The sequence below is a fragment of the Camelina sativa genome, chromosome 12 (assembly GCF_030686135.1).
Source record: "Camelina sativa cultivar CO46 ecotype springtype chromosome 12, ASM3068613v1".
NCBI lineage: Eukaryota > Viridiplantae > Streptophyta > Magnoliopsida > Brassicales > Brassicaceae > Camelina > Camelina sativa.
Genome location: NC_141891.1, coordinates 34865863 through 35008913, shown reverse-complemented (window position 1 = coordinate 35008913; position 143051 = coordinate 34865863). Strand labels below are relative to the sequence as shown.

At 38.9% G+C, this 143051-nt stretch overlaps 10 protein-coding genes, 1 long non-coding RNA gene, 2 other non-coding genes and 6 pseudogenes across 13 annotated transcripts in view; 10 read left to right on the top strand and 9 right to left on the bottom strand.

The window, feature by feature from the left end:
* Window positions 1-2287, top strand: part of LOC109128036 (uncharacterized) — a 2369-nt gene extending 82 nt beyond the window's left edge. The window contains exons 1-3 of the mRNA XM_087477284.1: window positions 1-614; window positions 831-1703; window positions 1820-2287. The exon at window positions 1-614 is cut by the window's left edge and continues 82 nt beyond it. Coding sequence (XP_087333410.1) covers window positions 1-614; window positions 831-1703; window positions 1820-2287 — 1955 coding nt within the window. The remainder of the gene's footprint in view (window positions 615-830; window positions 1704-1819) is intronic.
* A 2448-nt stretch (window positions 2288-4735) lies between these two features.
* On the bottom strand, window positions 4736-7678 carry LOC147933081 (uncharacterized). Its single transcript, XM_087477283.1, has 7 exons — window positions 7301-7678; window positions 7054-7215; window positions 6864-6965; window positions 6607-6786; window positions 5715-6334; window positions 5523-5622; window positions 4736-5446 (listed from the first exon to the last, which is right to left on the bottom strand). The coding sequence occupies exons 1-7, from the start codon at window positions 7676-7678 to the stop codon at window positions 4736-4738; spliced, it is 2253 nt and encodes a 750-aa protein (XP_087333409.1).
* A 20106-nt stretch (window positions 7679-27784) lies between these two features.
* Window positions 27785-28476, top strand: LOC147933080 (uncharacterized). Its single transcript, XM_087479798.1, has 2 exons — window positions 27785-27901; window positions 27992-28476. The coding sequence occupies exons 1-2, from the start codon at window positions 27833-27835 to the stop codon at window positions 28457-28459; spliced, it is 537 nt and encodes a 178-aa protein (XP_087335924.1). The 5' UTR covers window positions 27785-27832; the 3' UTR covers window positions 28460-28476.
* A 14715-nt stretch (window positions 28477-43191) lies between these two features.
* On the bottom strand, window positions 43192-55528 carry LOC109128037 (uncharacterized; annotated as a pseudogene).
* Window positions 52141-52247, top strand: LOC147933079 (small nucleolar RNA R71). The gene has a single exon (XR_015576739.1). It is a non-coding gene; the product is annotated as a small nucleolar RNA R71 (small nucleolar RNA).
* A 3662-nt stretch (window positions 55529-59190) lies between the features above and the next one.
* On the bottom strand, window positions 59191-59297 carry LOC147933078 (small nucleolar RNA R71). Its single transcript, XR_015576834.1, has one exon. It is a non-coding gene; the product is annotated as a small nucleolar RNA R71 (small nucleolar RNA).
* A 10963-nt stretch (window positions 59298-70260) lies between these two features.
* LOC109128140 (uncharacterized) lies at window positions 70261-71012 on the bottom strand (annotated as a pseudogene).
* A 3270-nt stretch (window positions 71013-74282) lies between these two features.
* Window positions 74283-78495, top strand: LOC104732970 (uncharacterized). The gene is made up of 13 exons (XM_010452580.2): window positions 74283-74710; window positions 75135-75232; window positions 75314-75400; window positions 75488-75617; window positions 75711-75945; window positions 76033-76466; window positions 76583-76725; window positions 76812-77003; window positions 77101-77191; window positions 77270-77438; window positions 77525-77638; window positions 77720-77816; window positions 78175-78495. Exons 1-13 carry the CDS (start codon window positions 74630-74632, stop codon window positions 78221-78223), a joined length of 1920 nt encoding a protein of 639 aa, XP_010450882.1. The 5' UTR covers window positions 74283-74629; the 3' UTR covers window positions 78224-78495.
* A 390-nt stretch (window positions 78496-78885) lies between these two features.
* LOC147933077 (uncharacterized) lies at window positions 78886-79496 on the top strand. The gene is made up of 2 exons (XR_015574124.1): window positions 78886-79062; window positions 79254-79496. It is a non-coding gene; the product is annotated as an uncharacterized LOC147933077 (long non-coding RNA).
* A 212-nt stretch (window positions 79497-79708) lies between these two features.
* LOC104734046 (F-box/kelch-repeat protein At5g51250 pseudogene) lies at window positions 79709-80973 on the bottom strand (annotated as a pseudogene).
* Window positions 80974-81384: 411 nt separating this feature from the next.
* LOC109128039 (putative F-box/kelch-repeat protein At5g38680 pseudogene) lies at window positions 81385-82759 on the bottom strand (annotated as a pseudogene).
* A 541-nt stretch (window positions 82760-83300) lies between these two features.
* LOC104732971 (uncharacterized) lies at window positions 83301-86003 on the top strand. The gene is made up of 9 exons (XM_010452581.3): window positions 83301-84051; window positions 84227-84273; window positions 84367-84469; window positions 84596-84682; window positions 85044-85127; window positions 85221-85274; window positions 85374-85454; window positions 85606-85651; window positions 85737-86003. Exons 1-9 carry the CDS (start codon window positions 83767-83769, stop codon window positions 85814-85816), a joined length of 867 nt encoding a protein of 288 aa, XP_010450883.1. The 5' UTR covers window positions 83301-83766; the 3' UTR covers window positions 85817-86003.
* Window positions 86004-87719: 1716 nt separating this feature from the next.
* On the top strand, window positions 87720-89141 carry LOC104734047 (uncharacterized; annotated as a pseudogene).
* A 3498-nt stretch (window positions 89142-92639) lies between these two features.
* LOC147933076 (uncharacterized) lies at window positions 92640-93347 on the top strand. The gene is made up of 4 exons (XM_087477282.1): window positions 92640-92645; window positions 92765-92947; window positions 93050-93121; window positions 93165-93347. Exons 1-4 carry the CDS (start codon window positions 92640-92642, stop codon window positions 93345-93347), a joined length of 444 nt encoding a protein of 147 aa, XP_087333408.1.
* Window positions 93348-111612: 18265 nt separating this feature from the next.
* Window positions 111613-116134, bottom strand: LOC147933075 (uncharacterized; annotated as a pseudogene).
* Window positions 116135-125664: 9530 nt separating this feature from the next.
* Window positions 125665-126685, bottom strand: LOC147933074 (uncharacterized). The gene is made up of 3 exons (XM_087477281.1): window positions 126286-126685; window positions 125857-126183; window positions 125665-125753 (listed from the first exon to the last, which is right to left on the bottom strand). Exons 1-3 carry the CDS (start codon window positions 126683-126685, stop codon window positions 125665-125667), a joined length of 816 nt encoding a protein of 271 aa, XP_087333407.1.
* Window positions 126686-133729: 7044 nt separating this feature from the next.
* On the top strand, window positions 133730-135227 carry LOC104732972 (cyclin-B1-2). Its single transcript, XM_010452583.3, has 4 exons — window positions 133730-134075; window positions 134228-134328; window positions 134629-134726; window positions 134931-135227. Exons 1-4 carry the CDS (start codon window positions 133950-133952, stop codon window positions 135029-135031), a joined length of 426 nt encoding a protein of 141 aa, XP_010450885.1. The 5' UTR covers window positions 133730-133949; the 3' UTR covers window positions 135032-135227.
* A 51-nt stretch (window positions 135228-135278) lies between these two features.
* LOC104732973 (uncharacterized) lies at window positions 135279-138717 on the top strand. The gene is made up of 7 exons (XM_010452584.3): window positions 135279-135983; window positions 136131-136259; window positions 136441-136802; window positions 136968-137712; window positions 137802-137898; window positions 137991-138045; window positions 138185-138717. Exons 1-7 carry the CDS (start codon window positions 135485-135487, stop codon window positions 138245-138247), a joined length of 1950 nt encoding a protein of 649 aa, XP_010450886.2. The 5' UTR covers window positions 135279-135484; the 3' UTR covers window positions 138248-138717.
* LOC104732974 (transmembrane ascorbate ferrireductase 2) lies at window positions 138675-140590 on the bottom strand. Its single transcript, XM_010452585.2, has 4 exons — window positions 140085-140590; window positions 139796-139844; window positions 139165-139364; window positions 138675-139085 (listed from the first exon to the last, which is right to left on the bottom strand). The coding sequence occupies exons 1-4, from the start codon at window positions 140229-140231 to the stop codon at window positions 138789-138791; spliced, it is 693 nt and encodes a 230-aa protein (XP_010450887.1). The 5' UTR covers window positions 140232-140590; the 3' UTR covers window positions 138675-138788.
* Window positions 140591-143051: the final 2461 nt, after the last annotated feature.

The following is a 143051-nucleotide window of genomic DNA, read 5'->3' as shown; positions in this document are numbered from 1 at the left end:
CAGATGACGAGGACAACAGTAGATTTGATTACTGTGACGACAGCGATGGTGCAAGTTCAAGGGATGAAGACTATCTGCTGTACTCCAACTTCTCCCCGGATGAAGCAGAGGAATCATTGGACGACGGACCTGGGGGTGGGTCTTGTATAGAGGAAAATGTGTGTAACACAGAATCAAATAACCGTACCCGCAAGACTAACTCTGCAGCTGATGCAATTGAGAAGGAGGTTCGCAAAATAGAAAACGGAGGTGGTGATATTGCTGTGGGGGATAAGTTTGATAGCAAAGAAACGTTGGTGGCAAGGTTGAGGGTGCTGAGTGTATTAGATAAATATGATTACAATGTTCGATATTCAACGCCTGTTTTGTTAATCGTTGAGTGTTGGGTAAAAGGTTGTAAATGGAGAATACGGGCTTCAACCATGGGTGATTCGCCGGTGTTTCATATTCGCAGATATTGTCGTGAACATACTTGCTCTGTTACGGAACGATATGGCCGTAGCCGTAATGCTAAACCACCAATCCTAGGTCAATTATACAAGGATTATGTTGGTGGTGTGGAAAGTTCTGTTGTGCCAAATCTTGTTGGAGATGGGCTCAACCTACGATATGGTGTACAGATTGGCTACTGGAATACTTTAATATGTTTGTTTTATGGTTGGCTCTGTGAGTGTACTTGTTTATAGGGTGTACAAACAGATCGTAGCTTAAGTTTGTTGAGTTTGTCAGAAATTAGTTGATTCTATGGCCTGCACTGCACATATATATAATTCGATCTAGTTGATATTGTTTAGTGCTGATGTCTTTTACTGACTATTTTCATATAATAGCTTGGCTACTGGAAGGCACATCGTACACTTATAAAGGCGCAGGAGTATTATAGGGGTACACCTGAAAGTGGATACGCTGAATTACTGGCATATTTATACAGGCTGAGGTCCTCTAATCCGGGGATCCTTACTAGACTGGTCGTTGATGCAGAAGACAGATTCAAGTATGTTTTCATTGCGATTGCTGGATGCATTAAGGGTTTCAGGTATATGCGGAAAGTTGTAGTTGTAGATGGAACCTTTTTGAAAGGTGAATTCAAAGGGACTCTTCTGATAGCGACAACACAAGATGGGAATTTTAATATTTTCCCTCTGGCGTATGCGGTTGTTGATACAGAGAACGACGTGTCGTGGGAATGGTTCTTTACTCAATTAAGTAGTGTAATTCCTGATGATGAAGAGCTTGCACTGATATCTGAGCGGCATAAATCTATTGGTAAAGCTATCGCTAAAGTGTACCCCCTGGCAAGTCGAGGAATCTGCACTTATCATCTTCACAAGAATATTATCCTGAGATTTAGTGGGAGCGAAACATTCTGGCTGGTAAAAAAAGCAGCTGCAGCGTACCGTGTAGTTGATTTCGAAGAAATCTTCCAGCAAATTCAAGAAGCGAATCCGCAACTGCATGCTTACTTGGTTCGTGCAGATGTAACCAAGTGGAGCAGGGCGCACTTTCCTGGTGATAGGTACAACTTCACCACGAGCAACATTGCAGAATTGCTAAACAAAGTACTGAATCCTGCCAGAGCCTATCCCATTGTAGAGTTACTAGAAGCTGTTCGGAATATGTTGACACGTTGGTTTGCTACAAGGAGAAAACAAGCTGCCGCAATGCCAACTTTACTCACCAAAGGAGTGGAGAACCTCTTACAGGTGTGACATTCATTAACATATCCATCGATATATATGTTAACGAAAGGCATGAAAAATGTTAGTGGATATGTTGTGTTATTTTGGTTATATGAACTTACGCTTTGATTTACTCATAGGCACGTATTGAACAGTCAAGGCGTCTAAAGGTTCAAGAAATTGATGAAGATCGATTTGAAGTAAGTGGTGGTAACTCAACACATGTTGTCAATCTGAGGTATAAGAGGTGTTCATGTAGGCGTTTTGATCTAGAGAGGATGCCATGCGTACATGCTATCGCAGCCGCATATACTGCCAACATATCAGTTATAAACCAGCACCATCCATACTTCCGCAGAGACAGCCTCTGCAGTGGGTATGCGGAGGCGATAATGCCGATAGATACATCCTGCATCGTTCCTACTGATATTACACCGTCCAGATGTAAACCGCCTTTTGTTAGGAATCCTCCAGGAAGGCCAAAGATGACGAGGAGGAAGTCTTTTGTCGAGGTTGCGTTGGAGACGAAGCGGCCCCGCAAACAGCATGCTTGTTCTCAGTGTCAACAGGTTGGCTACAACCGTACAACATGTCCAGCTAATACGTAGTGCATGGGCGACAATAGACGTGTTATCTTTTCTTGGCGTGAGGATAATACTCATTTTTCCTAAGTGCCAACATAGCTTTTTGTAACATGTTTATGATGGCCCTTTTTAATTTCTAAGCCCACATTTTTGTTTAACTATAATTGTTGGAGAAATTGTTCCCGGCTGCCCTAGATGGGTCTATTACTCGTGTGGGCTTTTTAGAAATCTCAAGCAAACGGTTTTCTGTTTGAATAAGAAGCTTTTTAAAGCGAAATATATCTGTTTGTGGGTTTTATATGGTCCATTAGAGAGGACATAATGCGATGTTTGGATAGTGTTGACATGTTCACTTATCGTAGATAACTATTGTTATGTACGTACATATATTGCGGAGTACTAAATTTTATATTTTGTTGACAAAACATAACCATATATTATCCATAATCAGCGTAACATTGGGTTCACTCAAAAGTACAAACAAACCGGGGAAAAAAAAGTTAATAAATTGCATAGATCTGTGCCGGTTCTTTAAATAAATAGGCTAAACTCCCTGAGTTCTCCCTTTCGCCCATCTAGTTCCTTTATTCTCAAGGTACTGCATTCTCCCCTACGTGCTCCATTATATGTTCTATATAGTAACGTCCAGCATTTTCAGATCTGCGGTAAATATAGAAAGTGTTTAACGTATTTGACAGTAGCAACAAATACAATTAGATATTTTAGTAGGAAAACAAAGAGCTTACATCTCCTTGTGATGTTCCATTCCCTCGAAATCTGGTTTTATATAGAACAGCGAAGAGGCGGTTGTGTTGACAAGGCAAGGAGCACCTTCAGAACATTTACAAAATTAGTTGTATATGGTTTCACAAGGCTGGTTTCCTTATCTGATCTATCAAATCGAACATACCTTCGTAAATTCCAACCTTCCAGAACCGCAAAATACAAAAGACGGGTTCGGATGTAAAAGTAAGATGACACCCGAGTTTGCGTTTAACTGCATCTGCAGCACATGGAGATGATTGCCCTAACGTTGTGGCACAAAAACGGAGAAGAAATGATAAAACAAAGGACCGTAATTTTGGACTCCGTTCTCTTTTACGAGTTGACAAGAAGGTTCCAAGCATTCAACAGGAGCACGGCGAAACGGAATTTCAGATGGGACAAAGTACTCATTGACATCGTCAATGGGGAAAGGATGCACCACGAACCAAGGTTGAAGTGGGTTACAGATGTCGACGTTATATATGCTCCAATGAACTGGAAATCTAAGCATTGGGTAGGAGTGGGCATAAATCTTATAAAGAGACATGTTTCCATTTACGATCCTTTGATGACCTCCTCCAGAGAAACTCTTGCAATGTCCCGGATCAAGCCGGTGTGTGAGATGATACCGTACTTACTTCAGAGGGTTATCGATGTCAATTACCCTCTCGATCCATTTACCGCTGAAAGGGTTAGCCAAGTAGGACAAAACTTGAGGACGGGAGATTGTGGACCTTTTACTATGAAGTTTTTAGAACTGTTGAGCATGGGCAAACCGATGACTGCTTGCTTGAAGATCACCGACAACAATATTGACAATTTCCGAAAGAAGTTCGCGATGGACGTCTAGGAAGCTGCTATTGGTCCGATAAATTAAGTAGCGAATAAACATTCTTCCTGGTTGTACTTATTACTTTCACACAGGTGGTCCATATGATCCGTAACAGTCTGTTAGGATGATTATGGTTCGCTGAATTTGAATACAATTTAATCACATCACGCTCATCATATCATAGGATTGCCAGTAGGGACAAGTTAGTGTGCTCAAAATGGATAGAAACTAAGCACCAACCATGGACCTAAAAATCAAGTCTATAACGTTAGAAAATCGATTGTACGTACACTGATAAATATACGTATGTGTGTACACAGACCATAAATATACGTACGTGTGTAGACAGACCATAATAAGGCCGTTACTTAGTTGATGGTACGTACACATATGAATATACGTATGTGTGTACATAGACCATAATAAGGCCGTTACTTAGTTGATGGTACGATCACATATGAATATACGTACGTGTGTACACAGACCATACTAAGGCCGTTACTTAGTTGATGGTACGTACACATATGAATATACGTACGTGTGTACAGAGACCATAATAAGGCCGTTACTTAGCTGATGGTACGTACACATCTGATAAAGGCCTAACATATACTAATAATGGTTAGAAAGACGTCATAATGATACATATCTAGACCCTCCAATATACAAAAAACACTACACCTGAAGAGGGTTTACAATCAACCGATAGGAGCTATGTGAGTGACCAGACCTCGGAAAATCTAAGAACGACATCCTCAAATCCCACATGTTACCAAAAAAAATGACCAAACACGCATCTTCTATTAGCAACACGCGTAAAACCAATCTTCAATTTTGCAAAATCATACTGCTCCGGTAATGTACATGGAACCTCTTCAACTTTTTGATCCCGAGTTGAACTCAGCTTCCAGATAATCTACTGTCTCCGACGTAGCATCTAGTTGGAGAAAGCAGTCTCGGTCTGGGACCTCATCAAACACGTCTGCAGCAAGTTTCATCCTAATAGAAGGCATGGCCGCATCACATAGGCCTGTGTAATTTACTCCAAGAGCTATACACTCTAAGCACTTCAACGTGTACACACCACAGTCACCTTGTTGATAGTTCTGTGGGAGTGTTTTCACCCGGTAGTAACTAAATGCCGCCGCCCCGATATGCTCATCTTTGTACCTCCGGTTATATGCTTGTATCAAGCGTGGGATCATTTTTGCGAACGGTTTGCACTTCTTTTGTAGACTCTCGTCGGTTCTACCGCTGTTTATGCTATCGTAAACTCTTAGCCTCCGCTGGACTAAGTCAGCTTCGATGGCTACCCAATGGTTGTTATCGAGGTTGTATGGGAAGAGCAGGGTGTCTACATCGTCAACCCACACCTTGTTTGTCATTCCGTCTTTTGGCAGCCTTCCCACGTACGTCTCAAAATAACCTTCTCCAAAAACCCATTGATTAGAGGCTTCCATTTTAGGGAATTCGAATGCCCACATACTAACAAACAAAGGATCGAGAAAAGCAATACGATCTGTTTTATATGGGGATGGCGTTTGCGTCCCCCTAATACGGAACATATGCATACATGTAACCATGTGCTGCAACACGAGTGACATCTATCAGGCATTAGTATACCATAGTTAACTGCGTCAAATGTTATGCTACGAAGCTTACCGCATCCCATAACCAGCCGAATGTTGTAGTTGGCCACAATTGTTTAGGGGTCAGGAGGCGAAAATAAAATTTGGCATTTCCAGTGCAAGGTACTTTAGCCCTGAATACCAAAATTAACAAATCAGTTATAGATCGTAGTCCTCAAATCCGAATATAGACACTAATTATATACAACTCTAAATGAAGACTTACAAATCATCTGTTAGGAAGGACATCAGCTTTGCAATTTTCTCAGGACTTGCCTCACTAAAAGGATCGTACACTGCGGGAGATAGGACTACAATGTGGCTTTCACGTCGGGTCATTAATGCAGCTCGCATTGATTCGTCATTAGGGTTTAACCCTATGTTGGTGCCCACTGGATCTACTAATAGAAGATCAAGCTCTATTGATGGAGGAAACACCTTTTGTAACAAATATGCAAAATACCTGGCTTTCTCCTTATCTTTCACTGTATGAGACGATGCAGGACTGCTGGTCCCCTTTGTTAAATCCACAACAGATTTGCACTTTCGATCCGACGAGCCAGGGTTACCACCACTTACCGGATGGATAACATTAATAGGAACGGGTTGAGCACCTGCTCCATCAACTTTGTCATTATACTTTGCTCTTTTATCGCCTTCCTCTGTCTCCCAACTCTGTACTCTTTTGACACGCTGTACACTGTCTACCTTCTGCTTTGGAATTTGCTCTACACTGTCCTCTTGTTCGATTTTAATACTCCCAGACCACATGACCTTATCCTTAATGGCTAACGGATTCCTAACACAACTAGCAACTTTATAACCATCCTTGTCCGAATGCTTTATCTGATATAGCCATGACTTGAAACAAAAGACATGTATTTGACGTTATATACAAGACATTTGAAATATAATATGACGCTGTTAAACTAGAGACAAAGTATACAAATTGCTAAATTGTGTGTACGAAAAAAATCATATATCAAAATAATTACAAAATTATACAACTTCACAAAACTGAAATTGATATTGTTTCCTCGAATAGATAAATACAAAGACTTCATACTGAACAATAGATATATAATAACAATTTTATCAATACGGTACGCATATCATACCTCCTCTATTTTTTGTTCGTCATTTCTTAATGTAAGAGGTCCTTGCGTATGCGCTCCTCCATCCGTTGTGTTGATAACAACTTTCTTCAATAGTTGAACGTCACTCTCAAAGTTACCGATCCTACTCTCCATACCTTGAAGTTTGAACACAACTTCCGCTATTGCTCTAGAAAACGATATCTGAATATTATCCATTTTCGCCCCTAGTGTTTCAACCATAGTAAATAACCTTCCACTACCATCTTCACCCTACACACCTGAATGCTTATCTCCAGACGCCTTCTCTGCTGAACATTTGTCCCCAACACTTTCTTTCTGCTCCTTCGCATTATTGGGGACATTACAGATGCTGGTTGGGGCTGTTTCAAGGAAATCATCGTCACTTACCCCTGCAACATGTTGCCTCCTCTCCCTCTTCTTCGTATGTTCCCCCTTCCTTTTTTTTACACAATCCCATTCTCTTTCATCCACTTCACCATTGATCACGTCTAACAGCAGATTATCCAGTTTCTTCTTCAAACCTTCTCCTACACCATACACACAATACTGTCCTGGCCAATTTGGATATATGAACTCCAAAAGTTTAGGTACTAAATGCTTCACTTGAAGCTGCATTTCAGATACCATAACTTTTAATAATCTATCACAAAGAAAAAATGCAGACAAATAATGTATACGTAAATTGAAGGCATACCCCCCCATTACTAAGGAGTTTGCTCCCGGATATGAAGGCTTCGATATCCTTCCTTGGCCTCCCTCCTCTCCACCTTAACAGAGGCAAATCTACACCTTCTCTTACATTCCCGTAGCTAGCCCCCAGCACCTTCACGCTCTCAAATGCCCATATAAGCAATACATGGACACATCCATGGAGGGTATAAGCATTATTAGGTAACCCAAGGACTTTGATGGAATCAACTAAACTCTTGAATCCAACCCTACCCCATTGAAAACTCTCAAATGCTTCTTCATTCAACGCCCTTTTAGCGTATTCCAGAGGAATCCAACTGTTCCTTGATAAACCAAGCACTCCAACATGAACAAGATACAACCGAGCTATCCGCGTCTTCATTTCATCAGACCACCCACGTCAGCTTCTCAAACCCTCAACTAGCTCCTCCCAGTTGGGTCCATTAAAAGCTTTCACCTTTAAAGCCGCCCATAAAGGTGTATGATCGACTTCAAACTCTGTTTCATCAATCTTCTCACAATTCAAACCACTAATTTCTTCATATTCATATAGAGAGAACCTCAGCGGCTTTCCTCCAACCAAAAACCATACCTCCGAAGGAATGTTTATTGCCAATTGATTGGACAATTGATAATGGATGGTCTTCCCACAAAACAGGTAGTCAGATTCGGCTAGATCCAATAGAACTCCCAGCTGCGAATTCTTTCTTATTTTGTCATACACCTCATCACCAACAAAGCCTTTCAAACCACCAAGATTGGACAAACTACAATCGTGGTGCATGCTTCTCATCGGCAGTGGAAAATTACCAACCCCATACAACCTACTTGGATACCTCTTGCTTGACCCCATATCTACGACATAAGCTTTAGTTTAGTTATTAATTCAATATCACAAAATATTTGTTGCTTAGATTAGCAACGAAGCAACATGAAGTCACACAAATATCTTCCGAAAAACAGAGCTCAACAACATACAGAAAACTAACATACAATATACAAGGCCTACTATGTAATACTCGGGTATAAGAAAACAGTAAGCAATAGAGACTAAACCACGATATAGAAATTTACCTCTGACCAAATCGCTTTATTTCCCTCCTCCTCTATTTCAAACCACCTCGCCGTCAACTCGCCGTCAGTGGTCCTCCAGCCAAACGTCCTCCACACAGATTCTTTTCACGCCGCAAGCTATCTAAAAATAGCTGATCTCAACCCAACAATCGTAAGACAAACAACACAAAGATTCAAGGGATCGACTTAGGTTTATGATCTTTTTATTTTCCCCTTTTAAGATCTTCGTTTTAAAAGAGAATGACATAAATCGTAATAAAACACACAACTCAGATATAGAAGTAATTTGCAAACTTTTATGTGTTATTCTAGTAAGGCAGAAATCTCAACGTGTTAGTCTAGTAATAAACCTACTTTTTGTGCAATATTCTAGGTAATTTCCCTATTTTAAATTTAGAAATATTTTTCCAAATATATCTATATTAGTTTTCACGAGACAGTGGCTAATGGTAAGTCATTAATGCACAAGACACCATCACACCAGGGATCGAGTCCTGCTCCTTACGAATGTATGAATTTTGGTTAATGGGCCGGCCTGTTGTGTCCCACTTATTGACAAAAAAAAAAGATTGTGATCTTAAATATCCTAGCAATAAATTATAATTTAAGTCAAAAATCAAATTATACACTCCAAAGTTTATATTTTTCCATCTCTATAAAAACCATTATCGGACATATTGTAATTATCATTGTAGAAACCATTATCTTAGGGGCTGTAAATGCAAGTTATGTTTCTTCTTTTCATATTAATCAGAGTCTATTCACTCTTTTAAGATATTGAGGGTTTTTACTCACACATACAATGTGAGATGTCGGTGATAGGATATTTTTATAAACATTTTTGAAAAAAAAGAAATTTTTTATTTTTGCCAAAAGGTAAAAATGTCATTTACAAGCATCACCATCGAAAATGGAAAAACCCTACTACAATTTGATGTTCAGATCTATTAAATAAGTTTTTCAACATTTGTCAAAGTGCAAAAAGGTCAATACCATAATCATGTTCCCGAAATGGAGAACTCTAATTTGATTTTATGTTTTAAAAAACATTGGGATCCTAAAACATAAAAAGTGCCACTAGTTTTATATTTTAATTAAAGGATTTTTACAAGCACCCGCAGGAAGATTACTATACAAACAGACAAACCTACTACAAACATCACGGAACAAACAAATAAACATCACACAACAAACAAACATATATAAAACAACAAAAATGACTCTTTCTACTTTGGTGGAGGTGGGTGCGGGTGCGACATTCTTTGCGGCATCGCACGGAGGAACCAAAGCACTTGAGGTACGGTCAGAAGATGTGTCAGAGCTCCTTGACGGCGGCGTCGAACGGTTATGGAAGTCAGCATGCCCGCCACCAGAATACCTCCACCCACCTCCACAATCGCCGTGCGACTGTTGAAAAGCATTATAAACGTCGGCCACTGACATACACCCAAGTCCTGCTCAAAAATTTTGAGGACCTTGAGCTAGGAATAAAAATGGATGAGAGAAATGTTTTTTTTACCCAATTTCATTAAAAAAAAAAACTGAGTGGATCCTGTGCAACTGCACTTCCAGCACATATGTAGAGCCTAAGCTGCTTAGACTATTGAAACAACCGTTTCTATATTATAATCTTCAGTGGTCCCATACCCACTAACAACCTATCATCAACCAACAAAAGCGGATAACTAAGCAATACCATTAAACCATCAAAGAATCCAACAATGAATAAACAAATAAACCAACAAAGTTGATTATCAATTCCAATATCTTACAATGTTCTATCGACTCCACTCTAGCAACCTAATAACAGCTAGACCACAATCAATCAAGCCTCTAGAACATCCTCTTCCTCACCGCCTGGATTCCACGATCACACTTTTCCTTTACCTGCACCACAAACACAAATTGAGATGCATGAATATTGTCATAAACACTCAGTAAGGCACTCCTTCCATCTACTGGGCTATACACACAAGCAACTGAGATTCCAATGTTAAGCAAACAAAACAAACACAAGCAAACTCGTTCTGCTCTTGCAAAACTCGCCTTACACTCCGGTGACCACACAAATGGAACCTCCTTCCATGTAAGCTTGGTCATCGGCTGTGCCATACTCTTAAAACCCGAAACAAATCTCCTGTAGTAACCTACCAACCCCAGGAAACTCCTGATCTCAGTGGCACTCTGCGGCCTTGGCCACTCCCTGATGACCTGAATCTTTTCTGGATCCACTGAAACTCCCTCTAAAGAAAAAATATGACCCAAGAATCCCATCTCCTGCTGCCAGAAACTACACTTACTCAGCTTAGCAAACTACTTCTGCTCCCGCAGCATCTCGAGAACTGCTCTCAGATGCACTGTATGCTTTCCAGGACTCTTGGAATATATCAGGATATCGTCGATGAAAATGATGACATACACGTCCAGAAACTCCTGAAACATGTTGTTCATCAATCTCATAAATGCTGCTGGCGCGTTTGTCAAACCGAACGAACATCACCTCCAACTCTTAATGCCCATATCTCGTCCTGAAGGCAGTCTTCCTCATATCTGCCTCATGTATTGGGATCTAATGGTAACCTGATGCCAAGTCGATCTTGGAGAACCAAGTAGCACCCCTCAACTGATCTAATAACTCATCAATCCTCGGGAGAGGGTACTTGTTCTTCACAGTGACCTGGTTTAGACCTCGATAGTCGATATGCAAGCGGAAACTCCCATCCTTCTTCTTGACAAAAAAACACCGGTTCTCCCCACGGTGAACAACTAGGACGAATGAAACCCTTGCTCAAAAAATCATCCAGTTGCTTCTTCAGCTCTGCCATCTGTGCTTGAGCCCTCCTGTAAGGCGCCTTGGACAACAGCGTTGTCCCCGTTTCCAATTCAATTGTGAAGGTGGTGGTAACCATTATAACGACTGGAACACAACCTTAAACTCCTCCACAACCCGAATGACTCCAACCAAAGACTGCCCTACTGACTCTAGCATCAAAATTCTAACCACGTAGGCCCCACGTCCCTTCTCGATCATCTTTCCGGCCTGCACGGCCGAGATCACAAGACTCCCTGAAATCGATCTCACCCCCTCAAAAACCAACTTCCTTTCTGGACGCTCAAAGACCACTCTACCCCTGTAACAGTCTAGATGTTCCCTATGATGATGCAACCAATCTATTCCCAGAATGACATCATACAACTCCACATAACTGATAATCAAATCTGCCTGCCTCGACTCCCTGCGATCTGAATATCCACATCCCTCACTCGGCCAAGGACTCTCAGGAGCTTGCCTCCCTTAACCATGACAGCTCCCGCTCTCTCACCGGAATCTCCTCTTATACTGGCGTTCTCAGCACACTCCGGGGTAATGATGCAACGGGTTGCTCCAGAATCGAACAAGACGTGGGACGTAAACCCGCCCACCGACAAGGTCCCTACACAAACCTCATGTACTGAGAACCTAACATTCTATCATAGGCAAAACAAACATAAAATCTGAATTACTGTATTTACCAAGTCCGAGTCTCCTAAGTTATACATGTGATCGCTCCTCCACTGGTGCCACCGATCTCTATAGTCAAATAGAAACGCGGCGTCGGCTCGATCCGTCCCACCGGCTGCACACCCAGCTGCACTCCTGGCTGCCCTCCAGCCTGCACCACTGCTACCTCCATCTGCTGCATCTTGGGACAACGAGGCTTGATGTGAACCGTCTGCCTGCAGTGGTAGCACACTCGAGTATCCGACCGCTGCACCGTCAATGCCCGTTACTCGACCCTCTACGGACAGTTGATCACCTTGTGGTCCGTGCTACCTCACCTTTAGCACCCGTATCACTCGGTCTCTAAGTAGCCTCCCACTTCCTTTTGGTTCCCTGCGTAGGCTTACCGCCCTTGCCGGAACCTCCAGGAGGCTGAGCCTTCCTAAGCTGAACTACTGGACTCACTGTCACTGCATGTGCCTGGATATCCTCCTCAATCACAGTTGTGATCTTAACCAGCTCGGCTCTCGAAGCATAGCTCTACCCTCTGCAGTGGACCGTCAAGTCATCTCGAAGGGCCCTCATAAACCTCCTGACCTTAGCCTCCTCGGAGTCCATCGCCCGGCCCCCATACATCATAAGCCGATTGAACTCCAAGTCCAACCCCCGCACCGACTGAGTATCCTGAGATAACTGTAGGAACTGCACCTCAACCTGGTCTAGTGCCTCACGAGGAAAGTACTTGCGGTTGAACTCCTCCACAAAGTCAGCCTAAGTCATCTCCCTCTGCACCCTCCTTGCAGCCACTGATCTCCACCATACGTGAGCATCACCAATCAGGTTGTGGACCCCTATGTCCACCCAAAAATCCTGAAGAGATCTGAGTGACTGGAATTTCTGTTCCACTCTTGTCCTCCACGCATCTGGAACAGTAGGGTCAATACCACCAGAAAACCGCTCCGTACCGATGTTACCCATCTCCCTCAGCATGGTCACATAAAAGGAATGAGTTCCTGCATCCGCAGCCACTGGCTGATACACCTCTGCCACCACATGTGGGACCACCTGAGCCTGTGCTGGTCCAACTCCGGGCAACCGCTCCAACAGCTGCTTTAGCAAGCCCGCCAGGTAAACACCTCCACCAGAGGCTCCACCTACTGGGACTCCTGCACATGGAACCCTAGCATCACCGGCCAACCCGGCACCGAAACCGCCCACATCGACTCTCCCGCCGCCTACGGTCCTATCGGCACCTCCACCGGCCACACTCATGGACCCCTCCTGGAAGCCTTGCAACTTGCCGACGCCCTTAGCTGTCACACTCTGATCCACGGTATCACTAACCACCGGGCCTATGCCCCTACCACGACCATGACCACGTCTGCATCCACAACCACGTCCGCATCCACGACCACCAACAACACCACCTCTAACCATCTGCACTACCATGAACATAAGGCTAAGCAAGCAATCTAAACAGTACACAAAACAAAAATCACTGTGGAATCACACTGTAGGCTCGAAGAAGATGTTCTAGGACTCCATGCCACAAACAATTGACTAACTCACATAATCAACTCTAGCATGAAATCCTAAACATCAATAGCAAAAGCTACATTGAACCCTAGACCTAGAACCGTAAGGGCTCTGATACCAAAATGAAACAACCATTCTTTTTTTTTATAATTAATATATATATATATAATTAATATATATATATATATATTAATTATAATCTTCATTGGTCACATACCCACTAACAACCTAGCATATACCAACAACAGCGGATAACCAAGCAATACCATTAAACCATCAAAGAATCCAACAATAAATAAACCAATAAACCAACAAAGTCAATAATCAATTCCAACATCCTACAATGTTCTATCGACTCCACTCTAGCAACCTAACAACAGCGAGACCACAATCAATCAAGCCTCTAGAACATCCTCTTCCTCACCGCTTGGATTCCACGATCACACTTTGCCTTTACCTGCACCACAAACACAAATTGAGATGCATGAGTATTGTCATAAACACTCAGTGATACAATCCTCCCATCTACTAGGCTATACACACAAACAACTGAGATTCTAATGTTAAGCAAACACAACAAACACAACAAACCAGAGAAACAAGTGTCGGACAAGTTGGTGTCGACCAACACTGATTGCTGGTGTCGACCGACACTGGCTGCTGGTGTCAACCGACACTACCTCTCAGTGTCGATCGACACACATCCTTAGTGTCGACCGAGACCCACCTAGTGTCGATCCACACCGACTCCACATACACGATCTTCTCGAAACCGAACATCGAATCTCCGCTTCCATCCATCTCCAATCCATCCAAAACTTGAACAAACGCCACAAGAATCTATAAGAACCAAGTAGCAACCCAAACAAGCAAGAAAACACCAGAAACAACATAAAACAAGCCAAAACAACGGAGATCCCAGGCTTAGATCAGCCATGGTGATGCACTCACCTCTTTTGCAAAAAGATCTGACCCAAAAACGATGAATCCCACACCTTAGGAAGCTTCTCCTTCGCCCCTTGCACTAGATCTATCCTCCACATAAACAGATCTCCCAAACAAGCCAAGAATCTCCCCAAAAAACCACCAAACTCTTGAGCGTTCTCTTTTCTCTCTTTTTCTCTCTGAAAACAGCAACCAACAATCCCAAAACCCACGACTTAGGTCGATTTTTCACTTAAATACGTGGTTTGGAGATTCCACTTAAACCAAATCGACCCAAATGATAATTTAATTCAACTTGGTAAAACCGGAATTGCTGGTGTCGATCGACACTCCCCCTGGTGTTGATCGACATCCACCCCCAAAACACACTGTTTGGTTCACGGATGTGACAACCATGTACAATAGTTATAACATTAAACACCTTATACCTCAGTTTTTAGCACTCTACATTATCTTCTCTTTCTTTCACCTAATCATTCAATACTCAGTTCAATTTTAACATCTCCTTTTATTTAATCAAATTCAAAACCTTACCTAACTACTGTCACTTTTATATTCTTATATTTTATATAATTTGATAACTACACATTTATAATCATAATTGTAATTAAATTAAATAAAACTTAATAGAAGTTACATTAATTTTTTTAAAAAATTGGACTTGGTTTTTGTTTTATTTTATATTTCTATCTAATTTATTTATATAACAAAACTAAATTTATTATTATTATTTAAAAAATTACACAAACTTCAAATGCAAAAAAAAAATAGAAGCAAACAAGACAACTAATAAAACATACATAACTTAATTAGTATGATAATCTCAACTTAAATCACACACAGAAATTTAAAAACCTCTTTAATCACAGAACATTCTGAATTTTGCTCGTATGTTTTTGACAAGATATGCTTGCAATTCATGATGAATATTTCAATCATGTAATTCACATCTAGCATGCAAATGTATCGCTTCGACCACCACTTTTCAGTGGGCTCCATGTCCACTTCAAATCAATAAGCTCACCTTTCTTAATGGGCCTCACGTTTTCTCACTGGTCCGTGAGCCCATTCATATCCGATGGTCGGTTTGCTACATCCAGGAGGCTTTAAGGACTTATTTACCATCCCTACATATCACCTCATGATCTTTCCATGTGTTGTTTCCTCACTCGCGCAGTTCTAATAATCACTTTCCGGAAGGTCACCCATCCTGAAACTACCATAGCACAAGCACACTTAACTCTAGAGTTCTTACAGTACTCTTGACCGAAAATATAAGTGCACTTTGGTGACATAGGTGGTCAATTCAATTCTTTTAGATCTCTCTGCATGTCCTTGAAATTAGGGTGTCACAGAGTAACACCTCGGTAAGGAATGGTTATAGTGTACTAGAACCACTTGCCTCAGATTCATTATAATCGGTCTAATATTGCGCATATGTATCTCGCTCATACTCAAAAATCATATTATGCAAAATGATAAGATGAGAAAAAAATATCCATAATCTCATTATCCAATAAAAATATTATACATGTCGCCCTTTCTGTAACACCCGCAAACCTTTTCCTGGTATTTTGGTGAGGGCGTCGATCGACACCTCCTTGTGGGGCATCGATCGACACCAGTTGTAGCCGGTTTGGTCAGTTCGATCTTAATTTTCCGGTTTGCGTGGTTGGTTTAGGGAATCCCTAAATCGAGTGTAAAAGAGGGGAAACGACTCAAGGTCGTGTTTTTGGTCTGTAGTCGCCGTTCTTGAGAGAAAAACAAAAGAGAGAGTGTTCTTGAGCTTTTGAGAGAGATTGGTGAGATTTCTTGCTGTTCTTGGGAGATCTAAGGCTGGGAAGGAGCCAGAAGCTTGCTAGGAGTGAGGATTTCGTCTCCTTTGGTCTAAATCTTCCTGGAAAGAGGTGAGTGCTTGACCATGGTTGATCTAAGCATGAGATCTCTTGTATTTGGGTGATTTGTTTGTTGTTATTGTTGTTTGCTTGTTTGGGTGTGTTGTTCTTGAGTTCCTGCAGATTTGCCTATCATCTGGGCGAGTTTGGGGACGAAATTGGAGTGATTAGACTCGGAATTCGTGTTTTCGCGTCGTGCAGTTCATGGTTGCAGAAGGAGCATCGATCGGCACCTTGTGGCATCGATCGACACCTTCTAGTGAGGCATCGATCGGCGCCATATCGAGGTATCGATCGGCACCAGGTCAAGGAGCATCGATCGGCACCGATGTAGCATCGGTCGACACTAGCTTATATCTGTGACTCATTTTCCTGGTTTGTTGTATTGTTGTGTGTTTGCTTGTTGCTTGAATATGAGGGTCTCAAATGCTTGTGTGTATAACCTAGTAGATGGGAGGACGGCCTCACTAAGTATTTGTGATAATACTTACGCATCTCAATTGTTGTTTGTGGTGTGCAGGTAAAGGCAAAGTGTGATCGTGGAATCAAAGGCAATGAAGAGGAGGATGTTCTAGGGACTCGATTGGATGTTGTCTGGCATTGCTAGGTTGCTAGAGTTGAGTCAGTAGAAACATTGCTAGGTTGCTGGTTCCTTGTTTCTTGTTGTTTGGTATTTGGTTATTGTTATGCTATGATATTGGATTGATGTTGGATTATTATTGATTATTACTGGATATTGGTTGTTATTTGTGACAACCCGTCCCGCGAAACCCACTAGCCCACCGCTAGCTGCCCCAACGGACCGTCTGTGGACCCTGCTAGCCCACCGCTAGCCGTCCAACAGGCTCCAAGCTGGCCCTGCAGGGCATCGATCCTAACCCCTCACTGGGCAAATGGAACTATTCATCCAAATCCACAGTAGGTTATTGGTGCACCAGGCGTTCCTCGAACCCTGGTCCCCACCCTTTAACAACCTTCCCACAGGACAAGTTGTCACCAATTGATCTGCCCAGTGAGGGGTTAGGATCGATGCCCTGCAGGGCCAGCTTGGAGTCTGTTGGGCCGGCTAGCAGTGGGCTAGCAGGGTCCACAGACAGTCCGTTGGGGCGGCTAGCAGTGAGGCTAGTGGGGTCCACGGGACGGGTTGTTACATTATTATTCCGCTGTTGATTGTGAATGTGGTTAGGTGGCTAGTGGGTATAGGACCACTAGTTGTAGTTTATTTATTTATATATTATTTATTATTTATTAAAAAAAAAAAAAGGTCGGTCGTTTCATTTTGGTATCAGAGCCCTTACGGTTCTAGGTTTGGGTTTACTAGGCTTTGTGCTGTAGATGTTTGGGATTTGCATGCTTGATTGATTATGCGAGTTAGTTAATTGTGTGTGGCATGGAGTCCTAGAACATCCTCTTCGAGCGTACTTGTGATTCCACGGTGAGTTTTTATTTTCTGTGTTAATTAGTGATTGTTTGCTTAGCCTTCTGTTCATGGTAGTGCAGATGGTTAGAGGTGAGGCTGTAGCTGGTCAAGGTCGCGAACGTGGTCGTGGTAGGGGCAGAGCCTCAGTGGTTAGTGAGACCGAGGACCAGAGTGTGACAGCTGAGGGTGTTGGCGAGTCGCAGGATGTTCTGGGGGATTCCGTGAGTGTGGCAGGAGGGGGCGGTGTTGATGCTCCAGTGGCCCGTGATGTTAGGGTCCCGGGTGTGGGGGTCCCAGCGGGTGGAGTCCCTGATTTTGACGTTGCGGCTTTGCTAGCACAGGTGTTAGAGCGGTTACCACCAGTGGTACCGGCTACGGCTCAGGTAGTGCCACCAGTGGTGGCGGAGGAGCGGCAGCCAATGGCTGCGGATGTGGGGGTCCATGCTCGTTATCTCAGCATGTTGACAGAGATGGGTCGGTTGCGTACTGAGCAGTTTTCAGGAGGTGTAGATCCTACTGCGCGGATGCGTGGAGGACGAGGGTGGAACGTAACTTCCATACTCTGAGATGTCATGAGGAGTTCTGGGTGGACATAGGGGTCTACGTTTTGAGTGGTGATGCTAAGTTGTGGTGGAGATCTGTGGCTGCTAGGAGGGTGCAGCGCGAGATGACTTGGGCTGACTTCGTTTTGGAGTTCAACCGCAAGTATTTTCCTAGAGAGGCATTGGATCGTTTGGAGGTGCAGTTCCTTCAGTAATCTCAGGGGACACGGTCAGTGCGGGAGCTAGACTTGGAGTTCAATCGACTTCTGTGTTATGGGGGTCGGGCTATGGAGCCTGAGGAGGCTCAGGTCAGAAGGTTTATGAGGGCTCTACGTGATGATTTGAGAGTTCATTGTAGAGGGAGGTATTATGCTACGCGTGCAAAGCTGGTTGAGACTGCAGCAGAGATTGAGGAGGATATTCGGGCATAGTCAGTGGCGGTAGCTCCAGCAGTTCAGCCTAGTAAGGCTCAGCAGCAGGGTGGTTCGAGCAGGGGCGATAGGCCTGCACAGGGAACCAAGAGGAAGTGGGAGGCTATGCAGAGGCCGAGTGGTGCGAGTTGCTTCGGTTGTGGGAGCAAGGATCACAAGGTTGCTAGTTGTCCCAAGAGGAGTGCTCCGTCGGTAGCGGCCCGTGTATGCTATCATTGTAGGGAGAAAGGGCACATCAGGCCTTTTTGTCCCAAGTTGCAGCCGGCAGCAGTGGCAGCGTTGCAGCAGGTGCAGCCTGGAGGTCAACAGGTGGCACGGATTGAGCAGGGGCCTCGGGTTTACACGACAGTGGAGACTGGTGGAACCAGTGCCGGGGCGATCACAGGTATAATTTCTGGTACTTAATCTTTGTGAATTTTAGTAGGGTCAGATTTTATGTTTTCTGTGATAAAGTGTTAGGTTCTCAACACATGAGGTTTGTGTAGGGACCTTGTTGGTGGGCGGGTTTAAGTCCCATGTTATGTTTGATTATGGAGCTTCGCATAGCTTCATTACTCTAGAGTGTGCAGAGTGTGCGGGGATCAGCGGGGATCCTGGAGAGCGTGCAGGAGTTGTCAGGGTTGCGGGAGGTAAGTTCCTGAGAGTGATTGGACGGGCTAGAGGAATTGATATTCAGATCGCAGGAGAGTCATGGCCAGCAGATTTGCTTATCAGTCCAGTGGAGCTGTTTGACGTTATTCTCAGGATGGATTGGTTACATCGACATAGGGTGCACTTGGATTGCCATCGGAGTAGAGGGGAGTTTGAGCGTTCAGGAGGGAAGTTGGTATTCCAGGGTATTAGACCGACTTCGGGGAGTCTCGTGATCTCAGCCATTCAGGCTGGGAAGATGATCGAGAAGGGCCGTGAGGCTTATTTGGTTACTATATCTATGCTAGAGTCAGTGGGGAAGTCTACAGTTAGCGATATTCCGGTAGTGGAGGAGTTTGAGGATGTGTTTCAGTCTTTGCAGGGATTACCACCATCTCGGTTGGATCCTTTTACCATTGAACTGGAACCCGAGACGGCACCGTTATCCAAGGCTCTTTACAGAATGACTCCAGCGGAGATGGCAGAGCTGAAGAAGCAGCTAGAAGATCTGTTGAATAAGGGATTCATCCGTCCTAGTGTATCACCGTGGGGAGCGCCGGTGTTGTTTGTGAAAAAGAAGGATGGGAGTTTCAGGTTGTGTATCGATTATCGGGGTTTGAACCGGGTCACTGTGAAGAACAAGTATCCTCTTCCTAGGAACGATGAGTTGTTGGATCAGTTGAGGGGTGCTACTTGGTTCTCTAAGGTGGATCTGGCGTCGGGTTATCATCAGATACCGATAGATGAGGCAGATGTGAGGAAGATGGCTTTCAGGACGAGGTATGGGCACTATGAGTTTGTGGTGATGCCTTTCGGATTGACTAACGCACCAGCAGCGTTTATGAGATTGATGAATAGTGTGTTTCAGGAGTTTCTGGATGTATCTGTCATCATTTTCATCAACGATATCCTGATTTATTCTAAGAGTCCTGAGGAGCATGCAGTGCATTTGAGGGCAGTTATGGAGAAGCTGCGGGAGCAGAAGTTGTTTGCCAAGTTGAGCAAGTGTAGTTTTTGGCAGCGTGAGATGGGCTTTCTGGGTCACATTGTTTCTGCAGAGGGGGTTTCTGTAGATCCAGAGAAGATTCAGGCTATCAGAGATTGGCCTAGACCGCAGAATGCCACAGAGATCAGAAGTTTCCTTGGATTGGCAGGTTACTACAGGAGGTTTGTGCAGGGGTTTGCAAGCAGAGCACGTCCTATGACTAAGTTGACAGGGAAGGATGTTCCTTTTGTCTGGTCAGAAGAGTGTGAGGAAGGCTTTGCAAGCCTGAAGGAGATGTTGACTACTGCGCTAGTGTTGGCTTTGCCTGAGCAGGGAGAACCCTATGTGGTTTATACAGATGCATCTAGAGTTGGTTTGGGGTGTGTTCTGATGCAGCATGGGAAGGTGATTGCCTATGCTTTGCGGCAGTTGCGGGTGCATGAAGGCAACTATCCTACTCATGATTTAGAGATGGGTGATGTAGTTTTTGCCCTGAAGATTTGGAGATCTTATCTTTATGGTGCAAAGGTACAGGTGTTTACAGATCATAAGAGCCTAAAGTATATATTCACTCAGCCTGAGCTGAATTTGAGACAGAGGCGGTGGATGGAGCTTGTGGCGGATTATGATTTGGAGATAGCCTATCATCCTAGTAAGGCTAACACGGTTGCAGATGCTCTGAGTCGGAAGAGGGTAGCTTCGGCTCAGGAGCAGGAGATGGGGTCTCTGGTAGGGGAGATCAGTGCTTTGAGCTTGTGTGCTGTTTCACAGGAACCGTTGGGTTTGGAAGCAGTAGATAGAGCATATCTTCTGAGTAGGGTGCGGTTGGCTCAGGAGAAGGATTTGGGGCTGGTGAATGCCTCTAAGGATGTGGATTCAGAGTATCAGGTCTCAGATAATGGTACTATCTTGGTGCACGGTCGGGTTTGTGTGCCCAAGGATGAGGAGTTGAGACAGGAGATCCTAAGAGAGGCTTATGTGAGCAAGTTGTCCATTCATCCAGGAGCGACTAAGATGTACCGTGATCTCAAGAGGTACTATCATTGGGTCGGGATGAAGAAGAATTTAGCGGGTTGGGTTTGAAAGTGTGATGTGTGTCAGCTAGTGAAGGCTGAGCATCAGGTTCCTGGCGGGTTACTGAAGAGTTTACCCATTCATGAGTGGAAGTGGGATATGATCACCATGGATTTTGTGGTAGGATTGCCAGTGTCACGGACCTTTGATGCTATTTGGGTCATTGTGGACTGGTTGACTAAGTCAGCACATTTTCTGGCCATTAAGAAGACTGATGGAGCAGCGGTCTTGGCTAAGAAGTATGTGAGAGAGATAGTCAGATTGCATGGGGTGCCAGCGAGCATTGTGTCTGACAGAGATTCTAAGTTCACTTCGGTGTTCTGGAAGGCATTTCAGGCAGAGATGGGCACTAAGGTGCATATGAGTACAGCTTATCATCCCCAGACAGATGGACAGTCTGAGAGGACGATCCATACGCTGGAGGATTTGCTGAGGATGTGTGTGTTGGATTGGGGTGGCCATTGGGCAGATCACCTGAACCTGGTAGAGTTTGCTTACAACAACAGCTATCAGGCGAGTATTAAGATGGCTCCTTATGAGGCTTTGTATGGGAGACCATGTCGTACACCATTATGCTGGACTCAGGTGGGGGAGAGGAGCATGTTTGGTGCTAGTTTTGTTCAGGAGACCTCAGAGAAGATTCGGGTTCTCAAGCTGAACATGAAGGAGGCTCAGGATAGGCAGAGGAGTTATGCTGATAAGAGGAGGAGAGATCTTGAGTTTCAGGTAGGAGACAGAGTGTACCTCAAGATGGCTATGTTGCGGGGTCCGAACAGGTCATTGTCAGAGACTAAGTTGAGTCCGAGGTATATGGGTCCATTCAGAGTGATTGAGCAGATTGGACCAGTGGCATATAGATTGGAGTTACCTGAGGTTATGCGTGCATTCCATAAGGTTTTCCATTGTCTATGTTGCGGAAGTGTCTCTGTGAGGGTGAGCAGGTGTTGGCTAAGATTCCTGAGGATCTTCAGCCTAATATGACTGTGGAGGCGAGACCCTAATATGACTGTGGAGGTGAGACCAGTGAGGGTTCTCCAGAGGAGGATCAAGGAACTTCGGAAGAAGAAGATTCCTTTGATGAGAGTCTTGTGGGACTGTGATGGTGTTGAGGAGCAGACTTGGGAGCCTGAGGCAAAGATGAAGGCAAGCTTCAAGAAGTGGTATGAGAAGGAAGCCGCGACTTGAGCTTGTTTAGCCTGGTCCCATCTGTAATCCGTGGCTGGAGCGGGAATGGAGTATTCCAGCCCATCTCTCTTGTTACTCGCTCGCTTGGGGTGGTTGGTTGTGCGACTCAGTAACAAGATGAGGTGGTGTTTGGGGTACAAAGTTTCCGTGAGGCGGGGTTGTGAAGAGAAGTTTCCAAAAGTGAAAAGCTTCCAAAAATGGAAAGTGCTAAATATGGAAAGTTTTGCGGGAGTCAGAATTTGTCCATTTTAGCGGTGGGAAGCCTTGGAGGGGCTTTTGTGGCCTTTGTGGCGGACTTTCGAGTCAGTGTGCCTGTGTGTGGCGGTCTTTTTAGACATTGTGTGGCCTTTGTGGCAGGCTTTTAGCCAATTGTTGGCCTTTGTGGCGGGCTGTTTTAGCCAGAGTGTCTTTGTGACAGTCCTTTGGGACGGATGGTCTTTGTGACGGTCCTTCGGGATGGATGGTCTTTGTGACGGTCCTTCGGGACAGATGGTCTTTGTGACGTTCCTTCGGGACAGATGGTCTTTGTGATGGTCCTTCGGGATAGATGGTCTTTGTGACGGTCTTTCGGGACGAGTGGCCTTGGTGGCGATCCTCTTTAAGACATTTGTTTTGGCCTTGGTGGCGGTCCTCGTTAGGACATTTTGTTGGCCTTTGTGGCGTCCCTTGTGGCGTGTATATGATCCTTGTGTGGTCATGGGGTATCCCGGTGAGGGGATATGTGGCTGGTAGGACATTGGGATGTTTTACGCGAGCCACGGGAAGGAAACCTAGATAGGGATAGGACTCAGTCGTATTCAGAATCGTTTGCTCGTTACTCTTGGAGGGCTTAGGTTCTCCTAGTACTGCCATATTCAGAGACTTTGTGGCTTGGGAATATGGTTGGTATATCGACTTCGGATGACGATCCGGGGGCGCGCTGTAGGGTGGCAACCCGAGAGACGAGTTGGATTTTTCCTTATATATTATGGCATGCGGGTTTAGGCCCGATGAGGAGCCAACATTTGGCATGCAGACTTAGGTCTGATGAGGAGCCAATAAAAAACTCAAGGTTTATGCCTATGAGTAAAGGAAAGTCCAAAAGTCGAGAGCAAATGACGCCTGGAGCGTGAGACTATCACCTAGAGGTGACCTTCTGTAGATCAGTCGGAGGGGTGCAGGCCATGGAGATGGTTGCACGGGAGTCCTTGGCTGATGGTCGTTCGAGATTTGAAGACGAATCTAGATTGGTGGGGGAGAATTGTAACACCCGCAAACCTTTTCCTGGTATTTTGGTGAGGGCGTCGATCGACACCTCCTTGTGGGGCATCGATCGACACCAGTTGTAGCCGGTTTGGTCGGTTCGATTTTAATTGTCCGGTTTGCGTGGTTGGTTTAGGGAATCCCTAAATCGAGTGTAAAAGAGGGGAGGTCGTGTTTTTGGTCTGTAGTCGCCGTTTTTGAGAGAAAAACAAAAGAGAGAGTGTTCTTGAGCTTTTGAGAGAGATTGGTGAGATTTCTTGCTGTTCTTGGGAGATCTAAGGCTGGGAAGGAGCCAGAAGCTTGCTAGGAGTGAGGATTTCGTCTCCTTTGGTCTAAATCTTCTTGGAAAGAGGTGAGTGTTTGACCATGGTTGATCTAAGCATGAGATCTCTTGTATTTGGGTGATTTGTTTGTTGTTATTGTTGTTTGCTTGTTTGGGTGTGTTGTTCTTGAGTTCCTGCAGATTTGCGTATTATCTGGGCGAGTTTGGGGACGAAATTGGAGTGATTAGACTCGGAATTCGTGTTTTCGCGTCGTGCAGTTCATGGTTGCAGAAGGAGCATCGATCGCACCTTGTGGCATCGGTCGACACTTTCTAGTGAGGCATCGATCGGCGCCATATCGTGGCATCGATCGGCACCAGGTCAAGGAGCATCGATTGGCACCGATGTAGCATCGGTCGACACTAGCTTATATCCGTGACTCGTTTTCCTGGTTTGTTGTATTGTTGTGTGTTTGCTTGTTGCTTGAATATGAGGGTCTCAAATGCTTGTGTGTATAACCTAGTAGATGGGAGGACGGCCTCACTAAGTATTTGTAATAATACTTACGCATCTCAATTGTTGTTTGTGGTGTGCAGGTAAAGGCAAAGTGTGATCGTGGAATCAAAGGCAATGAAGAGGAGGATGTTCTAGGGACTCGATTGGATGTTGTCTGGCATTGCTAGGTTGCTAGAGTTGAGTCAGTAGAAACATTGCTAGGTTGCTGGTTCCTTGTTTCTTGTTGTTTGGTATTTGGTTATTGTTATGCTATGATATTGGATTGATGTTGGATTATTATTGATTATTACTGGATATTGGTTGTTATTATTCCGCTGTTGATTGTGAATGTGGTTAGGTGGCTAGTGGGTATGGGACCACTAGTTGTAGTTTATTTATATATATATATATATATATATATATTATTTATTATTTATTAAAAAAAAAGGTCGGTCGTTTCACTTTCACAAATTTCTTTTTTTAGCAAAAGAAAAAAAAGAAACATGTGCGTCCTTCCATGTTATATGTGGGGCAGGACAGTTATTATTCAACATGTTGAATCAATTGAACAAGTTTTAATATACATAGATTTTTCTTTTATTTTCAATATCTCCATTGCAAACATTCAACTGTTTAATTATTCTTTCAACATGCCTATTACAGAGTGTTGAATTTTATTAAACAAAACTATTGTTACACTATCAACAATTAACCTATTGAATATTTTTTTCAACTTTTTAATGCATGCAATGGAGGTGTTGAATAATATGAAAAATCTAGGTTGAATAATTTATGTTGAATTATTACAGAGTGTTGAATTTTATTAAAGAAACTATTGTAACACTATCAACAATTAACCTGTTGAATATTTTTTCAACTTTTTAATGCATGCAATGGAGATGTTGAATAATATGAAAAATCTAGGTTGAATAATTTATATTGAATGATTGAATGCAAAAGAAATGGGGTCTTGAATGTCAAATGTCATGTTGTGATTGGAGAGAATAGTGAGATAACCTTTTTTTTTTTTTTGAGCGACACTTTTTCTTTTTAATATATCTGTTGGTTTTTTATTGGTTATCCAAATTTTTGTGTTTTTTATCTCCTCCCAATTGTTTGTACTCAATTATTTTGTTGTAATCAATTTGTTTTACAAAATAAATGTATATAAAAAAACCATTTCTCACTATAACTTTTCTATTATCTTCCGATCAACTCTTTATATTTTTTTAATCGATAATTTTTAATTTTGGTAGTTACAAATTTTTTTTAAAAAAAAGAATATGAAATAAAATTGGTAGGGTAAGGTGTTGAGTTGTATTAAACAAAACTATTGTAAAGGTTAAAATTGAAATGGGTGTTGAAAATGAGGTAGAAAAAAGAGAAGCTGATGTGTAGTGTTAAGAGCATCTCTAACAATTCCTCAAACCCTCAAATAATTCAATTCTTTAAAATCTTTTTGCATGTCCCTGAAATTGGGAATAGTTATGGTGTACTAGAACCACTTGTCTCAGATTGATTATAATCGGTCCAATATTGCGCATATGTATCTCGTTCATCCTCAACAATCATATTATGAAAAATGATAAGATGAGAAAAAAAAAATCTCCAAAATCTCATTATCCAAGAAAAATATTACACATGTCGCCCTCTCACAAATTCTTTTTTTTAGCAAAAGCAAAAGAAAGAAACATGTGCGTCATTCCATATTATATGTGGAGCCGGACAGTTGTTATTCAACATGTTGAATCAATTCAACAAGTTTTAAGACCATAACTACACAAAAATAATTTTATTAAGACGTAGTATTTAGTCACAATAAAAAGTATTTAGTCACAATATAAATATTGTTACGAATTTGTGACGATTTTTGAATGGTTGCAATACAATCGTCACAGCTTTTTATTTGTAACAAAAAAGTCACAAGAGTTGCTGTGACAACCCGTCCCGTTGACCCCACTAGCCCACCGCTAGCTTGTCCCCATAGACCCAAAGCTGGCCCTACAGGGCATCGATCCTAACCCTTCACCGTAGAATGGAACTATTCATCTAAATCTACGAGTAGGTTATTGGTGCGCCAGACGTTCCTCGAACCCTAGTCCCCACCCTTTAACAACCTTTCCACAGGACAAGTTGTCACCAATTGACCCTGCAGAGCCAGCTTGGGGTCTGTTGGGACGGCTAGCAGTGAGGCTAGTGGGGTCTGCGAGACGGGTTGTCACAGTTGCAACAAATATATTAGTAACCAGTTTGTCATAAATAGTTACGACACAAAAGGTAACAAAACTATCTCAATTACAGACTAACAAAACATATAAAAATCATCAGAATTTATGTTTAAAATATTTTTTTAATTATGTATCTCACTAGATATTCACCCACGGTACACCGCGAGGCTATAGTTTTGTTTAGAAATGCGTACAATGATTTATTTATTATTTTATCTATATATGTAAATAGTATGTTTTATATTTTCTAAATGTATTATAGTTTTAAAGTCTAATATAATGTATAATTTCTATTGTGTATATCTATTGTTTGTCCGCGGATTAAAAAATTTAAAATATTATTATTATTCATATAATTTACTTTATTTACAATGTATTTAAAATATATTTTTAATTCTATTATTATACTGATTTTGAGATTTTGTATTTTTATTTACAATGTATTTAAAATATATTTTTAATTCTATTATTTTTTATAATTAGATGAGTATACTATAATTAGAAAAATTAGGTAAACTATTATACTGGTTTATAATTTGACAAACATAATTTAGGTGATTTCATATATATATTTTAACACATTTATATTTATAGTTGTGCAATTCGATAAAAAATGGCGGAGTGTTTTGTAATTGGATATTTGATTTATTTTTATTTTGTTACTTATTAGTATGGATTAAAAGTCTTTAAAATAATCTATTAGGTATTACAAAACACTTCTTTGAAGAAGGTAGGAAAAATTAATAATTTTTAATTGGAGACCTTATGGTAAATATTTTTACTTCTTGTCTTTTTGCATTCCTTTTATTAAAATATTATAGTTTTTTTTGTCTCCACCGACTAAATCTGATTATCTCCAGCAAAAAAAATACGTCAATTCTTTTTTTTCTTATCATCTTCCACACTCTGGTTTTTTCTTATCATCTTCTTTATTATGATTCTTCCATATTTAAATCAGAAATAATAGATTAATTTAGATTTTCATATCTTCAAAATTCCATATCGTTTTCATCTCCACAATTCCTCCTATGCATATAACAGTATTGGTTCCAGGTAAATAAATCTGTTTTTTCTGTTGTTGATTTCTTAAAATTGTTTCCGATTTTGGCAATGCTTTCTACTATTGTCTATTGGTGCTCAGTGAAGTCAAAACTTCTGGGAACTGAATTGCGTAGGAAGGTTGATGAGATAGAGATGATTAGTTTGTTTATGAATCCTTGTCTTTGCATCTAGATTATCTCATTAGTTATTTGTTTTTTACCCTTGTAGATGAAGGACTTGATCAAAAAGAAGCCATCTATCTCAGAACTAACTGGAATTGAAGAATCACGTCTTGGCTCCGTTGTTTCTCATCTCTGTTTGTATCTTATGGCCCTTATGGGTTCAGTAGTGCCCAACATCAAAGGTTGTCCGGTCCCAACTCCTGATTCATCATCGTCTTTTGGCTCTTCTGAAACAGCTGATTCTTCCTCCTCGAGTGCATCATCAAAATCTCTTATAGCACGCCATAGTTGGACTCAACTGACAAAGGACCACGGAAGCCTCAGCCCTAGATCAAGCTCCTTTAAAGAAAACACACTGAGAAATTCTTCTCTACGACTTTCCTCTAGAGATAAATCAAAACGACGAAGTGAAGGGCATTTTTCAATCTTGGATAATTTACATTATTTCCATCGATCAAAATTTATGTTTAAAATAATTTTTTTTATTATGTATCTCATTATTACAAAACTATAGTCTCAAATGGTCACAAATGATAACTAAAAATTTCTCGCATAATTTTAACAAATACTCAAAAATCATGATATTTTGTGACTATCATAATGCCCAATCCAATCACTCGAAGTTAGTTTCAAATGGTCACAATTTATTACTAAAAACTTCATTGCATATGATAACAATTATAACTAAAAAAAAAATCTCAAAACATAATTCTTTTTCAAATTCATAATCATACAAAAAAATTTAATCATAAACATTAGATATATACATTATAATCTATATTTATTCTTACAAAGAAATTAAATCACCATAACTAACACATATTCGACCATAATTCTCATATTATAACTCCTATGGAAATTACCTCAGGCTCTCCAGAAAGGTAAGACTCAGATCTTTCCAACGGCGGGTAGATCAACTTATGGTTCAATTTGTAGCGATGGGAAACAGTTTCACAAGATGACTGATATTAGTTCGCGGATCTGCACAAAATAGGTTTGAGAAATCATGTATAACTTTTAATCTACAAAAGGAGTTACAAAACCCTTTGGAGAAAACTTATAGCTATGGGTTGGGAAATTATTCACCAAATTTCGTCCATAAAAGAGTCTGTTTACCCTTTCGTTTCTACCATCTCCTAGGACAAGTAAGATCTGTCCTTAATCTCGACGGTGACTCCTTGTTCTCTTTCTCTCAAATAGTTTACTCTCTCTCTCTAGGTTTAGGAGGCATGAAACTATAAAGAATAAAACCCTAATCATCTCCTAAATAAGTCTTCTTAATATAGGGTTAGAAACTTAGTTTAGTGGGCTTTTTATAAACGACATAACAATTTATATTAATTTATGATTAATGTTTACTCATTTTAATGTCACAAACTGTGACTTGCATATACGTTATAAGTTCGTAACTAATTTGCAACAACATATTGGTCGTAGAGGCAGTATTGAGAAATTGAACATATTTTTATTAAACATAATAATCAGTTTGGGCTCCTCACTTATCAAGAGGAAGTACTCAATCATATTAAACATAATAATCAGTTTGGGCTCCTCACTTATCAAGAGGCAGTACTCAATCCATAAGCAACATAACTTAGGTAGTATATTTAGCTACAAAAGTTATAAGATAACTCCAGATGATTAAAATCATATGGAGACGTTTCTTTGTTGTAATCAGTTTTACTTTATTTTATAAAGATTAGTGACTTTTATCATTTCTTACAACAACAGTTAAAATTTGGAGCTAAACCAATACACCCTCCATCTGAATACCCCCTGAACTGTGTACATTCCACCTTGCATTCAACATCTGTAAAAGCTCGCTTACATGGTTTAATGCAATGATCATATCCAAATCTATTGACCGCTGCATAAATATATTTGAATTAAAAGAAATATATATATATATATATATATATACGCACACATTTACATATAAATTGTTTTTACTAATTTATTTGTTAAAATAAAATATTCAAAATTTACTTTATAAAATTATTAAAGACAGAGGAACAATAATAACATACATGATGAGGCTAAAACTTTGGAGTTTGAAAACGAAATTGCTAGTACTACAAGAACAAAAAAGACAAAAGCTTTTGTCATATTCATTTGTTTATCACTAATTGTTTGGTTGTTGTAAAATTAAAAAGTCCTACGATGCTTTATTTATAGTGACTCGGTCGATGTTGAAGTAAGGGGGACGAGAAAAATATAAATCTTGACCTAGACTTGTAAAGAGATAAGATTCTCATTATATAGACAATAAAGATCATTATATATATATTAGATTAAATGTAATATTTGACTGCATAAATTATTGTTAGAAATGTTGAAATGACAATTATATCTTATTTTGAGTCAAAATTAGCATATATATATTTATGCATGCCTAATCTTTGGAATATGGTCAAAGATTTTTTTAGTAACCAATTTAGTAATACATTACATATTGTTAATTTAAGGTTTTGAAATATAAAATTTATAAGGTCACACCAGTGCTACAACACTAAATGATTTATTTTTTTGAACATCTGGTTTATATTATTAATTAGATGATATCTTTCTGTTGTTAACCTTTTTCGAGAATTGAAATATACTACTAAAAGTTATAGTTGTATCTATTTTGAAACTTTTCTTTTGTTTGAAACACTATTTACTTTTAATATTGTAATTTGTTTTGGTAAATTTACATTAATGATTTTAAATTTGATATGTATATATATTTTGTATTAGTAATGTCCTAACCGCCACCTTTTAGTGGGTCCCATGTTCACTCCTAGTCCATGGGTCTACCTTTTATAATGAACCCCATGTCTTTTCACTAGGTCCTTGAGCCCATTCATATCCGACGGTCGGTTTGCTACGTCCGGAAGGCTTTAAAGACTTGTTTACCGTCCCTACCAATCACTACATGATATTTTCCTATGGTTTGTCCTCACTCGCACAGTTCCGATAATTACTTCTCGGAAGGTCACCCATCCTGAAACTACTCCAGCTTAAGCACCTTTAACTTTGGAGTTCTTTCAGGACCTTTGAACAAAAATATAATTGCGCTTTTGTTGACATAGGTGACCAAATCAATTCTTTTAAACCTCTCCGCAAACCGGGGTGTCACACTGAAACGACCGCCCCTTTTTTTTCTTTTTAATAATAAATACAACATATAATTAAGCATCCCATACTACTTAATTGAACCACCCAAACCACCATTTCCTCATTAAACCAATAACAACCAATATGCACAGCGGAAACATACCAATAATACAGAAACGATACATCATCAATACAATAACATTCCTATCTAATCTATCCAGCAACCTATCACAACTCTAACCAAGGTTCCAACATAAATAATATAACCAACAACACACAAACGAGACCCTAGATCATCCTCCTCCTCATCGCCATGATTCCACGCTACACAATTTGCCTTTACCTGCACCACAAACACAAATTGAGATGCATGAGTATTTGATAAACACTCAGTGAGGCAATCCTCCCATCTACTGGGCTATACACACAAGTAATAAGATCTCTACATGCCACAAACAACAATCAATAAAACAAACCAGACAATATACATAGCATGCAACATCCATCGTAACTGAAACAAGGGGTGTCGACCGACACCATAGGGTGTCGATCGACACTGAATATATGGTGTCGACCGACACCAAACTGGTGTCGACCGACACCCTGCCCGACACTCCCGAAAACCCTAGTTTGCATCGACCGACACCTCCACATGGCATCGTTCGACACTCGCTAAAGTCCCGAGCCGTCCTCGCGTTGGTGTCGACCGACACCGATGCCGAGCAGCGATTTCCCTCATCAGAAACTCCGAATCTCGCCCCCAATCTTCTCCAATCCGCTCCTTGCACTCCCAGAAGCCAAACCCAGCCCAGACAGCAACGAAATACCATAGGGAACTCAAAGAAACAACCACATAAGCACCAAATCACATAGAATCTAGAGATCTTAGCTTAGATAAGCCATGGTCATGCACTCACCTCTTTCAAGAAGATTCTGACCAACAAGGACGAATTCCCTCACTCCTAGCAAGCTTCTAACACCTTCCCAGCCTTAGATCTCCCAAGAACAGCAAGGAATCTCTCAATCTCTTCCCAAAAGCTCAAGAACACTCTCTCTTTGTGTTTTCTCTCAAAACGGCGAATAAGACAAAACCACACGACCCTAGGTCGTTTTCTTCCTTTAAAACTCGATTTAGGGATTCCCTAAACCAACCACGCAAACCGGACAATTAAAATTGAACCGACCAAACCGACCACAATTGGTGTCGATCGATGCCTCACTAGGAGGTGTCGATCGACACCCTTACCAAAATACCAAAATTTGGTTTGCGGGTGTTACAATTCTCCCCCTCTAACAGAAGATTCGTCCTCGAATCTGAACACCGCCACTCATCCGCAAACTCACCAAAACACCGTCGCAACGGTTCCTACCATCCACCCATTTGGTCTGCCACCACAAGGACACCACTGGTCCAAACCACCTGAACCCACTGGTCATCACCACTCTGGTCCCCCCGACCAGCATACACCTGACCCTCCCGGTCAACACATAGAAAACCCCGGGACTGAACCCCCATCAATCCCGAGATCCGCTTCCGATCTCAACCGTAACCCTGAGATTGAACCCCCATCAGTCTCATAATTCCACATCCGGTTACCATTCTTATTTCCACGCCCTTGACACTTTTGCCACCAACTCATCTGCTCTTAGGTCGCAACCTTCAAGCCATACCGATCACACTCTCAGACCCCCCGTCTTTGAGCCATACTGTCTCACCCTCGGGTCGTCACCCTTAAGATCACGGTACCAGGAGAACCCCCATCTCCTCAGGAGAACCCCCATCTCCTCTGCCACCCTCGGGACCACAGTCCCTCGAGCTATCGGTATCTTGGGGACCCCCCGTCCCCTCAGGAGAACCCCCATCTCCTCATGAGTTTTTCAGGACCCCCTGTCCCTCTAGCAAACGGTCATAACGTCTATAAGCATTTCCCAACCTAGACCACCCCCGTGATCCACGTAGAACATCTCAATGTCCTACCGACCCCATATCCTCTCTGAGAATATCACCACAGCCATGGCCACCCCCAGGTCTCACTACTAACATCCCAACTCCTCGGTGTTTACAAACACCCTTCCCACTAACACAAGTTCTAACTACTCCTAGAACTTTATGTTTTCTAGAAACTTCCTACGCATGGAGACTTTCCATTTATAGAATTCCCGAGCGATTTTCTTTTCCACAAGATCCACAAATTCCAAAAACCAAAAAAAAGAAAAACTGCATTTTATTAAAAAAAAACTCAAGTGCAATAAACGTTTACAACTCCAAACAAAAATACGTAGCTGAAATAAAATAAAAATCAGAAGCCAAACTAATCTCCGAGTTGAGCACCCGGTCCTTCCTTCGGTTGTGCCGCACCCCCCATCATCTGTCTCAACTTAGGACAGAAAGGCCTGATGTGCCCCTCCTCTCCACAATGGTAACACGATCGACAATATTCTTGTGAATCACCTTTCTTGGGACAGTCTGCCAACCTGTGGTTCTTGCTCCCACATCCGAAGCACCCTCGCCCACCTTGCTGCATACCTGACGTGTCTTCCCGCTTCCTCTTATGCCTTTGCTCCGACTTGTTACCCTTGTTTGGATTGTTCTGCTCCGAAGTCTCCTCTGTCTGAACCGCTGGACTGGTCACCACTGACTGTGCCCGGATATCCTCCTCAATCTCTGCTGCAGTCTCAACCAGCTCTGCACGCGTAGCATAACTCCTCCCCCTACAGTGAACTCTCAAGTCATCACGTAGAGCCCTCAAGAACCTCCTGATCTGAGCCTCCTCAGGCTCCATAGCCCGACCCCCATAACAAAGAAGTCGACTGAACTCCAAGTCCAGCTCCCGCACTGACCGTGTCCCCTGAGACAACTGAAGGAACTGCACCTCCAAACGATCCAATGCCTCTCTAGGAAAATACTTGCGGTTGAACTCCAAAACGAAGTCAGCCCAAGTCATCTCCCGCTGCACTCTCCTAGCAGCCACCGATCTCCACCACACCTCAGCATCACCACTCAAATGATGGACCCCTATGTCCACCCAAAACTCCTCAGGACATCTCAGAGTATGGAAGTTACGTTCCACACTCGTCCTCCACGCATCCGCAACAGTAGGGTCTGTACCACCCGAAAACCTCTCAGTATAAAGTTTATGCATCTCCTTCAGCATAGACAAATAACGAGCATGAGCTCTCACATCCGCAGCCACTGGCTGCTGCTCCTCCACCACCACTGGTGGCACTACCTGAGCCTGAGCCGGGCCCAAACCTAGTATCCGCTCCAACAGCTGTGTCAACAAGCCCGCCAGGTCCACACCTCCCACAGGAGCCCCACCTGCTGGGATTCCCACACCCGGAACCCTAGCACCACCGGCCACTCGAGCACCGACACCGCCCGCACCGACCCCCTCAGCGCCTACGGTCCTATCAGTACCACCACCGGCCACACTCATGGACCCCTCCTGGAAATCCTGCGACTCGCCGACACCCTCAGCTGTCACACTCTGCTCAACAGACTCACTCACTGCTGGGACTCTGCCCCTACCACGACCACGACCACAACCACGACCGCGACCCCCACCACGTCCGCGTCCACGACCAGCAACAGCTCCACCCTTAACCATCTGCACTACCCAGAACAGAAAGCTAAGTACACAAACAAAACCGCACACAAACACACATCTTACCGTGGAATCTCATTGAAGGCTCGAAGAGGATGATACTAGGACTCCATACCACATGCAAATTGACTAACTACTCATAATCAATTCCATCACACAACATCATGCATCAAGCAAAAAGAAAATAATTCACCCAATTAAATTCCTAACCGCTCTAACCATCCACCTAACCATCCTAGAACCGTAAAGGCTCTGATACCAAAATGAAACGACCGCCCCTTTTTTTTTCTTTTTAATAATAAATACAACATATAATTAAGCATCCCATACTACTTAATTGAACCACCCAAACCACCATTTCCTCATTAAACCAATAACAACCAATATGCACAGCGGAAACATACCAATAATACAGAAACGATACATCATCAATACAATAACATTCCTATCTAATCTATCCAGCAACCTATCACAACTCTAACCAAGGTTCCAACATAAATAATATAACCAACAACACACAAACGAGACCCTAGATCATCCTCCTCCTCATCGCCATGATTCCACGCTACACAATTTGCCTTTACCTGCACCACAAACACAAATTGAGATGCATGAGTATTTGATAAACACTCAGTGAGGCAATCCTCCCATCTACTGGGCTATACACACAAGTAATAAGATCTCTACATGCCACAAACAACAATCAATAAAACAAACCAGACAATATACATAGCATGCAACATCCATCGTAACTGAAACAAGGGGTGTCGACCGACACCATAGGGTGTCGATCGACACTGAATATATGGTGTCGACCGACACCAAACTGGTGTCGACCGACACCCTGCCCGACACTCCCGAAAACCCTAGTTTGCATCGACCGACACCTCCACATGGCATCGTTCGACACTCGCTAAAGTCCCGAGCCGTCCTCGCGTTGGTGTCGACCGACACCGATGCCGAGCAGCGATTTCCCTCATCAGAAACTCCGAATCTCGCCCCCAATCTTCTCCAATCCGCTCCTTGCACTCCCAGAAGCCAAACCCAGCCCAGACAGCAACGAAATACCATAGGGAACTCAAAGAAACAACCACATAAGCACCAAATCACATAGAATCTAGAGATCTTAGCTTAGATAAGCCATGGTCATGCACTCACCTCTTTCAAGAAGATTCTGACCAACAAGGACGAATTCCCTCACTCCTAGCAAGCTTCTAACACCTTCCCAGCCTTAGATCTCCCAAGAACAGCAAGGAATCTCTCAATCTCTTCCCAAAAGCTCAAGAACACTCTCTCTTTGTGTTTTCTCTCAAAACGGCGAATAAGACAAAACCACACGACCCTAGGTCGTTTTCTTCCTTTAAAACTCGATTTAGGGATTCCCTAAACCAACCACGCAAACCGGACAATTAAAATTGAACCGACCAAACCGACCACAATTGGTGTCGATCGATGCCTCACTAGGAGGTGTCGATCGACACCCTTACCAAAATACCAAAATTTGGTTTGCGGGTGTTACACACACTAACCAGGATCCATTGAACTTGCAATTATTTCTAATCTTTCCCAACGATCATTTTGATAACTAGGGTTGGGATGGCCATACAATAACAACAAATATATAAACCAATTCCATTGAATTTGACATAACAATCTACATTATTTGCTGACTGAACCATGGCTAGAATAAGGGAGATTCATTATTGGAGGGGAAACCATTTTGTGTCATGATGTTTAATTATGAACTGTCTTACCATTACTCTCTCTCTCTCTCTATATATATATATATATATGAAATTATGTCGACTTATCAAAAGTACAATAAGATTAGTTATTGAACATACAAGAAATCAAATCACCAGTTTATTATAAAGATAATTTCTATCATTTTTTACAACAACACTGAAATTTTGGTGCTAAACCAACACACCCTCCATCGGAGTACCCTTTTAACTTTGTACACTCAAACTTGCAGTCAACATCTGTATAATGTGGTAAACATGGTTTAATGAAATAATCATATCCAAATCCATTGACAGCTGCATAAAACAACCAAGTTAATGAAAAAGAAAAATAATGCACACATATATATAAATTGGGTTTAATAAATTGTTTTTTAAAATAATGTATTCAAAAATAATTTATAAAATGATCAAAAATAGAGGAGAAATAACAACATACATGATGAGGCTAAAGCATTGGAGTTTGAAAACAATGTCGCTAATACTACAAGAACAACGATAAGAAAACCTTTACTCATATTTATTATTTTATCTCTAATTGTTTTTTTGGTAAAATTAAGAAGTCTCTGCAATGTTTTATTTATAGTGAGTCTTACTGACGATGGTTTTGAGAAAAGTAGAGAATTTGGCTAATACTTGTAAAGAGATAAAATTCTCATTAAATAGTCTAAATTTAACAATAACTATTATTGAATGTATTAGATTAAATGCAATAACAGTATACATTGTCATTAATGTTAGAAAAGTTGAAATCATAATTATATAGCAAATCCCTCCTATTGTTAAATCGAAAGTACAATTAAGAAATAATCTTACCAAATGTAATTAATTACAATCAAATTATCGTAGCATATTCGTCACTAATTGTGACAAACTTTTGTTATGATTTTTTCCGTCATAATATTATAACATAAATACTATGAATTTGTGACAAATAAATTTAGTCATAATATCATATTTAAATTGTCACAGATTTGTGACGAAAATTTAATGTCTCAAAAATACGTCATACTCAAATTATTTTCCTGTAGTGCATGTACAATAGTTACCAAATTCAACACCCTCCACCTTAACTTTTAACATTCCACATCATTTTCTCTTTCTTCCACCTAATCATTCAACACTCAAATCAATTTTAACCTCTCCAATAGTTTTGTTTAATAAAAGGGAATCTTACATCAAGACACACTTTATATAAAACTTTATTCAGTTTGACACAGTTCTTGACCATAGCACACTTTTTACCTCTATTTTCTAATGTTCACTTACTTGTTAGACCACTTTGCCCTCTATAACACTTCATATCTCTCATCTCCTTCTTCCTCCTCCCCAATTCTCGTTACTCAATTCTCTCTTCTTTTTTCTAACTCTTTTTATTTTTCTCTACTTTTATCTTTGTAATCACTTTATTTACTTATTTAGACATATATTGTCATTTTTTTTATATAATGCATTATAATTATATTTTTCCTAAAGTTTAAAATCTATTTTACTATATCTAAGATGAATAATTATGCCACACATTATCCATTTATCACTGAATATTTGTTCAATACTATCAGGCCCGGCTCATACCTAGGGCGAGAAGGGCGGTGGCCAGGGGACCAACTTTAAAAAAAAAAACCTTACGCAAATGTAACACCCGCGACCGAAACTTGGCGTTTTGTGGGTGGGTTTCGATCGACACCAAGGTGGTGTCGGTCGACACTATTATTTGTCTAGTTTGACCGGATTATTTTAATTGGCGATTTTTGGTTGGTTTGGTTTAGGAAAATCATTAAACCAAGATATTAAGTGTTTGTCGACGAAAGGAAGGGTTTTGGCTTTTGTCTTGGTCGCCGTGTATCGTTTTTTGAGAAAAACAAGGAGAGAAAAGTGTTCTTGAGGTTCTAGAGAGAGATTGTGAGACTTCAAGGCTTTCTCGGTGAGATCTTGCGGTGGGAGTGAGGATCCAAGGCTAGGAACGTGGGAGAAGCTTGCTGGGAGTGTGGATTCGTCATTGGTTGTCAGAATCTTCCTGCAGAGAGGTGAGTGCATGACCACGGCTTATCTAAGCCTGAGATTTCCTTTGTCTTGCTTGTTTGGTGTTGTTTGTGGTGTTTTGTTGCATGGTTGGGTTTCTATAGGGTTCCTACGGATTCATATGGCTATGAGATTGAGTATTGGACGGTTTGGAGGAGTTTGGGAGCGAAATTCGACCCTCAGCTTCTAGTGGAACGTGGTTGCAGAGGTAGTGTTGATCGACACCAGTGAGTAGCATCGGTCGACACTGTGGGGTAGTGTCGGTCGACACCAAGTGCCAGTGTCGGTCGAGAATTTGCTGGTGTCGGTCGACACCTCCCTTCCAGCGAGACTATGTGTTGCTCACTGGGTTGTTTGCTTTGTTTGTTGTTTGTTTTAGACATTGGTATCTCAGTTGCTTTTGTGTATAGCCCAGTAGATGGGAGGATTGCCTCACTGAGCGTTTATAAAATACTCATGCATCTCAATTTGTGTTTGTGGTGCAGGTAAAGGCAAAGTGTGATCGTGGAATCAAAGGCAATAAAGAGGAGGATGTTCTAGGGACTCGATTGGTTGTTGTCTGGCATTGCTAGGTTGCTAGAGTTGGGTCATGAGAAACATTGCTAGGTTGCTGGTTCTATGTTTCCTGTTGGTTGAATTTTGGATATTGTTTATGTTATAATTATTGGTTTATTATTGGATATTTATTGGATATTGGTATTGGTTATTTCTGCTGTTGATTGTGATTGTGGTTAGGTGGCTAGTGGGTATGAGACCACTAGTTGTAGCTTATTTATTATTATTATTATTTATTATTAAGAAGAAAAAAAACGGGTTGGGTCGTTTCAGCAAATGGGGTCCAAAAGAAAGGGAAAGAAAAATTTTATGTTGAAGAGGGTAAAAAAAACTATATGCCTAGGGACAAAAAAATTACTGAGACGGGGTCTATGTGGATACTCAAACTGGGTAGATGGATACTTCTAGATGTCCATCTTATCCAAGCAAGTGAATCTATGTGGTCAACTGTCCAAGCGGTTGAATGTACTTGTTCATATGACTAGCATGTCATTAATATTTACTAGCTAGTCTATTCATTCATACAACCATGCATACATAACCAATCCATGTTTATTCATACAACCATCAACACATAACAAATCTACTCGTTCATATCCATCAAAAACTAGGTTTGTATATACCACCATACCACTTATCCACACATAACCATCTATTGTATACTGAAAATTTGATGCCATCATGTCGATGAGGTGTTCTCGATACTGATTAGTTATACATTATCTATTTATATTTGAATAATTTTTTGCTATTATGTGGATGGTTAACATGTATAGATGTATACTTACTTTTGGATGATCAGAGAAAAATAGATGCATACCTAATTATCTAATTATAGTTGAATATTTGTTAATTGTTATGTGGATGTTAAAAATGTCTTATTATGTGGATACTAATGTCTTATTTGTAGATACTTATTCTAAAATTAATTCCACATGGATGATGAGTTATACATGTCCACTAAAAACTACTTGTTTTTTGGTGAAGCAGTCATTGTTAACTATCAAACAATTTTAACATCATCATATCCCCTAAAAAATAAGCATGAAACCGTTCATTATATCATATCCTAAACCCTAAACCCTAAACCCTAAACCCTAAACTCTAAACCCTAAACCCTAAACCCTAAATCCTAAACTTTAGACCTTAACCTTAGATCATAAACCATAATCATAAATTTAATTTCATAGCAATTTTAACAAATGTAGCCAAAGATAAAGATCTTTTACTATAAAACATGAAATTGACCTACTGTGACAACCCGTCCCGTATACCCCACTAGCCCCCGCTAGCTTGTCCCCATAGGTCCTAAGCTGGCCCTGCAGGGCATCGATCCTAACCCCTCACCGTGGAAAGGAACTCACATCCAAATCCACCAGTAGGTTATTGGTGTGCCAGGCGTTCCTTGAACCCTGGTCCCCACCCTTGAACCCTTTAACGCCTGGCGCCCCAATAACCTACTGGTGGATTTAGATGTCCATAATGAAGAGTTAGGATTGATGCCCTGCAGGGCCTATGGGGACAAGCTAGCGGGGGCAAGTGGGGTCCACGGGACGGGTTTCACACCTACCCCAACCTGTAAACCCTGAACCTTAAATTAGGCCAAATTTTTTACTTCTTGCATTACATTCTTTACAAATTTCCAAATTCATTGATATTGTTCTCTATTATGTGGATGATTAACATGCACAGATGGATACTTATTTTTGGATGACCAGAGAAAAAAAACATATGAATATCTAATTAATTAAACAACTTGTGGTTTGGTAAAGTAGTCATGATTAACTATCAAACGATTTTAATCTTTCATGTCCATAAAATCATGGACGATAAGTTATACACGTCTACTAAAAACTACTTGTGTTTTGGTGAGGTAGTCATTGTTAATTATCAAACAATTTTAACTTCATCATATCCCCTAAAAACCTAACCATGAAACCGTTCATTATCTCCTATACTAAATCCTAAACCCTAAACCCTGAAGCCTAAATCCTAAATTTTAGATCATAAACTATAATCATAAATTTAATTTCATAGCAATTGTAACAAATATAGCCAAATCTGAAGAGTTTTTACTAGAAAACATAAAACTGATGGTCAATAATATATGGAAAACATTTGATGGATGATATTATATATATTGAACATAAAACTAAATAATCATAAACATATAAGCATATGGATTTGATTTCGTAGATGATACTTATATCAAAATGAAAAATTAAAAAGATATAAATATGGCCAAGGAATATATATATTGTTATCCACCACTCAAGATTATTCAAAACACATATATCAAAGAAAAGGAGTAAGATAAACAAATAAAATAAAAATTATTTGGAGATGGAGAGAGAGTTAGAGAGGGTGAGAAAGAAAGATAAAGGAAAGGAAATAGAGTAAAAATTTAAAAAATGAAAGAAAGATAAACTATATAGTAATGTGTATGGAGAGGGAAAATTGGTATATTCATACCCCAGTTAAGGGGGTATGTTGAATTCCAACTCCAGCTATGACATTGAGAAAATTCATACATTAACTTGGATAAAATTCAAATTTGCTGCATCAACTCGATAAACTGTGTAAAAACATACACAAGCCGTAACGGTGTTAAGAGACCGTTAGCGGCTGCTTACGTGGAAGTCACGTAAGAAACGACGTCGTTTTGAGAAACGAAAAATAGAGCTTCTTTGGTCAAAACGACGTCGTTTCTATCTTCTTCTTCCTCTTTTTTTTTTCAAATGGCCTTTATTAAAATAACCCACTGAAATTGGGCTGGGCCGCCAATTTACATGAAATTGTAGAAACAAAGGAAACCAAAAAAAACAAGTCATCACCGAAAAAGAAGCTCTGAAACCTATTGACACCGCTGACGTAGAGAGGTCAGCCATTAAAACCGGCGGAAGTGCGAGCCACAACTTTGCGGCGGATTGAAGTACTAAGTGAACGGCGGAAAGCTTCCGACTCCCAGAATCCGAACCTTTTCATCGACCAGCCAACCCATCACAGCTCTCCTGGTAAAGCAACCTTTCCGACATCACGGCACGTTGCTGACGGCTCCCGTTCTCATCAGGACACGACTCTCGTTTATAGCTTCGGCCCAAACCCTTCTTTCCCAGATCTGACTCTTCTCTGATTTCTGATCCAACCCCCTTCAACCGGTCTAGAGGAAGCAGGTCGAGGAGATGATTGAGGCCGATGGCTCAATCGGAGAGCTCAACCACCTAAGACCCTCCGCGACAGCCAGCCAGATCCAGAAGGATCTGCTATTAACCTCTTAGACAAATCAGTTAACCCACCATCTTCCCCTTTGACTTCCACCATAGACACAGTAACCAACACGGCGGCTGAGCCACGAGAAGCAACCGCCGCTACCTACCGGCGTCCTCAAACCAAAGTGAACGCAGCGAAGATCTCCTCCCGACACGTTGGACCCACATATGTACTTCAAAGGGGAAGAAACCTCACCACTAGTACTACTGACGGAGAAGGAGACATCAACTTTTTCAGGTAGAAACGCAAGTCGGGAAAGAAGAAAAAAGGAAGAAGAAGATAGAAACGACGTCATTTTGACCAAAATAAGCTCTTTCTTTCGTTTCTCAAAACGACGTCGTTTCTTACGTGGCTTCCACGTAAACAGCCGCTAACGGTCTCTTAACACCGTTACGGCTTTTGTATGTTTTTACACAGTTTATCGAGTTGATCTAGCGAATTTGAATTTTATCCAAGTTAATGTATGGATTTGCTCAATGTCATAGTTGGGGTAGCAATTCAACATACCTCTTTAGCTGGGGTATGAATACACCGATTGTATTGTAGGGTAAGAAAGTAAAACAGTATAAGAAAAATGTGTTGTGATCCAAAAGTGTGTTAGAATGTTATTCTTTTATAGAAAAGTGTGTTAGAATACAAATAACTCTTAATAAAATTCAACATCTTACCATACTATTTTCACTTTATATTCTTATTTTTATTTAATTTGATAACAACACATTTGTAGTTATAATTAAAATTAATAAAAGTTACATTATTATTTTTTAAAATTGAATTTTATATTTTTAGCTAATTTTTTAATATAACAAAAATAAAAATTATTATTATTAAAACAAATAAAATTACACAAATTCAAATTTGAAAAATACAAACACATAATATAGCTAATAAAACGAATAACTTAATTAGTACAATCATCTTAACTTAAATCACACACATAAATTTAAAAAACCTCTTTAATCACCAAACATCCCGAATTTTGCCCATATGTGTTTGACTAGATCTGCTTGTAATTCATGATGGACATTTGAATCATGTAATTGACATCTAGCACGCACATGATTTGCAAAAGCAGGTAGCACCTCTCTAGAGAATGGTTGTGGTGTACTAGAACCACTTGCCTCAGACTGATCAATATAATCGGTCCAATATTGCGCATATGTATCTCGGTCATCCTCAACAATCAAATTATGTAATATAATACATGGCCGTATGAACATAGCTAATCGGCTACGTCCCACAAACGTGCTAGTTTGCGAATAATTTTAAATCGAGCTTGTAACCCTCCAAATGCACGTTCGATGTCCTTCCGACATCCTTCTTGGTGTGTGCAAATATCTTGTATGGTTCACTTTGAGGAAGACGAATTGATTTGATGAAAGTTGGATAAGAAGGATATATACCATCAGCTAGATAGTATGCCATATCATACGGGCGTTGGTTCACAAAGAAGTTTACTTTTGGAGTATTTCTTGTTCAACATCATTGAACACTGGTGAACGATCTAGAACATTGATATCATTTAATGTGCTCGGACACCCAAAAAAAGCATGCTATATCCATAGATCATGAGATGCAACTGCTTCAAGAATAACAGTGGTTCCGTTATCTCATCAAGTAAATTGACCTTCCCATGCTGTAGGACAAATTTTCCATTCCCAGTGCATGCAATCAATACTTCCAATCATCCCCGGAAACCCCCGCATCTCGCTGACATGCAAAATCTACTTGAGTTGGAGCTTTGAGATACACTTGCTCATACGACTGTATGATTCCTTTACAAAATCTACGCAAGCACTCCAATGCTATAGTACCTCCGATTTTGATGTACTCATCAACCACGTCTGCCGCCATACCATATGCTAACATTCGCATAGCTATGGTACAATTTTCTAATGGGGATATATCTTCTTTATTGGCTGCAACAACTCGTTGGGTGAAGAAGTTGTCACTGCTTGACAGGTCACCAACAATTCAGAGGAAAAATTGTTTTCGCATCCGAAATCGACGATGAAACATTGCATCATCATATGTAGGTTAATCGGCAAAGTAGTCGTCAATCAGTGTTTGGTTTTCTGCTACATGATCTCTCTTCAAGTACTTTCTCTTACTATGACTTCGATAATCTTCTTCTATTTTCTTTCGACGCTCTCGAAACCGGTTGATGATATACTGATAGACTAGGTTTTCACCAAGGGTATCAATCCCCTATGCAGTTGTAGTACAAAGGGTTATCAATCCAAATGGTTATGTATTGCTAGCAGGAAGGATATGATCAGTACAATACAAGTCAAGCCAAGCAATTAAGGTTTTGGTTCTAACAATCCTAAAATAAACAAAGTAAAAGAATATAAGCAAGTAAACCACACGATCTAAGCACTCGATGCAAGCAATCGAGTACAGGATCGAGTGGGGTGATCGAGTATGCAAGTGAGATATGAACAGCTCGAGGTATTACTCGATGCAGGTTATCGTGTACCTGATCGGGTAACTGGTCGAGTAAGTGAAGAAAATGTAAACAAATAAAATACAAAGTTCCTAAGGATGGGGGTAACCGAATCCTAAGTGTTCTAGACCAGTACGGATGCCTTACATGCCTCAAGCAATTATTTCCTAGACAATGAACCTCTAAGACCTTGTCACCACACTTTCGCACTAGCAACAATCAACCTTGAACACACTACCACACTGTCGCACTAGCAATATGAACAAGCAGGCGTTAAGAACGATTCATAATTGTCAGTAGACTTAAACTCATCTGATTTTGTCTCCCAGAGCTAAGTAAACCTCTAGCATTGGCTAAATCAAGCATTTTATCTACTCCTTTCGGCCTGTAGCATTGTAAACGCCCTAGATCTAATCTCAACCTTTCGGTCTGTTGACAGCATTAAGAACACCAACCTAGAAGGAAATCTATCAATCATCACAATCAACTAAAGCATCCTAACTGATCAAGAATACAAAATCATCTATACCATCCCTAGAAACTTTACTACACTACTCGGACATAGAAACGAATAATAAAACAATCAAAATAAACGAAAATGACATTGTATTAAAAGATAGAGTAGAGTAGAAAGAGTAAGGTATAAAAATCGAAGAAAACTACAAAACAAAAATGCAAAAAAAGAAGAAAAATGTTGAGTCGCTCAGTTCTCTCACAGAAGCTCTCGCTCTCTGGTTTGAGGGTCTGTGGCGTGCTCGTTTGCGAGCTCGGGAAAGAGGGGGTATATATATGGAAACCCATTTGACCTAGCTTCCCAGACCTGCCCGATGGTCTACTCGATGGGTACACGAGGGTGAAGTCGGGTTACTCCTCGGGTGGATCTTCGGGTTGCTCTTCATGCTCTTGGATCTTCCTCGATCGTGTTGGGGTTCGGACTTGTTGTTGTAGCTCGATGGCTCCTTCAGGTACATGCTTGAGTTGTTCTTGTTTTTCCCCATTTTTGGCTTTTTAGCACCTGTTTTCATCCAAAATATGCAAATGCAGAAATACAATACCCTAAATGCTCTAAAAGTGAATTTCTACAATAAATGACCTAAAAATGCTAAGTTAGAGGTATGAACAATGCAAAATATGGACAAAAAAAGATGTTAAAAACATGTAAATTAGAGAGTTATCAGACCCCCAAACTTAAATCTTGCTAGTCCTCTAGCAAGGAAGTAAGAGGGTACGGTATGAAAGTGGGGACTCATAACCTTAAAAATGCTAAGCGAAGGATTCAAGCTATAGTCCTTAAAGATAGTTTAATGGTGCTAAGATCAATCAACATACTTACAAATATTTTTCTATGCTTATTACCATGCATCAATCTAGCTCAACCTCCAACTAAAGATAAGGAACATCTCTTTCACATTCAATTAAGTGTTTGGCGAATTCTTGCAAATGGAAGGTGAATCAAGCTCAATCGGTTTCAAGGGTAAGGCTTTTTGGTAAGGTGGTTTCAAACAAATTCTTTAGGTGGTTTTTTCTCATGGAATGTTAGACAGTTGTGGAAACTATCTAAGATTGAGAACAATTTGGGCATACAAAGCTTAACTCTTGATGATCTACCCTTTTCTCGTTCATTTTTTTTTTATTTAAACCCCCTAGAATTAAACTACCCACATCCTTATTTTAACTCTTTTTTTTTAACTCCCTAAGGTTTAGACTTTTAGACTTTGAATTTCTAGCTCTTTCTCTTTTCTCTTTTTTTTTTCTTTCTTTGCTAAACTCCTAATATAAATATATACTCTTTTCTTTCTTTCTAGGAGACTATAGCAAGAACTTTTTATTTTATTTTTTACTTAGAGACTTAGAGCTAATTAATTCTAACCTTAGGGATTTTTTTTTTTTTTAATTCCACAACCCAACCCCAAATGAACATTCTAACCACCTAACTTTCAAACCGAATCTATTAGCTAGTTCAAAACTAACTTAGCTAAATCAAGAGGCAGTTCTTTGTCGTTCTCAATAGTCTCAAGGTTTCACAACCTATAGCACAATGAAAGAGGCCTCACTCAACAATTCACAACAAGGTTTGAAAGAAAGGTTTGGGTTCATGGGTAGGACAAATGAATCGGGTTAAACAAAAAGATTGGTAAAAAGTGGAGTGCTAACCCGAGTTTAGAGTTACCATGAGCAAGTATTCAAGTTCCATAAGCAAGACAATTAAAGTTCAAATTAAATCCAATAATATAGAGATGTTCTAATGTTCAAGCAAGTGGAGGAAGCATTCAATCGACACAAAGGGTCTAAGCAAAGATTTTTCATTTTTTTCCAAAGACTGATCTAGCAACAATGAACTGTGATTAGGGGCTATAGCTTCAATCCTAAGGTTTGATTTTAAACAAGGTGGTTTTAATCATTGTCCCCTAAGATGCATATGCAACAATCCTATATGAAACAAACTAGACTCAATCCTAATATGCAAATGTAACTACATGAACACTCTTTTTTATTTTTATTTTTATCTTTTTCAAGATTTTTCAAATTTTTTGGGTTTTTTAATGCACATATATGCAGACTCAAATGAATAAAACTAGCATGCAAAAATTTGAAATAATAAAAATAAGAAAATAAAACACAACGTTAAATACATTCTAGGACCCTTCCCTAAACTTAAATTACACAGTCCCTGTGTAAATAAAAGTTGGAAAAGAATCCAAGAATCACACAAAATGAATTAAACTAAATGCAATGGTATATACAAGAGTTTGATGAAATTGGTACCTCATGGGTTGGAGAAGAAGGAGGTTGCAGCAGCCTCCATACTCGCCAACGTGTAGCCAGGGTCGTCGCCGGCTTCAGCAGGTGCTGGTGTTTGCTCGTAAGAAAGCTCAGTAATGTGCACAGACGACTTACTCGGACCAGCATCCGAGGTGTTGATCAAGGGTGGGATCGCGTAGCTCATCGGGTAGGGGATCAGGTAGTACGACAGAAATGGCGGTAGAGGTCCAGAATGATCACCCGTGTATCCACTGGCAGGGTGCATCGTGTATGGCATCGTGAATGGCATCTGGTAGGGCGGAGGGAAGATTCCAGCATAATAACCCGATTGGGTGCTCGACGGGTGCATCAGATAGTTCATCGTGTATCCCATCGGGTTGGGCGTCGGGTAAGCGTCAGAATGGCTTCTCCTCGATGCTTCTGGTCGGGTGATGTCCTCCTCAGCTCGGGGCTCGTATGATGATGCTCTTTGAGGTTCCGGAGGTGGCAGTCCTCGGGTTCCTCTTAGCAGTCCGCTTCTCCCCATCTAAGTAGGTGCATGTGCCGAGGTAGGAGCTGAGGCACAACTTGCCTTGTCTTGCAACTCCTTGATTTGACCTCCCATTATCTTCACTGAACCAGCAAGATCATTTACCTTCTTCACCAAGAACTTTTTCATCTTCTTCAGCCAGCCGATTCTCTTGTGAGCTTCCGTCACTCCAACCGGTTGCTTTTGGGAGCATACATACTCCTCAAAATCAAACTCCTCCGAGCTATCTCCTTGTCTCTTCCCGGTCTCCTCTCTCTTCTCAGCTTCGGACTCCTCCTCCGCGTTGTACAGCTCTTCCAACGGTGGTGCGAAGTCAATGTTGTTTCCCAGCCAAACCTTGGTGCATATGACATTGGGTAGAACCATTTGAGCAGCTCCGGCGGTTGGATGGACAAACTTGAACAGCGTCATCTCATTAGGCCTCTCATAGGCCAAAAATCTCGCCAGCACGAGGTAGTCCGCATCCAGCCACCTTGGTTCATGCACAATTCCCTTCAAGGGCACATCGCATGCCACTAGTATTGGTGTGACTAGTCCCCCAATAGAGATCTCTCCGCCTCCTTCACTTCTTTTCATGGCCCACGATTTCAAGTATAGGAATTGATCGAGTAACACAAACAACATGCTAGTATCAACAACATCTCCTACTATCGGTGTTCCATCCCTAGCACTATCCAAAAATCCACCCAGTGCAACATCTAACAGCTGAAGCTCATGGTCGTTCACATTCCCAGTCTCTTTTCTAGCAAAAAGAATGCATGCGAGGGACTTGTGAAAATACCTCAAAAAAGGGCTCATTATTTGAGCAGATTTGGAGCTTGTGGACTTGTAGGGGTGCTTGTCTCCTATTGTTAGCCATAGGGACCTCATCTCCTCCTTGCTAACCTCCATACCTTCTCCACTACCAGCTTTGAAGCCATACAGCTTCTCCATCTCTTTGAAACTGAGTCGGTAGTACTTGTTCCTCACGGAGAAGGTGATGAACCCAATCCCCCCATTGGTTAGTAAGGTCGGGTGGTCCTCGAAATAGTGCAGCTTCAAGGTCGAAAGGAAGTGGACCGTCTCCTCCTCATATGCTTCAAGGTGGGATCGCATCATGTGGCCCAGGTGGCACATATCGAACAAAAATTCTACATCTCTAGCGATTCCTAATTGCTTCATGGTCTCATGGTGAGGGTATCGGGTACCAACAAAGCTCATCTTCCGGAAGACCTTGAATAGTCTTGCCGGAGTATCCACCTCCTTCTGTTTTAGCCTCCGCGAGGCTTGGCGGGTCCTCTCTCTCTGCTCCTCTTCTCTCTCCCTTTCTTCCTCCTCGGCGTGTTGATCCTCTTCCTCAACTGCCCTCTAAACTACCTTCTCAGCCTTCTCTGAAGCTGGTCTCTTCCCTCTTGCAATTGCAGCTCTGCTCCTTGATTGAGAGGTTTGGATCTCCCCTTGCTCTTCTCCTCCAGCATCAAAATCGACCTCCATAGGGTCGGTAAGGGTCTTTTCGAACGTAGACAGGTCCCTACGTCGAGGAGAACGGCGGACAGCACTCGCCATTGGACTCGGTGAGCGAACTCGGGGGCCTACACGATCGGGTACTCGAGCATCTGGTCGGGTGGTCGATCAGGTTGTGCATCGGGTTGGAGAGGCAAAATGTCCAGCTAACGGTTGGGAATGTGGAACGTTTCCTCTCCCTTGAGACTCTCGAACTTTGGCGGCATCATCTCCGGTTGTAGCAACGGCGGAGGTGGATCTTCTTCCCTTCCATTGGTAGGTTCTAGCGGTTGGCTCCATGTTTGATTCCTTGGGAAGAAAAAGAAAGGCTAGGTCTCAAGGTTAATAGGGTTAGTCTTCAAAGAAAATCGATAAAGCTTGAAATCGAGAGAGAAGAAGAGAAACTTATGGAAATAAAAAAGCTTTAGAGTATAGGAGAGACTTATCGGTGATGATGAGGGAGAAGGGTTCGACTCCCTTAAATAGGCTAGGGTTTCGGTTGGTGGGCTTCCTTGCTGAATTCAGACTCCACTCGCCATCCGAGCGGGGACACGATCAGGCGCGTCAAGTATGGTGTCGGGTTGACCCTCGGGTTCTCTAATTTTCCTCTTTCCAATTTTCCATTTTTTTTTATAATAAAATTGCAAAAAGAGAAAAATTAATAAAAGTAAACAAATCAAATAAACTAAAATGGAAAGATACCTTTGGGACTTCCTCCCAAGTGAGCTTGTTTAAAGTCACTAAGCTTGACTCTTCATGCTCCTTAAGCATGGGATCCATGTGGAAGAGGTTCTGGAATCCTCTCCACTACAGTAGGCTGGTTCAAAAGATTTTCCAGGTTTTGTCCAGGTTCCAAGGTAAATGTGGTCTTGACCTCTTCAAGATGTTGCACCGTCCTTTGTTTGGTCTTAGTGGAAAAAGCTTGACCATGTTGGCCTCTTAATCCCTTTCTTCACATCAAACTCCATCTTGAAATGCTCACCATGCTCTATCTTGATCTTGCCTTGTTTCACCTCGATCACAGCACCAACTGTTGCCAAGCATGGTCTTCCTAGAATCAATGGATCATCTGGTTCCTTGTCCATATTGAGGATCATGAAGTCGGTAGGCACTTCCAATCTTCCAATCCTGAGAGGCAGATTTTCCAGGATACCAATCGGATGCCTCACTGTTCTATCAGCCAGAACCAAATACAATTTACTTGGTTTAAAATCAGTGAATCCCAGCTTGTTGGCAACTGAAAGCGGCATAATGCTAACCGAGGCTCCAAGGTCACACAAACAGTTCTTGAAGATCCGAAGTCCTATCGAACACGGCAAGGTGAAAGAGCCAAGATCTTCAAGTTTTTTTCAATTTTCAGCTCAGGATCCAAGCAAACTCCACTTCTCAGAATCTCAAATCCGATATCCTTGACAGCTTCTTTAACTTCATCCTCAAATCGAGCTGCTTACTTGGCAGCTTCCTTCTGAAGCTCGTGTGGGGGCAAAAGCTTAGGTGGTGGAGCTTTACGCTTAGCCATTCGCTCTGCAAGCGCCTCCAGCTGAATGTCAAGTGCAGTATTGAACCTTTCCTCTAACTTCCCTTCTACTAGTGCAGGTGGTTGAGGCTGATCTCTCTTTTCAACATCTACTCGATGCATCATCTGATCAACACTATCGTGTAGGTCATCGGGTTCCACTTCGGAATTTTCTTCAGTTTGTGATTCTCGAACCACTGCTCGATCATCAACTCGAACAGTCTCTTCAGGTGAAGGCTCGGGTTCATACTCGGATATATAGTATTTGGCCTCATTTTTTAATGTGTGCTCCACATCCTCCCCAGCTTGATCATCACTGTCCCTAGTGAGGTAATCCTCATAGTCATTGTCTAGGAAAATGGCCTGAGCAGTTGCATAATCCTAAGGGTTTTGAATAGCCTTACCTGGGAGTTGATTGATCTTTGGTGCGGGTTAGTTGTTGTGGTGGCCTTCTAGGTAACGAACCTTTGTGTTGAGTGATTCGTACTTGGCATTGAGGTCATTGTATCCTGAGTCGATCTTGTTGCTCATCTTTGCGAACCGTTTCACAATGTCCATAGAAGCTGTAGCCTGATTCTGAATCATCTGCTGAATGAGACCGCGTAACTCGGCTTCTTGTGATTGGCTTGGTGGACCTTGTTGTTGTTGGAATCCAGGTGGTTGGTTGTAGGTTCCTGAGTACTGCTGCTTAGGTGCGTAGCCTTGGTTGTATTGGACAAAAGGCTCCGTTGAATCTGGTTCCTTTGAACTGCAGATGGGTAAGTTTGGTCCTGAGGATTCGCAACATTCGGCTTCCGATAAGACAGATTCAGATTCGGCTTGAAGTTGTTGTTCCCTCTGTTGTAACCTCCTTGGTTGTTGATGTAGTTAACATCTTCTAGCTGCATAGTCTCCCCATCTTGTTGTAGAAACTGCTACTCCTCTGATCGAGCTTGTCATTGAGGGCTTTCATGCCCCTCTTGTACTTGGCATCTTCCTCTCTTGTAGATCGCACAGAGCGATCATATTCCTCATTGTAGTTGCCATCAGATTGAGCCAAGTTCTCCACTAGGTCCCAACCTTCATCAACGTCCGTGTTGAAGAAGTTACCATGACTTGCGGTGTCCAGCAACATCTGTATCTTGGGGATTACTCCTCTGTATAGTGTGCTCAGCAATGAAGCATTACTGAAGCCGTGATGTGGACATCGAGTAGTGTACCCCTTGAAACGTTCCCAAGCTTCATTGAATGTTTCATTGTTCTTCTGTACAAAGCCGGAAATGTCATTTCGCAGCCTTGCGGTTCTGGAGTTGGAGAAGAATTTGGCTAGGAATGCCTTCTTGCACGCTTTCCAAGTGGTGATGGACTCCTTAGGGAGCGATTTCTCCCAGATGTGTGCTTTATCTCCCAAAGAGAATGGGAAAAGCCTGAGCTTGAATCCAACTTCACTGACTCCATTTATCTTAGTGAGGCTACAGAGCCTATCAAATTCATCCAGATGATCCAATGGGTCCTCCATTGGCAGTCCATGAAACTTATTGCTCTGTATCATCTGGATGAGACTACTCTTGATCTCAAAATTATTATTCTGCACAGCTGGTGGCACAATGCCATTCCTCTGATTGTAAGTAGTTGGAGCATCTCCTGCTTCTATATTGGTCCTTGCTTGAGGAGCTGGTGGACCGTTATGATTATTCATCGTCTCCTCAATGATTGCTGGTTCCGGTTGAACTTGTTGTTGTCTGAGTAGCCGAGGTCTATCGATGTTGTCGATGAAAGGACTCAGGCTCTGGCTACCTCTGGATCGTGTTTGCATGCACAGGTAGGTATCCGAGTGTGTACACGAGGATCAAATCAATCCAGATGATCGAGTGACGGGTCGGGTGGGTGCTCGGGTTGTACCTGAGATTCAAAACAAACAATGCGAAAGCAAGCAAGTCAGTATCCGAAACAAATATAAACAAGCAAACTTGATCTAGCAAGTCCTGAAATCCTAATCGTAGCAAAATTAAAACAACCAAATGGCAACGGCGCCAAATTGATAGACTAGGTTTTCACCAAGGGTATCAATCCCCTATGCAGTTGTAGTACAAAAGGTTATCAATCCAAATGGTTGTGTATTCCTAGCAGGAAGGATATGATCAGTACAATACAAGTCAAGCCAAGCAATTAAGGTTTTGGTTCTAACAATCCTAAAATAAACAGAGTAAAATAATATAAACAAGTAAACCACACGACCTAAGCACTCGATGCAAGCAATCGAGTACATGATCGAGTGGGGTGATCGAGTATGCAAGTGAGATATGAACAGCTCGAGGTATTACTCTATGCAGGTTATCGTGTACCTGATCGGGTAAGTGGTCGAGTAAGTGAAGAAAATGCAAACAAATAAACTACGAAAGTTCCTAAGGATGGGGGTAATCGAATCCTAAGTGTTCTAGACCAGTACGTATGCCTTACATGCCTCAAGCAATTATTTCCTAGACAATGAACCTCTAAGACCTTGTCACCACACTTTCGCATTAGCAACAATCAACCTTGAACACACTACCACACTATCGCACTAACAATATGAACAAGCAGGCATTAAGAATGATTCATTATTGTCAGTAGACTTAAACTCATCTGATTTTGTCACTCAGAGCTAATTAAACCTCTAGCATTGGCTAAATCAAGCATTTATCTACTCCTTTCGGCTTGTAGCATTGTAAACGCCCTAGATCTAATCTCAACCTTTCGGTCTGTTGACAACATTAAAAACACCAACCTAGAAGGAAATCTATCAATCATCACAATCAACTAAAGCATCCTAACCGATCAAGAACACAAAATCATCTATCCCATCCCTAGAAACTTTACTACACTACTCGGACATAGAAATGAATAATAAAGCAATCAAAATAAAAGAAAATGACATTGTATTAAACGATAGATTACAGTAGAAAGAGTAAGGGATAAAAATCTAAGAAAACTACAAAATAAAAATGCAAAACAAGAAGAAAAATGTGGAGTCGCTCAGTTCTCTCACAGAAGCTCTCGCTCTCTGGTTTGAGGGTCTGCGGCGTGCTCGTTTGCGAGCTAGGGAAAGAGGGGGTTTATATATGGAAACCCATTTGACCTAGCTTCCCAGACCTGCCCGATGGTCTACTCGATGGGGTACACGAGGGTGAAGTCGGGTTACTCCTCGGGTTGCTCTTCATGCTCTTGGATCTTCCTCGATTGTGCTGGGGTTCGGACTTGTTCTTGTAGCTCGATGGCTCCTTCGGGTACATGCTCGAGTTGTCATTGTTTTCCCCCATTTTTGGCTCTTTAGCACCTGTTTTCATCCAAAATATGCAAATGCAGAAATGCAACACCCTAAATGCTCTAAAAGTGAATTCCTACAGTAAATGACCTAAAAATGCTAAGTTAGATGTATGAACAATGCAAAATATGGACAAAAAAGGATGCTAAAAACATGTAAATTAGAGAGTTATCATATACCTCTCTTCAATTTTAGATTACCTTTTGTAGGCTTCGATATCAAAAGGAAATTCTGATGGATCCATTGAAATGTATTTTTTAGTAAGATGATATTTTTGATATTGATTCATAAATGGAAGAATGAGTCTCATTTATAAAAAAAAAATTGTGTGGTATAAATTTATGGAATCCAAATAGATATGCAATGCACTGAACTAATAGATAAGGAATCGATTTTTTATTGAATGATTGAAACAACAAACAAACATTAAAAGCTAAAAATAACATTATTACATGAAATGACAAACCAACATTATTGCATGACGTAACAATACATCTCTCTCGTTGGATCTCTTAGATCCACTGCTTCTCGAGCCAGTATTTCATTCTACTTGACTAGCATAACGTGGTTGACGGAAAGCCATTCTGACATTAAATTGAAATGTCCATTCTTATCACTTGAATATAGTTCATGTACTTTTGCTAGGACATCATTCTCGGACCACCCTCTTTGTTGCATACGTTTAGCGCTATCATGAGCGCCTATTAATTTTTACCCAATTTTTGATTCACGTAGTTGAAATGATTTTTGCACGAAACTCCATCATGCGGAGGATCAAATAAGCAATGCTCATTACAATACTCAGCAATTTTACCCCAATATGAGTCACTCTTTTGGTTTATGCCAACAATGTTGTCTGTTCCAAATTTAATCCATCCACTCAACAGCACCAAAATTTGCTCAGTCGTCCATTTGGGGCTTTTCCAGCGAGTAGAGGTTGAATCTTTTGTATGTGGAGTGGCCTCAGCACTGTTCATCCCTCTAAGAGTAACTTGCGTAGAAAATCCAGGAAATTCAATTGCTCTAACATCTTGAACACTTTCATTACTCGTGGGAGTAGAAGAATAAGGAGGTGGTTGAGATGAATATAGCATCATTGACCCATAATATGGATTATAGTTTGGAACAGATGACGCGATTGGAAAATTTGGTGGAAAGCCATAATTTGGGATATTTTGGGATTGGTTGAAATAAGGATTTTGATTATTGTTGGGATTCGGAAAGGGAAAAGGGTAATTAGTAGAATTTTGAGTAGGATTGTTTTTGGGATCCATTCCAAATATATATATATATATATATATATATATATATATGAAATAAACAAGAGTTTATTAGAGAAGAATTAAAAAGATATAGTAGAAATGATGGTTTTTTGAGTGTCAGAATAAAATGAACCAAGTCTCTATATATACAGTTTAAAAATGATGAATTTCGATGTAAAATTATTTTATAAAAAAATATTTACTACATAAGAATTGATCTTAAAGATAAGATAAGAAAAAATCTCCAAAATCTCACTCTCCAATAAAAATACAACACATGTCTCTCTCTCAATTTTTATACTTTTTCGACAAAAAAACAAAAAACAAACAAAACAAAACAACACCCCATTGCAACAATTTAATTGTTGAATAATTTTTTCAACGCCCACATTGTTGAGGGTCTAAGACTATGTGCATTGCTAAAATGTTTCAACAGCCTAATTTTTCACTTTTTAACACTCCACCTCATATTCTCTTTCTTCCACATAATCATTCAACACCCATCTAAATTTTTAACACTACAATGGTTTTGTTTAATAAAATTCAATACTCTACCCCACAATTTTTATTTCATATTTTTCATATATATTTTTATTTTTGTGATTGCATATTAATAACAATTATATTAATTTTGAAATATCAACTAAAATTAAATTAAATATAAAATTGAATTAACTAAAAGTGACATTATTTTTTATAAAGATTTCTCAACTCAATTTTTGAATTAATAAAAATAAAACTAATATAACTAAAAGAACTAAAATTACTAAAAACTTTAAATACAATATGATACAAACACACGACACAATTAATAATAAACAGACATAACTTCGATAATACATGCGACTAAACTTACAAACAAGAAAACTCTTAAATCACACAACACACAAAGACATACTATTTTTTTTAATCTCAGAACATTCCAAATTTTGTCCAGATGTGTTTGACAAGATCTGCTTGCAATTCATGATGCCAACTTGAATCACGTAACTCGGAACTAGCTCGCACATGATTTTCAAATGCAGGTAACACCTCAGTCGAGAATGGTTGTGGTGTACTAGAACCTGATGTTCATATATTTTACCATGTTTTCCCTTAGTTTATTCACATCTTTTGCATCTTTTACTATCCATTTTGACCATTATTGCATAGCTTTAGCACTAATCATGCATTAGAGTATAGTTGCATTGCATTTGCATCTTTTCACGCATAATCAGGTCATTTTGGAGCTTAAGGAGCATGGAAGCAATGCTGAGGAGAAGTGAGGCAATCATGAAGGGAAAGCAAGAGAGTTAAGGCTGAAGAACCAAGGTCCAGAGTCCCACTCCACCCCACACTCGACCAGACACTCGACCGTGTGCAGAGAGGGACTCGACCGAGTGGAGGAAGCAGAAGAAAAGCCAACTCGACCAGCCACTCGACCGAGCACAGGGTAGAGTTGACCGAGCCGTTGACTATTTTGTCTTTTAGTATTTTTAGGGCTTCCACCTCCTGTCCTATATAAAGCCTTGTACCTGCAGCCACCAAAGAGTCCAGCTTTTTAGAATAGTAAGAAACCTAGTTTTTACCCTTTTGGGAATTATTCCTTTTGCACTTTTATTTTTCTTAGATCTTGTACTCTTTTAAGAGAAAAAACATAAGATTCTTGGATTTTGTTGGTTTCATAACTTTCAAGATATTAAGAATTCTTGTTTGATTCCTTCTTGAATGTTATAGATCTTTGTTTTATCTTTCATTTGATGCAAGTTTCAGTATTTTCTGGGTTTATGACTTTGATGTTCATCATGTGTTCTTGTGAGTAGTAGCTTAGGATCTTGAGGATGGGTTAGGCTGGGCTGTGTTTGAGGTTTGTTTGTTTTGGTCAAGCTTGATTGTGGTAGAATCTCTTCTAGGGTAGATTTTCTTAATGCTAATCCTGAACTGAGAGGTTAGGGTTTGATTTCAAGCATCTTAGCATCACACTAATATTTAAGGAGCATAGATAAGGCTAGATCTAGAGCTTACCATTAGGCCTGCTAAGATATTAGATGTCTTGTTTGGTATGAGATGTATTGCTTAATGCCTTCTTGTGTAGACTCTTTACTATGTGAGAACAAGTCTAGAGATGCATAGGTTTGATTGTTTCTTGCCATGACAGTGGATTAAACATGTCTTAGATTTATATGTCTGGAGATTAGCTCAAAGTTTGCTTGAGATTTGTTGACCAAGTTAGATAACCTCATTCATTAGTCTAGCCCATGAATCCCTCCTCAAGGCCTTCCTTGTTTATTGATTTTTAAGTCTTAATCCTGCTGTTTGATTGTTGTTTGATTCGTTCTTGTGTTGCTCTGTTTTTCTTGCATTGCTCTGTTTCACGGATTTGTCCAGCTCGACCTTGCACTCGATCTACACTCGATCGAGTGCTTGCGCGAGTTCATCCCCAGAACTCTTGTTTATGATTTGTAGTTGTTCTGTCTTATCTCTAGTCTCATTCTATTTGCATTTCTGTTGCATTTACTTATTTTCCTGTTCATTATTGTCTTGCATTAGTTCATTAGCATAGTTTCTATTTCTGTTCTAGCTTCATTTTAGTGATAATCATTCTGTTCCATTTACATTCAGCATCTAGTTCTAGTAGTTTTACTTTCTGTTCTTTACATTTCATTAATAGGATTGTTAGTGTCAAACATCCTTTGCATATTTGGCTTAACTTAGGCTCATATACACATCTTGATTGTTCACAGCTCTCAGATTGGATTGACACCTCTTGTACTACAATTGCATAAGGGGAATTGAAACACCCTGCTATCCATTCATTTCATATCTCACCATAGCATACATCCATCAATCCATACCACCAACATATTGTGTTCCAATTTGGCGCCGTTGCCCATTTGAGAGTGTTTTTGTGACATTTAGGATCAATATTAGTCTAAGATTAAGTTCGTTTATACACTTGTGAAGTTGCTGAACTCGAATCTTCTTTTGCTTGGCTGTGTTGAGTTTCAGGTACCCACTCGACCACCCACTCGAGCACCACTCGACCGAGTAGTGATCGAGCACTTGATTGAGTCAGACATCGTATCTAAATAGACACCAGTTCCCAGTCGACTCGACCACTCACTCGAGCCTGCGCTCGACCGTGCACCTGTTCGAGTCAGTATCTCAGTCTGTTGATGCACACAAGGTCCAAGGGGAAAGACAATCTTCAAAGGCCTATTGACAATATCCACAGACTGCAAAAGGGTTTGAGACATAAGCAAAGAAGAATAGTTCAAGAACAGCAAGGAGATCAAGTGGTAATAGAGCAACAAGATCCAGTTCCAAGACCAAGGAACATTGATGCTGGAGATGCACCCAATACCCACAACCAGAGAGCTGGCATTGTGCCTCCCACAATGCCAAACAACAACTTTGAGATCAAGAGTGGATTGATCTCCATGATTCAAGCCAACAAGTTTCATGGATTGCCAATGGAGGATCCTCTATACCACCTTGATGAATTTGATAGAATCTGTGGTCTTACCAAGATTAATGGAGTGAGTGAGGATGGATTCAAGTTGAGGCTCTTCCCATTTTCACTTGGAGATAAGGCTCACCTTTGGTAGAAGACTCTTCCTACTGGAGCAATAACAACATGGGATGCTTGCAAGAAGGCTTTCTTGGCAAAATTCTTCTCAAATGCAAGGCCTGCTAGATTGAGGAATGAAATTTCTAGGTTTGCTCAAAGAAACAATGAGAGCTTTTGTGAAGCTTGGGAGAGGTTCAAAGGATTTCAGACTCAGCGTCCTCATCATGGCTTCAACAATGAGTCCCTACTTAGCACCTTGTATAGAGGAGTGCTTCCCAAGATCAGAATGCTTCTTGACACAGCCTCTAATGGCAACTTTCTCAACAAGAATGTGGAAGAAGGATGGGAATTAGTTGAAAACCTTGCTCAATCAGATGGCAACTATAATAAGGACTATGACAGAACCATAAGGTCCACCTCCACTGACCAAGAGGACAAATACAAGAAGGATTTGAAGATGGTCAACGAGAAGCTTGATAAGATCCTCCTTAGCCAACAAAAGTCCATTCACTTCATTGGTGAAAAAGAGGTTCAAGTTCAAGAAGGGGAGAATGAGTATGCTAAGCTCTGTTATATGCAAAACCAAGGTGGATTCAAAGGCTACAACCAAGGAGGGTTCAAGAACAACAACCTCTCCTATAGAAGCACCAATGTGGCCAATCCACAAGACCAAGTATATCCACCTCAACAGCCTCAACATCAATAAAACTATGTCCCCAAACAACAACATCAAGTGTTCCAGCCTCAGTTGTATCCCCCACCAGGGTTTCAGACTAACCAAGGCCAAGAACAAGATTTAAGAGCTATGATGCAACAGTTGTTGATTGGGCAAACACAAGGAAAAATTGAGGAAGCCAAACAGTTTGTTGAGTTGAATCAAAGGCTCACATCCCATTATAATGACCTGAACATGAAGTTTGAAGGTCTCAACTCTAGAGTGAAGTGTATGGAGAGCAACATTGCCTCTACTTCTGCTCCTAAACCCAACCAACTCTCCGGAAAAGCTGTTCAAAATCCAAGGGAGTTCACTGCAAAAGCCATCTATATCTCTGATGAGGAAGTCACTGGGGACAGTGATGTTCAAGATGGGGAGGATTGGTCAGTTATTGAAGCTTTGAGTGAAGTTTGTGCAGAGAAATCTGAATCCACCATTGCACTCGACCAGGTACTCGAGCAAGCACTTGACCGAGTGCCTGATCGAGTGGTCGATCAAGCTGAAGGATTAGGAGCTGTTAAACCTACTAAGTACATTCCTCCTGCTTACAAACCATCTCTACCATTCCCAGGACGTTTCAAAGCACAAAAGATCAGGAATTAAGGGAAATAATTGAGAAAAAGGAGATGTTGGCTAAGCAACAAGAGGATGAGAAAGCTTTGAAGGAAGAGGTTGTGGTTGAGAAACAAGAGGAAGTGATGGCTATTCAAGAGATCATCATTGCTTACCAAGAAGAGGAGAGACGACCTCCCTTGGAACAGTATGAACCTTATCCTCTCTATAGAGATTTTTTGCTTGATTTGTCAAAGAAGAAGGTTCAAGCTCAAGATGAGAAGGATCTTGAGAACCTTGGAGGAGTGATCATCCCAATTAAGCTTAAGGATCCAAGACCATTCTATCCGCCTTGCACAATCAGTTACCTCCACTACAATCAATGCCTTTGTGATTTGGGAGCTTCAACTAGTGTGATGCCATACTCCATAGCTCAAAAGCTTGGGAGAACTGATTTCAAATCCACCAACCTCCATGTATGCCTAGCTGATGGGTCAAATAGAGATGTGGTTGGCAAGTTGGAGAACATTCCAGTGAAGATAGGGAGAGCAAGGGTTCACACTGATTTTGTGGTCCTAGAGATGGATAAGGAGCCTGAAGATCCTATCATTCTTGGGAGGCCATTCTTAGCCACTATTGGAGCAGTCATTGATGTCAAGGAAGGTCTTGTGACCTTGAACATTGCTGAGGATATAGCTATGAAGTTCAACATCTATAACCCAACCAACCTTCCTACCATTGATGATCAACCATTTACTATAGAGGACAAAGGTGGTCAAGAAGGTTTAAGTGACAAGGCAACTCCAAAAGCTGAGCCCTCTCTTCAAGAAGATTATGTGGAAAAGCTTAAGAGGTCAGTTTAAGAGTTGACTCATATGGCTGAGGATCTCCAAGTCAAGCTAAACAAGAGGTCTTTGAGGAAAGCAAGACCAAGGCTCAAAATCAAGAAGAAGTATGGTTTGTGTGTTAAGGGTGAGGTGATCAAGGATCAACTTCACAGTGATCAAGAGGTTCCAGGGAGGATTTCATCACCTCCTTGGTATCTAGACCAAGTCTAAGAAGGAAACCAAAGTCAAGCTTAGTGACTTTAAACAAACTCACTAGGGAGGAAGTCCCTAAGGTATCCTTTGTAAATATGGTTTATTTTCTTAGTAGTTTTGATGTTTTTTCTTTTATATTTGTGTTGGACAGGCCTTTTAATGAAAGTGTAGATGGGTAAGGAGAGATTTGGACTTGGAGAAGAAGAAACGCAAGCCCACTCGACCAACCCACGAGAGGTACTCGACCGAGTTGGCAAAGAAGCAAGGCCCATTTGATCCTCATTTCTCTAGAACGATCGAGTGGAGGGAAGAACAAGAAGAAAATTTGTATTTTCAAACTTTGGTCAAGGGAGCTCGACCACGTGCTGGTCGAGTGTGGGGTCGAGTGGCAGCAAAAAGCAAGTCAAAGATTCCCATTTCAAATTTGAATGGTATGGACGCTCCACCCTTGTCCCCTTGTCCCCTTAGCTTCTTTAAATAGATCTTGCACGATCCTATCCCTCTCACACTCTCTCATTTGCTCAAAACAACTAAATTCAAGTTTTAAAATCTCTCTCAAAGTTCATCTTTTGCTCAAGCTTAGTTCTTTCAAGTTTTTGGGTCACTAACCTATTAACTTTGAGCTTTGAGTCTATTCCTTTCAGTTCTGTTCAAAAATGTCTTCAAGAATGACCAGGAAATCTCAACAAGCGGCTGCAACCTCCATGGAACGTCGTGATGATGGCCTTGAATCAAGAGGAAAATCTGGGAGAACCACTCGACGCACCACTCGAGCTAGCACTCGACCGAGTGGTGGTCGAGCTGACCGATCGAGCCAGATGTCGTATCCAAGGAGTGATTCAGTTGAGGAAGATCCTGAGAGGACTGAAAGTGAGGAAGAAAGGGAGCCAACCCTTAATGAGTTCATGAGGAGACACAAGGCCAAAGGGAAGAGGCCAGCAGTTGAGGTTGAACAAGAGGAGATTGAAAGTGAAAGTGAGGAAGAAGATGAGGAAGAAGAGCTAGAGGATGACGGAGAAGCAGAATCTTGTGGGTTGACAAAGAGGCAGCTGTATGAAGCCTTCATGAGAATGGAGTTCTTGGGGACTAGATATCCTCACAAGGAAACCATGGAGAAGCTTGCCATTGATGAAGATGTGGAGTTTCTTTTCTAGAAGAGTAACTTAACCAAGTTCATGGGGCTTTGCATGGAGGGCTACAAAGAAGAAAGTTGTGAGTTTCTACCCACTGTCAAGCTGCATACTTATGCAAGGAAGGATCCTGAGGTTGGAGCTGGTCACATTTCTTTCACAATCAAAGGGAAGAAGCATGAGCTTTCATTGAAAAAGATAGCCAATATGTTTGGTTTTGAAGTTGGGAGTAATAGAAGCTTGATGATACCAAGACAGGAGCTCTATTCCATTTGGGAGACCATTGGGGACAACAAACTCTACTCATCTTCCAATTCCAAGAGTTCAAGGATAAGGAGCCCAGTCCTAAGATACTTCCACAAAGCTCTTGCCAACACCTTCTTTGCAAGGAAGGAAACTGGGAATATCAATGAGGGAGAGCTTAAGATGATTGACATGGCTCTCAATGGGATCATCCTCAAGGCAAGAGATGGAACCATCATTCTTGGGAGCACTGTGGAGACTGATCTTGCGGTGGTGCTCATAGACCACATGATATATTTGAGAAGTTGGGTAGGCAAGTTGGAGAACAAAGGCTCAAGAGGAGCACTAACCATTGAAGGCATCATTACTCCAATTCTACAAGCTGCCAAGGTCCCACTTAGAGGAGAAAGGGTCTCACCAAGATGGATTGACTCAAGCTACCTCACCTCTACTCTCATCCTAGCCAAGGAGATGCATCAAGGGAATCATATCTTCAACTTTGAGCTCCCAACAGTTGGAAAGAAGCAACTCATCTTGCCCAACCAAGAGCTCACCACCATTCAAGAAGGAGCCAACATTGACTTTTGGCCAGCTGAAGAGCACTTGTTTGATGGGATAGTTCAACCTAGAGTTGAAGAAGCTGGGAATGCACAAATGGCTGATGGGGAGGAGCAATTCTACTTTGGGGATTATGAGCCCAACCCAAGGGATAGTAGAGGAGTGAGGGAGAATAGCAAGAGGTTGACACTTTTGCAAAAGTGGAGCAAGTGGCATGGGAAGAGGTTTGATAAGCTGAAGAAGAAGGTGACCAACATGGCTAAGTCTATTAAGGGCTTAAAGAAGGAGATTGCTGAGTTGAAGAGTGGGAATTCTTCACCTACACCATCAAGCCCTTTGAGGAGAAGTAGCTCAACTAGGGCACTTTCAAGAGTTGCAAACCCTTTGGAACCAGCTAGAGCTTCAATGTATGAGCCAAATCAGAGGAAGAGGAGCTCAAGTACCCGAGGACAATAGTTTTCGAGGCACCCGACCGGGTCACTCGAGCGCCCACTCGACCGAGCACCCCCGACGTACTCGACCGAGTTCCAGCCCAGATCACCTTATGGCTTCCCACCTCCAGCTACTTATCCAGGCTATCCAGGTTACCCTCCCATCCCACCCCAATACTTCATGGATCCAGCTCTCTACCAGCAGTTCTACCAGCAGCATGCTCAGAATTTTGGCATCTGCGGTCCAGCTCGACCCCCCCACTCGAGCACGCACTCGATCGAGTGCCGGTTGATCGCCGTCGTCGAGCTGCCCCAATCTCCATCTCCAAGTGATCAACAAGACCCCAACTACACATTTGACAGTATGCAAGAGGATGTGGACAACTTCTTCTCCAATCCTTGAGGTACCACTATCACCTTCCCTTGTAAATATCATTGCATTTGAAATTGTGTTTTGTTTTTGGTCTTGAATCCTCTTACAAATTTCTTTCACACAGAGGACTGTGTGATTTAAGTTTGGGGGAGGGTTTGAGATAGCATTTGACATTGTGTTTTGTGTTCTTATTTCAAATTTTTGGCATCCTCATATTAGTTTTTGCATAGCATCTAAGGCATAGAAAAACCCTAAAAATTTGAAAATTTTTTGCAAAAATCTTTATAAAAAAAAGAGTGTTCATGTAGTTTGCATTGCATATTAGGATCTTGTTTAGCATGTTTCATTTAGGATTGTATAATATTTTCATTAGGGATCTATGATGAATATTTCCTTGTTAGCTTGCTTATTCACTAGACTAGGATCAATGCCCAAGTTAATAGTACTTTGATGCTAGTTGAGTGGTTAGAAGCATAAGATTGAACCAAGCCTTGAATTCCTGCATTGCATTTGGTCTAAATTGAAGCATGTTGTGATTTGAAGCCATTTCCTACTTATAAGAACCTAATATTGAATTTCAATTATCAATGTGTGCATTGCTTTAAACTCATGGATACCATATACATATTTGGATCATCTTTCTCCTTTTTACCACTCTTGTTGATCCAAGTAGCTGATTTCCTCATTAAGAATCAGTTCCCCTACCCCTTAACCAATCATTCTTTCAAGCCATATTTATTCTTGTATGTGTGAGGCCTATTTTTTGGGATTGAGCTTGGTAGAAAGTGTTAGGTTTGAACTGACAAGAGTAAAACCTTGTGAAGTTCTAGTTTGCATTTTTCAAACTAGATAAGACTAGGTGGTTCACTTGTTGGGTTTGGGACTTGGCTGTTTTGAAAAGAAAAGAGGAAAAAGAGAAAGAAAAGGGTAGAGTCTTTAAGAGGAGAATGTGTTTAAGCAAAGTCTAGTGAAAGGATGGGAAGTAAAAATTGTTGAAGATGGTTCTAGTTAAAGAAAAGAAAAGAAAGAAAAGAAAAGTCTAGCAAAAAGCTTGTATGTCTTAAGAATAAGAAGAAAAGAGAACCATAGCAAATAAGTAAGAATCCCCCATCCCACTAGAAAGATCAAATAAGAAACCTCTCCTAAGACTTGAAAACCAAAAGAGAAAAGAAGAAGTTAGAGGGCAGCACTAGGATCATTTGGGTTTAGATTGATAGGATAAACACTTTGGGTGTCTTTGGGTAGACAAGGTTTTGTTCTTGTATGTGTCTAAGTGTTCTTACCTTTAGCATTCTTCTAAAGCTCAATCCATTTTATGAGAGAACCTTGATATTGATAAGCCCCACTCTAAAAGGAGACCATCATTGTCTCAAAACCTTTATCTCCAAGCCAAATGAGTTTAAGCATTACATAGAATTGATTCATGTTCTTGATTAATGAATGTTAAAGGAAATGGTTGATTTGAATGCATGTGGACATCTAAGGCTCAAATCAGTAAATGTTGTGATATGCTTGTCTAAAATCTTTAAGTACAGCTCATTCAACTTGCATCATAGTACTAGTAACTTGGACATTGATTCTAGATGGTCTATTTGCAAGCTTTAGGAGCTGAGATCCCACTTTCAAACCTCACCTACCTTCTTATGTCTTAATTATTTGCTTGAGGGCAAGCAAAGACAAAGTTTGGGGGTGTTGATGTTCATATATTTTACCATGTTTTCCCTTAGTATATTCACATCTTTTGCATCTTTAGCTATCCATTTTGACCATTATTGCATAGCTTTAGCACTAATCATGCATTAGAGTATAGTTGCATTGCATTTGCATCTTTTCATGCATAATCAAGTGATTTTGGAGCTTAAGGAGCATGGAAGCAATGCTGAGGAGAAGTGAGGCAATCATGAAGGGAAAGCAAGAGAGTTAAGGCTGAAGAACCAAGGTCCAGAGTCCCACTCGACCCCACACTCGACCAGACACTCGACCAGACACTCGACCATGTGCAGAGAGGGACTCGACCGAGTGGAGGAAGCAGAAGAAAAGCCAACTCGACCAGCCACTCGACCGAGCACAGGGTTGAGTTGACCGAGCCGTTGACTATTTTGTCTTTTAGTATTTTTAGGGCTTCCACCTCCTCTCCTATATAAAGCCTTGTACCTGCAGCCACCAAAGAGTCCAGCTTTTTAGAATAGTCAGAAATCTAGTTTTTACCCTTTTGGGAATTATTCCTTTTGCACTTTTATTTTTCTTAGATCTTGTACTCTTTTAAGAGAAAAAACATAAGATTCTTGGATTTTGTTGGTTTCATAACTTTCAAGATATTAAGAATTCGTGTTTGATTCCTTCTTGAATGTTATATATCTTTGTTTTATCTTTCATTTGATGCAAGTTTCAGTATTTTCTGGGTTTATGACTTTGATGTTCATCATGTGTTCTTGTGAGTAGTAGCTTAGGATCTTGAGGATGGGTTAGGCTGGGCTGTGTTTGAGGTTTGTTTGCTTTGGTCAAGCTTGATTATGGTAGAATCTCTTCTAGAGTAGATGTTCTTAATGCTAATCCTGAACTGAGAGGTTAGGGTTTGATTTCAAGCATCTTAGCATCACACCAATGTTTAAGGAGCATAGATAAGGCTAGATCTAGAGCTTACCATTAGGCTTGTTAAGAGATTAGAGGTCTTGTTTGGTATGAGATGTATTGTTTAATGCCTGCTTGTGTAGACTCTTTACTATGTGAGAACAAGTCTAGAGATGCATAGGTTTGATTGTTTCTTGCCATGAGAGTGGATTAAACATGTCTTAAATTTATATTTCTAGAGATTAGCTCAAAGTTTGTTTGAGATTTGTTGACCAAGTTAGATAACCTCATTCATTAGCCCAGCCCATGAATCCCTCCTCAAGGCCTTCCTTGTTTATTGATTTTTTAAGTCTTAATCCTGCTGTTTGATTGTTGTTTGATTCGTTCTGGTGTTGCTCTGTTTTTCTTGCATTGCTCTGTTTCACGGATTTGTCCAGCTCGACCCTGCACTCGATCTACACTCGATCGAGTGCTTGCTCGAGTTCAACCCCAGAACTCTTGTTTATGATTTATAGTTGTTCTGTCTTATCTCTAGTCTCATTCTATTTGCATTTCTGTTGCATTTACTTATTTTCCTGTTCATTATTGTCTTGAATTAGTTCATTAGCATAGTTTCTATTTCTGTTCTAGCTTCATTTTAGTGATAATCATTATGTTCCATTTACATTCAGCATCTAGTTCTAGTAGTTTTACTTTATGTTCTTTACATTTCATTAATAGGATTGTTAGTGACAAACATCCTTTGCATATTTGGCTTAACTTAGGCTCATATACACATCTTGATTGTTCACAACTTTCAGATTGGATTGACACCTCTTGTACTAGAATTGCATAAGGGGAATTGAAACACCCTGCCATCCATTCATTTCATATCTCACCATAGCATACATCCATCAATCCATACCACCAACATATTGTGTTTCAGAACCACTTGCCTCAAATTGATCATAATCAGTCCAATATTGAGCATATGTATCTCGTTCATCCTCAATAATCATATTATGAAATATGATACATGATCGCATGATGATAGCCAAATCAATTAAGTCCCACATGCGAGCTGGTTCGCGAATGATTTTAAATCGAGCTTGTAAGACTCCAAATGCACGCTCGATGTCCTTCTGACATCCTTCTTGATGTTGTGCAAATAACATGTCTGGTTCACTCTGAGGAAGTCAAATTGATTTAACGAAGGTTGGATAAGAAAGATAGATACCGTCGGCTAGGTAGTACGCCATATGATACGGATGTTGGTTCACAAAAAGTTCACTCTTGGCGTATTTCCTTGTTCAACATGATCGAAAACTGGTGAACGATCTAGAACATTTATATCGTTCAATGTTCCCGGACACCCAAAAAATGGATGCCAGATCTAGAGATCATGGGATGCAACAGCTTCAAGAATATAGTGGTGGTTCCCTTATCTCCCCGAGTAAATTGGCCTTCCCACACTGTAGGACAATTTTTCCATTCCCATTGCATGCAATCAATACTCCTAATCATCCCCGGGAACCCCTGCAGCTCGCTAACATGCAGAATTCTTTGCAGATCGTCTTGAGTTGGAGCTCTGAGATATATTTCCTCATACAGTTTAATGATTCTTTTATAGAACCTACGCTAGCACTCTTATGCTGTAGAACCTCCTATTTTGATGTACTCATCAACCGCGTCTGCCGCCATACCATAGGCTAACATTCGCATGGCCGTGGTACATTTTGCTAGTGGAGATATACCTTCTTTACTGGTTGCGTCAACTCGTTGGGTGAAGTAGTTGTCACTTTGAGATAGGTGATATATCATGGTTTTTAGGTATTTTTAGCCATGATATATGTCTTATTTATAGTCTTTTTGGTATTTTTAGAGTCTTTTGAGTCTTTATAGGATTTAGCATTGATGGGAGCATAATGAAGCTAAATAGGAAGATTTGGAGCATAATCAAGCATTGAGGCTGAGTTACGAAGTTGGGAGACATGATCAAGAGCAAGCATCGATCGATGCTTCATATGTGTCGATCGATGCAGAGCCAAAGACGAAATCGGAAGTTTTTATCACAAGTTTTGAAGACTTACAAAGCTGCCCCAAAGTTTTCCATATTTGCATCATTAGTCCCTGGACGTGTTTAGGAATATAAATAGGATTTTTATGGTCATTGTTTAGACTTAAGCTTTATTTTCCCTGCAACTTTTGAGAGCAAAACCCTGTGAGAGATTTTAGAGAGCTTTTGGAGAGAAGAATCAAGACTCCTTCAGAGAAGATTCAAAACTCCTTTACTTCTTCTTTAATCTATTTCTTAATGCAATTTATTCAGAAGATGTTTTGTGTTTCATTGATTATGTCTGAGTAGATCTGCTTGTTAGGTTTAGGGTTTCTCATTAGGGATTTCATGGATTGTTAGATTGATTAATTGTTTGGATTCATTATCTTTCTTGTTCTTCACCATAGGTTGTTCTTAATGCTAGATCTTTGATTAGTCATCTGGATTTAGATCTTAGGATTATTAATTGATATGAGAATATAATTGATTTTCCTGACAAAAACCTTTGGTGAGCAAAATTACTTTTTGCAAAGAGATTTGAATTAGTGATTTTGTGAACTTATTTAAACCTGATTTTATTGCTGGTTTTTAAATTAAATTTTGCAAAGAGATTTGGATTTTCTGGTTTTAAAACTTAAATAATATTTGCAGTGAGAACTGATTTAATTTATAATTATGTTTAAAGTTCAAGAACGGTGCTTAATTGTTGAATCCTGCTTACTTAATTAATTGATCTGATTTTCCATGATTTCCTGAGAATTTCCCTAAGCCTAGCGTTTATTCCTATTGATTTACAACTCTTTTATTTTCTGTTTTTGCATTGCAATTTAATTACAATATTTTGGTTTAGCATAATTAAAAGATCATTAAATCTATTGTGTGAATCTAGAGTTCTTGTGAATTTGATCCCTAAATACTACATTGACCTCTTAATTTGAGAGAGTAGCTCTAGGGTAAATTTGAGCATATCAGTAGGTCTCCTACGATCCAAAGAAAAACATGTTTTGCATCTGGAATCGCTGCCGGAACATTGCATCATCATACGTAGGTTGATTAGCAAAGTAGTTGTCAATCAGTCTTTGGTTTGCTGCTACATGATCTCTCTTGATGTATTTTCTCTTGTTGCGAGGTGGGTAATCTTCTTCAATTTTTTTGCGACGCTCTCTAAACCATTTGATGATATACCTCTTTTCAATTTGAGATTGTCTTTAGTAAGCTTCAATATCGAAAGAAAGTTCTGATGGATCCACTGAATTTTTTTTTAGTGAGATGATCTTTGTGATATTGTTTCATCAAAGGAAGAATGTGTTTCCATTTAGAAAAAATTGAGTGGTTGAAAAAAAAGGATAAGATAAGAATTTGATTAAAAGATCATGTGGTCGAAATCCAAGAGATAAGATTACATTATCGTCAATAATGGAGTACTGACAAAGAAAATATTATTGCACAAAATGACAAAGGAAACACTATTGCACGAAATGACAAACAACCATTATTGCACATTACAGTAGAAAGTAACAAAGTGTAGACATACACTTGGCAACCACTAATTTCCAAATAGCTCGTGGTCCAACTTCTCCAACAGCTCTTTGCTCCGATCATCGAGATGCTCTTTTTCACTTAGCTTCATAAACATTTTCATCTTCTTCAGTTGGTTTGCCTTCTCTTGTCTCTTAGCTATTTTTTCTAATTGTTCTAACTCATGCTCCTTCAGTTGCTTGTATTCATTCCACTCTTCATTAACAACTTCCAAGGCTGCACCTTTACCCTCTTTTTAGTTCTTTTTTTAGCTCCATCCCTCCCCATTGGACGAACACTAGATCCTACAGAATTGGAGTCACTTGCATAACTAACTACCATAACGTGGTTGATCACGGACAGCGAGTCATTCTGACATTAAATTGAAATGCTTATTCTTACCACTTGAATATAGCTCATGTGCTTTGCTTAATACATCATTCTCCGACCATCCACTTTGTTGCATAGGCTTAGCATTGTCATCAGCGCCAATCCATTTGCCCAATTTTTGGTTCATGTAGTTGAAATGATTTCTACACGACACTCCATCACGCGGAGGATCAAATGAGCAATGCTCATTACAATACTCAGCAATTTTCCCCAGTATGAATCACTCTTTTGGTTTCTGCCAACAATGTTGTATGTTCCATATTTAATCCATCTGCTCAATAAAACCAAATTTTGCTCAGTTGTCCATTTGGGATTTTTCCGACGAGTAGAAGTTGAATCTTCTGTATTTGGAGTGGCTTCATCAGGACTGCTTATCCTTCCAAGATTCATTTGTTTAGAAAATTCGGGAAATTCAATTGTTCTAAGAACATTTTCATTATCCGTTGGAGGAGGTGGTTGAGATGAATATGGTATCATTGATCCATAATATTGATGATAGTTTGGAACAGATGATGGCATAGAAAAATTTGGTGGAAAACTATAATTTGAAATATTTTGAGGTTGGTTGAAAGAAGGATTTTGAAATTGATAATTGCTAGGATTTGGATAGGGAAAATAATAGTTAGAAGAATTTTGCGTAGAATTATTGTTGGAATTTGGATACAGAAAAGGAAAATTACTAGAATTTTGAGTAGGATTATTGTTAGAATCCATTTCAAAAAAAAACAAATGATGAAAACAAGAGTTTATTGGAGAATAATAAGAAAATTATGATAGAAATGGTATTTTTTTTTTATTTGTCAGAATGAGAATGAACCAAGTATTATAGAGATTAAAAAGTTATGAATTTTGATATAATTTTTATAATAAAAAAAATTGTTTATTGTATAATAATTGATCCTAAATAGATAGGATGAGATAAAAAATCTCCAAAATCACAACAGTGAATTACAACTTAACAAGGTCATAATCATAAATAAAATAAAAAATAAAAAAACCTTCAATCGCCCAGCATCTGTTTGAAATACACACTCCAGTTAACTTCTGACACGTGGCATATGCGGTCCCAACAAATTTTTTTTCAACAGCGATTAATCCATATCGACTTTTTAGTTTTTTCAACAGCCTCATTGTGGGGATTCAACAGTTGAATTTTAAATTAAACAGCCCTGATTAATACACATAAATTTTTTCTTTTTTTTCAACATCTCCATTGTAAACATTCAACTGTTTAATTATCCTTTTAACATGCCCATTGCAGAGCGTTGAATTTTATTAAACAAAACTATTGTATCACTATCAACAATGAACCTGTTGAATATTTTTTTCAACTGTTTAATGCGTATAGTGGAGGTGTTGAATAACGTGAAAAATCTAGGTGGATTAATTTCTGTTGAATACATTCAACATGTTGATTGAATGCAAAATAAATGAGGTCTTGCATGTCAAATGTCACGTTGTGATTGGAGAGAATAGTGAGAGAACTTTTTTTTAGCTGACACATTTTTTAATAGATCTGTTGGTTTTCTATTGGTTATCCAGATTTTTGTATTTTTTTATCTCCTCCCAATTATTGGTACTCAATTATTTTTTTGTAATGAATTTGTTTAAAAAAATAAATATATAAAAAAAAAATCAATTCTCACTATTACTTTTCTGTTATCTTCCAATCAACTCTTTATATTTTTTTAATCTATAATTTTTAATTTTAGTAGGTACAAAATTTTTTTAAAAAAGAATATGAAATAAAATTGGTAGGGTAAGGTGTTGAATTTCATTAAACAAAACTATTGTAAAGGTTAAAATTAAAATGAGTGTTGAAAATGAGGTGGAAGAAAGAGAAGCTAATGTGTAGTGTTAAAAGCATCTCCAACAATCCCTCAAACCCTCAAATTTTAATATTCACTATTCAACCTCTTAAAATTTGAGTCCTTATCATTTATATATCGTACAAATAATTATATTAAAGTCAATTGTTTGAAATATATCTATATAAATCAAATAAATTAAACTAAATTTGAAATTATTGGTATATGAAAGATATACCATTTAGAAAAAAATTTAGTACAACAATAAAATTAATCATAGATTTTTTTTTTTTTAACTAATTATTCTTATGTGGGATCATTATAAAAGTGATTATATTGAGTAATTTTATATTTTTACATGTAATCTTATTTTCTATTTTTAAAACATTATGTATTATTTTTATTATCATATAAGGTGTTTTGGTTATGAATATTGTTTGATTATTTTGTTTAATTGTATGTTTTATATTTATATATGAAAGCTTTATCATTATAAGTTTATAACTAATAATTAGTAATATTGTGGACTATAATGTAAAAAGAAAAACTTTTAAAAATGAATTTGAGGGTTAATCATTGGATTAAGTGACTTTCAAGCCTTTATTTTGAAGATGTGTTCCCCTTAAAATGAAGGTGTTTGTTGGAGATGCTCTAAAAGGAGAAAAGGTGGGTGTTTAATTTTTGAACCATTGTATATAGTCTAAAGGTTAAAATTAAAAGAGATTTTTTGGCATTTTAATATGTTTTCCAAACTTGATTGAGATTGTTATAGTGCACTTCCACTGAAGTCAAAAAAAAAACAGTTCAATCGTGGAATCTCTCATAGAGAGACTTTCATTTAAATAATAACAAATAGATAAAAAATTGACGAGAAGATGGATTGAGTTTTTTTAAGAAGAAACGGTCTTAACATAAATAAACATGTAACATTTCACTAGTGGTTCATGTATTAAATATAATTAAAGTATATATTTTTGGCTAAAATATTAATTTTTTTCTTTTAAGAGATTCTTTTTTTTTTTGCCACCATAGATGCTTTTAAATTCTTCCTCATACACGCTTATTGTAATGTGTTTATGATCTTCTTTTCAAACACATTACTGAAATTGATGTTTCACACAAGGCCATATATTTTCCTTCTATGGTGGATTGAGCAATATTATCTTGCTTACTTGTCTGCTATGAGAGCATTGTAAATAGAGAATATATAATCTTTTTCCCCTTCATCTTCATAGCCAATTGATTGCTAACATATATTTATTATTCTAAAGTATTGTTTAGAAATGCAGATTTTTTACATCAAGTTGAAACAATTGCTACATTCTTGCGGCATCAACGACACAAATTAGTTTGATTGTTTCGTGTCTAGACACTGGAGCAAAACTCCATATTGTTTTGTGAATCATTTTGCCACTAAATGGCTTTGTGTTTGATCACATTTCCTTTTGTATTGGTTTTCAACCTGAATATCCACTGGGCTCCCACTACATTCTTGTACATTGGTTTTCAAACTTTTGCTAGCTTACCACCTTGAACCTCCATTTCTCATTTAATTTTTTTTGACATTCCAATAGCACCAAAAAGTACTCATGGTGAAGATTTCATCTTATGTAACTTTTCTCCATTCCGATGAAAATTTTCCTCATAAATAACCGAGAAAATGGTTAAAACTACTTTATCATAAATAAATTATAACACTTTTCTGTTATATCGCGCGAAAAGAACGTATCTGTTAAATCGTTATTAGTTGAAAAATAAACTGTTGCATTGCGCCAAAAAAAATAACCTAGTAATTTACCAAATTCGACAAAAGAATTGTAATTTGCCGATTTTATTTTATTTTTATTTTTTTGTCAACAACATACAAGATTGGCTTAGAGCCAATGAGCCGATTTTACTGTATATAAAGAAAACAAACTTCACATTTCCACAAGATAAAAAAAATATACGCGAACACCTGAAAAGAAAACGTAAAACTCGAAACCCTCGCCCGCCCAAAATTTTCGGTAGCGAGGGAAAACCGAAAAATCAAAAACCTTTTGGATTTCTCTCTTCTTTTGGAAATTTCTCACTTCTTCCAAAGACGAAAAGCATAAAACAGTTGAGTGTGATAAACAAAACTCACACACACCCTTAAACTAATTTTGCGATATCAAATCAGTTTGTGTTGCTTTTATTTTTTTGGTTGAGCCTCTGGATATGGCGGTGGTCAGCAAGAATCAGACCGAGCAACAAACACCAAGGATCGAAGATTCCACCACTGGAAAAACTTGTCACCAGGTCTCAATTTTTGATTTTTTGATTTTTTGATTTTTTTCGAATTTGGATTTGAAATGGATCCGATTGAGTGTATTCATCGTTGATAATAGTATTGGATTTGGGTTTATGAATTCGAGTTATTGCTTCAATCAAACGGTCTTCAAAAGTGAGAATTTCATGCTTTTAATTTTTTTTTTTTTTTTTTTTTTTTTTCGAATTTAGGCGTTTTTCTTTAGGGTTATGTTCATCTGGGTTTTGAAATTAAGTTGAAATTGAAACATGGGTACTCGTCAAATCCTGGGTTTTCGTTAATTTTGACAAAATTTGTTAACCATATTGATCTGATTTTGGTGTATACATGGTTACGAGATCTGTTATGGTATTAAAATAATGTTTATGATAGTAGAGTTAAAAATGTTTGAATCAATGCTCTTGTGTTTGGTAGTGTCGACAAAAGAGAACGGATCTTGTTGGATCGTGCGTGACCAAGAAGAAAGACAGGACATGTCCGATTAAGTTGTGTACCAAGTGCATATTGAACAGGTTTGATTTGATTTAATGTTTCTGAGAGATATGTATAAGCTCTGGTGATTTGGGCTACTGATTCTCGTTTGATGTTAATAGGTATGGGGAGAAGGCAGAAGAGGTTGCGTTGAAGAATGATTGGATTTGTCCCAAATGCAGAGGCAATTGTAACTGTAGCTGCTGCATGTAATTCAAAATCATTTGTTACATTGAATTTTGCAAGGTTTATGTTTTTTCTAGAGGTAATTTTGTGTAACTGTTTTCTTTTACTAGGAAGAAACGAGGTCAAAAGCCTACCGGGATATTAGTACACACTGCCAAAAAGACTGGGTTCTCTTCTGTCTCAGAGCTTCTGAAGACTAGTGGTTCTGACAAATATTTTTATACAAAGAAGGTGAAACCGGTACGTGTTTTGCCCTAGCTTGATCCTTGTATTGTGTTTCTTAGATTTGAGTCTTGTTTTGTGTCTATTTGTTTGATATGGTGGTATCTGCAGGCAGGTGTTGTTGTTCCTTCGCCGCTGAAATTTGACCAGGAGAATTCTATTGAACAAAAACAAGTTAGTATTAAAAAATCGAGAAAAACTAAACGTGAAGAGCTTAAGGATTTAAACAACGGCTGTAACGATGAGAATGCCGTGGTGAAAAAGAGCAGTTCAAAAAAGATCAAGATTTCTGATTCCGTTCATGAGACACAAGTTACCAAGAAAGTGGTAGAAGGAATAAAGAAGAGTGAGAGGATTTGATCTTAAATGTTTTCTTGAGAACGCAAGTACTACTGTTGAAAAGAAACTAACGCATGAAAGTTTTGTGATGCAGAGACTACAGCTAAAGATATCAAGGAAAGTAACGTAGCGGAAAAAACCAAAAGAATCAAACCAGCTCTCAAAAAGAAAGAAGAGGATCAGGTTGAGGTGAAACTACCTCAGGGCAATAGCTCAATTTCTGTTTCTAAGGAAAAGAATGTAGCGGATAAAATCAAAAGAATCAAACCTGCTCGCAAAAGGAAAGAAGAGGATCAGGTTGATGTGAAACTACCTCAGGGCAATAGCTCAATTTCTGTTTCTAAGGAAAACAATGTAGCGGATAAAATCAAAAGAATCAAACCTGCTCGCAAAAGGAAATTAGAGGATCAGGTTGAGGTGAAACTACCTCAGGGCAATAGTTCAATTACTGTTTCTGGCATTGACTTGGCTCCTGAAGATGTTGGAAATGTATTTCAGTTTTTGGAGTTTTGTTCAGCTTTTGGGAAGGTATCCTCTATCCCTAAACACAGTCTGATAAATGATCTGTTCTTTAATATAGATATTTTGTGTATGTGAAAGGTAAACTAATTGCTCGTACCATCTTCATATGACTTTTTTGATAGGCTCTTGATTTAACGAAAGGACAAGCTGAATGTGTGATTCGTGAAATGTTATCTGGACGAAGCAAAAGGAGACAACAGTATTCCACACTCACGCAGATGATAATCCAACTACTTACTGTGATATTAGAGGATAGAGGAGAAACGTAAGAACAATTTCCTTTAAAAGTATAAGTTTTCTATTAGCTTCCCTTTCTGTATATCTGATGGATTTCCATTTTTGGATAAATAGATCGGTTTGCCTGACTTCAACTGATGCTAGTTGGTTCACTGCAATTGGAGAATGTCTTTCAGAATCAGAAATTCAGCTAGATGATTTCCCTCCTGAAATGTTTAAAAAAGGCCTTTCTCAGTATGAGAAGTTGAATTCATCAAAAAGGCTTAAGCTTTTAAATTTCTTATGCGATGAGACACTTGGCACATCGTAAGTTTTATAAACTGTGAAATTGCATCTGTTGAATAAACTATTCTCTTTGATATTATGCTTCTTGAGGGGTTACATATTGTGATAAAAATTTCAGGGTGATGAGAAATTGCATTGATAGCCAAAATCTTGAATCTGTTGAAAGGAAAAAGGAAACAAAAGAAAAGATCAATGCAGCAAAAGAAAAGGTAACTGTGAAACTACCAAGTCATTAGTCTTCTTAACAACTTAACTTCGACAACACTTCTGAAACCTTTCTGTTGTAGGAGAAAGAACTAAAGCAGAAATTGCAAGATGAGTTGGCCCAAGCCGTAAAAGCGAAAAACGGGATTCCATTGTTGATAACAGAACGTGATGCAATTGTCTCGCGAATAAATGCTGAAACCAAAGAAGTTTATTCTGAAATGCAAAACGCAATAGACATGCTATCCAAAAGTACGAATCTAGACTCCTTTGATTTGATTCTGTATGGTTCCATTATCATATTTAAAGGCTTAAGTGTTCTATCCTGGTGTTTGCAGAGAGTCAAGGAAGTGATGATGCTGTTAGAACCAACCCGGTGGAACTGGATGACAATGGTCTTATATTCTGGAGATTGAAGAGTTGCAATGATGAGCAAAACATGTTGCTTCAAGGTGTGAATTTTCTTACAAACTCTTCGTTTATCGTCACGGAGAGTATAGTGATTCTAATCTCTTTCCTTTGTTTGTATGCAGATTTAGGAAGCTGGACTGATGCACGTCCTCATGAAAAATGGGTTTCCTTCAGCTCTGAGCAGAAACCAGAGATAGAGAAATACATCTCTTTCATAAGGTAAATCATTTTATTTCTCTCTTAAGCTCAAGGAATTTATTAAGAGTGCCATGAAACTATTTAGAGGTTAAAACGGCTTGATTCTCTATATATGTAAAGCCTGCAACTAAATCATCTATCCACAGATTGTTATAAGTTTTCAACACTTGAAATTATACGTTGGAATTCTGAGTATTACAACTGAACAATTTATTTGCTTTTCTTGAACTTTGATCAACACTAATTTGTTCATGGGTTTGTATTTCCTTGCATAGAACTAGTTCGTGGTTTTGTACTTCAGTCGATGCTAGTTGAACAGTACTATACATATTTGCATTGCACTTCAATGTTTGTTTTTTCTGAATCCTATGTTTTGTAGGATGAAACGGCTTCGAGCACAAAAGAATGCAAATACTATTATCACTTAGTGATGAGTCTCTTTGGCTGCAAGCACATAAGAACATGATTCTGATAAGCAAAGATGTGAAAGGCTGACTAGAAACTTTTCACATGTGATTTTGAATCGCATTGAGTATTTATTTATGATCAACCTAAAGAGTTCTGTTTGTATGATAATGTTCATTCGGATTTCCTAAAGTATGAAACAATCTTTGATAGATATGAGTTGTTTGTATGTTTCAAGAATTTCTGAAAAGTGAACAACAGATTCTATATATAATTCTTATCATGATATTGTATCTTTAATTTTGCAATGTCGGACTGCATTTTTTTGTCACAAGATAAGCTTAACAATTAACAAGTGGGCATCAAATGACTAAGAAAGTGAATCAAGAGACGAAGTCATTCATCACAGTTGCATACACAATAACATTTGTTAAATACTTGTGAAGCATTCATCAAACTCGCCCTGGGCGTTCGGTAAAACCCGAACAAACCGAACCGGACAACCCGAAATTTTCGGTTATCGGGACAAACCGATGAAAGGAAGTTAAACCGTTCGGCGCAATTAATTTGAGGAATCGGATTTCGGTTGGTTCGGTTCGGTAATCGGACCGATCGGTTTAGTAGAATCCGCAGCCATATATAAGCCTAACCCTAAACTATTAACCCTAGTTTTGTTTCTCTTCTTCTTCGCCTCTTCTTTCTGCGATTGAGAGAGAGAAAAACTTCCAGTTCATATTTCTCTCCGATCTAATCAATAATCATCATCACATATCTTGTACATCCTCTTTCATTCTCTCAATTCTCAGTCGCGGTTAAGAAAGAAGACTTTTATCAGAGATTCAACCTGTAAAATTTCTCAAGCGTAAGCTCTTCTTCTCGGTCTTTAATTGATTCCATGTTTGATTCTTTGCTCTGTAAGCTCTTCCTATATCTTGATAACTTCTTATTCGATTTGGAGAACTTTAGGCTTTGAGTTTTCTACTTTCAAATCAGAGATTATCCATCAATCTTCTGGGTTTTTTTTTTATTTTCTTGTGTTTGTGTTCTTTGCAGGTGGAAAAATGCATGCCCGGAACCATCCATCTTTGCCGTCTCAGCTCGCCGTCATAGTTCCCCGCAGCGGCACATCATCAGATCTGGAAAACCCTAATGAATCTGGCTATTTGGCTTGTAATTATTGGATTTGTTTCAGATTTAATTAACTTGTTTTGGGCCGGTTTATTAGGTCCATCATTATTTTGGTGGTTTGTAAATTTTTTTTTGTTAATTTAGTCCATTATCTTACTTTTTTTTGTTTATTCGGTTCAAATTAACCGAATTAGAAAAAATCGGTTAGAATTCGGAATTGATTTAAAACCTAATAACCGACCCGAATAAACCGTTTACCGATTAACCCGAACCGAATTTAATTTCGGTTTAATTCGGCAGAATTTTTCAAAAACCGAATTTTCCCAAAACCGAACAAACCGACCCGAATAACCCGAACCAGCCGAACGCCCAGGGCGACATCAAACAGTAGCGGCAAGAACCTTATGTTTAGGGACTGTAAGCACATGATCAAACCACTCAACTTTCCCCCAAATTTTACCACTTTCAAGCGTAATCTCTGCTCACCAAATCATCTTCTTACCGCGTCTGCCACCAGGCCCACTATAAGGCATACTCTCCTCCCACAAAACCGCTATCTTTCCACCATAATCAGCCAGTCTAACACGAGCATGAAGTGACAACTTAGGTAGTCCTGCTGCCAGAGCCAGACCATCTAATTTCCTCCACCGTTTTACCTCTGTCATTACATCTGAACTCAATGCCAAGATACCATATGTTGAGAAGAGAGTAAAAAACGTTCTCTATCTCACAATGAGGATCATATGAAAGCATAGAAGCATCATTCGCTGATCCAACCAGGTCCCATTTACTTTTCTTGGGATTGTAAGCAACCACCGCTCTGTTACTCTCCACGATATAGGTATTGTGAGGAACCACCGCTCAGTTATTCAACACATGCCACTTATCGTCAATACATGCGCTTTTGGTGTGAAAGTTGTGTTTTGTTTCGCTGTAAGAACACCTCGAACGAGTTCTTCAAGGAATCGGAATCGCCATCTTTGCGGCTTCCTAGCTACTACATATATCTTTCGGTCAAGGACGCTAGCAGATATTGACATTAGCTTCATGCGCAAACTTGGAGCCTCGCGGCACGTGTGAGACTTGCAATCAAGAATCAAGACGCTAGAGGAAGGTGATGTGGATCCACCAATGTTGTAGATATTAGAACCAACCGCCACGAGACTCAAACGTTTCACAGGAGGAGAATGAGGAATTGGGACTGTAGCCAAAACATACCCACTTGACTTCTTCTTATTACTTGTGTCGTACGTTAGGTTTTGATCAGATTTCCGGCAGTGAGTAAACCAGCTAGAGTTCTCAAAGGATCTATCTTTAAGCACACATAGAGACAACTCTCGGTGTGGTCCAAGAGTAACCGGGCCTTGTAAAGCTCTGGTGAAGGTAGGGGAGTAATCGAAAGCTCTTGGAGACAAGGGCGAGAGTCGGATAATATAATCTTGAGACGCGTGGGACACATCTCAGTAGGAAACTATCAGGAAATCGCCGTTGATGCTTCTTCTCGAACTTGGAGAGAACAAATTTGTGTTTGGACTTTATTATATATAGAGAGGGATGATGAGGGACTAAAACCGTTGCATGCCTTGGTTAACGTGATCACTTCTAAATAAACCAGATAAAGTCGAAATACAAAACGCAAATACATCTAAAATTAAGTACAAGTCTAGACTTTTTTTCTTCTTAATGGTTCCAAGATCTAGATTAGATATGCTTAATTAAGTGTTGTATTGATACGAGTTTGCAGAGAGTAAGGAAGTGAAGATGCTGTTCGAACCAACCCGATTAAATAGGATGACAGTGGTCTTGTTTTTTTTTTGGAGAAGACTGAAGTCAAGAACAAAACATTTTGCTTCAAGCTATAAAGTAGACACCAAGAACATTTCTTTCAAAAACTCTTTTGACATATGATTTTGAATCGCATTGAGTATCCCATTTGTTGATAACCTTATTTATGAATTGTGTTTGTATGCTAATGATGATTCGAAATCTCTAAAATATGAAATGATCTTGATAACTATATATGAGCCGTGTTGTAAGTTTTTACGAATGACTGAAAAATAAGTGAACATATTCAATAGTTTTAATATGTTTTGGTCTTAAAATAGAAGTGAAACCTACAATAGACAAGAGTTATTCATCATGGTGTCATTCATCATATACACCACTCACACATTCATCAGATAGTAGCAACAAGAACCTTTTGCAAAGTACATATTATAGGGACTGTAAGAACATGATCAACCCACTCAACTTTTCCCGAAATTTCACCATTTTTGCGCCTTTCGAGCGTAATCACTGCACACCATATCATCTTCTCATCATGCTCAGTATAATTAAAATGCTCCTCCCACAATACCGCCATCTTTCCACCATAATTAACCAATCTAACACGAGTAAGAATAATAGGTAGTACTATATATCTCCAATTTTCTCCACTGTCCTACCTCAGTGTCATACCATCTGAACTCACTAGTGCCTTTCTGTGTCATGTAAACAGCATACAAAACGTTTTCTATCTCACAGTAACCATATGAATCCCTATAACTACGCATCTCTGATTCAACGGGGTTCCATTTACCTTCCTTGGGATTGTAAGCAACCACCTCGCGGTCAGAACTATTGCCCACGTGCCACATTTCATCAATACATAGGATTTTGAAGTTGAGTTTTTTTCCGTGTAAGGGCTGGGAACATGATCCCAAACTTGTGTTGTTGTGTCAAACACCGCGAAAGTGTCCTTGAAGGATTTAGTATTGCCGTCTTTGCAGCTTCCTACTACATAAATCTTTCCATCAAGGACGCCAGCAGAAGCTGTACGTAACTCCACTAGCAAGCTTGGAGCCTCGCGCCACGTGTGAGATATGCAATCAAAAATCGAGAAGCTAGAAGGTGATTAGTATCCGCTAATGTTGTAGATATCAGAACCAACCGCCACGAGACTCGAAATTCCCACAGGAGGAGGATGAGGACTTGGGACCGTAGCCAAAACGTATCCACTTGACTTTTCTTATTCTTATTCCTTGTGTCGTAACGTAGTGTTTCATGATCAGGTTTCCTACATAGAGTAAACCACCTAGGTGTCTGAAAAGGTAGAAACTGTAAGCACACATAGAGACAACTCTCGGTGTGATCCAAGAGTGATCGGTCTTTGCAAAGCTCCGGTGAAGCTAGGATTGATCGAAAGCTCTTAGAGACAAGTGAGAGAGTCGGATAGTACAATCTTGAGACGCGTGCGATGCAGCTCGGTAACAAATCATCCGGAAGTGACGGATTTGGGTTTGATTCCGGCGCCGACAACAGATTTTCCGGGGAAGACATTGACGGGGAATCGAAGAGACAAAATCGCCCGTGATGCTCGAAACTGGGAGAGAACAAATTTAGGGTTTGGACTTTAGATATACAGAGGGATTAAAACCGGTCCTTACCTTTGGTTAAGGTGTAAACCGGTTAAAACTTTGATAATGTTTGGGTTTGGCATTGGTTTTCACTCCAAAAGAACCGGGTAAAATATAATTTTCCTAAATTAAAATTCAGAAAGTTAATCACCAAAAGGCAAACTAATCCTTATGTCATTATGTGGTAACTAATAGGAAAATACACAAAAAGGGTAAGAAAAAAAAAATCAGTTAGCGATTATTATTAATTCACTTTCCAAATTGATGAAACCGAATCAAATAGCATAATTATTTGACTGGCTATCTAAAACTAAGAACAAAATATTTTGCTCAATGCTAAATGAAAATCATTTTTCATGAAGGCATCATCATACTTCACACTCCAGCTCCAAACTCAGCACGTAAAGAAAAATTCAAAATACTATATACTGTTTAACCGGTTCTCACCTTATAGTATGAGGATGATCCCAATTCAAGTGGTCGAGTTTGAGGATGTTACACTATCTTTGACCAAATCACATCTTGTTACGTGATCGTAGGAGCAATAACTTGGTGCGTAGATGACGGAGCTGATTCCGTTAATAGTAAACATATGTAGAGACAACTCTCTCTGTGGCCCGAGAGTGACCGTACGTGCCAAGTAAAGCTCTGGTGAAGTTAGGACTTAGGAGAGATTGAAAGCTCTTTGAGACGAGGGAGAGAGTCGGTGTCGGATAACACAATCTTGAGACCCGCGCGATGCAGCTCAATATCAAATCATTGGGAAGTGACGATGGATTCGTGTTCGATTGCGATATCTTGTACGCCTTCTTCTTTCCCCGGGACAACATTGACTAAGACGACTTCTCCAACTTCTCCAATTCGGTTTTTGTATACCGAATTCAGCCGGTTTTTTGTAAACCGAATTCAGAATAGGTAAACCATAACCAGAAATTTTGGCGGAACACTTTTCACCTCAGCCTCACATTACTCTCTCACAAGTCACAAAGATACACAGAGACAGAGAAGAGAGAAGTGAAGAGAAGAGAAGAGAAGAGAAGAGGATGGGATCTATATCGGCAGCTCCTGGAACAACTGTATTGTTCTCAAATCTCCGTCGCCACAGTATTTACAATCGTCGCCATGAGAATCTATCCGTCGTTTCGTCTTCTTCACAACCGTCTCTGATACCACGGCAGAGATGGCTCTATGTCCCTAAGACGAGGTTGAGAAGAGAGATTCTAAAGCTCGATTTCATCGCAAGAGCTGCTGATTCCACTAGCTCTTCTCCTTCTGTAGCTTCCGGTGATGGAACCTTAATCCCCGATGATGAATTCACTCTAGCCAAGGTTTATATTTTCCTTCCGACCTTTTCAATCCCTAATTAAGTGTTCAAATTGTGATATTTATGGTGAAAAGTATAGTTTATCTCTCTAAGTAGGTAGATTCGATTAGTAGTGATCTGATATTGAGAAATTGGGAAATTGGAACAAAGTTTCACATTGAGTGTTTTGGATTTTGCAGATTTCGTTTGGTGTTATTGGGCTAGGTCTCGGGGTTTCGCTACTCTCGTGAGTTTTGTATTCATGCCTTTGTTTTTTTGTTGCTATAGAGTTATTATGTGAGTTTATTTTTTCATTTATGGATGTGTTAAAATCCTACAGGTATGGTTTTGGGGCTTATTTTAATATCCTTCCTGGATCTGAGTGGTCTGCTATTATGCTTACATATGGATTCCCCCTTGCTATTATTGGAATGGCTCTCAAGGTACTTAATTCTTCTAATGTCCACTAATATTTTAAAAGCCTGTATAACTTTATTGTGAAATTTGACTTGTGGTGTATTAGAGTTACTTCAATTATAATGTTTTGTTCTGTTTTGCTTTCTTTGTAGTACGCAGAACTCAAACCAGTTCCTTGCTTGAGCTACTCGGATGCAGTGAAGCTTAGGGAAAGCTGCGCTACTCCTATTTTAACACAGGTACTTAATTGTTTATGGACCTCTGGTGGTTGCTCTTGATACTTACAGGAGTACCTTCATTCTGATTATAGATAATTCTTCATATTATAGTTCTACATAGATATGTCAAACATATTTTTGTTTCTTGTTAGAGGATAGATGTTAGTAGTTGTCGTCATTAGTATTTGGATATTCAGTCTCAATGCTAGCTCGAATTCAGAGTAGTATGCTCACTTGCACAAGGTCTTGCTTACACAAAAGTTCAGTTAGTTTCCCTTTTGCCTATATGACATTGAAATTGTAGTCTTGTCAGTGCACATTGGATGCTAAACTTACTTCTCATGAATTGTTAATGTGCCGGGATTCTTATTTCCTTTATTAGGTTAGAAATGATGTCACGAGATACCGTTATGGAGATGAACAACATTTGGAAGAAGCATTAAAACGGATCTTTCAGTATGGACTGGTAAGCTATTTTATTGAAACAAAAACGAAGCATGAAATACGCTTTCTTACTTGCGGTTTAACCCCTCTTTCTTACGACTGTTTTGGTCATAAGGGTGGAGGAATCCCAAGACGTAGTGCACCTATCTTACAGATGATTAGGGAGGAGGTAAAATTAATCATGTGCATGAATTTACATATATTGACATGAACATTGACCTGTGAAACTACACTTACCCGGATCATTCTCGATAACTCATGTTTGTAGGTCCTGACTGATGGTCGTTACTGCTTGGTCCTTGTATTTGAGGCCAAAGCTCTGAATTTGTCAGATTTTGAAAAAAGACAGGTATGATTACCTTTATAAACTAACTAGCTACAGTATGCACTTATTTGCTTAGCGCGTAGGAAAATAGCATAATTTGTTTCATCGTATCTAGTCTCTAAAAAGTAGAATTACTCTGAAACTGAAATTTTAAAACATAAAATTGTTTTGATAGGCGAAATTCACTTCCTTCTTTGGACCAGACATCACTGCAGAAGTTGGTAAGTAGTGAATCAGTTCACCATCCAATTTCAGGTTCTCGTTTGTTAAATTGATTTCTGAACCATTAAAAAATTTGCTTTGAAGGTAAAGGAGAAAGTGAAAATCTCTATGAAGTTAGACTGATTTCCAACGTCTCCACCAACTCTGTATCTTCTTCCTCTTAGATATGTACAATCACATAAACAGTTACGTTTCTGTCATTTTCCGCTTGTATATCAGTTCAATATAATCATTTCTGTATACAGTACTTTAAAAGTGTTGAGGCTGGAGGTGACTATAGTATGTATATAGATTGCCATCGTTGTATTCTTGTATTCTTTAATTCAGTCATGTCGAGGTCTAGTTATGAAATTTCTCTGGAGATGTGGTTAGAGACAGAATGAGAGAAGCTTCTACATTGTGAAGGAGGAAGTAGAACGTGCATTGCCATGTCCATGATCCTTAAGCTTCATTCTTCACCATTGTGGTTTGTTCTAGATGACCTTTAAAAACTTGCAACGATTGCCAAGTCAACCAACATTTCGGTACAAAACAGAATGAAAAGGGAAAAGAAAAAAAGAAAAAAGAAACAGAAAAACCGGACTGAGTTATTTATACAGAGTGGTGAACATTTTGGAGCATTTGAGGAACATACAAAAAATGGTTTCAGATCCATACGAGAGGGTAAGGGTTAGGATGGTAAGTATTTGGCTGGATCATTAAAAAAAAAATAGCACCTCTGATGCAAGGCAAAATACTCTTTTGAGTAAGAAATTATTTGAGCAAAGTCCTCGAGGTTTGGAAGAATCATGCTAACAAAGAAAGTTCGGGACATTTATATCCATTGTCCATCATGTAGCAGTAGCAATTTATTTTTGACTTTGGTGTCGATAGCTATTTTGCCTTGTGGAAATAAGTCATTGTTGCAAGACTCTTTGCACAATGTTTGTTATCATTTTTTTTCTTTAAACAGTTCCGAGGTGCCGCTAATCTATCTGCCCGGTGTCTTCTTACAATAAGCATTAGTCTTTTGAGCATGTCCTTTTAGCCTTCCTGATCATTAAGACTACGTACGGTAGACTTTTAAAAAACTTGAGAAACTTCAAAAAGAATACGACAATCTACATGATGAAAAATGAAGCTAAGTTGGTGTTGGTAATATTGAACCTCACATGTTCGTAGTTTTCTTTAACAACTAATTTCCTAATACAATCTCTATGCAATGTTTTCTCTGTGAGAAATTTATCTCACGCATGTTCATAGTTTTCGTTTCATTTATGTCCCGTTGAAATTTCAAAAATGCAACTTGTAATAAAAGTCAAGCAATGTGGAAAAAAAGAAAAAAAAAACAAAAGCTTGTCCAGGGGCGGACCTACGGCAAGTATGGTGGTGGCAGCTGCCAGCAGTAAAAAAAAAATATATATGAGTTTTTATTGATTTTTTAAAAAATGTAAATAATTGCCACCACCAAAAACCAAAAAATTGCCCCCACCATCGTAAAATTTACTTTTGCCTTAATGGTCCAACATCTTTTGTTTAAATTTTTTAGAGGGCCAAAAGCCCACAGCAATAAAAATTTTTAAAAATAAATTAAAGCCTAATTAGTAAACTAAAACTAATTAGTTTTACAAATTAAAACCCTAAACTAGTTTTTTTGTTGTCTCTCTTTCACGTCCTGGTTTTTTGCAGAGGAAAAAAAATCAGAAAGTGGTAAGTTTTTTTCTTTGCTCCTTTAACCTTTAGAACTGTTTATTGTAATCAACAATTCAACATTTATTGTTTTGTTAGTATTATTTCAAAACGATCAGGAACGATAAAACATTATAAGTGTATCTGAATTACTATTTTTTATTGACAGATATACGTATACTCGATGGTTATGCTTTTATGGAATTTTGTTTCATAATTCAATGAATATAAAATTCATAATTTTTGAGACATAGATTAATGTAATCTTTATGTAATTTATTTTATTGAATTCATGTGATGACCGTAGACAGATGTGATACATTATTGTCTTTTTTTCTAATCCTTTAACTAATGACAGGTTTTTGTTTTTGTAGATAAATTACCAATATGCAAGCCAATATGAAACGATTTTTCAAACCGATTTCTGGTTCAACGTCCAACACCAATGTGATGATTTGTCATGGGATCCTGCTGAGAGGAAAGAGATAATGAGTTATCATCCGAATGAAAGAGACGAGATAAGATGCAGATATCTTGTTAGAGGTCCATGTCAACCTTATGATCATCCTTTTAAGAAAACAAAGATGAGTAATGCAATGAGACGATTTAATCCAGCTTGGTTTGAGAAATATGGTACTTGGCTAGAGTATAGTGTATCAAAAGAGAGAGCTTTTTGTTTGTGTTGCTACTTATTTAAAGATGACGTACGAAAGCAAGGTGGCAATGATGCGTTTGTGAAAGAAGGGTTTTGTAACTGGAATAAGCCTGACAGGTTAGACACTCATATGGGTAAATCATCCAACAGTTCTCACTGTAGTGCTGCTGAGAAATGTGATAACTTGATGAAGCAAGGTCAGTCTATCGTGCATGCCTTGTTTAAGCAAGACGATGTGGTGAAGAAAGAGTACCACATTCGTTTAAATGCTTCAATTGGTGTTTCCAGATATTTGTTGCGACAAGGATTGTCTTTTCATGGTCATGATGAGTCAGAAGAATCTGCCAATAGAGGAAATTTCTTGCAACTCGTGAAATACACAGGAGAACAAAATGATGCTATAAGTAAGGTTGTTTTGAATAATGCTCCAAAAAATAACCATATGATTTCACCAAAGATTCAGAAAGAGATCGTGAATTCTTTTGCAGAAGAAGTAGTGAAGTAAATTATTGAAGAAATTGATTATGGTGTGTTTGGTCTGTTAGTTGATGAGTCTGCAGATATATCTCACAAAGAACAAATGGCTGTTGTATTCCGATTTGTTGATAAGAGCGGAGCAGTGAAAGAAAGGTTTATTGGAGTTGTTCATGTAAAAGAAACGTCATCTGCATCTTTAAAGTCTGCTATTGATAATTTGTTTGCTAAATACAGGTTGAGCTTAAAAAGGCTACGAGGGCAAGGCTATGATGGAGCAAGCAACATGAAGGGGGAATTTAATGGCTTGAGAGCATTGGTTGTTAGAGAAAACAATGCTGCTTATTATGTTCATTGTTTTGCTCATCAACTTCAGTTGGTGGTGGTGGCAATCGCAAAAAAACACTTTGAGGTTGGTGATTTTTTCGATATGATTTCTACATTAGTGAATGTAGTTGGAGCTTCTTGCAAAAGGCAAGATATGATTAGAGAAAATTATCAAAGAAAAGTGCAGGAAGGAATTAGTAGAGGTGAGATTAACACTGGTACAAGATTGAATCAAGAAATTTTGCTTCAAAGACCTGGAAATACTCGTTGGGGTTCTCATCAGAAAACATTGGAAGGGTTAGTTGAGTTGTTTTCTACTATCATTGAGGTTCTTGAGTATATCCAAAATGAGAAGAAGAATGTAGTTTGAGTTTGGTGACAACCCATCCATGGACCCCACTAGCCTCACTGCTAGCTGCCCAACGGACTGTCGTGGACCCTGCTATCCCACTGCTAGCCGTCCCAATGGACCCCAAGCTGGCCCTTCAGGGCATCGATCCTAACCCATCACTGTGGATATCCCAATCCACCAGTAGGTTATTGGTGCGCCAGACGTTCCTCGAATCCTGGTCCCCACCCTTTAACAACCTTCCCACAGGACAAGTTGCCACCAATTGATCTGTCAATTGGTGGCAACTTGTCCTGTGGGAAGGTTGTTAAAGGGTGGGGACCAGGGTTCGAGGAACGTCTGACGCACCAATAACCTACTGGTGGATTGGGATATCCACAGTGATGGGTTAGGATCGATGCCCTGCAGGGCCAGCTTGGGGTCCGTTAGGACGACTAGCAGTGGGCTAGCAGGGTCCACAGACGGTCCGTTGGGCAGCTAGCGGTGGGCTAGTGGGGTCCGCGGGACGGGTTGTCACAAGGAAGCTTTGTTCTTGATTGTACTATCTTCACTGACAGATTTGCTAGATCTTTGTGTGATCTTGGTTCTAGGGTCAACCTAATGTCAAGATCAGTAGCACTCAGCATGGGAATGATAGACTTCCAGCCTACTAAGCTCACTCTCATCCTTGCTGACCGATCTGTTCATATTACAGATGGTGTTCTTGAAGATGTTCCAATTAAGATTGGTGAATGCTTGATACCTACTGATTTTGTGGTGTTAAAGTATGAGGAGGAACCCAAGGACCTTCTTATTCTGAGAAGATCATTCTTAGCCACTGCTGGAGCTATAATTGATGTAAAGAAGGGTCAGATTTGTCTCAACATTGGTGATTTACAAATGCGCTTTGACATGGAGAAGCTGGTTAAGAGGCCAACCATTGATGACTAGACATTCTATGTAGACACATTGTCTAATCTGGCTGAAGAGATATTCCAGGAGCTGCATCCTGAGGATCCATTAGAGAGAGCATTGGTTGCTTCTGCTGAAGAAGCTGAGCATCTAGATGACATTGCTGCTGGGTATGTCAAGCTACTTGATGCTAATGAACAAGTGAAGAAGCTGGTTGCACAAGAGGAATTGGTTAGTACTTCTTCACAAGCTGAGAAATTTTCTGATTGGAGTCTTGAAAGAGCTCCAAAGCTTGATCTCAAGCCACTTCCTGCAGGTTTAAGGTATGCATTTCTAGGTGAGAACTATTCTTATCCTGTTATTGTTAGTGCTTCCTTGAACAATGCAGAGCTCACTTTATTGCTAAGCAAGCTGCGCAAGTTTCGCAAGGCTCTTGGCTATTCTCTTGATGATATTGCAGGAATCTCTCCAGACTTGTGTATGCATAGGATTCATCTTGAGGAAGGAGCTAAGACATCTATTGAGCATCAGAGGAGGCTGAATCCGAATTTGCAAGATGTTGTCAAGAAAGAGATCATGAAGCTGCTGAATGCTGGGATCATCTATCCAATATCTGACAGCAATTGGGTTAGTCTGGTACATGTTGTTCCTAAGAAGGGTGGAGTCACAGTAGTGAAGAATGACAAGAATGACAAGAATGAGCTGATCCCTACAAGGACAATTATTGGTCATCGGATGTGCATAGACTATAGGAAGCTGAATGATCAACAAGAAAATATCACTTCCCACTTCCTTTCATTGACCAGATGCTGGAGAGGTTAGCTAATCATCCATATTACTGCTTTTTGGATGGTTACTCAGGCTTCTTCCAGATTCCCATTCATCCTGATGACCAAAAGAAAACCACCTTCACTTGTCCCTATGGTACCTTCGCTTACCGCAGAATGCCTTTTGGTCTCTGTAATGCTCCTGCGACATTTCAGAGATGCATGATGTGTATCTTCACTGATTGATTGAAGATTATATGGTGGTGTTCATGGATGATTTTTCAGTCTATGGATCTTCATTCAAAAGCTGTTTGGACAACCTCTGTAAGGTGCTAGCAAGGTGTGAAGAGAAGCATTTGGTGCTTAATTGGGAAAAATGTCATTTTATGGTTAGAGATGGCATAGTGCTTGGCCACAGGGTTTCAGAAGCTGGAATAGAAGTTGACCGCGCTAAGATAGAGGTGATGACAGACCTTCAACTACCAGAGAATGTGGAGGCAGTGAGGAGTTTTCTTGGACATGCTGGGTTCTATAGGCGTTTTATCAAAGATTTCAGCAAGATAGCAAGACCACTTTCTGCTTTGTTGTGTAAAGATGTCAAGTTTGAATTCACTGATGAATGCCGCATAGCCATTGAGAGGATTAAGCAGGAACTTGTGAGTGCACCTATTGTTTAGCCACCAGATTGGGATCTTCCATTTGAAGTGGTGTGTGATGCTAGTGACTTTGCATGGGAGCAGTGCTGGGACAAAAAAAAAAATAAGAAGCTTCATGCAATCTATTATGCAAGCAGGACACTTGATGAGACACAAAGAAATTATGCAACAACAGAGAAGGAGTTGTTGGCTGTGGTGTTTGCTTTTGAGAAGTTTAGGTCTTATCTGGTTGGTTCAAAAGTCATTGTTCACACTGATCATGCTGCATTAAAGTACTTGATGCAGAAGAAGGATGCTAAGCCTAGACTTTTGAGATGGATTCTTCTTCTACAAGAGTTTGACATTGAAGTGAGAGATAAGAAGGGGATAGAGAATGGTGTTTCTGATCACTTATCTAGGATTAGGACTGATGATGATATTCCTATCCAAGATTCTTTGCCAGAGGAGCATGTGTACCTTGTTGAAACTGGGTTTCGGACTGATGACTTGAAGAATTTGTCTTCGGATGCATATGGTGTCGATCGACACCAACCTAGCATCGATCGAAACCCTTTGTTTCCCGAAACAGATTGGTCGAATGATGGAGACTTAGCTGTTGTAGCTACCTCCAATCAACCTTGGTATGCTGATATTGCCAATTATCTTGCTGCAGAAGTAGAACCAGACAAATTCACAGGCTATCATAAGAAGAGGTTCTTGAGAGAGCTTAGGAGATATTATTGGGATGAGCCTTATTTGTATAAGCATTGCAGTGATGGTGTTTACAGAAGGTGTTTAGCTGAGACTGAGGTTCCCGATGTTCTATTCCACTGCCATGGGTCAGATTATGCTGGACACTTTACTACTTTCAAGACAGTGTCTAAGGTTCTACAAGCTGGGTTTTGGTGGCCAACAATGTTCAAGGATGCTAATGAGTTTGTCTCTAGATGTGATGCTTGTCAGCGGAAAGGTCAGATTAGTAAGAGGCATGAGATGCCACAAAACTTCATCCTTGAGGTTGAAGTTTTTGATTACTGGGCATAGATTTTATGGGACCATTCCCTTCCTCTTACAAGAATCAATACATCTTAGTGGCAGTTGATTATGTCTCTAAGTGGGTTGAAGCAATTGCAAGTCCAAAGAATGATTCTGCTGTGGTTCTTAAGCTGTTTAAGACCATTATCTTCCCGCGGTTTTGAGTTCCTAGAATTGTCATTAGTGATGGAGGTAAGCACTTTATCAATAAAGTGTTTGAGAAGCTGCTGAAAAAGTATGGTGTTCAACATAGAGTAGCTAGTCCATATCATCCGCAGACTAGTTGACAAGCTGAGGATTCCAACAAGCAGATTAAAGATATTCTAGAGAAAACAGTGGGTGTTACAAGGAAAGATTGGGCTATGAAGCTTGATGATGCACTTTGGGCTTATAGAACTGCATATAAGACACCACTTGGCACCACACCTTTTCATCTGCTTTATGGGAAAGCATGTCATCTTCCAGTAGAGTTAGAGCACAAGGCAGCTTGGGCAGTTAAGTTGATGAATTTTGATGCCAAGACAGCTTCAGAGAGAAGGTTAGTGCAGTTGAATGAGTTGGATGAGCTGAGATTTCATGCATTTGAGAATTCCAAGCTGTACAAGGAGAGGACCAAGGCATATCATGATAAGAAGATCATCTCCAGACACTTTGAGCCTAATGACCAGGTTCTCCTTTATAATTCCCGCTTGAATCTATTTTCCTGGAAAGCTGTGTTCCCGCTGGTCTGGACCTTTTACTGTTCAAGAAGTCAGACCATATGGAGCTATTGTGCTGTTGAACTCTAAAGGAGAGAAATTTACTGTTAATGGCCAAAGGGTGAAACACTATTGGGCGAAAGCTGAGATACCAGAAGGACACATTGTGCGTTTGGAAGATGCACCCTCTGCCTAATCCGCTGCCAAGTCAAGCTAATGACTTAAAACAAGCGCTGAGTGGGAGGCAACCCACTGGTAGGAATTAATTCTTTCGAATTTTTGCTTTTAGGATTACTAACATATTAATTTTTGGTTTTGAGTTATCATTGTTTCAGAAAAAGAAAAAAAAAGAAATGATTGAAAAAGTTTCGATTATCATAGATCATAGCAAGGCATCGACCAACACCACCTGGGTGTCGGTCGACACCATTGATGGACCAGAGACGAGAAAACGGGCCATCGGGTTTGATTTTGCTGGGTTTCAGTTTACTGGGCTTTGACCGAAGTTGGGCCGGACCAAATAGAAGCAGTGTCGATCGACACTGTTGAAAAGGAGATAATCATGACTAAAACCCTCGAGCCGTCTCACTTGTTCTTCTTTCCTCCAAACCAACGAGAAACTTCAAAGCTTCATAACTTTTCTGGTACTGATCCATTTTGAGTGATTCCAAGTGCTAACTCACTCGATTTTCTCTCCTCTACCTGGATCCAGTGTCAATTTCGGGTTTTGGAGTGATGTCACCCAACAAGAAGGCTCGAACCAACGACGGCGAAGCTTCCTCTTCAACTCGCCCACCTCGCCAGTCCAACCGCCCTCCGCCTCCGTCAACTCCGGCGACTGCTGCTCCACCTCCGTGACCTCCGGCGTGAGCCTCCACAACTTTACGTGACCTCTCTCTTCCATCTCCCATCCAATCAAGATTTCCATGGCCAAAGGAGGAAGGTAAACCAGTTCCAACTAAAAGAGAATGGCCAGATAAGCCTCCTATTGAGCTTAGGAAGCCTGAATTCATCAATAGGCTAATAGGTGTTTGGGGAGATTATGAGACAATGCTGTATAATGCTTGGTTAGATGTTGTCATTGAGCCTACAAAGTTTGTTGATCATGCTGTTCTTCGTAGAATGGGAATTTATGATGAAGTATTAGGGTTGCTAGATAAGATGAACATGGGAACCATCTGTACTAAGCAGTATGACCTTTATCCGGATTTGGTGCGGCAATTCATGGCTACTGTTAGGATTACTTACCGAAATGAGCAAGCACCAGATGCATTTGGGGGTGTGCTGCATTTTTTCATTAATGGAGTATCTGATAGTATAACTTCTACTGAGCTTTGTGATTGCTTTGACTGGATCCGTTGGTATCAAAAAGTTGCTTTGCCAAAGCATTATGAGGATCTCTCTCTTTTGTGGTCTTACATAGGACTTGGAGTATATGATTCTAAGAAAATGCTTCACTCAGAGGTTCGCCAGCCCACGCTCAGGTATATTCTAAGAGCTCTTGGTACCACTTTTCAGTGTAAGATGGAGCCTAACAAGATGAGAGCAGCAGAGCTCTACTTTTTGAGTGCTGGTATTGGTAGCTTGATTCCTTCTCTGTCCCTTGATGAGCGTCGTGACACTATGAACCTCAACTATGGGGCTATTTTCGCCTGCCACTTGGTTGATTTGCAGACTAAGTCATTTCTGGGTACTGGCACTAAGACAGAGAGTGTAGGGAGCCTTATCACTGCTATTCTTCAGTTCAGGAGAGTCCCTTTTGATGGTTACAGTGTTGTCACTAAGAGAGTTTTAATTGATGAGAAGTATCTGAAGAGTACACATTGGCTGAAACCTGGTTTATTATGGAGGTTTGTTGATGAAGCAGGGGAGCACTTTATTCGCCTTCCGCGACCTGATCTTACTACCATTGGTAGTGATCATGAGCAGTTACGTTTTCTCCCTTCTGCTGATGACTATGTTGCTTGTCCTCCTTCCCGTCACCATCGCACTCCGCGGGAGTTCTACTGCTACTGCTGCTGCACCTGCTACTAACCCTGCTGGGGGTTTTGAGATTGGTTCTTCTTCTGGGACTGCGGCATTTGAGTTTCCAGAGCCACCACAGGATCCTGCCACTATAGACCAGGGAGCTCATCAGACCTATGTGGTTTCTACTATGCGTGCCATCTAGAATGGCATGGCTCGTTTGTCTCAGTGTTGCTGGATTCGTCCTACTAAGCCTACCAGGCGCATATCACCTTCACCATCTTTCCCTGATACTGATCCCGTCTCTGATGATGATGATGTTTCTGCTGAATTTTAGCTTCTGATCATGGTTTTCTTTATCTTTTTTCTTTTTAGGATTGAGTAATTTTTATTCTTGCTTTGAGTCAGTTTGTGTTTGAAATTTGTTTGAACTTAGGGCATCTCCACTAATGAGTACTCATCAAAGTACTCTCAATAAAAAATTAATATAGAGAAGAGAGAGAATAAAAAAAGAAGAGAATCAATACTCAGAGTCCTTCCGCAAGAATCGTTTCTTTAACTGTTGCAAACACACCACCATTTCTTATTGGTCCATCTTTATTAAAAAAATAAAAATATAACTATACAATTAAAATATTATTATTTTTATGTTTTTGAGTAACCCTTCCCATTTCTACCGCTGGAGATGACCTTATGAACTATCTATCTATTATGTTGCTTTTAACCTGTGTTTGTGTTTGAGTGCTTCTTAACAGAATTAACATCAAAGGATTGATCCAACAACACATGAACACAAGTAACTGCAACTAACAAGGAGTTTCGGCCAAGAATTCACCATTCGCCGAGGGTGTCGATTGACACTGCAATGGTGTCGGTCGACACCGATGGGTAACCCGAGAATCTGTTCAATTTTTCATTACAATTTTTCAACACATTTTTGTTTCTTAACCTTTCTCTTGCTTGATAACACTGGGGACAGTGTTGTTTAAGTCTAGGGGAGGTTAGTACTAACTACTAACTTAGTTTTTGTTTTATTGTGTCAAAACCGTATTTTTGTTTTTATTGAGTCAAATTTTTCAAAAAATTTCTGTTGAATTATGATCTCTAATTTTTCAAAAATTAGTCTTTGGCTAACACTCTAATGATTCTTGACTAAGCTTGACCTCAGAACTGAAGTGTGAAAAGACTATGAGCTGTATCAACAATCCCGAAAGCCCTTATTCAAAGGATATCTGGTTCAACCAATGCTGTCTCAACTTTTATCAGGATTTTAACCGGACTTAATCTCTTACTTTGGGGTTGGAAATCAGTGGACTAGACTTCTTCAGTCCATACAAGACAGTGCAATTTTTCAAAGTATGTTTCCCCTCTCTCTTCCCTTCAGTGCCTTAAAAAAAAAAGAGAAAGAATAAAAAAAAGAGGAAATAAAAGATGAAATGATTTTGATCAGTTTAGAGAGGTAGGTAAATTACCGATGACCCCGGTATTCGCTTACACCTTTGATCAGAATTTAAAAAAAAAAAAAAAAAAAGAAGAACCAAATTGAGAAAAATCAACTCTTTGGAAGTGAGAAAAGGGAGAGGAAAGGAGATGTAAGAAGAATGTCTTGGCCTGAAAAGAGTCCATATGCCACTGTTCGATACACCAAGGTAAAAACTCACTTGTACTTGCTTTAATTTATGTAATGAGATGACAATGGTGAGATTAGAGATTCCAGAGGATTGTGGGATTTGAGTAAGGAATGTTGATGCTTTTCAATTGCTAAAGTATACGAAGTAAGTTCTTGAGAGTCAAGGCGATAAAGAGTGCTAAGATCAGTTACCTGCAGTTGAGTGAATTCTATGTTTTCAAGCCTCTTTCACAGGTGTAAGTTTCTGTTTTGCTTGAGGGCAAGCAAAAGCAAAGTCTGGGGGAGTTGATATATCATGGGTTTTACGGTTTTTAACAATGATATAAGTATGCTTTTTGAGTCTTTTGATTTTTTTCTAGGTTGTTTTTGAGTCTTTACAGGTTATCTAGGAATTTGGCACGAATGGAGCAATGTGTAGCAATTTGGATCATTTTGGAGCATTTAATCGAAGGAAATCAACTTGGAGTCGGATCAGAGTGATGGCATCGATCGACACCACATGGGCATCGATCGACACTCCTGTTTACCCGACGAGAGAACAAGAATTGGAAGATTTACAAATTTGCCTAAAGTCTTCTACAATTGCAACATAAGCCCCTGGACGTGTTTTAGGATGTATATATATATTATTTTTGGGTTTTAGAAACCCTTAAGTTATTTTCTAGAAGTTTTTGAGAGAAAGATTATTGAGAGCTTTTGGGAGAGATAGATCTGAATTCTTTGTAGAGAGAAGATTTCTAAACTCCCTCTTTTACTTTTCAATATCTATTGCATGTTATTCAGAATTATGATTTGTTCTTCATTAAACATGTCTGAGTAATTTACTTGTTAGGTTTAGGGTTTTTTACAGGTTTTTATGATTTATTAGATCTGTAATTTTTAGGGTTCTTAGTCTTTTATGATCTTCATCCTTGGTTGTTCTTCACAATAATTCTTGATTGATCACCTAGAATTGTTATCTTAGGGAAATAAATTGATATGAGAATATAATTGTTTTCCTGATTAAACCATTGATGCGCAAAATTATTTCTTACAAAGAGATTTGAATTAATAATTTTGTGAACTTATCTAAACCTGTTCTTAAAGCTGATTTTTAACTTAGAATTTTACAAAGAGATTGGATTTTCTGGTTTTAAATTTAGATAATAATTGCAGTGAGAACTGATTTATTTTACCAAAATTTTAGAGTTCTAGATCTGATTTTATTGCATGAACCTTAATTATTTTATTGATTTGATATTTCATAATTACCTGAGAAATTCCCTAGGCTTAACTCTTTGATTTTCTGGATTCACAAACACTTTTATTTAAATATTTGCATTGCTATTTCATTAATTAAATTAACTTGTTTAGCGTAATAACAAAACTCTATAATCCGTTGGGTTTGATCTTGAGTCTCTGTGGATTCGACCCCTAAGTACTACATTGATCTCTTGTTTGAGAGAGTAGCTCTATGGATTAATTTGAGCTTATGATTACGCGAGCCACGGAAAGGAAACCTTGTTAGGGATAGGACTCAGACGTGTTGAGAACCGTTTGCTCGCGACTCTTGGGGGACTTTAGTTCTCCTAGTACTGCTATATTCTGAGACTTTGTGGCTTGAGAGTATGTGAAAGGACCGACCTTTTTAAAAAAAAAAAATAATAATAATAAATATAATATAATAAATAAACTACAACTAGTGGTCCCATACCCACTAGCCACCTAACCACAATCACAACCAACAGTGGAATAACAATACCAACAAATATCCAATAATAACCAATAAATATAAATTACCAATATTCATGACATCAGCAATATCCAATAACTAATAACAGAAATCATAGAACCAGCAACCTAGCAATGTTCTAATGACCCGACTCTAGCAACCTAGCAATGCCATACAACATAAAACCGAGTCCCTAGAACATCCTCCTCTTTATTGCCTTGATTCCACGATCACACTTTGCGTTTACCTGCACCACAAACACATATTGCAATGCATGAGTATTTTATAAACACTCAGTAAGGCAATCCTCCCATCTACTGGGCTATACATACAAGCAATAGAGTCATCTCTAACCATCAATAACAATCAACAAATAACAATAAACAAACCAGGACTCTGCATCGACCGACACCAACATGCATCGACCGACACCAAATGGAGGTTGCGTCGACCGACGCAAGATCTGCGTCGACCGATGCAAGGTTAACTTGCATCGATCGATGCTCCCAATGTATCGATCGACGCATGCTCGACATAACACGAAAACCCTAGAGTTTACGCGCCGTCCTCGCATCTGCATCGACCAACGCACAAAGTGCATCGACCGATGCAACGCTGAGCATCGTTTTCCTACAAAGCTTCTCGCCGGATCTTCGTTCCTACAACCACAAAACTCAATCCCAAGCCACAAGAAAGCTTCCTAACGTCCATAATAACGATCTAACAAGTCTAACAACACACAGCAAGCAAATTAGAGAGTTCTCTAGCTTAGATAAGCCATGGTCCTGCACTTACCTTTGCCAAGACGAATCTGAACCTAAACACAAGAAGAAAACGCTCCTAGGAAGCTCCTACAACGTTCTAAGCCTCAGATCTCACCAAGAAACGTCACAAATCACCCAAAATCTCCAAAACTTCTCAAGAACTTTTTCTCTCTTTCGCTCTCTCTCAAAAACGGCCACAACACCACGAATGAGACAAAAATCGTGTTAAGGGTTTTCCTTCACCCAAAATGCAGCGTTTGACTTAAGTCAAAACGCAGGAACTTGACCTTGCATCGACCGATGCAACTCCCAAACCGGGATTTCGGTTCATGGATGTTACAATTCTCCCCCACCAATCTAGATTTGTCCTCGAATCTCGAACAACCATCAGCCAAGGACTCCCGTGCAACCATCTCCACGGCCCGTACTCCTCCGACCGATCTACAGAAGGTGACCTCTAGGCGATAGACTCACGCTCCAGGCGTTATTTGCTCTCGACTTTTTGGACTTTCCTCTACTCATAGGCCTAAACCTTGAGTTTTTATTGGCTCCTCATCAGTCCTAAGTCTGCATGCCAAATGTTGGCTCCTCATCGGGCCTAAACCCGCATGCCATAATATATGTAAGGGAAAATCCAAAACTCGTCTCTCGGGTTGCCACCCTACAGTGCGCCCCCGGATCGTCATCCGAAGTCGATGTACCAACCATATTCCCAAGCAACAAAGTCTCTGAATATAGTAGTACTAGGAGAACCTAAGTCCTCCAAGAGCCGCGAGCAAACAATTCTGAACACGTCTGAGTCCTATCCCTATCCAGGTTTCCTTCCCGTGGCTCGCGTAAAACATCTCAATGTCCTACCAACCACATATCCCCTCACTGGAATACCTCATGACCACACAAGGATCATATACATGCCACAAGGGCCGCCACTAAGGCCAAACAAAATGTCCTAAAGAGGACCGCCACCAAGGCCAAACAAAATGTCCTAAAGAGGATCGCCACCAAGGCCAAAAAATGTCCTAAAGAGGACCGCCACCAAGGCAAAACAAATGTCCTAAAGAGGATCGCCACCAAGGCCACTCTATCCCGAAGGACCATCACAAAGACCATCTGTCCCGAAAGACCGTCACAAAGACACTCTGGCTAAACAGCCCGCCACAAAGGCCACGCAATTGGCTAAACAGCCCGCCACAAAGGCCACACAATGGCTAAACAGCCCGCCACAAAGGCCACCCACGGCTAAACAGGCCGCCACAAAGGCCACACACGGCTAAACAGCCCCCCCACAAAGGCCACACAATGTCTAAAAAGACCGCCACACCCAGGCACACTGACTCGAAAGTCCGCCACTAAGGCCAGACAAGCCCTCCAAGGCTCTCCACCGCTAAAATGGACAAATTCTAACTCCCGTAAAAATTTCCATATTTAGCACTTTCCATTTTTGGAAACTTTCCACTTTTGGAAACTTTTATTTCAGGAAATTTTCCTCCAAAAATCCCGCCTCACAGGAACTTTGTACCCCGAACACCACCTCATCTTGTTACTGAGTCGCACAACCAACCACTCCAAGCGACCGAGTAAACCAGAGAGATGGACTGGAATACTCCATTCCCGCTCCAGCCACGGATTACAGATGGAACCAGGCTAAACAAGCTCAAGTCGCGGCTTGCTTTTCATACCACTTCTTGAACCTTGCCTTCATCTTCGCCTCAGGCTCCCAAGTCTGCTCCTCAACACCATCACAGTCCCACAGGAGTCTCATCAAAGGAATCTTCTTCCTCCGAAGTTCCTTGATTCTCTTCTCGAGAACCCTCACTGGTCTCGCCTCCAATGTCATGTTAGGCTGAAGATCCTCAGGAATCTTTGCCAACACCTGCTCACCCTCACGAAGACACTTCCGCAACATAGACACATGGAAAACCATATGGAATGCACGCATAACCTCGGGTAACTCCAGTCTATATGCCACTGGTCCAACCCGCTCAATCACTCTGAATGGACACATATACCTCGGACTCAACTTAGTCTCTGACAATGACCTGTTCGGACCCCGCAACATGGCCATCTTGTGGTACACTCTGTCTCCTACCTGAAACTCAAGATCTCTCCTCCTCCTATCAGCATAACTCCTCTGCCTATCCTGAGCCTCCTTCATGTTCAGCTTGAGAACCCGAATCTTCTCTGAGGTCTCCTGAACAAAACTAGCACCAAACATGCTCCTCTCCCCCACCTGAGTCCAGCATAACGGTGTACGACATGGTCTCCCATACAAAGCCTCATAAGGAGCCATCTTAATACTCGCCTGATAACTGTTGTTGTAAGCAAACTCTACCAGGATCAGGTGATCTGCCCAATGGCCACCCCAATCCAACACACACATCCTCAGCAAATCCTCCAGCGTCTGGATCGTCCTCTCAGACTGCCCATCTGTCTGGGGATGATAAGTTGTACTAATATGCACCTTAGTGCCGATCTCTGCTTGAAATGCCTTCCAGAACACCGAAGTGAACTTCGAATCTCTATCAGACACAATGCTCGCTGGCACCTCATGCAATCTGACTATCTCTCTCACATACTTCTTAGCCAAGACCGCTGCTCCATCAGTCTTCTTAATGGCAAGAAAATGTGCTGACTTATTCAACCGGTCCACAATGACCCAAATAGCATCAAAGGTCCGTGACACTGGCAATCCTACCACAAAATCCATGGTGATCATATCCCACTTCCACTCAGGAATGGGTAGACTCTTCAGTAACCCGCCCGGAACCTGATGCTCAGCTTTCACTAGTCGACAAACGTCGTACCTCGCGACCCAATTAGCTACAACCTTCTTCATCCCAACCCAATGATAGTACCTCTTGAGATCATGGTACATCTTAGTCGCTCCTGGATGAATAGAAAATATGCTCGCATGAGCCTCTCTCAAGATCTCTTATCTTAAATCCTCATCCTTGGGCACAAAAATCCGACCGTGCCCAAGAACAAACCATTAGCTGAGACCTGATACTCTGAATCAACATCCTTAGAAGCATTCACCAGTCCCAAATCCTTCTCTTGAGCCAAACGCACCCTGCTCAGAAGATCTGATCTATCAGCCGCTTCCAAACCCAACGGTTCCTGTGAAACAGCACACAACCCCAACGCACTGATCTCTCCTGCCAGAGACTCCATCTCCTGCTCAGGCAAAGCCAACACTAGCGTAGTAGTCAACATCTCCTTAAGGCTTTCAAAGTCCTCCTCACACTCCTATGAACAAACAAAAGAAACATCCTTCCCTATCTACTTAGTCATCGGACGTGCCTTGCTTACAAAACCCTGCACAAATCTCCTATAGTATCATGCCAATCCAAGAAAACTCCTGATCTCTGTGGCATTCTGCGGTCTAGGCCAATCCCTGATAGCCTGAATCTTCTCTGGATCTATAGAAACCCCGTCTGAAGACACAATATGACCCAGAAAGCCCATCTCACGCTGCCAAAAACTGCACTTGCTCAACTTAGCAAACAACTTCTGCTCCCGCAGCTTCTCTATAACTGCCCTCAAATGCACTGCATGCTCCTCAGGACTCTTAGAATAAACCAGGATATCGTCGATGAAAATGATGACAGACACATCCAGAAACTCCTGAAACACGATGTTCATCAATCTCATAAACGCTGCTGGCGCGTTAGTCAACCCGAAAGGCATCGCCACAAACTCATAATGCCCATACCTCGTCCTGAAAGCAGTCTTCCTCACATCTGCCTCATCAATCGGTATCTGATGAGAACCCGACGCCAGATCTACCTTAGAGAACCAAGTAGCACCCCTCAACTGATCCAACAACTCATCGATCCTAGGAAGAGGATACTTGTTCTTCACAGTGACCTGGTTCAAACCCCGGTAATTAATACACAAGCGGTAACTCCCATCCTCCTTCTTAACAAATAACACCGGTGCTCTCCACGGTGATACACTAGAACGTATGAATCCCTTGCTCCATATAGCTGCTTCCTCAGCTCAACTAAACAAATACTCAAGTATGTCGACATCCTTTTCGCCGCCACCTGAATAACAACCCTCTTGTTCGTCCAAGAAACTCTAGTAACTTGCCACTTAGGGAAACTTCCACAAGATAACTTATTCCAGAAATAGCTTTTCCACTCGGCAATTCTCCACAGTAAATCATCAATACAAGCGTAATAAAACAAACAAGTACCATACGTTCGCATATTCAGATTCACCGCGTCAAATGCTTTGCAGGCCGCTAACTCAAACCACTTGACTTATTCCCTCCAACAAGCTTACCAAAACCTTGAATCTAGCAACCCTGTCCATCTCCAATGAACTTCATCCAGCATCGTTGCAACGATTAGTTTATCCTGCCATGAAGGCTTCCCGTGAACTTATGTATCTGGCAAACATGCCTTTCCCGGCTCAAACCTGCTGTAACTCCCCTTCCCGGGACTCCAGCACCACCGACGTCACAATCCTGGTGTACAGCCAAACATTCATAACCGCTCTGGTCATAAAACCCTGTCCCAATGGTCAACACATCCAAAAGCCAAGATTAAACCACCGTCAATCTCTCGAGGTCTACATTCAATTGTTATGTTTATACTCACGTCCTAGGCATTGCTTGCTCCCAACTCCTCCACCCTTAGGTTGCAACCTTCGAGCCATACCGATCTCACTCTCAGACCAGCGTCTTCGAGTTATACTGTCTCACTCTTGGACCACAATCTTCAAGATCTCGGTATCAGGGGAACTACTCATCCCCTCAGGGGAACATCATCCCCTCTGCCACTCTCGGAGCCCTGAGCCCCTCGAGCTATCGGTATTCAAGGGAATCACCATCCCCTCAAGAGCAACAATCCTTAACTACTATAAACATCTCTCGACACAAAGTACCTCCTGTGGTCTGAGTATAACATTGCAATGTTACACCTGCCCACTCAACTTCCAATATCCAACTGGATTAACCCCAAACAGAGAAATATCTGCTCCAACTGCATATGTCCACCTATCCGCCTCTTTAGGCCCAATATCCCTTGAGATTAATCTCATACCGGTCATCTACAACCGCTCCATCCTCTTAACATAAGAAGGAAAAACCTCAACATCCACATCCCTCGGCTGCACCCTGCCACATGCGGTACAACTGGAGCCTGCACTGGTACCCCTCTCGGTAACCACTGCACTTCCAAGGACATAGGCTAACAAGCAATCTTAACATAACACAAAAACATAAACTCACCGTGGAATCACACAGTCGGCTCGAAGAGGATGTTCTAGAACTCCATGCCACACACAATTGACTAACTAACATAATCAATCAAGACATGCAATCCCAAACATCACAACAGAAACCTAGTGAACCCAAACCTAGAACCGTAAGGGCTCTGATACCAAAATGAAAGGACCGACCTTTTTTTTTTAAATAATAAATAATAAATATAATATAATAAATAAACTACAACTAGTGGTCCCATACCCACTAGCCACCTAACCACAATCACAACCAACAGTGGAATAACAATACAACAAATATTCAATAGTAACCAATAAATATAAATTACCAATATTCATGACATCAGCAATATCCAATAACTAATAACATAAATCATAGAACCAGCAACCTAGCAATGTTCTAATCACCCAACTCTAGCAACCTAGCAATGCCAGACAACATAAAACCGAGTCCATAGAACATCCTCCTCTTCATTGCCTTGATTCCACGATCACACTTTGCCTTTACCTGCACCACAAACACATATTGCAATGCATGAGTATTTTATAAACACTCAGTAAGGCAATCCTCCCATCTACTGGGCTATACACAAAAGCAATAAAGTCATCTCTAACCATCAACAACAATCAACAAACAACAATAAACAAACCAGGACTCTGCATCGACCGACACCAACATGCATCGACCGACACCAAATGGAGGTTGCGTCGACCAACGCAAGATCTGCGTCGACCGATGCAAGGTTAGCTTGCATCGACCGATGCTCCCAATGCATCGACCGATGCTCCCAATGCATCGACCGACGCATGCTTGACATAACACGAAAACCCTAGAGTTTACGCACCGTCCTCGCATCTGCATCGACCGACGCACAAAGTGCATCGACCGATGCAACGCCAAGCATCATTTTCCTCCAAAGCTTCTCGCCGGATCTTCGTTCCTACAACCACAAAACTCGATCGCAAGCCACAAGAAAGCTTCCTAATGTCCAGAATAACGATCTAACAAGTCTAACAACACACAACAAGCAAATTAGAGAGTTCTCTAGCTTAGATAAGCCATGGTCCTGCACTTACCTTTGCTAAGACGAATCTGAACCTAAACACAAGAAGAAAACGCTCCTAGGAAGCTCCTACAACGTTCTAAGCCTCAGATCTCACCAAGAAACGCCACAAATCACCCAAAATCTCCAAAACTTCTCAAGAACTTTTTCTCTCTTTCGCTCTCTCTCAAAAATGGCCACAACACCACGAATGAGACAAAAATTGTGTTAAAGGTTTTCCTTCACCCAAAACGCAGCGTTTGACTTAAGTCAAAACGCAGGAACTTGACCTTGCATCGACCGATGCAACTCCCAAACCGGGATTTCGGTTCACGGATGTTACAAGTATGGTTGATAAATCGACTTTGGATTACGATCTGGGGGCGAGATGTAGGGTGGCAACCCGAGAGACGAATATTGGACTTCCTTATATATTATGGCATGCGGGCTTAGGCCCAATGAGGAGCCAACATTATGGCATGCAGGCTTAGGCCTGGTGAGAAGCCTATAAAAACTCAAGGTTAAGGCCTATGAGTAAAGGAAAGTCCAAAAGTCGAGAGCAAATAATGCCTGGAACATGAGTCTATCGCCTAGAGGTGACCTTCATAGATCGGTCGGAGGAGTGTAGGCCATGGAGACGATTGCACAAGAGTCCTTGGCTGATGGTTCTTCGAGATTTGAGGCCGAATCTTTGTTGGTGGGGGACAATCGTAACATCCGTGAACCAAAACTCTGCGTTTTGGGGATGGGTGTTGATCGACACCAAGGGTGGTGTCGGTCGACACCAATAAAATCTGGTTCGACCAGTTTGATTTCATTGTCGATTTTGGTCGGTTTGGTTTAAGGAAAACCATTGAACCGAGATATTTAAGTGTTTTGTCGACAAAAAGGGTTTGGAGAGTTCCTTTGGTCGCCTCTTTTGAGGGTTTTGAGAGAAAAGAACTGTTCTTGAGTTTTTGGGTGAGTTTGTGAGATTCGTTGACTGTTCTTGGGAGATTTGAAGCTAGGAAGGTACTAGAAGCTTGCTAGGAGGGTTGGATTTGTTGCTGTTGGTCAGAATCTTCCTGCAAAGAGGTAAGTGCATGACCATGGATGATCTAAGCCTGAGATTTCCTTTGTCTTGCTTGTTTGGTGTTGTTTGTGGTGTTTTCTTGCTTGTTATGGTTGCTATAGGGTTCCTACGGATTCATATGGCTTTGGGATTGAGTATTGGACGGATTGGAGGAGATGGGAAGCGAGATTCGACTCTCGGCTTCGAGCGTAACGCGATTGCAGAGTCAGTGTCGATCGACACCAGGAGGGTGTCGGTCGACACCAGTGAGCAGCATCGATCGACACTGTGGGGTAGTGTCGGTCGACACCAAGTGCCAGTATCGGTCGACACTTGGCTGGTGTCGGTCGACACCTCCCTTCCAGCGAGACGATACTTGCTTCCTGGTTTGTATGCTTTGTTTGTTGATTGTTTTGGACATTGGTATCTCAGTTGCTTGTGTGTATAGCCCAGTAGATGGGAGGATTGCCTCATTGAGTGTTTATCAAATACGCATGCATGTCAATTTGTGTTTGTGGTGCAGGTAAAGGTAAAGTGTTATCGTGGAATCAAGGCAATGAAGAGGAGAATATTCTAGGGACTCGATTGGTTGTTGTCTGGCTTGCTAGGTGGCTAGAGTTGAGTCATTAGAATGTGGTGTAGGTTGCTGGATCTATGATTCATGGTCTTTGGATTATTGGTTTAATTATTATGATATATTACTGGTTATTTGAGTATTGGTTATTTATTGGTTTAATGATATTGGTTATGTTATCCGCTGTTGTGTGTTTGTGGTTAGGTGGCTAGTGGGTATGGGACCACTAGTTTAGATTATTTATTATTATTACTATTATTATTATTTATTATTTAATATTTTTTAAAAAACGGGTTGGGTCGTTTCAAAGACTAATATGCTTCCAACTACGAATGAGCAGGAAGCTTGATTTATCAAGCGTCGAAATTTAAAAGTTTTATTTGGTTAATCCGGTTTTTTATTTGAGCAAATTATTTTTTTCTAAAAGTTTATCTATATAACTTTATAATTAGTATATATTTTAGCAAATTAAAACTTCTAAAAAATTTATAATATTTTAATATTTTAATTTTTTTAAATAAAGTTTAAAAGTATTAACAATATTGAAACCTTAGATGTAGTTTAAAATTTTAAAAGATTATAATTATTAAAAAATTTAAAAGGTTCAAATATTATAAATATTTAAAATTAATAGAATTTTCAAAAATATTATAAATACCTCCATAGAAAGTTTAAAATATTATAAATACTTAAAATTTTATCACTAATATTTAACTCTAAAAAATTAAAATGTTATAAATATTTAAACTATGTTATAAATATTTAAACTATATCTAAAGTTAAAAAAATAATATAAATATTTAATCTCTATTAAAATTTTAAAAGTTTAAGTATTATTTAATACTATATATTCGATTTTTAAATATCTTAAAAATATTTTATTTATCTAAGTTTGTTTTTTTTATTTCTTATGAGCAGTAAAACATATTTTGATGTATGATTTATAAATGAGTTGATATTCTTTCAGTAAGGTGATTGACATCGTAAGACATTAATTTGATGTTTGAGTCTAGTTTTAAAGTTTAAAGAAGAAAGATCGACAACAAACACAAATGTTTTATTAGCTATACATTTTGTTCATTCCAAGTAATTTACAATTTTGTAGTATTAACGATTTTGGTTTGAGAAGTTTTGATATGTGTGAAACTAAAACCAAGTAAGTATACTGTGAAAGTATTAATAATTGAGTGATTATGTGACTATGTTGGTTTTCATGAATTGCACAAATTTTACGAGAAAAGAGGCAATGATTTTGGTCGTGGAGTTTGATTGGCTAACAAGTTGTGTGATAGTCTAAAAAGGAGGTTTTTGAATGATTATTCAACGGAAGAATGTGAAGAAGCTGACGAAGAAGAAGAAGAAAAAAAGTATAACATTTAAGTATAAATTCATGATTTTTTATAGGATTTGAATTTTTAACACAACTGATTTTATATTTTTTTAAATTGTGTATTTGAAATAATTTTTTTGCTTTAATAGTAATTTAAAGTTTTTTATAAGTTAATATTTCATAATTGTCATCCATCATGTATAATTTTCACCAAAATATATCAGCGAGGGTTCAAAACCTAATATATTTAAAAATTCTATATGAAAAATTTTCATTTAAATGTAAATTTTATTTTTCTGTTTCTTTTATTGCTTAAAACTAACAGTTTTTTTTGTTTAATATGCGAAGGATTGGGAAATTGTTTAAACAAATTCCACGATAAACAAATAATTAAACAAAAACACAACAATTGAGACTTTGTTTAGATTCATATTATATATTTGAAAAAAATACAATAAAATCTGTTATTATTGGATTAAACATTTGTTTGATTTATTTTAAAGTACTTGCAAAACAATTGTTATTCAATTTTCCAATATATTGTGTTTCATTATAGATTGTAATGTATCCCCTATATATTAATAGAGAATCACACATTTAAAAAAGCTGATGTGTCGCCGCCAGAGAGCTCGAGACACATTTAGCTATTTAGCTTCATTTATATTTATTATTTACAACTATATGTTATTGTGTTTTTGAAAAAAAAATACATTTATTATTCTTAAAAACTTTCACATAACTTTATTAATATTAATTAAGTCTAAGCGTTAAATATAATTTAAATATATTAGAAAAATGATTTATTAAAATGCATGTGTAACCCACGCAGTTCTCACAAATTCAAGCGGGACGGATGCAAAGACATTTTGCGGTTTAAAATATTTAAACCCGTTGCGGGATGACTTAGCGGACGGGTTTGACCGGGTTAACAATTTTATTTAAATTATCTGCTTCATATAATTTTAATATTTTGTGATTTTTATCTGATTTGATAGTTCAAGATTTTGATAAAAATCTCACTATCACTAATTTGGTTCATATTCTATCCAGATCTGCCATCTTGTCAATCTAAAATTTATGATGAAACAATTACTATTTTAAACTTTCATAAACTTCGATGAATTCAAACCAATATAAATTTAAATGTTATACTAAACAAATATATATATATATATATATATATATATATATATATATATATATATATATGAAGTACATTTTGGGTTCTACCCTTTGGTTTTGTTTATTTAAAATTTTATTTACAAAATTGATCCCTACATATTTGCAAAAAAAGTCAATAAATAAAATATGGAAAATCAAATTCAATTACACTAATAAATATACCTAAAATATCGACAAATCAATTATTTCCTAAATTATCTCTACGCATTTGATTTATAATTTTCTAAAAAAAAATTATGTTTATAAAATCTTTACATTTAACATCATATTCCTAGAATATCTCTACAACATCTTTCTATTTTCCTTTTACAAAACCGATTTCAAAAATTACATTAATTGTTGATTTTAAAAATATTATATATTAATAATAACTAACCAATTTTATCTTTTACACTAACAATAATAATCTCTAGAGATTTCAATTAATTTTAAAATAGGAAAACATCTAATCAAAAACTTACATTTGGTATGTTAAAATTGTTGTTATATCAAAATAAAAGAAACAATTATCTTTTCCAAAATCGATTGAGTATCAATGATTTTATTTAGATTTTTTTTGGTTAAAAACTTAAATTGCTAGACACATTTCCTTTCCCTACAAATAAAGAGAAGTAAGTGTCAAGACTTTCACAATGGTATGTTCTCTCTTCCTCTTTTTTTTTTGTATAATTGTAAATGCATATAAATAAAGTTTGATTATTGTGATATTGCTACTAAATTTTCTGGAATAGATGCTGATATTAGTTTCAAATGAAAGATGATGATGATGATTACTTTACAAAGGTAATCTTCTTTTAAAAACTTTTTTCTAAATTAAAAAGTTGAAAAACTAACATTAATTGAAATTTAATTTTGCAGATGAACAATAATAATGAAATAAAAATTTGTACACATATTTTCTTGAGAAAGCAATGTCAGTGAAGTTTTATGTAGTGTCTCCAAAATGTGTTTATGCTTATTGGAAACTAGATTTCGCCATCGAGTAGCAACATCACCACTATCACAATAGTGATAATAATCTTCATGTATATTTTGTCATTTTTGCTAAATACTCTTTAATTATTTTTATTTATGTTATCAATTCCAATATTTGATTTCATGATGTCATATGTTTTTATGTATTTCATAATGCCATATATTCTCATGTATTGTTATTTAATATTGGTTTTGCTATAACTTTTAATCAAACTCCTTAATTCAAATTAATAATCTGAATTAATATTATAAAATAAAATAGCATTTGTATTTCCTTTAAAATTGATGTTTAATTAAATCATTGTACCTTATTATTTAAAAATTAAAAGAAATTGATCCATATTACATAAGTTTTATTATAAACATATTTTACATCTATTAACTTTTTATACATGGGTTTACATAAATTTACAAAACAAAGTTATTTTTCTATTTTAAAAAGAAAAACACATCTTGAAAAATAATCTAAAGTAAGAAAGAAATTTACCATTCAAATAACGGCTTTAAAAAAACAAAAGATTATGTCGATTATACTCTACACTATAAGGCTTCTTCAACAAGCCTAAAAATATTTTCTCAAAATTAATCCCATTATTTAGTTTTCTAAAGGAATTACTGAATATTATTTCAATATTAGATAAATCTTTTATAGAAAAAACATTTGATGTTGAAATCTTTGATTTGCTTAAGATTTTGGAAACAGTATTGACAGTTTAAATATTCTAAATATTGATAAACTTCATAAAAGAAAATTTAAATGTTTGAGGGTGTGATAGAGCGGGTTTGAGTTTACAATATGATTTTTTTTTACAGGTTGTCTACACAAAATATTTTCGTCTGAAACACAACGAATTAAATGAAAGATGTTATGCTATCATCATTTCATTATTATTTTTTTGTATGAATGTTAAATTATATTCACCAAAAAAAGACTGTTTTACAAATTAATGCCTCATTGTAGCTGAATTTAGAAGGAGAAATCTTAAAAAAACTTAAGAAACAACTGATTAAAGAGGGTGAAGTTGGAACCAGAGCTGAAGACCATTCTCATAACCATGGACCGTCGACAAGGTGAGCAGCCTGTTGCGGATGCTTTTGTCGATGAACCGGAAGAGACTGGACGAAGGAGTGGGAGCCGTACCATGCCGCCTAGCGTTGCGTTCGCACCAAATACTGTGTACCGTAATCTGGAAAGCATAACGCAGAAGAAAACGGTGGAGCCGATGGATGGAGTCATCAAGAAGCAAAGAAGCCAAGTGATCCCAAACGACAGTGAACTTTGTCCCCAGCAGAGTAAGAGTCAGAGGAGACCAAACTTGAGAGGAGTAAGGACAGGAGAAGAATAGATGGTTGCGAGTTTCTTGCTGGCTGTTACAGAGGACGCATGCACCATTTGCAGTAGCCGTCCATCAGACCAACTTATCACCCGTCGAGAGTCGGTTGTGAAAAGCTAGCCAAGTAACAAAGCAATACTTCGGAGTAGAGTGAGTGAACCAAACCCCACTAGACCAAGCGCAAGGAGGGTGCTGTTGACGGATTAGGTGCCAAGTATCAGAAGTTGCAAAGGTGGACTTGCGAGAGCCATTCCGGCATTGCCATAACGGCTGATCACGACCAAGGACCTGCAACAAAGGACGAAGGGAGTGGAGCTCATCTTCCAACTGATTCAAAAGATCCGTACAATGTCGTCGTCGACGATGCAGCGACAGAGCCTCTGCTACTGTACTCTGTTTCGAGATTCCCACATCAATGTAACCCCGAGCCCCAAACAAAGCAAAAAGTTGCCCGAGGGAGCTCCAGTTATCAAACCAAAAGGAAGTGTCAGACCCAGAGGAGACCTTCATTTTGTAGAAAGACATGGCTAGGCTGCGATGCTTTAATATTTTCTTCCACATCCAGGAACCGCTAACACTCGATGCACTGACAGACCAAAAGGAATCAGAACGGAGCAGGTTGTTACGAATCCAACGAACCCACAGGGAGGATCGAGCAGAGATAAGGCGCCAAGTAAGCTTAAGGATACAAACTATGTTCGTATCTTGCAGACGACGAAGCCCCAAACCTCCTTCAGCCACAGGCCTACATACATCCAACCAGGAAATCTTTGCTTTTTTCGAGTTAAGATCCGGCCCAGACCACAAGAAAGCCGAGAACAAACCGTCTATCTCCCTCAAACACTTCTTAGGCAAGCAAAAAGCAGAAAGCCAAAAGTTGGTAAGACTAGCAAGAACAGATTTGATGAGCAAGAGTCTACCTGCAAAGGAGAGGAAACGACCTGTCCAGGAGGTAATTCGTTGACGGATACGTTCAAGGAGTGGCAGATAATCTGATCTCGTCATTGACCTAGTGAGGAGAGGAAGCCCCAAGTAACGAACAGGGAGAGATCCCACAGCAAACGGGAAATGTTGGAGGATAGCTCGTTGTTGCTCAGGCGTGAAACCAGCCATGAAGAGAGTTGACTTCTCCAAGCTGATTTTTAGGCCAGAGGCAGCAGCAAATTGTTCAAAGACGCTCAAAGTTGTAGCAAAGTTAGAGGTAGAGCGGCCATCCGTGAAGACAAGAATGTCATCCGCAAAACAGAGGTGAGTGAGATTGAGAGACTTGCAACGAGGGTGATAACCGATACGGCGATCAACTGCAGCTTTGTCAAGCATAAGAGATAAAACATTCATACAAATGACAAAGAGGTAATGAGATAGCGAACATCCTTGACGTAAACCTCGTGTACTCTGAAAATAGCCAGCTAGCTCCCCATTTACTTGAACTGAGAAAGAAGCCGAGCCAATACAGAGTTCAATCCAACGTATAAAAGCACTAGGTAGATTGATAGCCTTTAGGACATTGAGCAAGAAAGACCACTGGACTGAATCAAAAGCCTTTGAGATGTCTATCTTCATCATACAACGTGGAGAAATAGACTCCTTGTGATAATCCTTCACCAGCTCAGACGAAAGCAACAAATTCTCCATCATAAGGCGATCTTTGATAAAAGCAGATTGGTTTGGAGCGATGAACTCTGGCAGGATAGCCTTTAACCGATTGGCAATGATCTTTGAAACAACCTTATATAGCACATTGCAGCAGGAGATAGGACGGTAATCTTTCAGTTCCTTAGAATCTGCCTTCTTAGGGATAAGAGCTAGGATTGTCGAGTTAACCCCTTTAGGAAGAAACTCCTTCAAGAAAAAGGATTGAACAGCAACAATGAAATCAGACCCCAAAATTGACCAAGTTTTCTTAAAGAAATCAACCGTATAACCGTCAGGCCCCGGTGCCTTGCAACCTGCCATCTTAAAAAGAGTGGAACGAATTTCCTCTGCAAAGACCAACTTGAGTAGGTTGGCGTGGTCCGACTCAGAACAACGAAAAGAAATCAGCTGCTCCAGTTGATCAACATCAGAACCAACAAAGTCTGACGGAGTGTGTGTTAGAAAATCCTGAAAGAAACGCACAGCTTCCTCTTTAATCTCCGGTTGAGTGTTAAGAACAGTCCCATCAGGGGTAGATATCTCCCTAATGGCGTTAAGAGCCTGACGTGAACGAACTGCAGAGTGAAAATACTTGTTGTTTTTATCCCCAACCAACATCCAATGCAACTTAGCACGTTGATGCAAAAAATTCTCTTCCAGATCAGAAACATGATCCCAACGTTGAAAAGCTTCGGCCTCAGCTACAATCGCAGCCGGAGTAGGATGAGAGAGCGTGGAGGTTTGCCGGTCACAGAGATCGCGGTGAGCCTCTTCCACCTGGTCAGAGAGCTTACTGAGTTTCTGCTTACTTAGCGAACGAAGGAGAGGCTTGAGAGCCTTAAGCTTCTTAGAAAATCGAAACATAGCGGATGTTGAATGAAAAAGACGCTCAGTGCTATTCCAAAAGGATTCGACAGTCGAAAGAAACTCAGGGAAGGACATAAGGACATTAGAGAACTTAAAGGGCTTCCTTGGTGTAGAGACGTGTGTTCCCACAGTAAACCGGCAACGGAGGTGATCAGAAACCCCTCCCGAATCAAACACACCATAAGTGTCAGCAAACCGACGACTCCAAGCCTCACTTACCAATACACGATCCAATTTTTTGCAGACAGACCCCGCATCTCTCTTATTTCCCCAAGTAAATAGAGGACCATGGCAGTTCATATCTGAAAAAGCACAATGTCGAACCAATTCCTGAAAGTCCCTCATACCACTCGTAACAGAGGGAGAATCTTCATAATTTGAATGCTCGTCATAAGAGAGAGTCTCGTTAAAATCACCCACAACTAACCACGGTTTGTTTAAGAAAAGGGGGGAATCATAGTGGGACTTAAGATCAGACCACAACTCCTTCCTTTCATCAGCAAAGTTCGACGCGTACACAAAAGAAACAAAAAACTCGTGACTTGCCCCGGCATAAGAACAGAACACGTGATAACCTGAGTAGTCTTAAAAACCGGTGTAACACGCACTTCATCGCTCCAAACAACCCAAATCCTACCAAGACGATTAAATTCATAGTTTGTGATAGACGACCACCCTCGAAATACCGAAGAGATAATTCGAGGAGCATTGTTTTCTTGGACACGCGTTTCAAGTAAACATCCAAACTGTAAGGATTCAGCATGCACCCAATCACGAACAACAGAATGTTTTTTTGATTTGTTGAAACCACGCATGTTCCAGAAAAAACCTGTCATTAATGACGTTTCCTGGAGTTCTTCTTGCTCGATATGCCAAGGGGACCACCCTTAGGCTGCTGAGAAGAAGACTCCGAAGAAGACTTGGCAGAGAGTTTAGTCTGACGCGGCAAAGAAGCTCGAGGAGGGACGACGACAGCATCACGAGGATCCTGAACATTCTCTCCAGGAAGAGTCGAAGCCGTAGTGGGATCTGCGACCACAACAGACTCAGTATTGTCAGCAGAGGGTTCCCCTGCATCACCCAGAACAGAGAAGCGGGAAGAGGCCAACATAGTAGCTGGATTAGCAGCCTGCGGTTTCTCAGAGCTCTTACAACCCTTACCGGGAGAAACAACAGACCAACCTGCACGATCCTCATCCACCGGAGGAGAGGTAACCCCTACTACTGGGGAACGAGCTGAGGGAGGGACAGCAGAAGTAGCACTAGCCAAAGATTGTTGAGCTGGAACTGAGGGAGGAGGAGAAACGGACTGCAGAACCACAGCGGGAGGTACAATCTCGCCTTCCTCAACTTCAGGAATAGGGGACTTTGTCGGAGATTGAGGAACTGACGCACAAACCTCACTAGTATGGCCCCACTTTTGACAACGAGAACACCTAGGGGGGAGCCACTGGTAATGAAACTCAATAGTAACATCCTCATCTTTATTCAATTTGAACCGAAACGTGCTAGGCAAAGATTGTGTCAGATTGACCTCCACAAAAACCTTAGCGACATCAAACTTACTACAAAGTTCAGTGTCCGGGTGAAGCCTAATAGGATTGCCAATGGGACTAGATAAAAACCCCAGACCCTCCCAAGAGAACATAGAATGAGGCACGTTCTTGAGAGTCACCCACAAGGGCATGGAAGTGATCACCCGCTGAGCATCCTCCGGCAAAGGAGACCACTTGTACAACATCATAGGGACCCCCGCAATGTTCCACATACCCCGCCTTAGCACTCGGAGACGTGTTAACTCATCTCGAATTCGAAATCGAATAGAGGTTGCAGAGTTTTCGTAGACATCTACTCGAACATCCTTGTTACCAAGGGGCCAGATCTTGTTCACAATGACATGAACCTTCGCAACGTGTGGAGCCGTAGAGGCGAATCTAACAACCAGAAAATCGTCCCACAGAGGCACAGAGTCCTGAAGCACCGCATCAGGAACCTCGATCGTTGGAACACCGTCTACCAAACTGATATCGAAATCGTGCTTTTTAAGTAATGGACGCTTATCCACTACAGCAGCATAGGATTGTTGTTTACTTTGAGGAGAGGGAACATCCTCCGAAGAAGAAACAGAAACATCCGGCTCCGTCATGGAGGCACACCGGTGGCGGCCGTCACACGAAACCTAGCGTGAGAAAGGAACACAGCAACCCTAAAGTCGCCCTAGAATCGCACTTTCCTAAAATAACAATCGCCCCATTATCAGCAACAACCATTTCATTATTTTGAATATTAGATAATCTTAAACAGTCAAAATATACTTATACAATCTTAAAATTACAATCAAAATACAGTATACAATCTTAAACACTAAACAAAACTGATAAATATAAGAAATTTAAAAGTTAAAAATTTTTAGTTAAAAAATCGTCTCGCGGTGTACCGCGGGTTAAAATCTAGTTTACAAATATAATAAATCAAACAAAAATTTCTCTCCGTGCAACAGCACGAATTATTACCTAGTTTTACATGTAAACCATAAACAAACAGAATCCTAACATTTTTCGAAGTACGTATTTCATCTCTTCTCCCGACGAAATCGATAACATCCTCAATACAATGGTACCGTCAAATCCTCGTCATCCAAGACTCTTCAAACTCTCTCTCTCTAACCCCTGAGTCCCTCAAACCCTAGATCTACAGAGCCGCCGCCGCCTATCTCCGTGTGAGAGGGCTCTATTTTCTTCTTTTGCTTGTCTTTCCGTTCGTAGTAGTAGGTGACCTGCTCTCTTCCTCTCCTTTGCGTCGTGACGTTGTGGCAGACGGTGAGATCTCGGCTCGCCTTCCTCTCCGGAGACTGGTGGTGGTTTGTAGCTGCTCCGGGCGACCTTCCTTGCAGATTCTAGGAGTCGGATCTTAGTTTTTGGATCGCGACCTCCCGTTTCCTCCACCCTTCCACCAGAGATGCTTGCTGATCGGAGGTGTATAGTCGAGTCGGGTGTTTAGAGGCTACCGGTTGTTGGGGAGGCTTCAGGTGTGTCAGTGGCCGAGATTTGTGGACATCCTCAAAACCGTTGATGTTCATATATTTTACCATGTTTTCCCTTAGTTTATACACATCTTTTGCACCTTTTGCTATCCATTTAGACCATTATTGTGTAGCTTTAGCACTAATCATGCATTAGAGTTTAGTTGCATCTCATTTGCATCTTTTCATGCATATTCAGGTGATTTTGGAGCTTAAGGAGCATGGAAGCAATGCTGAGGAGAAGTGAAGCAATCATGAAGGAAAAGCAAGAGAGTTAAGGCTGAAGAACCAAGGTCCAGAGTCCAACTCGACCGCACACTCGACCAGACACTCGACTGTGTGCTGAGGAGGACTCGACCGAGTGGAGAATGCACGAGAGAAGCCAGCTCAACCTGCCACTCGACCGAGCACAGGTCGAGTTGACCGAGCCGTTGACTATTTTGTCTTTTAGTGTTTTTAGGGCTTCCACCTCCTCTCCTATATAAAGCCTTGTACCTGCAGCCACCAGGGGTGTGCAAACTTTTTAGAGAGTCAGAAACCTAGTTTTTGCTTTTTAAGGGATTATTCCATTTGCCTTTTTATTTTCTTAGATTTTGTACCCTTTTTAAGAAAACTCTTAGATTCTTCAATATTGTTGGTTCCATAGCTTTCAATATATTAAGAATTTGGGTTTGATTCCTTTTACAACATTGTAGATCTTGTTCTTATCTTTCATTTGATGCAAGTTTCGAGATTTTCTGGGTTTATGACTTTGATGTTCATCATGTGTTCATGTGAGTAGTTCTTTAGGATCTTGAGGATGGGTTAGGCTGGATTGATCTTGTGGGTTGTGTGATTTGGTCAAGCTTGATTGTTGTAGATCTCTTCTAGGCTAGATGTTCTTAATGCTGATCCTGAACTGAGAGGTTAGGGTTTGATTTCAAGCATCTTAGCATCACACCAATGTTTAAGAAGCATAGATAAGGCTAGATCTAGAGCTTACCATTAGGCTTGCTAAGAGATTAGAGGTCTTGTTTGGTTTGAGATGTATTGCTTAATGCCTGCTTGTGTAGATTCTTTACTGTGTGAGAACAAGTCTAGAATTGCATAGGTTTGATTGTTTCTTGCCATGAGAGTGGAAGAAACTTGTCTTAGATTTATATGTCTAGAGATTAGCTCAAAGTTTGCTTGAGATTTGTTGACCAAGTTAGATAACCACAATGATTAGTTCAGCCCATGAATCCCTCCTCAAGGCCTTCTTTGTTTATTGATTTTAAAGTCTTAGTCTTGTTGCTTGCTTGTTGTTTGATTCGTATTTGCATTGCTCTGTTTTTATTGCGTTGCTCTGTTTCCCGGATTATTCCAGCTCGACCCTGTACTCGACCTACACTCGGTCAAGTGCTTGCTCGAGTTCATCCCCAGAACTCTTGTTTATGATTTGTGATTGTCCTATTTCATTCCTGTTTCATTCCAGTTGCATTCATTTAGTTTTCAGTTCATTACCTGTCTTGCATTAGTTCATCAGTAGTAGTTTCTATTTCTGTTCTAGTATCATTACTGTTGCAATCATTCAGTTTCATTTGCATTTAGTTCTTAGTTCTTTTAGTTTACTTTCTGCATCTTTACATTTTCATCTAGGGATTGTTAGTGACAAGCAATCTTTACATTTGTCTTAACTTAGATTCATATGCATATCTTAATTGTTCACAAACACTCATTTAGGATTGATACCTCTTATACTGCAACAGCATAAGGGGAATTGAAACACCCATCCATCCATCCATTCATATCTCACCATTGCATACATTCATCATCATCATTCACCACATACAGAAATCTTGTTTCAATTTGGCGTTGTTACCCATTTGAGTGTGTTTTTGTGACATTTATGATCCATATTAGTCTAAGATTAAGTTCGTATAACCATTTGTTCACTACTGCTCTTGTTTCTTCTCCTGCTTGTCTGTGATTGAGTTTCAGGTGCCAGCTCGACCATCAACTCGACCACCACTCGACCGAGTCGTGATCGAGCACCTGATCGAGTCAGACGCCGGATCTAAATAGACAACACTTCCCAGTCGACTTGACCATCAACTCGAGCCTGTGCTCGACCGAGTGTCTGTTCGAGTCAGTAACCATGTTTCAAGGCAGTGAGTTCTATTATGCACCCATGCACCAGCAACAAGGTTTCCAGACTCAATGGTGTCCCACTCCAATGTTTCAGACCTACCAAGCCCAAGAACCTGACTTAAGCACTATAATGCAACAATTGTTACTTGGGCAAGCCAATAAGCAGATTGAGGAGGCAAGGCAGTTTGAAGAGCTGAACCAAAAATTGAATTCCTATTCTCATGATCTGAGTCACTAGCTTGAGAGTCTGACCTCTTCATTCCAGTACATGGAGAGCTCCATTGCTTCTACTTTAGCTCCTAAGCCACACCAACATCCTCAACAAGCTATTCAAAACCAAAGGGAGTTCACTGCTAAAGCTGTCCATCTCCATGAGAAATATGTCACTGAGGGCAGTGAGGTTCAAGGTGGGGAGGATTCATCACTAATTGAAGCCCAGAGTGAAGGTTTTACAGAGCAGAAAGAAGCAGAGAAACAACTCGACCAGGTGCTCGACCACACACACGATCGAGTACCTGATCGAGTGACTGATCGAGTTGAAGAAACAGAAGATGTTAAGCCTGCTAGATACATTCCTCCTGCTTACAAACCACCTCTACCTTTCCCAGGGCGTTTCAAGGCACAAAAGATAAGAGAACTCAGGGAGATCATTGAGAAAAAGGAGAAGATAGCTTTGCAACAAGAGAAAGAGAAAGCCTTGAAAGAAGAGGGTGTAATTGAGAAGAAGGAAGTGAAGGCCATACAAGAGGTCATCATTGCTTACCAAGAAGAAGAGAGAGGACCTGCTTTGGAACAGTATGCTCCATACCCTCTCTATCAGGATTTTTTACTTGAGTGTCAAAGAAGAGGGCTCATGACCAAGATATGAAGGATTTGAAAGAGATTGGGAAAGCTATTGTCCCAACAAAGCTTGAAGATCCAGGCTCATTCAACTTACCCTGTTCCATCAGCTACATGCACTTCAATAAGTGCCTTTGTGATTTAGGAGCTTCAGTGAGCTTGATGCCATACTCAGTGGCTGAGAAGTTGGGGTATGAGGACTTCAAGGACAGAAACTACTATGTCAGTCTAGCAGATGGATCCAAGAGGGATGTGGTTGGAGTGATTGAAAACCTCCCTATCGAAATAGGAGAAGCAAGGATCCCAACTGATTTTGCAATCATGAGCATGGAACAAGAGCCTGAAGACCCTCTTATCTTGGGAAGGCCATTCTTAGCTACAGCTGGGGCTGTTATTGATGTGAAGATGGGAACTATCAAGCTCCACCTGACTGAAAACTTCACTATGAAGTTTGACATCAACAATCCCACTAATCTGCCTTCAAAATATGATCCAACTTACACTATCAAAAGAAAGGAGGATCATGAGGTCTTAAGTGAGGAAACTGCTTCAAGGGGTAAGCTATCCTTTCAAGAAGATTCAGTGGAGAAGCTTAAGAATTCTGTTCAAGAACTGACTGCTTTAGTCAAGGATCTTCAAGTCAAGCTGAACAAAAGGACTTTGAAGAGAGCAAGGCCAAAACTCAAGGTTAAAAAGAAACATGGTTCAAGTGCTAATGAGGTAGTGATCAAGAAGGAACACCAGGGTTACCAAATAGAACCAGGGGGATTTCATCACCTCCTTGGTATCTAAACCAAGCCTGAAAAGGCATCAAAAGTCAAGCTTAGTGACTTTAAACAAGCTCACTAGGGAGGAAGTCCCTAAGGTATCCTTGTATATATTGCTTTGGAATTTTGGTATTTTGATTTTTGCTTTAGTGATTTCATGGTCAGGGAGGCTAGGGAGTCTGAATAGAAGAGGAAGGGACAGCCATTTGAGATTCGCAGTCCAGCTCGACCCCCCCCCCACTCGGACACGCACTCGACCGAGTCACGGTCGATCGCCGTCGTCGAGCTGCCCCAGAGTCCATCTCCAAGTCACCAACAAGACCCCAACTACTCCTATGACAGCATGCAGATGGATGTGGACAACTTTTTCCACAACCCCTAAGGTACCACTATCACCTTCACTTGTAAATATCATTGCATTTCATATTGTGTTTTGTTGTTTTTGATCTTGAATCCTTAATCAAATTTCTTTCACACAGAGGACTGTGTGATTTAAGTTTGGGGGAGGGTTTGAGATAGCATTTGACATTGTGTTTTGTGTTCTTATTTCAAATTTTTATCATCATCATGTTAGCACTTGCATAAGCATCTAAGGCATAGAAAAACCATAAAAATTTGAAAAATTTTGAAAAAATCTTTATAAAAAAAAGAGTGTTCATGTAGTTTGCATTGCATATTAGGATCTTGTTTAGCATGTTTCATGTAGGATTGTATAATATTTGCATTAGGGATCTATGATGAGTATTTCCTTGTTAGCTTGCTTAATTCACTAGACTAGGATCAATGCCCAAGTTAATAGTACTTTGATGCTAGTTGAGTAATTAGAAGCATAAGATTGAACCAAGCCTTGAATTCTTGCATTGCATTTTGTCTAAATTGAAGCATGTTGTGATTTGATGCCATTTCCTACTTATAAGAACCTAATATTGACTTATAATTATCAATGTGTGCATTGCTTTAAACTCATGGATACCATATACATATTTGGATCATCTCTCTCCTTTTTACCACTCTTGTTGATCCAAGTAGCTGATTTCCTCATTAAGAATCAGTTCCCCTACCCTTAACCAACCCTTCTTTCAAGCCATGTTTATTCTTGTGTGTGTGAGGCCTATTTTTGGGATTGAGCTTGGTAGAAAGTGTTAGGTTTGAACTGACAAGAGTAAGACCTTGTGTAGTTCTAGTTTTCATTTTTCAAACTAGATAGGACTAGGTGGTTCACTTGTTGGGTTTGGGACTTGGCTGTTATGAAAAGAAAAGAAAAGAAAGAAAAAGAGAAAGAGAACAAAGGGTAAAGTCTTTAAGAGGAGATTGTGTTTAAACAAAGTCTAGTGAAAGGATGGGAAGTAAAGTATTGTTGAAAATGGTTCTAGCTTAAGAAAGAAAAAAAAAAGAAAGAAAAGGAAAGTCTAGCAAAAAGCTTATATGTCTTAAGAATAAGAAGAAAAGAGAACCATAGCAAATAAGTAAGAATCCCCCATCCCATTAGATAGATCAAATAAGAAACCTCTCCTAAGACTTGAAAACCAAAAAAGAGAAAAGGGTGAAAAAGAAAAGAAGAAGTAAAGGGTAGCACTAGGATCATTTGGGTTTAGATTGCTAGGATAAACACTTTGGGTACCTTTGGGTAGACAAGGTTTTGCTCTTGTATGTGTCTAAGTGTTCTTACCTTTAGCATTCTTCTAAAGCTCAATCCATTTTCATGAGAGAACCTTGATATTGACAAGCCCCACTCTAAAAAGAGACCATCATTGTCTCAAAACCCTTTATTACCAAGCCAAATGAGTTTAAGCATTGCATAGAATTGATTCATGTTTTTGATTAATGAATGTTAAATGAAATGGTTGATTTGAATGCTTGTGGATGTCTTAGGCTCAAATCAATAAAGGCTGTGATATGCTTGTCTAAAGTCTTTTATTCCAGCTCATTCAACTTGGATCATAGTACTAGTAACTTGGACATTGATTCTAGATAGTCTATTTGCAAGCTTTAGGAGCTGAGATCCCACTTTCAAACCTCACTTACCTTCTTATGTCTTGCTTATTTGCTTGAGGGCAAGCAAAGACTAAGTTTGGGGGTGTTGATGTTCATATATTTTACCATGTTTTCCCTTAGTTTATTCACATCTTTTGCACCTTTTGCTATCCATTTAGGCCATTATTGTGTAGCTTTAGCACTAATCATGCATTAGAGTTTAGTTGCATTGCATTTGCATCTTTTCATGCATATTCAGGTGATTTTGGAGCTTAAGGAGCATGGAAGCAATGCTGAGGAGAAGTGAAGCAATCATGAAGGGAAAGCAAGAGAGTTAAGGCTGAAGAACCAAGGTCCAGAGTCCAACTCGACCGCACACTCGACCAGACACTCGACCGTGTGCTGAGGAGGACTCGACCAAGTGGAGAATGCACGAGAGAAGCCAGCTCGACCTGCCAACGACCGAGCACAGGTCGAGTTGACCGAGCCGTTGACTATTTTGTCTTTTAGTGTTTTTAGGGCTTCCACCTCCTCTCCTATATAAAGCCTTGTACCTGCAGCCACCAGGGTGTGCAAACTTTTTAGAGAGTCAGAAACCTAGTTTTTGCTTTTTAAGGGATTATTCCCTTTGCCTTTTTATTTTCTTAGATTTTGTACCCTTTTTAAGAAAACTCTTAGATTCTTCAATATTGTTGGTTCCATAACTTTCAATATATTAAGAATTTGGGTTTGATTCCTTTTGCAACATTGTAGATCTTGTTCTTATCTTTTATTTGATGCAAGTTTCGAGATTTTCTGGGTTTATGACTTTGATGTTCATCATGTGTTCATGTGAGTAGTTCTTTAGGATCTTGAGGATGGGTTAGGCTGGATTGATCTTGTGGGTTGTGTGATTTGGTCAAGCTTGATTGTTGTAGATCTCTTCTAGGCTAGATGTTCTTAATGCTGATCCTGAACTGAGAGGTTAGGGTTTGATTTCAAGCATCTTAGCATCACACCAATGTTTAAGAAGCATAGATAAGGCTAGATCTAGAGCTTACCATTAGGCTTGCTAAGAGATTAGAGGTCTTGTTTGGTTTGAGATGTATTGATTAATGCCTGCTTGTGTAGATTCTTTACTGTGTGAGAACAAGTCTAGAATTGCATAGGTTTGATTGTTTCTTGCCATGAGAGTGGAAGAAACTTGTCTTAGATTTATATGTCTAGAGATTAGCTCAAAGTTTGCTTGAGATTTGTTGACCAAGTTAGATAACCACAATGATTAGTTCAGCCCATGAATCCCTCCTCAAGGCCTTCTTTGTTTATTGATTTTAAAGTCTTAATCCTGTTGCTTGCTTGTTGTTTGATTCGTATTTGCATTGCTCTGTTTTTATTATGTTGCTCTGTTTCCCGGATTATTCCAGCTCGACCCTGTACTCGACCTACACTCGGTCGAGTGCTTGCTCGAGTTCATCCCCAGAACTCTTGTTTATGATTTGTGATTGTCCTATTTCATTCCTGTTTCATTCCAGTTGCATTCATTTAGTTTTCAGTTCATTACCTGTCTTGCATTAGTTCATCAGTAGTAGTTTCTATTTCTGTTCTAGTATCATTACTGTTGCAATCATTCAGTTTCATTTGCATTTAGTTCTTAGTTCTTTTAGTTTACTTTCTGCATCTTTACATTTTCATCTAGGGATTGTTAGTGACAAGCAATCTTTACATTTGTCTTAACTTAGATTCATATGCATATCTTAATTGTTCACAAACACTCATTTAGGATTGATACCTCTTATACTGCAACAGCATAAGGGGAATTGAAACACCCATCCATCCATCCATTCATATCTCACCATTGCATACATTCATCATCATCATTCACCACATACATAAATCTTGTTTCAACCGGTGCTTTCTTGTGAGCTTCCTTCAATATCTGGTGTCATTCCGGCTAAGAAGTGAGACTATAAGGCAGCTTCAATGTGGCTAATCCGGTTATGCACCGTGAGGTGTTGATATGCTAATCTGTGTTTGAAACTCTTATCTTTAGGTGATTAGTATTTTGGTCATTGAGTGGTTGTTCGGAGAAGCATCAGAACAATGAAAGCCGGAGAAACCAAGTCTTTCTGATGCTGCGCCTTCTGGTGTCATGCTATTTGGACAAGTCCTTCACGCTGATCACGAGGTTCTAGTAGCTTGGAATTGCTTTGATCTTTAGTATAGATTTTGGTCTTCTCTGTGTTAGTAGTTGTTTTCGTATCATAGAGTTAATTTAGGTGGTTCAAGAGATGATTTCACTCTGATTTGTGGAGTGTTATCTATCTTATTGTGGTTAAAAAATGCAATGGTTTATCGGTCAGGAAGCGTTGGATCCGCTGGTGTTTCAGGGTGATACTAGATCGGCCCATTGCATTTGGTCAAATTCTATAGAGGTGAATGTTTTTTTTTTTTTTTTTTTTTACGATCAAACCCCATATATTAAGTTATCGGAGATGACACTCTTCGAAGAGAGCCAATTAGGTACCGTCGAGCTTACATGGGAAAAACAGAAACCTCGTGCTCTTGCACATTTTGCAAGTTTATCGGCACAGATATTAGCCTCTCGGGGAATATATCTAATACTAAAATTAGCAAATCTATCTCTGAAATGAATAAAATCCTTCAATTCTGATGAAAAGGTCGGCCAATCCTTGATATTAGACGTCATCCTTAGGAGGTCTGAACAATCCGGAGCAAAAAGAGCTTTATCTAAGTCCAACGCTAATAAGCACTCCATAGCCCAAATAAGGGTATCTAACTCTGCATGTAATGGGGATAAGCTTCTACGTGATCCTTTTAACCCCATGTGCAGGATTCTATCACCAATAGATGCAATCCAGCCATGCCCACTCCTATCCACCTCTGTATGCCAAGATCCATCTATAAAGCATACAAGAGATTCTTGAGGAATTGGGATCGAAGGTATGCATGGTTCTACTACCGCTGGTGCTAAGTCTCTGTTATTTGCTCTTCTCCAAACTTTTTCTTCTTGGATAGCTTTCTCCAGTGTATCTTGTGGAGATTCAGAGATATTTTCAAACACCTTCTTATTTCTTGCCTTCCAAATGTACCACATCATCCATGGGAAAGTTCTCAAGTTTTGATCAGTTGCACCACAGTCTCTACCACGCCCATATAGAAAATCAAGGATGCTATATATGGAAGATGAAGGGAACACCATAGGATGGGAAGGGATTGTCGATAAAGCCCATACTTGACGTTCTGGGGGGCATTCAAATAGCATATGATTTATTGTTTCCTCTTCCGCTCCACATCTAGGACAAGCTTTATCTCTACCAATATGGCGATAATGCAGGCGTTGACATGTTGCCAAGCACCCAGTCACACATTGCCACACGAAATGCTTAAGCTTCCGTGATGTTTTTAACTTCCATGCTTGCGCCTTAAGTGTCGTAACACTAGGTCCCTGAGAAGGGAGATGGCAAGCAGGGCGAGAGAGAGCTCTCGCGGCTTCGTATCCAGATTTAACGGTATAATTTCCAGACTTTGTCATAGTCCAAGAATAGCCGTCCTTCGAGGCATTCAAGCTCAGTTTAATCCCCAAAATAAGGGTAATATCTTTTGGGAGAAAGAGTTCCCGAAGACGTTCAATTTTCCACTTTTTCTGTGTTAAAATCTATCAAGGTGTTAACACAAATCAAGGGATTCCTCTCATTAGTTAAACTTTGGGGTGGCCTTGCTGGCGTATCTGGGATCCATGGTTCAGTCTAGATGCACGTATTAAAACCCGAGCTTATGGTCTTACGAATTCCGTACGAAAGAACATGCTTTGCTGCCAACATACTCCTCCAGCCATATGAAGGTCGATTTGATATTTGTATCTCTAATGGACTACAGTATCGAAAGTATCTCCCTTTTAGGACTCGACTAAGAAGGGAATCTGGATATCTCAGCAATCTCCATAGTTGCTTTGCCAAAAGGGCAATATTAAATTCTTCTAGTGTTCTAAAGCCTAGCCCACCTTCCGAAATTTGAGTACGCAGTCGGCGGCGAGTCAACTTGGCTCCCACCCTTGACAATTCCAAGCAAGTGTCCTCATTTATTAGTTCCGGAGGGAGAGTAAAACCCCACCATACTAACACTGGAACACATTATTTTGCACTCTTGTAATAGAAAATTCTTCAATGATCTCTTCATATAGAAGGAGAAAGCTAAATAAGGAGGTTGGTCCTTTACAAAGAAGCCTAAACTGATATTAGTAAATGAACTCAAATTCAATTCCACGAGATACTTTTTGGCCCAAACCCAGGCCCACCATATAAAATCTTTATGGTTTATTGTGACTAATTTTGAGAAGCATCTCGATACGTCGTCGTTGTCGCCGGATATGATGGCACGGCAGTAGCCGAAAAAGGCACGACAGGCTGTATGCATCAATAACCTTTTTTCGGATCTAGTGCAATGGTGAAACATTACCAATAGAATCTCTTCCGCCAGAGAAACCCCGGAAGAGAACAATAGGCCTTTAGATCTAGAGTGGTTGTTGGAGTTTGTAGTAGCTTCAAATGGCGTTGACTGCTGGTGAAGGAGGGTGAATCTTAGCGAGATAGAAACCGATCTCCGGAGTAAGCCCGAGAATTTCTCTACACTGGCGCCAAATAGAACAGTATTAGGATCTGTGTTGGAGGAGCCAGAAGCTCCCAGACGAAGTCGACAGCAACCAGATCTATGTTCTTCGAATGGTCACGATGGTCCGAAAATGAGGTGAGGATCGAGATTAAAATATCCAGCAAGGAAGTAAGGCAAAATGAGAAGTCAAAATCCCGACTTGGTCGCGTAGAGCTACGAGGACCAATCTCCAACACCAAAATCCTTCTGGCCACCACTAAGAATGAGAAGCTGAACAGCTTTTCAAATGCACACATCAGCAAGATGGAATAGCCTCGGATTTTCGACATCCATGGAGAGATATAAAGAGTCTGCCATGACAAGGAATAGACTGTACAGTCACCGAAAGTGGTTTCGAAGTCGCCGTGTAAGAGACATATCTTTAACTTGGAACAACTGCACACAGCAGGAATTAATCACAAAAAGGCGATAACAGTATCATCATATCCTAGATCTGGAGTTGCCATCGAAAATTTTACACAGGTTTAATGGATCTAGCGGTGAACTTAGCATAAAGCTAGAAATAAAATAAAAAACTTCTGCAAATTGCAGGAACATTTAGTGTTGAGAGCTGTGTTCAGGTTACGGATCGTGAAAAAGAAGAGCTGGAAAAAAAAATGATTAGAGGTGAATGTTATGTACCTTGAATTTAGATGTATTCCTTTGGATAATGAATAGTTGAAGTTGAGCCAAAAAAATATATATATATATATATCTCGTTGTCCAAAATGTGCTTGTCTTGTCTCGTGTTCACTGAATCAACGTTATCAATAAAGTGAATTCACATCAATCATATATATAAAAGTAGAGTTTCACTCTCTCCTTATTGGTCAATTTAATCTTTAATGTTACAAAATATAATATTTATTAATTTAATCTTTAATGTTACAAAATATAATATTTATTTTTAATTAAACTTAAAATTTAACACATTTAATCATATATATAAATTCATACTTTAAATTCACTATTTACTACTAAATTGTAACTGAAGTTATATAAATTGTGAATTGACTATTGGTTTTCTCCATTTATTTTCATTTAAACACACCATCAATTATAATTATAACTCCTCTAATTAAATTATTTTAAAAATATAATTTCTATCACTACAAATCCTATAATAGCCATTCCCACATCCTTCTCCACCATATCTCAAATTCTAAATATTTTTTTTGTTTGTGTTATGTTTTTGCATGGGTTGAAAACTCATTGTAAGTGTTTAAGTATATATTTTGTTGGATATATCTTATATTGTCTTTTTAATTTTATTTATTTGTTTTATGTATTACTCCATTTCTTCTTTGTTTTCTTATTATTATTTTTAATTGTACATTACATATGATAATAAAAATTTTACATTACATATGTATAATAAAAATTTGATGGCTATACAAAAAAAAAAAAAAATTGATCATTGCAAAATAAGATAATCAATCTAAAGAAATCATCTTTTTAATATTTTCAAATATAATATTTATTTTTAATTAAACTTAAAATTCAACACATTTAATCATATATATAAATTCATACTTTAAATTCACTATTTACTACTAAATTGTAACTGAAGTTATATAAATTATGAATTGACTATTGGTTTTCTCCATTCATTTTCAATTAAACACACCATCAATTATAATTGTAACTTCTCTAATTAAATTATTTTAAAAATATAACTTCTATCACTACAAATCCTATAAATAGCCATTCCCACATCCTTCTCCACCATATCTCAAATTCTAAATATTTTTTTTGTTTGTGTTATGTTTTTGCATGGGTTGAAAACTCATTGTAAGTGTTTAATTATATATTTTGTTGGATATATCTTATATTGTATTTTTAATTTTATTTCTTTGTTTTATGTATTACTCCATTTCTTCTTTGTTTTCTTATTATTATTTTTATGATAATAAAAAATTTACATTACATATGTATAATAAAAATTTGATGGCTATACAAAAAAAATTATCATGCAGATTCAAAAAATATTAATTTTGATCATTGCAAAATAAGATAATCAAGCTAAAGAAATCATCTTTATTCTTTATCTAGATGTTTGATTATTAATCTAGATGTTTGATTATTTCTTACATATTTATTTTATTGTAAAATTATGCAATGTTTTAATGAAATAAACTATTGTAATACAATTATTAAATTAAGTTTCTTTAATTCTCTCTTACCTCCAAAAAAATTGTAATACATGTTTTAGTATACTCATCATAATATTTAGTTCTTGTGATCCAACATATAATTATATAAAGATTTTTATTTTGTTTATTTAATTCAAGTTTTGTAATCTAATGATTTTTCTATATAAAAGAAGATTTGATATTCCATTTCCAATCCAGTTGTACTACAAAGAGAAAATAATCATCATATATATAAAAGTAAGGTTTCACTCTCTCCTTATAGGTCCACTTGGCGATGCAATTTTAACAAAAAAAAATATTTATATTAAAACACAAATTTAAAAACAATTAATTTTCACATTTAACTCACATAATATAAAACTGAAATCATATAAATTCTCCATATAAATTATGCATTAACTTTATTTCTCCACTAAGTTGTATTAATCAATTGTATTAAAACAAAACAATAAATTAGAATTGTAACTCTCATTTTTCTAAATGTAATTTTTCATCATTTCTCTTCCTATAAATACTCACTATCTTATTCTCTTAGTCTATCACTCTTTCATTCTCTCATCTTCTTCCACTACTCTCAAATCTCTTTTTTATTTTGTTTTATTTTGTTTTTGTTATTGTTGTTGTATGGGTTATAAAAAATTAAATCAAATATCATTGTAAAAGCTTAGTTTTAGAGTTTGTATGATATGTATATCTTATATATTTACTTTAATCTTTTAAAATGTTTATCTCCATTTTCTATTTTATATTAACATCTTATAAGTCATTATTTTCATATTTCCTTACAATATTCACCACACAATAAGATCATAAAGTTGAAATGATCCATATGTAATTATCTATTATGTCTCTGGTTATCTCACATATTCATTTATCATTTTTAATAATTTATAAAGATCAATATAATATTTAAAGATCAATATAATTATCCATTTATAAAGACTATTTTGTTTTGTGATCCAATTGATAAATCAGCAGAGATCAATATAATATATATATATAATTTTTTTTTATGATTTGAGGTTTTTGAAAACAAAAAGAACATAATTAAACAATTGGTTTTTTGTGTCTTTAATCAAAATAAAAAATGATCCAAAAAAACAAAACATATTCAACTGGAACTTAAATATAAAAATAAAATATAATTTTAAAAATATCATTTCACTTAATTCTCTAAAGATGAAACCATTAGTATGAAATCTAGCACTATAAATTAAATTGATGAGTGAAAACCAAAAAAATATAAGTTATCCTTGGGGTTTTAAAAATTATTGAGATTGAAGAATTCATATAATTTTATAAGAAAACTAATTTAGTTTGTCACTTAAAAAGTAATATTTTTTATTTTGAAATATTATGTGTAAGTGTTGAGTTTATATCAACAAACAACCAAATCATGTGAATTTTGATTCAGCCACTTGGTATTCCTTTTATTTTAGGTTATAAAAAATTAAGATATTTATTATAATTAAAGACATGTAACTCCATTTAACTCAAATGTAATTTCTATCCAATAATTGTACATTAATTCATTCCTCCTACTAACTTATTTATCTTTCAAGAGAAAATATTTTTGGTTAAGTTTTAATATTTTTTATTGATTTTGGTTGGCTAAAATTATATTCATATTTTGGTTGGCTAAATTAATATATTTCTCATGTAAAATTATTGTTTATAATATATTTCTCATTTCAAAGTTTAAAGCAATATATCATATATATAAAAGTAAGGTTTTGGTCTCTCCTTATTGGTTGATTTTCATTTAATGTTTTCTAATTTTTTTTTTTTTTTTTTTATTTGCTTTCTAATTGCTTTAAACAATATTTAAGACCCAATAAACACAATACATTTAACCCACACATTAAAATAAAATTATAACTGAAAATAAAATAAATTATGCATTAATCATATTCTACCACTCAGTTTTATTCAAACACAATAAATTACTATTGTAACTCCATAGTTCTAAATGTAACTTCCATCATTTCTTATCATATAAATAAGCATTCTCTCAATCTATCATTCTCTCATATTGACGTCCTTTTACTATCTCATTTTCACATTCTCTCATTCTCTTCTACAATACTTCAAATCATTTTTCGTTTTTTTTTCTTATTTTTGATTTCTTATTTTTGTTGTATGGGTTGTAAAAAACAAATGAAATATCATTGTAAATTGTTAATGCTAAATTTTAATTTTAGAGACTACATGATATATATTTTACATTGTTCTTATTTTAAAAGATTTATCTCCTTTATCTAATTTGGATTATTATCTTATAAGTAATCATTATCTCCTCCTCTCCCACCAATATCAAATGTTGTTATATCTCATATGTGTTGTAAGAGTTTAATTCTATATTTTAATTTAGAAAGTATTATATATATATATATATATATATATTACATTGTTCTATTTTTTAAAGATTCATCTCCATTATCTAATTTGGATTACCATATTATAGTAAACATTCTCTCCTCCTCTCCTACCAATATCAAATGTTGGTATATCTCATATGTATTGTAACTTGTAAGAGTTTGATTCTATATTTTAATGTAGAAAGTATTATATATATTTAACATTGTTTTCAATTTTTATTTTATTTATATAAAAAAATATTTCTTTTATATTTCTTGCCTTTCTAATCTATTCATATTTATTTTTTAAATTTGCATAGTTAAATTTAAATTCACATATGTCGGTTTTAACAAAACAATCAACTTTCTTTGAGAATTAGATGTTCCTATTCATTTTTAAACGATCAATGTGTAACATATAAGCATTTTGTCTTGCAATCACAAGTTCCATTTCTATTGCTTAACTCTATGGTTAAACTATAATATATGTTGTCCTATTTGTAGGAATAACAATATACTTATTTAATTTATTTAAAAGAGCAGATGATTAATCGAAATAAACTTTTCTCCAAATTTTATTATTCAATCAGTGAGTGTACTTATTACTTTGAAAAACTTTTACATTGAAATTCATAAAATCATAAAAGAAAACTAAAATACTATGTCACTTCAAATTTGGAAGGAAACACTTGGTATTCCTTTTAAAAAAAGTTAAGACACATATAAAAATTTATTAATATTTAACTCACTTTAAAGACATTAAAGGTTATTTAACTCAAAAATAACTTCTATCCAATAATTTCATACATTCTTCCCACAAATAATATATATATATATATATATATATGTTTAAGATTGTATTTAAATATTACATAATTTTTTAGTTAGCTAAATTTATAGTCACATATATACAATAAATATACATAAGAATTTATATTACTTATTAACACCATAATTCGACCCATTATTTGCTTAACTCAAAATTGGTTTCAAAGCCAACTAAAGAAAAACAGAAACGATCTTATTGACATTAGACCAAAACATGGGCATACAACCATAATCACTTACACGGAAGATAATTATTTTTAAAAAATAACTTATTATTGCAACATCAACGTATGAAGGGTTTACATAAGCAGTTAATTAGAAAATCTAGAATACAATAAATATATTGAAAACAATATCAGTCAATGATAAGATTGGATCCTCAAAAGCAAGAAACAACATCTTCATAATTCACAAAAAATAAACGCCACGATTATACACATATAAACGAAATGGTATAAACATATAGTGTATAAATAAAGGTGACGGCAAAGCCCATATATGCCTAATTAAAACGAAATAATACAAAGAGAAAACGAAAAAGATAAAAAAAAACAAGAAAGTGCCAACTACACCACAATCCACGCGTTGCGTGGGGAAGCACCTAGTTAATACTAATGTCCATCTTGTGTTGATTGGGATGGGCTTTGTGTTGTGAGCTTTACTTAAAGGGACCATTATACATTTAGAGTCCATGATTAAATAATACTTAGCAAAAAATCATTCTCCTTCTTCTTTCTCTCTGATTTTGCTTGCTTGACCATAAAGTCGCCGAGAAGTAACACCGGCGGAGGAAGAAAACAAGAGAGGAGTAATGGAATCGCAGAAGAAGATAGCTCATGAGATCGGAGGCATGAAGAACGATGCTCTTCGCTTTGGTCTTCACGGTGTTAAGAGCGATATCATCGGATCTCACCCTCTCGAATCCGCCTACGAATCTGTAAGCAATTCAACATTGAAGGAAGTGAACAAAAATTAGGCTAAGAAACGGAACTAGTGTGTTTGATTTGCTTCGTTTCTTCGTTAATTTGAGAACTGGGGATTTTTACTGTGTTGTTTGAATTTCTGAAAGTAGGGTTTGTATTGTTTCAGGGAAAGAAATCAGAAGAAGAAATGAAGAGGAAAGTGATTATGCATACTTATGGAGCTGCTCTTCCTTTGAAGATGGATCTTGATAGGCAAATCCTTTCTAGGTATGGATCTTTTAACCAGTAGCATTATATAGATGAAGTTGTCTGAATCAGTAGCATATATAGGTTCTATAGATTACTGTTAAGATTGAAATATGGCTAATGGCTGTTCTGAATTTTGAGGTATTGTCTGAGATATGTGTAGATGAATCATCATAATTGGTTATTATATTAGAACTTGGAATCATAAACCGCAGAGTGTATACTCTATTAGATTTGAAGACTTAGTATTCACATAGAGCAGCCTCAACTTCCTATGGTGAAGTGAATATTTTTATCTTTTTCTCTCTGTGGAGTATTCAGGTTTCAGAGACCTCCGGGACCAATTCCGTCGTCAATGCTTGGCCTTGAAGTCTACACAGGAGCTATAGATGACTTTGGTTTTGAGGATTACTTGAATGGTAATTGTTCTTTTATAGCTCTATTCCATTTGGTTGTGCCTTACAACTTCATCTAAGTGACTATCACATTACTCAATTCTTTGAGAAAGTTGAACTATACCATTTAGTAATTAGGAGAAAAGTGTTTCAGCTTTTCTTTATTTTCCTAGTTTTCATCATTTTTTTTTTCTTCCGATTGTTCTAATGATGGTATCTAATCCGCAGATCCTCGTGAATCCGAGACGCTCAAACCAGTAGACTTTCACCACGGCATGGAAGTTCGGCTTGGTCTCTCCAAAGGCCCAGCTTGCCCAAGTTTCATGTAGAGTCATATTTTTCATCTCTAGGTCTCATCATATGCTTCAAAATCCTCAATCTGAGTAAAGATCATGTCATGAAATTTTCATATTTCCTAAAAAGAATCTACTCGTTTGTTTGATCTTTTCTCTACATTGTTTGTCCTCCTCTGCTCTGAACATAAAAATCTAAGAAATCTGGTTCAGTTCTGAACTTTGGATGCTAGATTTTGTTCTTATAAAATAAGGAATGTAAATAGATTAATACTAAATTACTAAACAAACAAAAAAAAAACATCGGATTAATCTCAAACAAAACAAAAAATATTATCACGTAAATAAATTATAATTAAAAAAAAATAAAAAATTAAAGAACCCTATTCTTCGTTTTTATTCGATCCCCAGAAACGAAAAAGATTTCATAATAATTCCGTCATCTTCTTCACCGAGAAAAGGCAATTTAGCTTCTTCTCCGACGCCGCGATGGAGTCTCGACGGAATCCTCGCGCCGTAGTCGACCCAAAGGTCCGGCAAGTTGGTTTCTTCACATCATCTCAACCCGAGTCTTCTTCTACTCAACCACACCAACAACAAACCGACCCGATCTCCGCATCCGCTTCCGCTTCTTCTCCTCCCGTTTCCACCATTTCTCCTTCCGGTAACTCACTCTCCCCAGTCATGATTCCTCCTCCTCGTCTCAATTCCTCTGATACCTTCCCTCTCCGCGGCGCCGCCGCTGGTGCTTCCTCAGCCGTCTCTCCTTCTTCGTTTTCTTACTCCAACCGCCGCGATTTCCCTGACGGATCAACGACGGCGTCTCCTGGTCGCCATTCCAGGGGTAGTTTCGTCAAATCGTCTACTCCGGTTGCGTCGTCGCTTCCTGGTATCGGGATGGATTCTATGGCCGCGGCTAAATCTAGTAGTGTTCCTGCTAGTGGATTAACCACTGTCTCCGTCGTTACCATGCCTCCTGGACTTGCTGGTACTGTCACTTTGATCTTGGAATCATTGATTTCATTGATTTTGCTTTGTTTGTTGTGATTGAGTTTTTGAAATCATAAACTTTTGGTTCTTTAGGATAGTGAAGGCTAATGGAAATCGCAATGTTGTTCTTATGATTAAATTGCAGAGAAGGCTAGTGGCATGGAGGTGCAGAGTGACCAGAAGAAGAATTCTAAGCCATTGAAAGAGAAAACCACAAAAGCTGAGAGACGAGCCATTCAAGAAGCTCAAAGAGCTGCTAAAGCAGCTGCAAAAGGTGCTGTTTCTGAATTATAACAGTGTGTGACTTCATCACAAATAATGTTTCGTCAGCTTAGTATATAGCATTGCTTTTACGCTTTCATTGGATGAAATAGCTGGTTGCTCTCTTGTGTTATCGTTGTGCATTTTGCAATATCTTGATCAGTCTGTGTAATTAATACTGTGCTATATATCAGCTGATGGTGGGAAGGTACCACCAGGGACCTCAGCCTCGGTGGCTTCAACCAGTGTTAAAGCTGCTAAACCAGCAAAGCCTTCTACTCAGAAGAATGAGGTTGCTGTAGCTGCTGGAGTAACTGAGAAGAAGGGAGGTCCATCTGAGAAAGATAGAAAGAAAGATGCTCCTCATCCCCGCATGCAGTATGATGATGAAAGTAGAGTCGTCAAGGCCAAAAGACGTGCTGTTGTAAAACAGACCGAGGCTAAAAACAGGGTTGAGCTATTTAGGCATTTGCCTCAGTATGAACATGGTACTCAACTTCCTGATCTCGAGGCCAAGTTCTTTCAACTTGACCCTATGCATCCTGCTGTGTACAAGGTATTTGTTTTCTAGTGAATTTATTTGGTTGGTGCATGTAATATATTATTGATAATCTCTATGTAAAGACAAGGAACCGTTTTTTCTAAGGAGTGGTTGCTATTTACATCTTTAAGATGAATGTTACTTGTGTACTGAATGAGTATCAGTTGTTGTGGTTATCAGGTTGGTCTTCAATATCTTTCTGGGGATATCTCTGGTGGCAATGCCAGGTGTATTGCGATGCTCCAAGCATTTCAAGAGGTTGTCAAAGATTATTCGACACCTCCTGAGAAGAATCTTAACAGGGACATGACTGCGAAAATAAGTAGCTACGTCTCTTTCCTCATAGAATGCCGTCCGCTTTCGATTAGCATGGGAAACGCAATCCGATTTGTGAAAAACAGAATTGCAAAGCTGCCTATAACACTTTCTGAATCCGAAGCAAAAGCTGCTCTTCAGTCAGATATCGAACGGTTCATTAACGACAAGATCATAGGAGCAGATATGGTGATAGTCAAACATGCTGTTACTAAAATAAGAGACGGTGACGTCCTTTTGACATACGGATCTCCAACTGCTGTTGAAATGATATTGTTACATGCACATGAACTCAAGAAAAAGTTTCGTGTCTTGGTAGTGGATTCTCGTCCAAAGCTTGAAGGGCAGCTACTGCTTCGTAGATTGATCAAACGAGGCATTAGCTGTACATACACTCATATAAATGCCATTTCATATATCATGCACGAAGTCACCAAAGTGTTTTTGGGCGCCTCATCAGTTTTATCTAACGGAACAATTTACTCAAGGGTTGGGACTGCTTGTGTTGCAATGGTTGCAAGTGCATTTCGTGTTCCTGTGCTTGTATGTTGTGAAGCCTACAAGTTCCATGAGAGGGTGCAATTGGATTCAATATGCTCCAATGAGCTTGGTATGCATTATCATCCCTCTTAATCATATCTTACATTCCCTTGATTTTGTTTTACCTTCAATTGAATTTCTTGCTTTTTTAACCATTAGGTGATCCAAATGCTATTTCAAAAGTTCATGGAAGAGAAGACATAAACTACTTAGATGGCTTGACCAACAACGCAAACCTGCAGTTTTTGAACTTGATGTAAGCTTGTGTGATCAGAGAAGTGAAACTATGTTCTGTTAAAACTGTTCTTCTCTGCCACTAAACCCGTTTGTGATTTTTTCTAATGACAGGTATGATGCTACACCTTCAGATTACATTTCCATGATAATCACAGATTATGGCATGGTAAGATTAATCATCGCCTCTTAAAAACATAGCATTAGAGTCCTCAAGTCGCATCCTTAAACAGAACTCATGCAACACAGTTTCTCAGTTCATTCAGAAGCTCAAACCATCGAACACTGACCATGTTTTCTTTTTTCAGGTACCTCCCACAAGTGTCCCTGTCATCGTGAGAGAATATCAGAAAGAACACTTACTTGTCTAAGCAACAAAGCTCATTTTTGCGAAAGCTCTTCTTCTCCAACCCCTTCCTCTAGCTCAGGCTCTTCTCGTCACAACCCCGCATAGAATAACTACCGGCACTGCCTCCCTCATCCGCTTCTTTTCCTGAGTACCGGATTCATTTTTTTTTGGCCTTGACATGTTTTTAGAAACTTTTTTGACTCTGTGAAGAGTGCGATTCCATCATCCGCCTCTCCGGGAAAATTTTATCGGTATCGGTGATGTTTTTCTTTTGTCTGTGATGTATGAGTGAGGCTTCTTATTCTCCATCTTCTCATGGAGGTTGATACAAATCTTTCTCAGATTCTATGCCAATTGTTTTTTTTTTTTTTTTTTTTGGTTTTGTTTTCCCAATATAGGCTTTCATGTGTTATCATGCTTTGCTTGTAAAAATGTAATACAATAGAATATGCACCGGCGTAAAATCACTTCAAAAAAGACTCAATTACATCACAATTCGTCTCTAAAAGTAACAATGTTTTGATAGGTCGAAATGTTAAAAGAGATCTTTTGGAGGTTTCACTCTACTGTGTGAGAACTTGATCCTTGCCATTAACCGGAGTAACCACACCGAGTATCACAAAACCGCCAAGAACAAGAATCAGAACTCCCGTTGTGTTGACTAACATTGCCTCTGTGGAATACCGAGTTATCACCTGATTAACTTGCAGGAACGTCAACTTCTCAAGTATCCCTGTGGTTGCAGTCACCAAGGCCAATGCATATATGTAAATCCCTAAGAACACATGCCATGGCATCAAACTGACTCGGCTATTTCTTGAACCGCCCGGGTACCAATAAGTCACAAACCCTGCAGCCCACTGTTTGTAGTAATAGGTTTAAGTTCTTGGTTAATTATTCGAGTAATGAAGATTATCGTTTTAAGAGAAGAGAGTGTACCTGGAAGGCAAAGAGAAAGAGGCAAGCAAGGCCGAGCCATGAATGGAGACTGTAGAAATTTTCTATCCCTTTGTCAATATGGAACTTGAGAGCCGCCCATACTCCGATAAGGCTTAGAATAAATGCTGTGAATTGCAGTGTAAGATGAACCAATTTCTTCAAGTTCTTTGTACCTTGAAATGACTTGTATGCTAACATTGCTGCATAATTTCAATGTACCCCAACATGTTAGAAACAAAAAAAGACTGAAAAGACCATAACATGTCCATGGTCTCTTTGACGAACTAAGAATACAGTACGTAAACTAGAAAACTGTTACTATGAATCCTAAACCGCTTGACATATGTATTCAAATGTTAGAAAAGACAACTCAAAGAACATAACGGTCCAGTTTCTTTAACAAAGGATGATGCGGTAGTAATCGAACCATGAAAACCTATACAATGAATACTAAACCTCTTGACATTAGAATGAGTCTACAGAAGATCACACAAATTTCAAGTCTAAATTATGAAGTCAAGACCTTAAACTCCTATAAACTCTAACACGAATCAATAATGTCAACATGATTATGAGGAACAAGTATATCTAAAGCATTTAAGAAACATGTGAAAGGAGATTGTTTGCGTACCTTCGCCATTGAAGAGTATGAGTCCAATCACCATCATCACTGGATGAACCTAGCAGCACAAACAAAGATATCTTACATCATCAGATACATCTTTGGGTCAAGCACATTACACATCCCAAATTTGAGCTTCAGATCATCATAACTTGTTAATCCAAATTTCAATATCTCCAACACACAATATAAGGAAATATGAATCTCAGACACAGCAACATGAACATTTTCATCCAATCTAATTCCCAATTTCTATAAAAAAAAAAAAACAAGAAACGAAAGAGAGAGAGAGAGATACATTAAAGATGTGATCTTTGTTGTCGGAAGAAAGAGCTAAGCCTCCTCTGTAGTGAACAGTCCATGTCAGAACTAAAGCGGCAATAATGAAACCCAAAACCCTCACTACCAAGAAGATCGGAAACCCACCAAGCATCGGAACAGCCATATATTGTGATGCCCAGAAATGCGATCAGCGATCAAAAAAAGGGGTTTAGTTTTTTTTAGTCGAATTTTGGGGAGTCTGAATCCTCTGTTCTGTTTTAAGATCGGCGATGCCGAGAATTGCAATTACTCGAGTTTGAGGTCAACCAAACCAAACCAGTGATTTGCCAGAAATATTATTTTTATTGCTTTTTTTTTTTCCTTTAATTAGATATACTTCGCTTGAGTTGATGAGCTATCTATTTCTTCGAAATTAAAAAAAAGAAAAAAATAAAATTGAAATTGCAATATGTCTTCATCATCAATATAAAGTTTGCAATATGTTTTAATAAAAGTTTTAGAAGTTTTTTTATAAGATTTCATAAGATAATTTTAAAAGATTTAAAAATATATTTATAAGTTTTACAAGATATTTTAAAATCTTATTATAAAGTTTTACAATAGATTTTAAAAGTTTTTATAACATATCTATACCATTAAATCAAGATTACTCATACAACTTTACACATTTTCTTAAAGAATATTTACCAATGTAAGCAAATGTTTAATTTTTAATTAAGGTACCCTTGTTTTAGCTACACTTATAAAGGGTTCACCCAAAAAATAAGTTGTGGTTCGAGTTTTGGAACCCTATAATGAGAGAGATGCCTCTCAAGCATTGAAACTTGTTTTTTCTTCAGGGTTTTCTAATAATAAAATCTCAATGTAATTTAAATATTAGACTAATACAATTTTTTTTTCTTTTTTTTTTCTGACAACACTATATAATACAATCTTTTAAATATATAATTATTAATTTCAAAAAAATAATAATTAACTTTCTTTCTCTAATTAGTTATGGATTAATTTTTTTAAAATTGTTAACCAATCAAAATTTTAGAAAGTATACTATTTTTAATAACTATATTTGGAAAATTTTGTTAATATTTTAATTTACAAATTATTCTGAATATTATATTATACATATGATTACTAATAACTATATTAATACATTTGTAAATTTTTTTGCATATATTGTAATTTGAATTTTTAAGCACAAAAAAATATTATTTAATATATCGAAAATGTGTTCATACGTGTTTTATATTGGTGGGTTGATATAATCAAATTTATGTGGTTGATAAATTAATAAAATTTTATTTGTTCAGAATTACAATATTATAGTTACTATTATAATAATAATATTATAATTACTACTTTAAAATATCATACTAAATTCAGTTACACAGTTGTGACTTATTATGTCATGTATGTATTCTATATGCTATTTGTTTTTTCCTATCACTCAATATATTTATTTGGCAAGTGCCGGCCATCTTTGTAAAGATGGCTGGTGAGTGCCAGCCATCTTTTGAGTGCCAGCACTTGCCAAATAAATTTGCCAATATATTTGTTTTTTCCTATCACTCAATATATTTATTTGGCAAAACTATGTATTCTATATGCTCTTACAAAACTACGTACTATCTACTATCATACTGGTGAGTGCCAGCCATCTTTTATTGAATACCCTTAACTATTCAAAAACTCTTTCCGATTCGATAGCTTGAAAAAAATCGACCATGATTTTGATTTCTGACTGTCTATGCCTCTAACATATATACAAAATGAAACTGTATATGCCAAATTAAAAAAGATGTAGATTTATCAAACAATTACAATATTAAAAGTAGACACTGTCTCATACAAAATAATTTAGAAAAATAAATAAATATAACCATAATTTTTATCATCACATTATAATTATCTGGAAAAAAAGTAATATGGGATATCTCCTAGTTTATAATGTTTTAAATATTTATATATTATTAATTATAATTTATACATGTGTAAAGATAGTTTGTGTATGTTTTTAAAAGGTTATACACTTATTTGAGTATATCTCAAATTTGAGTATTTTTTATAATTAGTCTAGATGAAGAAAAACATGAATTAGTTTTTAGTTTTTACTAGCATAGTGGTCAGCATTAAAGAAAGTGGAAAATTTACTCATTATCTTGACGGAACAATTTATGGATTATAAATGACCAGAGATTATAGATGGGTAAGATGGAGGAAGTGGGCACGTAAAATGGTTAATGGTTTAGAAATGGGTACTTGCTTTAATCCAAATGCACTTTCTTTTTCAGCAATCAAAATGCACTTATTCACCAAATATTACCAGGATAAGTCATACATAAGTAATGCTAAACATTAATAAAATATTTAAACAACAATACACTTTTTGAATTCAATATTTGAGAAACAACTATGAAGATGGTATAAATTACGAAGAAGATTGTTCTTACGAATGCACAAAACAACAAAATTGTGTCTAAATGAATACAAGTTTAAAACTTATAAATTTGATAAGTTATTATTGTTAGATACAAAGATATATTTTGTAAAATGCAATACAATTTTAATTAAAAATCTCATATTTAATTATTCCATGTAAATTAATAAATATAATTTTACTATGAACTATGAAAATGTATGTAATATTGAAGTAAAAACTTCTTTTTAACATATAATAATTTTGTTTTATATAGCTTTTTTTGTACAAAATGATTACGATAATATTAACATTGAAGAAACGTTGTTTAGGAGCGGTAAGTTGGGAAGTCTAACATAAGGGCTTTTTTCTTCTTCATTATGATTTTGGTTTTCGTATTATGGATCTTGGTTCACAGTTTATGGCATTTCCACTATAAAAGAAAATACAATCCCGCAAAGGATTGTTCATGGAACTACTATCAAAATTCTTCGGATCATCTTTTCTAGTATCCATATAAACAATGATAAAGATAATACGAATACAGTAGTTTTGTTTAGTAACATTGTA

What these genes read in the sequence shown, in the direction of transcription:
- LOC104732972 (XM_010452583.3), top strand. Translation starts at nt 133,950, where the DNA reads ATGGAATCGCAGAAGAAGATAGCTCATGAGATCGGAGGCATGAAGAAC. An exon ending in TCGAATCCGCCTACGAATCT is followed by an intron (nt 134,076 to 134,227) that starts GTAAGCAATTCA and finishes GTATTGTTTCAG; the next exon opens with GGAAAGAAATCAGAAGAAGA. An exon ending in GATAGGCAAATCCTTTCTAG is followed by an intron (nt 134,329 to 134,628) that starts GTATGGATCTTT and finishes TGGAGTATTCAG; the next exon opens with GTTTCAGAGACCTCCGGGAC.
- LOC147933076 (XM_087477282.1), top strand. An exon ending in AGCACAAGGCAGCTTGGGCA is followed by an intron (nt 92,948 to 93,049) that starts GTTAAGTTGATG and finishes GAGAATTCCAAG; the next exon opens with CTGTACAAGGAGAGGACCAA. An exon ending in ACTTTGAGCCTAATGACCAG is followed by an intron (nt 93,122 to 93,164) that starts GTTCTCCTTTAT and finishes TTTCCTGGAAAG; the next exon opens with CTGTGTTCCCGCTGGTCTGG.
- LOC104732974 (XM_010452585.2), bottom strand. Translation starts at nt 140,231, where the DNA reads ATGGCTGTTCCGATGCTTGGTGGGTTTCCGATCTTCTTGGTAGTGAGG. An exon ending in ACAAAGATCACATCTTTAAT is followed by an intron (nt 139,845 to 140,084) that starts GTATCTCTCTCT and finishes TTGTGCTGCTAG; the next exon opens with GTTCATCCAGTGATGATGGT. An exon ending in TCTTTCTCTTTGCCTTCCAG is followed by an intron (nt 139,086 to 139,164) that starts GTACACTCTCTT and finishes TACTACAAACAG; the next exon opens with TGGGCTGCAGGGTTTGTGAC.
- LOC147933074 (XM_087477281.1), bottom strand. Translation starts at nt 126,685, where the DNA reads ATGACAAAGTCTGGAAATTATACCGTTAAATCTGGATACGAAGCCGCG. An exon ending in TGGGCGTGGTAGAGACTGTG is followed by an intron (nt 126,184 to 126,285) that starts GTGCAACTGATC and finishes AATCTCCACAAG; the next exon opens with ATACACTGGAGAAAGCTATC. An exon ending in AGCTCTTTTTGCTCCGGATT is followed by an intron (nt 125,754 to 125,856) that starts GTTCAGACCTCC and finishes TGCTAATTTTAG; the next exon opens with TATTAGATATATTCCCCGAG.
- LOC147933080 (XM_087479798.1), top strand. Translation starts at nt 27,833, where the DNA reads ATGCTTTCTACTATTGTCTATTGGTGCTCAGTGAAGTCAAAACTTCTG. An exon ending in GAACTGAATTGCGTAGGAAG is followed by an intron (nt 27,902 to 27,991) that starts GTTGATGAGATA and finishes TTACCCTTGTAG; the next exon opens with ATGAAGGACTTGATCAAAAA.
- LOC104732973 (XM_010452584.3), top strand. Translation starts at nt 135,485, where the DNA reads ATGGAGTCTCGACGGAATCCTCGCGCCGTAGTCGACCCAAAGGTCCGG. An exon ending in CATGCCTCCTGGACTTGCTG is followed by an intron (nt 135,984 to 136,130) that starts GTACTGTCACTT and finishes ATTAAATTGCAG; the next exon opens with AGAAGGCTAGTGGCATGGAG. An exon ending in TGCATCCTGCTGTGTACAAG is followed by an intron (nt 136,803 to 136,967) that starts GTATTTGTTTTC and finishes TGTGGTTATCAG; the next exon opens with GTTGGTCTTCAATATCTTTC.
- LOC104732970 (XM_010452580.2), top strand. Translation starts at nt 74,630, where the DNA reads ATGGCGGTGGTCAGCAAGAATCAGACCGAGCAACAAACACCAAGGATC. An exon ending in TTTGTTCAGCTTTTGGGAAG is followed by an intron (nt 76,467 to 76,582) that starts GTATCCTCTATC and finishes CTTTTTTGATAG; the next exon opens with GCTCTTGATTTAACGAAAGG. An exon ending in AATAGACATGCTATCCAAAA is followed by an intron (nt 77,439 to 77,524) that starts GTACGAATCTAG and finishes TGGTGTTTGCAG; the next exon opens with AGAGTCAAGGAAGTGATGAT.
- LOC104732971 (XM_010452581.3), top strand. Translation starts at nt 83,767, where the DNA reads ATGGGATCTATATCGGCAGCTCCTGGAACAACTGTATTGTTCTCAAAT. An exon ending in TTATTGGAATGGCTCTCAAG is followed by an intron (nt 84,470 to 84,595) that starts GTACTTAATTCT and finishes CTTTCTTTGTAG; the next exon opens with TACGCAGAACTCAAACCAGT. An exon ending in CAGATTTTGAAAAAAGACAG is followed by an intron (nt 85,455 to 85,605) that starts GTATGATTACCT and finishes TTGTTTTGATAG; the next exon opens with GCGAAATTCACTTCCTTCTT.
- LOC147933081 (XM_087477283.1), bottom strand. Translation starts at nt 7,678, where the DNA reads ATGAAGACGCGGATAGCTCGGTTGTATCTTGTTCATGTTGGAGTGCTT. An exon ending in AACTCCTTAGTAATGGGGGG is followed by an intron (nt 7,216 to 7,300) that starts GTATGCCTTCAA and finishes TCTGAAATGCAG; the next exon opens with CTTCAAGTGAAGCATTTAGT. An exon ending in ATGAAAGAGAATGGGATTGT is followed by an intron (nt 6,966 to 7,053) that starts GTAAAAAAAAGG and finishes TCCTTGAAACAG; the next exon opens with CCCCAACCAGCATCTGTAAT.